Source organism: Microchirus variegatus, assembly GCF_963457635.1.
Source record: "Microchirus variegatus genome assembly, chromosome: 12".
NCBI classification, from domain to species: Eukaryota; Metazoa; Chordata; class Actinopteri; order Pleuronectiformes; family Soleidae; genus Microchirus; species Microchirus variegatus.
In genome coordinates, this window is record NC_139813.1 from 22635951 (window position 1) to 22750512 (window position 114562).

Consider the following 114562-nt stretch of genomic DNA (forward strand, 5'->3'; position numbering starts at 1 on the left):
TAGTATTTCTTCATTTTAAATGATTTTATCATGCAGGATACTGGAAGTTACTCACTCATTAGGACACTTCCTGGCCCTTCTATGGTTAAAATAACATTTCTGAGGCTCAGATATTAAAGGGTTAATACTGTATGTGATGCACAAAATGTTAAAAGTCTTCTAATCATCGCCTTGAGCTCTTGAAATAAGATGAAAAACCACAGGTTGCAGACCCCTGAGTTTGGAGAAAGGCTGCAGGTGCAAAAACACTGACAAAAAAAGCTCATTGTGTGGATTTAAAAGAAACACAATACTCAGAGTTTAGTTTTCTAAGAGAGTTCAGGAGCTTATTTGGTCAAATCACAGAAACGATGATGAGGAGGAGGAGGAGGAGGAGGAGGAGGAGGAGGGCGCGAGGAAAACCTTGACATTCAGAGCTTGAGTTGTTTTATTCACCGCACACTCTGCTTTTCAGTCCTGAATGTACCAAAGTATATCAACCTGATACAAAACAAGATGCTTTTTGTGTGTCCAAAGTGAGCGGTGACCAAAAATAAATGTGAATAAATGAACGGACCCACGGTGTCAGACAGCGCCCCCTTTAACACCAGCAGCCTTTGCGCTGGTCGTCGGGTGTGCCGTCACACAGTCCCTCCTCCTGCTCCAGAGCGGTCAGGTCCAGCTCGTCGTTGTCCGACATCCGCAGAAGATCCAGGTCCTTTTTATTGGCCGCCAGCACCTGCTCTGCCAGTCTGGTGAAAGTCTTAGGAGGTTGGAGGGGAAGAAGAAGAAGAAGAAGAAGCAGCAGCAGCCGAGGGAGGACCAGACCAAAGGAAATTTGAAATGAAAAGAGTTTGAAATGTCAAATGTTCCTAAACTGCGTTTCGAAAGATCACGTAAACACGCTTACGCTTAAAGGACGCTGGAAAAGTTGGCGTATTGGAAAACGTGAAAGCGAATAAGCGAAGAAACGGTGGACGAGAGGCGGTAAAGTACGAACAGTCCTATCGTGTCCTCAGTTAAGGTTAAAGAAGAGCTAAGGATATACTGAATGGCCACCAGGAGGCGACCCTGCTAGTTTGAATAGAAGTCTTATGTTATCCTCTATATACTCTACGCAAAAGATGGAGAAGGACGAATCCTTTTTGTCCAGAATTTGCGATCATTATTCGGGAGCAATACCACTGCAAACTGCGGGAGGCAGTATTGAGTCAATTGTCCGATCATCGCGACATGCGAAAATATTGAAAACTGTTGTCGTATCGATCTCCCGCAATGGCAAATGAGCTAATGTTGACGCCATGTTTGTTGACGCCTGTAACTCGGCACTGCCCTCTAGAGGAAGAAAAATGTAGTATGAATTGGCCTTTAGTCGCTTCTTTCAGGTCTTTTTCCAGTAGAACATGATGTAAATTTCTTAAATCCTTTTTATCCGTCATTTGCGATCATTTCCGGAGCAATACCACTGCAAACTGTGGGAGGCAGTATTGAGTCAATCGTCCGATCAATCAGGAAGACGTAAAATTGTCAAGAGTCACGGCGCACATACGAAAATACTGAAAACTATTGTCGTATCGATGTCCTTCAATGGCAAATGAACCAATGATGACGCCGTGTTTGTTGACGCCTGTAACTCGGCACTGCCCTCTAGAGGCTAAAGGTTTCAGATCTTATTCAATAGAACATGATGTCAATTTCTTAAAATGAGTAAAATTGACGATAAATTACAGCCCATAATGAGTGGACACCAGTGTGATTGACAGCTAGCATCGTCCAATAGGAGCCTGGCTGCTGGTTGGATGAACGGTAGTCTCTCGTTTATATTCGCTGAACAGCAGTGGATGCAAACAAACAAACAAACAAACAAACAAACAAACAGTAGACGGCGACATGCAGAGAATCTCTATGGAAACGGAGCGAGTGAACTCACCTCTGTTATATTATGGTTGGTGAAGGCACTTGTCTCGAAGAAGTCCATCCCATAAGCCTGAGCCAACTGCAGAGACAGGTGACAGCGTCAGACGTATTCATGAGTGTCTGCTGCTGGACTGATATGGTGACTGTTTTCTTATATATATATATATATATATATATATATATATATATATATACATATATATATATATATATATATATACATATATATAATAGAAAATGTGAGGAAATGTGAGGCACTCTGTCTCTGAGATCAGAGCTGAGCCTTTACAGCTTGTTTATGGGATTAAATGAGTCATTTTCTAACAGGATGAGATGAAACCTTTGGTAAAATCAGGTTCACTTCTGTCTCAGTCCGACCCAAATGTGGAAAAATCTGTAGCTGACTTAATCGCGTTGCATCCAGAGCTTCAGATTTGTGCAGAGGATACAGAAATTGTCGCTTTTCCACTACACGGTTCCAGCACGGCTCGGCTCTTACTTGTTTTTCTTGGCTTTTCCATTAATTCGATAGATTTTTTTAAAATAGCTGCTCTGACGAGGTTCCAAGCGAGCTGAGCCGATACTAAAATGTGACGTGCACAGACTGTCAAGAGACTGATTGGTCAGAGAGAGTCGTGAGCGCGATGTCCGACACAAGAATCCAACCGAACAATCCCGAACTGTAGATTAAAGTTAAAAAGACTTAAAACATGTGAAAACTTGCGTTAATCTGCAACATTTAGCAAAGAAAATGTCGAAAATCTTCACTATTTAACACCAGAGGAGTCTGCTGGATTTAGTGACAGCACTGCCGATCACGACTCGTTCAAGTACTGAACGGATCTTTTTAACAAACTGATTCTAATGATTCGGTAACACCGAAAACAACTGCTTTGCTCGTCACTAGTTTGTGTGTTTGTGTCGCTTATAAAACGACGTCAGGGCGGTTTTCACGCAGCCGCGCTATGACGTCATAGTGATGGAAAAACAATACCAAACCGAGTCATGCCGAGCGAGCCGTGCTGGAACCGTATCGTGGAAAATCGCTATAAGACGGCAGAGTCTGCTGCAGATCCTGCTACGGCCTGATTTCCACCCGTGATTTTAAAGGATCTAAAAGATTTTATGAATCTAAATTGCATCTTTCAAATGAAGATCTACATATATATTCATTATATATATATATTTTATTGATGATTTAGTTGTTGTTAGGTGACCTGGGTGATGAACTGTACCTTGACGCCTTGCTCCGTGGCCACCTGCCTCTTGTCCACCTCGTCCGACTTGTTCCCCACGAGGATCTTCTGGACCTTTTCAGGAGCGTACTGCAGACGTGTGTGTGTGTGTGTGTGTGTGTGTGTGTGTGTGTGTGTGTGTGTGTGTGTGTGTGTGTGTGTGTGTGTGTGTGTGTGTGTGTGTGGCATAGTCACAGATAAGCGTTTGCAGAAATAATGAAAAACACAGTGTTACAGGAGGGATGAGACGATGGGGGAAAATGTCAAGGGAACGCAGACGCGAACAAAACACAGCGGAGTGACAGCGCTCACAGGAAATGAGTCTCAGATGAACGATAAGCGGGGAAGCGTTGGCCAAGATCAATACGGCGTGTAACCCGCGGAGGAAATGAGGCTGATAATTGCTAAATTAATAGAGAATAAACTGGGTGTGAGACTGAGGATGTTCTCCTGACAGCTGAATGTCAGGCCATAGCATTTGTGTGCGTTTATTACACCACGTCTCAGCGTCAGTTTTTGGCCCTTTCTGCAAAAACATCCACTGTGCGTGTGATTTATTGACTTTTTCAAATCCCCCACATCATCATCCTCACCGTCGCCGTGACTCACCTCGTCCACGTCACTGGCCCATTTCATGATGTGCTGGAAGGATCGCTCGCTCGTGATGTCGTACACCAGGAAGATTCCCTGCACACAGGAAGTCAACGACTGAGAGGCCACAGTGAACGACGTCAAGCTTTAATTTGAAAAGCTCAGTAGAGGAAGACGACAGGAAGAACCGTACATGAACATGTATTCTTTCGAGAACTGAAACAGTTACTTGGTTTGAAGCTGTTTTCATGATTAAAGCAAGATTTCTGATCGTTTCAGCTTCTTAAATGTGAATATTTTCTTCATTTCTTTGCTCCATAAACAAAGAAATCACTTAAAACTGAGCAAAAACAAACACCGATCGACATTCTTTTTTAACGTTTTCTGACATTTTACGGACCAGTTATAAGACCATTATAAAAATAATCCTTAGTTGACAGCACAGGACTAATATGCTCATATTCATATTTCGGCTTTACTAAATGTCTCCTTATGTGTTGTTGAGTCAAAGTTTGCATATTTAAAAAAAGACAAAGAAAGAAGCAATAATTTGTGCAAAAAAAGTCACAAAATAGACCCGTTTTTCTTTTGTTTTTGTTCATAAAGCCAACTTTATATTTATGAAATTCGCAAATATGTCAAAGATTCTTCCGACGTAAACAAACTAGATCACCACTTATTTGTGATTTTACAGTCTAAGCCTCTGGTGAGATGACAACTCTTTCCTTCCAGTTTCTGGTAAATAGTTAATCACATTTCAAATGTTTTAAATCTCTTTATAAGTGAAAAAGAAAAACCTGAGGCTGGACAACAACTCAATAATATACTTTAATACCATGAGATCATTTTCTTATACGAATAAAAAACACTCAATAATGTAGTAGGAGTAAAATACACAATAAAACAAACAAATAAGATTGATTTAATTGATAAAACTGCCTCGTCCAAATCTATAATCTGACCCAAAACTAATCTGAACCTTGTGAGAATAACATTTTGACTTCACAAAGTTAATCTGAGCAAAAGTTGAGCAAGATAAAATTTAATTATTGGCCTATTATAAAGTTTAAAACCCACACGTTTTACTTCAAAGCAAAACTTAATCTCTAATTATCTGATATTCTTTACTGGATTAATACTTTAATCTCCTGGTTTTACTTTGATCCCTTATAATCTACCGTCCTGAGAAGCGTCAAGACATGCTAATGTGTGTTCATATTAAATTAAATAAAATTAATATACAGTCAAACAGTTAATAGTAAATATAAGTACCTGTGCTCTCCTGTAGTACTGCTTGGTGATGGTCTGGTACCTTTCTTGGCCTGCAGTGTCCCTGCACAAATAAACAGGATTATACCATAATAACACGGATTTCACATACAACTCAGTGGAACTTTATGACTATAAATATTGAACAATATTATATCTGCAAAACAAGAGCATGTAAGCATTTAAAATCACTGAAATTAGTATTAGAATTTTAATATTTACTTCCTAAAATGCCATAAATACAGAATATGCTATTGTAGTTTGTACTTTGGACACAAGGGACCTTTTTTATTACAACAAAGCCCAATAGGTGTGGTCTTATCTTGTTTTTTATTTCATATTGTTTATCTGATGTGAAGGACGACGAGGCCTTTGTGTCTCTTACCATATCTGTGCTCGCACTTTGATTCCATCTATTACTAGTGTTTTCATTTTGAAGTCGACGCCTGTCAGAGACACAGAGACACAGACACAGACACAGAGACACAGAGGACACAGTTAGTAAAGACAATACTAGAGCTGCATTTTTACAATAACCCACAATAATGTACAGAATAAACGTCTTTAGATGAAGGCAACATTAGATTTCATTGTTTGGTCAAAGCTTTAATGACCACACACTGTCATTATGTCTTTATTGCACTGCTCTCAAACACGTAGCCCTTTGTAAATATGTTTTAATTTTTCATATGTCGTATCAAAGCAAAGACTTTTATTTTGAAATGATCGTCAGGAATGTTGCTGGTGTGATATCATGATGGAATATGACTTAAATAATATGGACTTCAACAGTAATGTGACTTTATGAGTGTTGTTTTGTGTGTTTCTCATGCTTTTACTATGTAGTACTTTGAGATTATACTTTTTTTTCAAATGTAAAGTGTGATATAAATGAAATGCATTACTTTTTATTATATTTAGGGACCAAATGCACAAGGACGCCAAGTCCGACTGTAGTCTGACTAAGCGTATACATGCAGGAGTAATCGGACTATGAATCATATTATCCAGGTATTTTGGTCCAAATAAGACTAGCTTGATTTTAGTCTGACTAAATTTTGGTGCTTGCGCATAACGCCAAGTCTGACTCTAGTCTGACTTAGCGTATACAATCAGGAGTAATCAGACTATGAATCGTATTATCCAGGTATGTTAGTCCAACTAAGACTAGCTTAATTTTAGTCTGACTAAATTTTGGTGCTTGCCCATAACCCCAAGTCTGACTCTAGTCTGACTAAGAGTATACATGCAGGAGTAATCAGACTATGAATCGTATTATCCAGGTATGTTAGTCCGACTAAGACTAGCTTGATTTTAGTCTGACTAAATTTTGGTGCTTGCGCATAACCCCAAGTCTGACTCTAGTCTGACTAAGAGTATACAATCAGGAGTAATCGGACTATGAATCGTATTATCCAGGTATGTTAGTCCGACTAAGACTAGCTTAATTTTAGTCTGACTAAATTTTGGTGTTTGCACATAACCCCAAGTCTGACTCTAGTCTGACTAAGAGTATACATGCAGGAGTAATCAGACTATGAATCGTATTATCCAGGTATGTTAGTCCGACTAAGACTAGCTTAATTTTAGTCTGACTAAATTTTGGTGTTTGCACATAACCCCAAGTCTGACTCTAGTCTGACTAAGAGTATACATGCAGGAGTAATCAGACTATGAATCGTATTATCCAGGTATGTTAGTCCGACTAAGACTAGCTTGATTTCAGTCCGACTAAATTTTGGTGCTTGCCCATAACCCCAAGTCTGACTCTAGTCTGACTAAGAGTATACATGCAGGAGTAATCGGACTATGAATCAGATTATCCAGGAATGTTGGTCCGACTTAGATTAGCTTGATTTTAGTCCGACTAAATTTTGGTGCTTGAGCATAACGCCAAGTCTGACTGGGGTTCTTATATTTCTTGATGGATTTTTCATATATTTTTGTGATATTTACATCTTTGACATTCTCTCCTCTCTCCTCTTTCCTCACTTCTCATCTTTTCCTTCCCACATAATCGTCTCCTCACACTAATGCATTCCGAGTCAAACCCACAAACCAAACCCATGAGACTGGACGGGCAGCTGCTAATCCCTGAGAAATCAATTAACACCTCCCAATTAACCCGATGCTCAGCGTCAGCCACGTTTAACGTTGGACGTCACGCTGAGAGAAAGAGCCACTGAGTCCAATACTTTACATTCAGGGAAGTGGAAGAAACTGCAGATCGTGGTTTTCGTTATGTTCTGTTTATTTTTTACTTCTGCTGCAATTTCTGCAGCGTCTGGATCCTGTAATGTTGACACAGGCTTAACGGCTCACACACACACACACACACACACACACACACACACACACACACACACACACACACACACACACTGGCTGATTCTATGGGATTTTCCTTGTGTTTGCTGAGAACAAAGTTGGAGGAAGAAAAGAAGAAGACACCTGCACAGAGTTTAATCACTGATTAGAAGAAAGAAAGAAAGACAGTACGAGGCCTCATTTGAGTCTCGGGGCGGTGACCTTTGCATTTGGCGTGACTCCATTCAAAATAATACTAAGTGAAAGGTCAGCACGGCAATCAGCAGCCTGTCTGTGTCGCCCGAGGCCTCAGAGACTAATGGTCGCTGTCGTACCAGCGATCATTGTCCAGCTGTATTAGCGCTGTGTTAAACTCCTAAAGTGCAAATACAGACTGATGGGTTCTATAGATCAGGGGTTCCACCGAGTACCATCTACAAAAATGAATAAAGTTAGCTACAGACTCCTTTTTTACTAAGCCTTAACTTAAAATTGATCTTTTTAGATTGAGGTCATAGTCCGACTAAGACAGGCAAACTTGCTCCATGACTCCATGTGTACGTTGTCTCCTTCTACTTCCAGGTCAAAGACCGGTGAGGAAATTTTGGTGCATGCACAGAACTCCGAGTTCGACTCCAGTCCGACTATGCGTATACATGCAGGAATAATCGTACTATGAGACTATGAATCGTATAATACAGGTATGTTAGTCCGACTAAGACTAGCTTGATTTTAGTCTGATTAATTTTGGTGCATGTGCATAACGCCAAGTCCGACTTTAGTCTGACTAAGTGTATACATGCAGGAGTAATCGGACTATGAATCGTATTATCCAGGTATGTTAGTCCGACTAATACTAGCTTGATTTTAGTCGGACTAAATTTTGGTGCATGTGCATAACGCCAAGTCCGACTGTAGTCTGACTAAGCGTATACATGCAGGAGTAATCGGACTATGAATCGCATTATCCAGGTATGTTAGTCCGAATAAGACTAGCTTGATTTTAGTCGGACTAAATTGTATTGCTTGCGCATAACGCCATGTCAGACTCTAGTCTGACTTAGCGTATACATGCATGAGTAATCAGACTATGAATCGTATTATCCAGGTATGTTGGTCCAAATAAGACTAGCTTGTTTTTAGTCTGACTAAATGTTGGTGCTTGTGGATAACGCCAAGTCTGACTCTAGTCTGACTTAGCGTATACATGCAGGAGTAATCGGACTATGAGACTATGAATCGTATTATCCAGGTATGTTAGTCCGACCAAGAGTAGCTTGATTTTAGTCGGACTAAATTCTGACTCTAGTCTGACTAAGCGTATACATGCAGGAGTAATCGGACTATGAATCGTATTATCCAGGTACGTTAGTCCGACTAAGACTAGCTTGTTTTAAGTTGGACTAATGTGTTTACATGACATTAAGAAAACCGAATAAATGTCTTAGTCTGACTAAAATTGGACTTTTAACACGTATGTAAACACACTGAACCCAAACCCTCTGATTCGAGACAATCCTAGAGAACTCAGAGTGAAAAACAAACTTCTTCAAACATCAAGCGTTTATGGGGTGTTTTAAAAACCCGGGGTGACGTGGACGGCAGCTGTAGCCTCAACTGAATTCATGCGTTTTCAAATAATAACAAAGTAAGTGAAGCAGCCTGCAGTTGTGGGACTGTACTCAGAGCCCAGAGGAGGAGCACAACTGTCGTTCTCCTTCAGATCGCTTGATTTACGATATGCTTAAAAGGTCATTATGTAATCATTATTATCGACCAATGGCGCCAAAAGTTCCTGCGAACTATACTTTTAAAAGTAACGTGAATTAGATAAAAAAAAACTTCACCTCCACAGACATAAAACAGCAGAGAGTTGCTTCAGCAGTTACGTTAGGACCAACACTGTCTGCTCTCTGCTGCCTGCTGATTTTTACTGGGAATCCATTATCATTGCTTTTTAACGGCGGAGGAAAAATGAGATCATTTCACAGAAGCAGAAGCAGGCGAGCGGTAACGACTGTGGTGAAGAAGAAAAAGAAGAAATATGCATGAATGCACTCAGACACAATGGTTTCCTCATAATTAGAGGTTTTTATGTTCAGAAATTGTTCCGACGTGTTTCTAAATGCTATATTTGGGGCCACGATTGGGCAACGTGGACGAGAAATGATGTGCAAGAAGACACAGAGCACAACTTTATCTTTTAAAAAGTGTCAGGGGATGTAAAGATGGAGGACACAAATGCAGTTTGAGTAAAAAAAATGGACAAAAATAGTCATAAACCAATAAAAAAAAGGCCCAAAAAACTAAACAATAACAGAAAAAACCTTAAAACACAGGGAGCAGAGCAGCTGAGAACAGAGACTAAATACACAGGAACGCAGGTGAAACACATTAGGGCGGGGCAGGCGATCAACAGGGAAGACAGGAAGTCAAGCCTAACAAGGTGCACTCAATGGAAAAACTTCAAAATAAAACAGGAAATAAGGAACTGAAACAGAGTAAAGAAAACAGTTAAATAAAATCCGTCTAGATAATCCAAACAGAGCTGCAGTAGTGTAATAATATAATGGCGGTGGCCACTTTATTAGGTACACAGGAAACGTATAAAATAACACATAAGACTGTTTATTTCTACCTTGTGGCACTTTCTGCAAACACTGGCTGTGATGTGAGTTACAACATTTTTGAATCACTCTGACCTTGAGCATCAACACTGAATATTTTCTCTTTCGTGTCTTTAACCACGTCTATATGTATATATATATATATATATATATATACATATATATATATATATAAATGCACTGAAGTAGATATTTGTCTTCATTTGCTAGTTGTTGGAAACCCTGAAGTTTGGGGTCACTTACACAATTTTTTTGTAAAAATGAATAGAAAATATAGTCAAGACATTGACAAGATGAAAAATAATGATTTTTTTATTCAAACTTCCAAACTGTTTTCAGCTGTGCTGACATCATTGCACAAGGGTTTTCAAGGGTTTTCTAATCATCCAATAGCCTTTAGCAAACGCAATGTACCATTAGAACACTGGAAATGGGCCTCTATACACCTATGTACATATTCCATTAAAAACCAGACGTTTACCTCCATCTAAATTTTCCAAATCCTTCACAGTGAAGCGAGACAACAACAGAGAAGAGGAGGAGACGGCGGTTAATTTAACATGGCGGCGTTTCACGATTGAAAGCCGTGTAAATGTTAATGGGGAAACACGCCCAGAACTGACTCCACTGATTACCAGGACGACACACGTTCAACTGAGCAAGACGGATCAGGCGGTGTGTGTGTGTGTGTGTGTGTGTGTGTGTGTGTGTGTGTGTGTGTGTGGTAAATGGTGAAGGACGGCGCTAAATTATGTATGGACAGATGATGGAAGCTCTGGCGCCGACACACACACACACACGCACACACGCACACACACTGTCACATTAGTGTGGATCTCTGAGCCCTGACGATCACTACTGCACACAACCAGCTGCTGCTGCTGCTGCTGCCTTCAGGGACCGCAGGAGAACAAGGAACAAACATTTATTTATTTATTTATCTTTCAGTTTTTTTCCTCTCTTCTCAATTATAAACTTGTCAACAATCTGTCCGGAGACAATTTCATCTCCTCAAGGTTACAATTTCCTGCTCGTGGTGTGACACACACACGTCAATCCCTGCTGCGCTGATTTAAACGGAGGATGACATATATACACACTATCAGGCCACTTTATTAGGTACACTAGTGCACCTCAACACATTCAGGTGTGTAGACGTGGTCAAAATGACCTGATGTCGATCAAACTGAGCAACAGAATGAGTAAGATATTATGATTTAAGTGACTTTGAACGAATAATCACTTCAAAATATTAAGCAGTTTTGTTTTCGACGACTCAGAATTCGCCTTTTTTATGCACTTTCGACAAATGTCTTGCTTTATAGAGAGGGGACAACATAGGCAGAGCATGAGTGTCCTTCACAAACAAAAGGAGAACATCATCCTTTTTGGTACATGAGGGCCACCATAGTTGCACACCTGAGAATCTGCAATCTACATAGATTTAAAAACTGGACAAATTGGTGTCTTGTCCTTATGTGACAAGTTGATTAGATCAAACTGATTAGATGTCTGAGTTTTTGAAAATGTCATCTTTTTTGGACATTTTTCCTTCATTTGAGGCCAGAAATTGACACCAGAATTAATTTAAACCTGTATTTTGTCTATTTAATAGCTTAAAACTATGAGCAACAAGTGTCCCCAGCTGTCTTCACAGGTCACGGACTACATTTTGACCTCTTTTGACCCAACTGAGCGTCTCTGTCAAATCCTCTGCTCCTGTAAGTCACAGGCTAAAAATACGACTTTTAAAAATCCACCTGAGCAGAAGAAGAACCATAGCCTGAAACTAAAGCTAGGCTTCTTCTTCTTCTACTTCTTCTTCTTCTACTTCTTTAGGAACAAAACATGTCGTAGCTGCCACTTTCTTACAATTCTTACAATGGTGACAGTGTTTACGTGAATGTCACCGCTAGCTCTGTAGCTACAGATGCTGGACGCTATCTATCACGGACCTTTAAAGGGGGAAATTCTGGTATTCTTCGACCGGGACCCTATGTTTTATAAATGTACGCGCCATTGTGAGTTATATCGATAAAAAGTGCTTGTTTTCAAGCCTCTCAGGTCTCGCGTTAGCTTGCGTAGCCTCGCCAGGGACGATCTACTCGACCAATTACGAATCTTTGTGAATCTTACGGCCCAGATTGAAAAATTACCAGAATTCACCCTTTAAATTTCACTGTTAGAAGTCGTAATTTTTGCACACAAACCAATAAGCGATAGTGAATTTGTCCTCTGCCTTTAACCTGTCCTTATTTATGCATCATTAGTGAACACGCGCAAGCTAGCTGCAGGAGCAGTGGAGTGCATGTAGCCAGATTGAAAAATACCAGAATTCACCCTTTACATTTCACTTTTAGAAGTCCATGATATAAATACAGTATATATATTTAGAAGTTCGTCATAGTGATTTTGTCCTCTGCCTTTAACCTGTCCTTATTACACATCATTAGTGAACACGCGCAAGCTAGCTGCAGGAGCAGTGAAGCGCACGTACCAGATTGAAAAATACTGGAATTCACCCTTTAAATTTCACTTTTAGAAGTCTATGATTTATACAGTATATATATGTTTAGAAGTTAGTCATAGTGATTTTGTCCTCTGCCTTTATCCTTATTACACATCATTAGTGAACACGCGCAAGCTAGCTGCAGGAGCAGTGGAGCACACTTCTCTGCACCAATGGGGGATTGGGTGCCTTGCTCAGGGGCAGTGAATCCCCTGGATTGAATCAGCGACTTCACTTCCCTCTCCTGTTGGCTGTAAACAGCTCAGCCATCATTACACTCTGTGTTCTGTGGTCAATCGCTCATCGTTATCCTCGCACAGACTTCTGCACCTCATCTATAAATCAATGCTTGGCCTGCAGCTGTGACTCATACGTCTGCTTTACTTCATCACGTCACACAGAAACGCTCACAGAGCTCGACAAAAAGAGCATTTTCTTTACTCTGCCTCTTCCACCTGGAACACTTTACGACAGGATCTGAAGTTGATTCCATTGGTGGAGTTCCATTTAATATTTAAGGGCATTTCAAAAAAAATAGATCTCCGGAAACTTGTTCCTGTTCTTAGCATTTTTGAATCTGCTCTTGTTACTCCATGCTTACGGTCTGTATTTATTAGTGGGCACGTTAGCGGCGGTTAGCGGTGTCAACGTTAACGCACGCTACCGCATGACGTCTTTCCATGACGACTGACCGTGAAAGACGCGCGTGACGTCTTGTTTTTAGGTTTTTTTACGATTACCAGTTAGCGTCGTTAGCTGCGTTAGCTCCTTTAGCGCCGTTAGTGCGCCTACAGTCGCTAAAAAGAGCAGCGCTACAAATAACCCATGTACTGCGTATGTGCGCTTCTGTTTTTAAAGTTTAGCGTTACTTTAGAGACTCGTTTTAACAATCGGGAGTCACGTACGTAAACATGACGTCACGCGCGTTAGCGTTGACGCCGTTAGCGGTGGTTCACGTGCCCAGCACTAGTATTTATATGGAGCTTTTCTAGTCTTTGCCATTCCCCCATCTTTCATATGTTAAGTGTACTTTGCTCAAGGGCACATAAAGACTAGCAGAGACAGGAATTTAACCCACAACCTTCCAAATGAAAGACAACTTGCTCAATACTCAACTCCTCACTGCTTACTTTCACTAAAGCACGTTTTATATCAGAAAATGACACTTTTGATACTTAAGTACAGTAAACGTCATGCACTTTAAGACTTTTACTTAAGTAATATTATGTACTTTTTACTACATTTTCTGGTTAAGATACTTATATTTAAGTTTCTCTTTAAAGGTACTTTATACAAGACTGTTAGAACGACTGTGTGTGGCTGTTGTGATGGATGTCAGACCTTCAGCGTGACGAGGTCACCGGGTCGTGATCACATCGACGCTACTGAGAACCTTCGCTCCTCGTGTCTTATCTCTGTTTTGACAGCGAGCAGCAACTCTGCAGTGACTCCAGGACCACTGCTGCATGAGCTGTGTGTGTGTGTGTGTGTGTGTGTGTGTTGTGTGTGTGTGTGTGTGTGTGTGTGTGTGTGTGTGTGTGTGTGTGTGTGTGTGTGTGTGTGTGTGTGTGTGTGTGTGTGTGTGTGTGTGTACTCGCTGGCCCATAACACAGTCAGTCTTACAGGGAACAGAGGGACCTGTCATAATAAAACAGGAACACATTTATTAATAGACTTTTAGCTTTAATGGTGAGCTGTAACCAGGGAAATAAAATCATCATCATCATCATCGTCATGGTGTCTTTTTGTTGATCCTATTATATACAAGGCAGGTTATGTATTTACTGGTATTCCTTTTTCTGTCTGAGCACTTCCTGTCATTTGTGAAGAAAAAAAAAGCCATGGAACTCTCTTTGTACTGTTACTTTAACACTAAAGGAGCCAAAAACACTTTAAATTGTGTTTATTTTAATTATTTTAGTATAACTAGAACACTAAAGGAACCAAAAACACTAAAATTGTGTTTATTTGAATTATTTTATTATAACTACAACACTGTAGGAACCAAAAACACTAAACACTATTTAATTATTTTAGTATAACACTTAAAGAGCCAAAAACAGTAAAATTGTGTTAAATTTCACTCCAATTCAATGTTACTTTGACATAAAAAGAGCTAAAAACACAAACATTTTTTGTTAAATTTCACTAATTTAAGTGCTACTTCAATACTAAGAGCCAAAAACACTAAAATTGTGTTACATTGAATTCTTTTAGTATAACTATAACACTTAAAGAGCCAAAAACACTAACAATTGTGTTACATTTCACACTTATAGTGTTCCTTTGACACAAAAAGAGCCAAACAGACTCTAAAATTGTGTTAAATTTCACTAATTTAAGTGTTACTTCAATACTAAGAGCCAAAAACATAAAAAAATGTGTTAAATTTCACTCATTTAATGTTACTTTGACACTAAAAGAGCCAAAAACACAAAAATTTAGTTTGTTTAATGTCACTTTGACACTTCAAGAGACAAACAGACTCTAAAATTGTGTTAAATTTCACTCGTTTAATGTTACTTTGACACTAAAAGAGGCAAACAGAAGTTAAAATTGTGTTAAATTTAACTCATTTACGTGTTACTTCAATACTAAGAGCCAAAAACACTAAGATTGTGTTAAATTTCACTCATTTAATACACAGTACATTTTCTTTCCTGAGCACTTCATTTGTGAAGAGTAAAGAAGAACTCACAGGCATAAACAACAGCCTTGACTTGTGTTTGAACCTAAACGTCAGTGCAGTTTAGTGTTAGTGAGATAATGAAGAGGAAAAACAGCGATGGACTGGACTGTAACAGAATGAATGAGGACAGAGAGAGACGGCCGTGAGAGACGATTAATGTCCTCACACCGTCAAGAGCCAGCGCCGTCACGGCCTCCTCTCGCGCCGCGGATCGATAAATAATTTCCCCGAACTTTGTGAGGCTTGTTTTAGTCTGAGGAGACGTCTGAATTACTGCAGGAGACATAAAAGAAGAAGAAGAAGAAGAAGAAGAAGAAGAAGAAGAAGTCCCAGAGCGACTGATAGAGACACAGTCTGCTGCTGCTCACTGTCCACCACTAATGTCAGGAGACTGCTGTGGACTTGTGAAGATGTCTTTATGTCAAAAGAACAACAACAACAAAAGACAGCACACACACACACACACACACACACACACACACACACACACACACACACACACACACAAAAAGGCAGATACCACTGAAAAACATCAAATAAAAGCTTTTCAATGTGCTGTTTCTCTGCAGGGTAAAGATTTCCTGTTGCTACAGGTGCAAGACTTCAACATAGCACTGGGCTGTTTCCACACAGTGTTTTTAATGACTCTTAAAAGAGTCGAAATGTAACTGTTTTAAATGTTTAAGTAGGACTTTATACCACAAATATAACACTATTCGACATAGAAAGAGCCAAATACACTAGAAACTAACTTTGTTTGTGTTACTCTAACACAATAAGAGTTAAATACAATCTGGAACTGCATTCAGATGAACTCTTTTAGTGTGTTTTAGCATTAAAACAGTCAAATACACTGTGGAACAGTGTTAAATTAGACGTGTGTATTGTGACTTTAACATTAAAGAGCCAAAAACACTCTAAAATTGTGTTAAATTTCACTATTTTAGTGTTACTTTGACACTAAAAGAGACTAACAGACTCTAAAATGTGTGTTAAATTTCACTAATTTAAGTGTTACTTCAATACTAAGAGCCGAAAACACTAAGATTGTGTTAAAATTCACTCATTTAATGTTACTTTGACACAAAAAGAACCAAACTGACTCTAAAATTGTGTTAAATGTCATTAGTTTAATGTTACTTTGACACTCAAAGAGTCAAACCAACTCAAAATTTGTGTTAAATGTCACTAATTTAAGTGTTAATTCGATACTAAGAGCCAAAAACAAAAAAGATTGTGTTAAATTTCACTCGTTTAATGTTAATTTGACACAAAAAGAGACACACACTCTAAAATGGTGTTAAATTTGACTCTATTAGTCTTACTTTGACACTAAAAGAGCCAAAACCACTAAAAGTGTGTTATATTACATTAGTTTACTGTTACTTTGACACTAAAAGAACCAAACTGACTCTAAAATTGTGTTAAATTTAACTCTATTAGTCTGACTTTGACACTAAAAGAGACAAAAACAGTTTGGAATGTTGCTAAATTCAACTTTTTTGGTGTGTTTTTTTTATTGGACGCAAAGAGAATGCAATCCCACGTTTAATTTATACATCAAAAAATGTTGAGCATTGGCGTTTTAAATAAATAAAAGCTGCATGGACACTGAGCGATCATAGAGCGGACCTTTAATGCCTCTACTGCTTCAGTGATGACACTGACCATCTTATTTCCTCTCAGATCACAACAGTATAAAGTCACATCCGTCTGCAGGTAACAGCCAATTACACGACTCATTGTCTCGCCCTTATCTGGACCATAATAACCTCTGTGTGCGTTTGGTTTTCTGCTGTTGTTTTTAATGAACAAAATCAAATGCCATGCTCATGCATTCAGGAGGAACAAATATCTCCCGACACAAACTACCGTACATCTCCTCACTCAGGCCGCGGGGATTTATTCTCCATTCTCCGTTTAATTAGTGCAAACACTGGCAGAAAGAAGACGCTACTTCAAACAAAAAGGAGTCAATGAAATGACTGCACACACACACACACACACACACACACACACACACACACACACACACACACACACACACAGAGAACAGGTGCTGCAGGAGATTAAACTCCACTGTAGCACAGAGAGAAGCAGGCAGAAGAAATACACAGGAAGCTTCATGTAACCACAAAGTGACGCTGTGGGTAATGTGCCTGTCATGGCTCTGGATCACACCACTGTGCAGAGTGATGCACACACACACACGCACGCACACATACACACACACACACACACACACACACACACACACACACACACACACACACACACACACACACACACACACACACACACTTTAAGACTCTCTGCTCAGTCAATACCAGATTCAGGGATGTGGCAAAAATGTGTGTGTGACTCACAACGCTGAGCCCCCGAGGCTCTCTCACTCACTCACTCACTCACTCACTCTCTCACTCACTCACTCACTCACTCACTCACTCACTCACTCACTCACTCACTCACTCACTCCCTCACTCACTCACTCACTCGCTCACTCACTCACTCACTGACCTCATACAATCTGCAATATCTTCAGAATATCTTCACGTCTTTTTGCCGTTAGAGCAAAAAAAATGTCAACGTTTGTCAGTCAAGTCGCTCACGATCCCCATACCAAAGTCCATAGAGAAAATCAGCGTTTTTAAGCAGCAGGGAGACACAGGAAGTGCTGCTCTACCGGTGTCTCGTTTATATTGTTTATGTCACTTATTTAAATAAGAATGAAGAACTTCAAACAGGAAGTTGCAAAATAACACATTTAAGCTCACTAATAGGAGTCAGAAATGGGTTAACAACTCCTGTGTGGCATGATGTTAAATCGTTGATTTTCTCTATGGAGTTTGGTGCAGGACAGTGAGTGGTTTAACCCTTTACGGTACACACCAAGAAAAAGCAAAGGAAAAAATATTTCTTTGCATGTTTTATTATTTTTATTTTATTTACTTATGATAACCATAACGACAATCAATATATATATATTTTTTTTAATTAGACCCTACAGTATTTTAGATACAGGCCTCTACCAAACGGTTGAGACGTCTGTTCATGACGTTGACATTGCATAATTCATTCAAGTCACATTAAGTGTTTGATGCATTTTTCAGTGAGATATAGTGACTTAAAGTGTGCTCGACCAAACGGTTGAGTAGTACTTTAAAGGGTTAAAGCAATTATGTTATTCAGTAAATCCTTTTCAACTCATAATACCGCCTTAAATATTGCACACTGGACCTTTAAAAGCCACTTGGAGAGTTGGAGCCACCACAACCAAAAACATGAATACATTTTTTTTAATTAAAAATATCTAGACTTGGTACCTTTCATTTAGGATAATATCTGGTTTATTTATTTGGCTTTTTCATGTTTAAGATGTAGAAACAGTGAAATTCACCAAAAGAAAAGGTCAAATTCTGCTGTTACGCTAATAATTAGGCTTAAAATTTAACTTTGTATGGATTTATGGACTTTCTCTGGATTAAAGTTATAATATTTAGTGGATTATTTTTACTGCAACAGCCTTAAAAACCAGGAAAATCATCACAGATACTTTATCGCAACACAACGATATCCAAACTCTAAGACGATATATTCTCTCACGTCAGGATGCAGATAAAATATGGATATATTTGTCCAGTCGTAGCATTAATTCACCTCTTCCCATCCTCAAATGAGAAAGTCGGTGCCAAACAGTAATATTTAGGAGCATTTAGCACCGACTTCCTCTGCTGCTGTCGACCCACTTCTTATTGTATGACTTGTTTATTTGTGTTGTTTATCTACGCTCTGCAGTATTCTACTGTTTTATTGTCTGTTTTTTTAGGTCTACACTGTAAAAAATAAAACTCAACATTTCAAGGCAAATTGCTGCAATCAATCAATTTTTTGAGTTTACAGCCCAACAAAAAAAAAAGTGCTATCAACTAATATTATTTTGTTTGACGAACTTGTAAATTAGAATTGTGCCAACTCAAAATTCTAATTTTAATTTTTTTAATTTTTTTTTTTTACATTATCTGAACAATATTGGTTAACCAAACTGTTTGAAAAGAGAATTTTGAGGGTTTTTTTCTTCAAAATTGGCTTGAAATTTTGACTTTTCTCAACTTTTTTTTTTATTTTATTTTTTTTACAGTGTTTTAGGTCTCATTTTTTTATATTTTATGTGTTTTATTTAGGGGCAGCATGATTTTTGCATAAATATCTTTACAAATTTTGATTATTTTTTGACAGAAATTGTGATATGATTCACGATATAAGAGGGGATTATTACTTTTTATTTAATAAGGATTTACTGTGTGATATTTGTGCCAAGAATACAATATTTAATCTAAAATCTACACATTTTGGCTTTAAGAAATATTGTTTCAGCTGTTGTTGTGTTTTTAAGGGCTTCATAAATAAAGTTGGATTGAATTAAAGTCATGTGGATGAATGACTGCCAGGTGTCAGATCTCTCTCCCCCCTCAGGACTTCTTCTTTCAACCAATGTGCAATCACATGGATTTGAAATTAATCCACTCCTGTAATGAACTGACTACAGTAATAAAACATGATCAGGCGCCAATAATGGAATAATAAATAAATATAAAACATCCAGTGGCCCCACACACACACATACAGGGAGGGAAGAGAAAGAAAGAGACTGTGTATGTGTGTGTGTGTGTGTGTGTGTGTGTGTGTGTGTGTGTGTGTGTGTGTGTGTGTGTGTGTGTGTGTGTGTGTGTGTGTGCTGCGCATGTGACATGATGAACAGAAGATGATGAAGAAGAAGAGAAACACAAACCGGATGTGCTGGTTTAAACACAGGTGATGAATAAAACGCATCTTACCGATGGTGGAGATGTGAGACGGGTGAAACTCGTTGTCCGTGAATCTGCACAGCAAACATGTTTTCCCAACACCGGAATCTCCGAGGAGCAGGAGTCGGAAGAGAACATCGTACTGTTTAGCCATATTTTTTTTTTATTGTATGTTTTTTTTTTTTTTTTGTAATAATAAAATAATTAAGAAATAAATTGGGCAGCTAACTCAGGGATGGATGTGTAAAGCCCCTCCAGCTGCTCGCCATGTCGGCTCAGAGGTGCAGCATGAGCCGCCGGCTTTGTTTCTTTCTGTTGGGTGAACGCGGGTGAAGATGATGATGATGATGCTCCAGATTCCCAGGCTGCCTCCAGCTTCCAGTGGGTGCGGTGGTGGACCATTGTCAAGGCAACAAGGAGCAGACACTTCCGGTGGCGCTTTTCAACATAAAAGCCCGAGCTACTGCTACTGTTCCCCTTGTAAACTGTCAGATTTGTGTGAGTAAAAACAAGAAGAGTGTGCAAAATAATCACAAAGAATCCTTCTTTCACTATCAAACCCATTATATAGTATTACATATTATTGACTTTATTGTATTTTATTCATCTTATTCATGTATGACTGTTACTTTTATCCCAGTCTTTTAATAATTTTTTCGTAGTTTTTTTTTTTTATTTCGCGTGTATTTGTGGTCTCATGTTAGCTTTATTTATTTTTATCTATTTTTTATTCTGTACAGCACTTTGGATCAATGTGTGTTTTTAAATCAGGGCTGAAATAATTGATTGAAAGGATTGAGATTGACATGCCTCAACATTTTTACGTATTATTACTCATTAATAGAATAATACATTTGGAATATCAGGACTGTCTCTTTAAATTATATATAGAGAAGAATATAAATATTAAAAATTCTATAATTGTTTACATAATTTGATGAGTGAGTTGTGTTGCATGTGCCATGTCATACAATCTAACAACAGGAACAAGTATTGTGATCTTATTACTTTGTAAATAGTTAATAAAGTACCGTTTGTGTGGATTACAACGATGTATAGTCTTATGTGTGTTATTTTATTTTGAAAACCACAGGGCACCATGTCTTGTATGTCCGGTTTGCAATTGCTTGACTTGAGTTGAAATAATACGCGCGAATGTATTGTTTCTTTCGGCGTCAATAATAAAAACACGAAGTAAAGATAATGATTAAAATCGCATCAATATAAACTCGTATTTTCAAATGTAATCAATGTAATCGCACGACAGCCGTGAGACATGTTTGTTCCCTTGGAGACGCCGTAGCTGCCGTGCGCGTAGTTTCCGCCCACTCCACCCTCAGCCGGAAGTGAGCGGACTCAGGGGAAAGTGAGCGAATAATCAAAACAAACCACCCTTAGCCCACAGAACCACAGCCTCCCCGGCAACTCACTGTCACGGTAACGGGCTTCAGTATCGCCACCATGGACGGTGTACCCGCGCCACTGCGGTGCTTCGGTGAGCGACACTCCGCGCAGATGTTCTCGGATGACGGCGTGAACACGGTGACTTCTCGGGAGCAGGTGAGCACCGTTAGCTCATGTGGCTAACGCTAAACACAGCTAGCGTTGATTCTTCTTGGATGGGAAAAGTGTCACAGAGGGTCAAACTCACTGTAACTGTCACACACTGTAAAAAAAAAACACACATTTATTCGTATATTTGTTTGAATATAAATCATTATTCGTGGTCATTATCTCACCGGTGGTGTTCACTTTTACGGAGCTAGCATTGTAGCTTAATAGGATTAAGTTGAAATGAAGTGTGGAAGGACACAGTAGAGGTGGGCGATGCCTCAAAATACGTTACACTGTGGTCGAAATCACTGATATAAACTGATAAAAAACATTGGTTCATTCCATTTCTATGTAGCTAATGTGTTTTTCACACGAGGAGCGTAAATATGTTATTATATTATATACAGTATGTCATTTATGCTAGTGTACAGTAAATTACTATTACTATTATTGTCATTTTACACCACTATTTTTTCCCTTCGGTATATTTTTCAGCAGTTAGTTGATCTTTTAATTTTATTTTGCAACATAAAATGTTAACCTCTAAAAATAAATAACAAGTAGATTAAACAAATCTCACTTTGTCTGATTGCTATCCTGAACTAAAGATAATAAGAGTTTAATGCACACATTTGAGATACTTAAAACTTTGAATGTCTGGCGTTTTGTTTTTTACCTGAAATGCAAATTAATAAACAAATGAGCTCACGATCGAGCTCACACAGACATTTCTGTGGCAAATACCAGCAACTGGTTAAGCAAATTGTCTAAACCCATGGTTCTCTACTGTATATACCAGGGTGTGTAGGCAATGACACAAATAACAACAAGATAATAAGCCCTGTCTTCATCTAATCTCACTATACCAGTGTGTGAAGTATATGAGAGGAAGTCATCACTGTATTTTAACATTGGTGATAATGACGTTACGTCAAGAGCTCAATATGTTCTCAGGCAGTATTTGGTTTAAAAAGTTTGAGAACCACTGCTCTTATCATTGATTACAAGAAAAATGTGGCTTATGTTTTGATTCATCTTATATTAATATCTCAGTCATATTCATATTCATGTCAAGTCACTTTCTGAACAACAGAGGTCATCACTGCACACGTGCAAATCTGTTCTATGTGAAAATTAACATGATTTCATAGTCACTATTATATTATAACTAATTGGCTTGCACATGCTTTATAAATCTGCTCTGAACAAATAATGAACGGATTTCATGATATTGTATAGTACATGAAAATCCTAATTTCTTGCCTTTCTGTTTTTCCCCTCATTAGAAAAAGGTGGAATCCACAATTGAAGAGGTCCTGAGTGTTTACAAGCAAATACACAGTTTACCACAGTAAGTCTTTACTGAATCACACACAGAGATTTCACGCAGGATTTTTCTGCATTTGTTCCCCCTTTTTCAGCTCTGTGGAAAATAAAATCTTTTGTAAACCAGAATTGATGTTGTCGCACTGCTGCAAATTATGTCCTAGTATTAAACGTGTTAAAGCCCCTGCTTTGTAGTCACTCCACCATTTTTTTATCTCAATGGAGAAACAGCTGTCTTGAAGACGCTGGTTTCACTTCTCGTCTCTGGTTTCAAAATGCAGCAAACGCGTGCTTTGTGCAATCAGTACACAGAAATAGCTTTTATTCAACGCAGTATTTTATTTTAAGATCCCCCGCAGCAGTGAAGAGCTATTGTGAAACAGTTAACACCTGTTGTTTGTCAGTTTGCGGCTGCATGTCGCTCTCATGTTATCATCGTTATCTAAACGCTGTGCTCATCAGCCCACATGCTCTGCTCCTGCTATCAGCTCCTCATCAGCTCCCTGCCTTTAATGGGCTGACTCATCTCATTTCTATGACAACTGCCTCAGCCTGAATGTCAGCGGCACAGCAGCCTCACACACAGTGGGGGTCTGTGACGGTATATGATACTAATACGAGTGCTGTTAATTAGCTATTACCATGTGCAAGAAGGAAGACGGGAGGAAAGGTTAGCTTCAACATATCGTTATGTCGTTGAGAAAGAAGTGGATGTGTTGTTGTTTTTTTTGGAGGTTAATTGGTGTCGTGAGAGAAAAGCATCCAGGCTGATTATTTTTTTTATTCCCGTTCTGCTGCCCGTCAGTTTTACCGCTTTAATTAGGAAACACTTGACGCACTTGAAAATGCTGCATTTGTGTGTGATTAAGAGGAAAAAACACTTGGTTTGTTACATCAGAATAGTTTGAAACGGCTCGTTGAACCGAAGGCAAGAGCTGTTTAAAATTAAATGCAATAGATAAATGTCAGAAACGGTCATTAAAGTTCTTGTCCTTGCATAAGAGTATCATAGCCTGACATAAAACATTGCTAATTCAATCTAATCTTGCATTACAGTGTCTCAATTTGTGTCAGATTAAAATGACACCAAACAATCCAGGCTTCAGAATCCAGTATTAAAGAAAACAACTCTGACAACAGATATCTTTTACATATATCTGTGAGCAAGATTAACAAAGGAGGAAATCTGTGTTATTAAAGAGTCTTTATTCTGCTCGGTTTGAGACTGAGATTATAGGTTTTGTTTCATTCTGTATGCTCATCTGGATCTGAGGTGGGCGGACTCACTGGCTCCTCTTTAGCTGCAGTGAAACCCTGCCCTACGAGCAGCGATCTGTGACTTTCTCTGCGTAAAGAGAGTGTAATTACAATTACTCTGCGCGGAGGGCAGGAAGTGAGGAGGACTGGGTGGGTGGTGCAGGGCAAGGGAGGGGGGGGGGGTGTAGCGTCAGCTGTCTTTGGCTCTTCGTAGACGCAGCTGAAGGAGGAAAACGTACGATGCCAGTGTTTAATATGCACAATAATCCTGCTTCAATGTCGTCAGTTGGCTCCAGATTATGAGGAAATTGGAGTATTTTGTCTCATTGGAGAGAGGACGCTCGTGTATAGAATAATCTCACACCAAAGAGTATTAAATACACACTATGTAGGTTTTTATTTGTTTGATATTTTGTGCTGCTGAATAAAAACCACCCCTCATTTTCCCCCTGAGGCTCTTTCACATATTTCTTCATTCTCTCTCTCTCTCTGCTGCTCCTTCCTTTGTTTTTTATCAGTTTCTACATCACTTTTACGTGGGTGGGGAACTGTTCTTCTTTGTTTGTGTCGTAAAAAAAAAATCCAGTTTTTAAACGTAAAATTATACGCGCCCGCTGGGCTTAAACGGAGGCCTCTGTCGTACGAGAACCAAACAAAGTTTGAGTTTTTTTTTAACTTTTTAAAGATGATATAATCAAAATAGTTTTCTGCATGACGGAACAGATTGTATCTTTGGAGGAGAGTGGACATATTTCTTCAAACTTCAGTTGTTTTTATCTCTGATCCAGCTGTGCTTTCCACATGACGGTCACTGAGGCTCTCATGTCTCACATGTGTCTGTGTTGTTATGTTGTGACCGATCTCTCTCTTCTCGTCTGTTGCTCTTCAGGCCGACGTTGTTGCGGGAGCAGCACTACCAGTATCTCAAGAAGGGCTTACGCCATTTATCCGACGCCTATGAGGTACGATATTGCACCTTTGCTAACACTGATGATGACACATGCACAGTACATGGCCCAGTTCTCTACCACAGGTGGCTTTAGTCACAGTGTGTTCGTAGTAATAATAATAATAATAATAATAACCAGTGCTGATGGAGAGAACAGTGGCTCTTACAGACCAATTCATTCACATTTCCATACTTACTTTTGCTCTCTAGTGTTGACCTCCACCAGGAGGTATATGTTTTATTTGTCTGTTAGCAACATAACTCGCAAAATGTCACAAACTGATTTGGCTGAAATTTTCAGGAAATGTCCGCAATGGGACCAGGAACATGTGATTTAAATTCGGGCGTAATCCGTAGACGCCACACGTCGGCAGGGTGTATTTTGTAGATCACTGAGCTGCCTTGGTGGAGGTCTGCGCTCTCCAAGTGCTTTTCTAGTTTCCTCTGTGAACTATTTTCCCCAGAAATGAATGAGCGAGAGAAAAGAATGATGTTAGAATCATCATAAATTTACCCATCGATTGTAAACTGATAATCTATTTTGACAATCATTTAACAAGCTCTCTTATTTTATCTATATTTTCTTTTTTTTTGCTCCATATAACAAAGAAATTATTAAAACTGAATCATTTTGTGCAGAACACAAGATAAATTCCAGGTTTTTGGAAACTCAGATAAACGTTTGTTGACGTTTCACGTACTAAAAAACTAAATGATGAGTTTAAATTGTTCACCTAATGTCCATGTGATGGTGTCCTGTACGTCCAGTGTCTGGACGCCAGCAGACCGTGGCTCTGCTTCTGGATTCTCCACAGTCTGGAGTTACTGGAGGAGCCTGTTCCCTCTGCTGTGGCCTCAGAGTGAGTCTCACACACACACACACACACACACACACACACACACACACACACACAAATATTATGCCAAATATTATTTACTGCCAGTGCATTGTTCTCATAATGACTGGAAAAGCTCTGACAAATGCAGAGATAATGAGCAGCAGCAGCAAAAAGAGTGATATGGAGACATAATCCACACACACACACACACACACACACACACACACTGACTCTGTGACGTTCATTTGTGTGTTTGGACGTTTTGTCAACGCTGCGTTTGTCACAATAAAAGACGTTTGAAATGTCAGATAACAGCCAGTTTAATTGTGCTTTTTTTTAAACGTTTATGTCACTGTCATACTGTCTGAATGTCTTTGTGATGGAAACGGCACGACATGATACTATTATCATGTACTTACAGTACTTTTTAACCTCATTATTTCATTGAAAGAGCATAGAGGACGATAATATCATCACTATTCAATCATTTCTTTTCTTTTGTAGATTCCATAACTAACGGCAACAATTCATCTTAACTGGTGTTGCAATGGTTAATCCATTATTAAACAAATTCATCAACTATTTTGATCGTCGATTAATCAGTTTCAGTGTCGTTTTTTTGTGATTTTTCAGCTTCTTAGTTGTGGATTTTTCCTGTTTTTTTTGCTCCATATAATAAAGAAATCTTTCAAACTGATGATACAATTAGGGCCATGTATTTTTAATGTTTTATGTGTGCCTTTGTAGCAGTGCTTTATAGATAAAATGAATTATTATTATTATTATTATTGTTAGACTAAATCATTCTGGTTTATGGAAAAATCTGAATTTTTTCCTGGACCAAAACATCCAATCAATGAAGAAAATAATTGTTAATTTAACGTCTTCACCTTTCTCTATAATCAAACAAACAAAACCAGCCGTACGACACATATTTCTCCTCACAAAAATCTTCCTGACTGATAATTCTGACTTGCCATTTTTTCCGGACGCTGTCGTGACTTCACGCCGCGTCCATATTCCCGTCCACCGTCGTCGCCGTTGCGTCGCCTGATTAAATCGTTGCCAGTTGAACGTAACTCTCTGGAGTCGTCCCTGTAGAGAATATAAGTGACTTCAGGCGGCCAAACCCACGCTCTCATAATTAATGCACTCTTGCCAACACACACCGGCTGGCACTGCCCAGTGCCAGTCCTTACACACACACACACAGTTGAGGAATTTTTTTTTTTTTTTGTAATCCAAACCCACAGTGGGATCTTTTGCACAGATAGGTCACAGTGGGAAAATCACAGGTGTTACAAAAACAATGAAATGAACGATGGCCCGGTTCCATTTGGCTCGTTGCTCTCGGTCTCACTGTCCTGGTTTATGTGAACTGAACAGAGCTGTCGTTCTTTTGATTGACTAAAAAGTCAAAATGGCTTCTTTCTCTGTCCCATTGAATCCACACTGTTCTCAGGTCTCGAGATTATATACACTACCGTTCAAAAGTTTGGGTTCATCTATACAATTTTTGTTGTGTTTTCCATTAAAAGTCAGACTTTTATTCATCAAGAGTTGCAAAATGAATAGAAATTATAGTCAAGACGTTGACAAGATTAGAAATAATGATTTTATTCAAAATAATCATTTTTTTGCCCTTCAAACTAGCGATTAGCAAACAATGTACCATGAGAACACTGGAAATGGGCCTCTATACACCTATGTACATATTCCATTAAAAACCAGTTTAGTTTGCAGCTAGAATAGTCGTTTACCACATTAACAATGTATAGAGTGTATTTCTGATTCATTTAATGTTAGATTCATTGAAAAAAAAAGTGCTTTTCCTTCAAAAATAAGGACAATTCTCAGCAGAGTAGAGTTGTTTCTCAGAAAATGTCACAGTGATGAGAGACAGCGACAGAGAGAGGCCACAGGTGGACGACGTCCGGGCTGTGACGAGCCGACAGGAAAATCAATAAATTATCAGATCAAACGGCGGAGAGAGCGGAGATTGGCATCGTAAAAAAAAAAAAAAACGATGGATGACAAGCCGATGGATCTGCAGATGTGACACAATCCTGTCAACAGAGAGCAGAAAAACCTTTTAAATTTGATTTTTAGAGCCGTTATTGTTTTATACGACAACACAATCGCACACACACACCATTTTTAACAACAGAGTGAGGTAACGTTTCCCCTATTTGAGCATCTCCTCTGTATCGTGGCTCATATTTGTTGTTTTTTAAAGTCTTCTCGTCTCTGTGTCTCGTCAGTGTGTGTCAGTTCTTGTCTCGCTGTCAGAGTAAGACGGGCGGCTTCGCCGGTGGACCGGGACAACACGCCCACCTGGCGCCCACCTACGCCGCCGTCAACGCCCTCTGCATCATCGGCACAGAAGAGGCCTACAGTGTTATAGACAGGTACGACCGTGGTTGAAACACTGCATTTAACAGAGGTTTCTGCACAACCTTGATGTCACGTGGCTTTAAAATGTAAATAAAAGGTTTCAGATTATAACAAAAGCAGAATTCAAGCCTGTGGTGGAGTTTTATTGAAGCGTAGTCTCCAGAAATCACTCAGAGAAGTGAAGGATGGTCATTTTAGAGGGAGATGGTTTGTTGGATCGATGCATGGATACAGAGAAAAAAAAATAAAACCAGAAACGATGCATTTTTTGGTGTTTTCACTGCATCATAAGTGGAAAAAATGCTCTCACAGAGGATTAAGAGAACTGTGATGATCATAAACCACAGAGAAGTCGCCACAAGATGGAAACTAATGGCAAAAAAACCAGAACGGTCATGTTGCAAAAACAGCAATAAAGTGATAGCAATTATATTTTTAAAGCCTTAATCTCACACAGGGCTTTCAACCATGGTTTAATTAGGGAAATCTACTGAGCACAGAGTTCTTTTTTTACAGTTAGTGAACAGAAGTTAGTGCACGAAGCAGCAAACACAATGATAAGGTTAATTTAAAAACAATTTTATTTTTTTTGTATTTATGTATAAATTTTTTTTTAATGTATTTTTTATTTTTGTATTATTTTTTTTAAATAAAAAAAATAAAAGTATATGATATTAATTAATATTATATCGTTAATTAATTATTATTAATAATAATAATTTTATTTATTATTATATATTTTAAATAATAATAAATAAAAACAATGAATTACACCCAAATCACCAAAGTACTTAACTCCATGTATTTGGTTGATTAAAAAACGATGACTAATATATATATTTTTTAAAGGTACTTGAGTCATTCTGAAGCTTAAGAGCTTCTTCAATTTCAGATTAAATCTTCTGAGGCTTAAGAAAAACACCATGTCGGCATCATTGGTGGCATCAAACATCACATTTTGAGTGGTTTCTGCGTGTGAATGTATTCATTAATTGGTGTACTTATACTTCACCATCATCATAATAATTATGACGTTATCTAAGAGCTCCTCATGAATGTGTTTAATCACAGCCTCAGTGTTGCATCATAACCACAGTGATCTGCAGATGTTTCCCCACTTTCATTCACGTGGAGAAAACTGCTGACTTTACTTATCTGGTGCTTTTTTTTTTTTTTAAATTAACATTCACACAATTCCACGTCCTCTTTAACCACGTGTATCTGTGCTGACTCGTCCACAGGGTGAAGCTGCTGGACTTCCTGTGGTCAGTGAAGCAGCCTGACGGATCCTTTGTGATGCACGTCGGTGGTGAGGTGGACGTCAGGTGAGAGAGAGAAAACCTGGTGTTTAATGTCCTTTATGTAGAAAACACAGGGATTATTCACATAAAGATAAATAGGACATTTCAGGAACTGTGTTGCCTTTATTCCCCCTTTCTCTGAATAATTAATCATCTCCAGTTCCATGTGAGGAGAAAAACACTGGTGTGGATTTTGAGCTTCACTGTGCTTTGATGTCTTTTCATAGACTCACAAATCACAACAAAAACAATATCGGCCTTGTTCTTTGTCCTGAGAGACTGGAGAACTTCCCTCTTCTTCTTCTTCTTCTTCTCCTCTTCTCTTAAATTTGATTGATTTCATTTGTTCCGCCGAAGGCTGAAGTGGAAAGATCACGAGGTGAAATTACAACGAAATAGCCTGGATCGTGCTGGGCACGCTAACGTTAGCGCATTACTCGTTTCCATGACGACTGACCGGAAAAAACACGCGCGTGACGTCATGTTTATGTCCTCGTGGCACCGGAGTCCAGGCACAATATTTACCTGTCAGCACCGTTAGCTGCGTTAGCTACATTAGCTCCTTTAGCGCCGTTAGCGCGCCTACAGTCAAACTGTAGCGGTCTGTTTATTAAAGGAAAAGAGCAGCACTACAAATAACCAGCGTATGTGTGCCTCTGTTTTTAAAGTTTAGCGTTAAACTTTAGAGACTCATTGTAACAGTCTGGAGTCACGTAAACATGATGTCACTCGCGCCTTTTTCCGGTCAGTCGTCATGGTAACGCGTCGTGCGTTAACGTTGACGCCGTTAACGTACCCAGCCCTAATCCTGTAAAATGACATCGACATCAACATCCTCGCAGTGACATTTCTGCTTTAATCTCTGGATCTGGACTGACGATGTCGTGATCTAATCCTGAAAGTGTTTCACCATCTTCTTGGTCTTGTGTTCCGTCACAGGAGTGCGTACTGCGCCGCCTCTGTAGCGTCGCTCACAAACATCCGCACGCCGAAGCTGTTCGAGGACACCACCAACTGGATCCTCAGGTACAAACAAACATAATCTCTATGATATCTCAGGGATTAAGTGTGTGGATTGGGGGGCGACCAAAGGTCAAAGTGTTAAGGTCACAGTGTAGACTAAAACTCTCATTATCTTCTCGTTTTTGTTCGTCAGAATAGTTCCACAGTTTGACGAACGTCCTTGTCCCAGTGTACGAGAGCTAGCGCGATATAATGTGTTGTGTAACTCCATGACACTAGGTGGCAATATAGCCTTTTTCAGGTTCTTTAGTATTATATAGTATATCTTAAAAAAACTATTTAAGACGGAAGCTGTTAGCACTTTGAGCACCATGTTAGCCTTCATTTAGCATCATAACACAAAAGGTTTAGTTTAGTTTGTCCGTTGTGGGCTACTGTAAACACACGGTGGCACAAAATGGCGGCCAACAAAGCAGCAATTCATAGCATCAGGCGATTGTACATGTGTAATTAATTAAGTAGAATTACTTTTTCTTGGAAATAACTTACACACTGGATCTTTAGCTTCTAACATGTAGTTGTTAAAGGTCTTTGGGTCCAGTTGAACATTTCTACGCCTCATCTGCTTGTTTTTAATACGACAGTTTAACCACATTTGGTTTAAGGACACGCTCTCAAAGTTATATATTCCTGTTACAGCTGTCAGAACTGGGAGGGCGGTCTGAGCGGCGTGCCGGGATTAGAGGCCCACGGCGGCTACACGTTCTGTGGCACGGCGGCGCTCGTCATCCTGGGGAACGAACACGTGCTGGATCTCAAAGCTTTGCTGGTGAGGTTTGGTTTTATTTAGAGATAACTTGTGTTTTCAAGGCTATAAAACCCCCCAAAAAAAGCATGAAATAAAAGATAAACACCACAGTGTTAAGTGTGAGTGTTTGTGACACAATGTTATGACCCACAGAGTCAAACTACTGATAAAACACAACTATATCTATCACACAAGGCTGGAGCTGAGCTCTGAGTGGTTTATAGAATGGTTTGGTCCAGAAAATGTTGAAAATCAATGATTTCTTTGTCAAACGGAGCAAAGAAAAACCAGGAAATATTCACATTTAAGAAGCTGAAACATGAGAGAAACGTGTCCTCGTGTGTTTTAAAACATGTTTTCCTGTGCGTTTCCCCCGTCAGCGCTGGGTGGTGAGCAGACAGATGAGGTTCGAGGGAGGTTTCCAGGGTCGCTGTAACAAACTGGTGGACGGATGTTACTCCTTCTGGCAGGCTGGACTCCTGCCTCTGCTGCACAGAGCGCTGTTCAAAGAAGGTAACGACGTCTATCTATGACTTTACGGCTTAATAAAACCACTTTATCAAGTCATTTCTGCTGCTTTTATTCTTCAGAACCCTTCAAATGTACTGGCCTTCACTTGTTTATTTGTTTTCCACTGAGAGTTTAACGTCCTCCTGAAATATTCAAGATTCAAGATAAACTTTATTGTCCCACTGGGACGTTTGTCTTGGACAGCAGGCGACAACACACTTTATATTATAAAAATCAGACTCCTATAATTTCATTGTGCAAAAGCAGCATAAACAAAATAATCATATGTATGTGTGTTCAACAATCATATAAACCACACAGAGTGAGGACATTAAAGGGCTAGTTTGGGGATTAAGACCTGGTTTTAGGGTTAGTCTTTTAGTCATAGTCATATAGTCATTGCACCCTGATTCGTTTGTTTTCGGAAAGTCTGGTTCGTTTGTTAGCTGAAGTGAAGCAAATGCAGGAAGTGGACTACAACGCATGGCATTGTGGGTACAACACAACCAAAACATACGTGCGTGTAGAACGCATGTGTGTGTGTCGTATGTTCACATACAAAAAAAAAACAAAAACAAGACAAGATTTCTTGTTCGTGGTTTGTCACGTCTTCTCCTTCAGTAAGTCTCGCTGCAGCTCCACCTCAGGCGAGGGGGGGAATTACGTTATTCATTCACAATGGTTTGGTTCAAATCTAGCAGACGATTAGGTGTGAAAATGACCTTAGTTGTTATGGATACTATGAATGAAGTGCTAACGTGTGCGTGTGTGTGTGCGTGTGTGTGTGTGTGTGTGAAGGAGAGTCAGAGCTGAGTCGGCAGCGGTGGATGTTTGAGCAGCAGGCTCTGCAGGAATACATTCTCCTCTGCTGTCAGAACCCCACAGGAGGTCTCCTGGATAAACCTGGCAAGTCAGTACCACACCATCTGGACACACACACACACACAAATGTGACTCGCGTGTTTTTACTCACTCACACTCGATTACTGTGTCACTGTGTGTGTGTGTGTGTGCAGGTCCAGAGATTTCTACCACACGTGTTACTGCCTGAGCGGCCTCTCCATCGCTCAGCACTTTGGGAACACGGACCTCCATCACGAGATGATCCTCGGCAGGGAGGAGAACAGACTGGTGAGGCTGCAGCGAGCACGGGAGGAGGAGGAGGATAGATGAGGGTGGATTACTTCCAGAAACGTCCTATTTTTAGTATAAAAGAAAAAAACTTTGAGTCTCTGCCACCTGCTGAAAAATGACTGCAGCATGTTTTTCCCCTTTAAAACTACAACTTCTAACCAGTTCAGTCCAGTCAACAGCAACACTGGATTATTCTTGGTATACAGTATATATTCTGGCCTGTACTACCAGATTATATTAGATTAGACTTTATTAGTCACATAATTCCCTTGTTAAAGAAGAAAAGGATTAAAATGGGAGTAGAATAAGCAATAAAATCAGATTAAAAACAAGCATATAAAGAGTTGGGAGAAAGTATTTAAATGATTAAATACTTTTTGTATGTGTTTTTCATAGTTTTATGCAGAAAACTGGACGTAATGAGGGAATAAAGTACGACCAATGGATAAATATAAAGGAAATGAAGAAGAGATTGAATTAATTGTAAGTAAATGTGTGTAAAATAAGTCTAAAGGGAAAACTAAATGGGATTTTTTTGTCTCCACTTTCAGGCTCCAACTCATCCCGTTTACAACATCTGTCCTGACAAAGTGTCTCGGGCTCTTGAGCACTTTCACCGTCTCCCTGTCCCCGAGGACAACAGAGCGTCCACCACATCGTCCACCGCCGCTGCCAATGCCTCAGGATCAGCTGACCCTCAATCCTAATCCGTCCACAGACGGCGACGTCACTTCAACGTGAAGCAGCCGACTCCAGGGAAACCAGGATAAAAAAAAACAGCTCGGACGTGGACAAGCCCGGGAACCAGCTGCTGAGAACCCCGTGAATGAGCAGAGGAGACAGCGGAGCTGAAAGCGTCTCTTAACAGTTGTGTGTGTGCGTGAGCAGCTTCACATAACGGCTAGATTTATCCGATTGTTTTTTTTTTGCTTGCGATGCCTGTTGTGGTTTTGATTCTGTGAAAATGAAAAGTGAAACCGCTCGAGGTTTCGCTCCGACTGACGTTAATAAAACTTTATATAGCACTTGTCAACGCGGTGTCATGGGATTATTTCACTGCTTAAAGATTAAGAAGATAACTTTCATTTCAATGTAGTTATTTAGCTTCAAATTAAACATGATTATTTTTTATAAAATTTAAGTTGTTTTGTAAACTGTTTTTCATATGGATACATTTATGGATAATTTACAGGCTTGCTTTGTTTTTAACTGTCGAAAAAAAAGTTCCTTTACGACCTTAAAAATCAAGTAAATTGAATCTTAACACTTTGTGTTGTTTACTTTTTCCAATGCTGTTAGTTTCCTTTATTTGGGTAAAATGAACTTAAATCAGGGTTTTGCACACCTACATTTTAAAGAATTGCATTAAAATTCAAGTTCAAATCTTATTTTCTGCCCATTAATGACTTGAATGATAGGTCATTTAAGGTTTTGCTTGGTTTTCTCAGGATTACAAAGCTTATTTTTTCATAATCCAGATGCATTCCCTTTTATAATCACATCATTTATGTATTATTGGTGCTGTAATCCTGGAATAAACACACACAGAGAACATGTTAAAGGACAAAATAGTTTATCTTTTAGCCTCAGTTGTTAGATGTACGTTTTCTAATGCAGTACATTCCTTTATTTGAGTATAATTAACGTATATCAGGCTTTTGAGTGCCTACATTTTAAAGAATTGCATTAAAATTCAAGTTCAAATCTTATTTTCTGCCCGTTAATGACCTGAATGATATGTAATTTAATGTTTCGTTGGGTTATCCCAGACTAACAAAGCTCATTTCTCTTCTATAATCGCATAATTGACTCATTATTGGTGCTATAACCCTGTAATAAAAGACAAAAACAAACACACACAGAGAACATGTTAAAGGATAAAATAGTTTATTTTATAGTCTCATAGTAAAGGTAGGCCTCAACTCGCAAGACAATTGTTGGCAGTATGTACAACATACTTGTAATTTCCATGGAATGGAATCGGACAAACAAAAAGACCTGTTACACTAATTATATCCTCCTGAATGGAAATAAAATGGAAACAATATACATACTTACACACACACACACACGTTTCCTAGACAAGCAAAACATGTTTCCTCTGTTTTTTGCCTGTGGGTCAGGGAGGGAGGGGGGGAGGATCAGCAACATTGATTTTTTTATTTTATTTTTTATTAATTTTTAACTGTTTATAGCACAACAACATGGACAGGGACTCGATTTCTGCTTCCTTTTACTGCAACAGACGGGAAAAAATCTACCGTTTGACATTCAATACCTATTATTATTTTATCGCCTTTAAGGAAAACTACAAGTGACAATTTTTTTTTATTTTTCCCCATGACTTTGTGTGATTTTTACTAGAAAATGCATAACATATTTTTGAACTTGAAAACATCAAATCAATGCTTCTTTTTTTTCCGCCTTCGTCGTAATAGTAATAATAATTATATATAATTATATAATATAAAACGAGATGCCTAACGTATTCAGCCACCTAAAGTCATTCACTACTTCAAGCTAAAAGGACAAAATACGGTACAAGTTTGAGGAATATTCTCCTTTTTCAAAACATCAATTCTCTCTTTTTTTTGTTTATAATGTGTGTGTGTTAACAAACGTGTGGGGCAGAAAACCTCTGTGATCCAGTCGGCCTGAGGTGGATACAGCACTTTTCACATTCTTCAGTGGAACAAAAACAAAACATCATCTACAAAGGTTTTTTTTTTATTATTCATTATCATCGTCATCATCATTATTATTATTATTTCATTTAAATTTTTAAAAAAAGGTAAACTTCTCCAGGACCTTTGTATCTACGTGTGTGTGTTTGAACTTTTTTTTTAGCTTTGAAAAATCAACGAAAAATAACAAAAACGACCAAAAGAAAAATATATAATAATAATAATAATAATATTATAGCAGTGCTTGGAGGAGGAGGAGGAGTACGCCTGGTGTGCCCTCCCCTCCACGTCAACACAGGTATGAGGAGGAGGAGGAGTTAGAGGAGGGGGAGGGGCTTAATGGAGGGTACAAAAAAAGCGAAGCCAAGCTGCCTCTTTTTAGGGGTTTTTCCGACTGATGGTGTGTGTGTGTGTGGGGGGGGGGGGGGCTGATGCAGAGCCAGAAAAGAGAGGGGGGGACCTGAAGCTCTCTAGATAAACTGAAGCAGTCGTCTTCCTCCCTCGTTTGCAGAGAAATAAAGAGAAAGAGAGAGAGAGAGGGAGGGTTGTGATGGAGGGGTGAGGAGTCTCCAGTGAACTCACCCACAGACGGAGGACAGTGAGGGAGGCTGAGGGTGGTCGTTGTTGGGGGGGGGTTTGTTTTTCTTCAGAGGCTGCGTCTCCCCTCGCCCTCCCTTGTGCTCCGCCACCTTGACCTTGAGGAGAGAGGATGATGACGGTGGTGGTGTTGTTGTTGTTGTTGATTAGCGAAGGAGTAGCTTTCTAGCTAGCCTCCACACGCAGCTTCTTCCTGTTGGGCGGCTCCTCGGGCTCCGACTCGGAGCTGGAGTCGGAGCCGCCGTCGAACGCCGACACGGCGCTGCCTTTGGGGTTGGTGTAGAGGCTGCTGTCGGACGACGAGTAGCTGGACTGGAGCTGAGCCGAGCCCTTCACCTTCTCCAGAGCTCGCACTGAGGAGGAAGACGAGGAGAGGGAAGTCAAACGTGAGGAAGGAAAGTACAGATTTATACTTTATTTTAAACCTGGAATTTTTAAAAAAACAGCCTAGAAGTACAGCAGAGGGCGCTGCGACTGCTTTACATAACAGACGACTCATCCATCTATTTCCTCACTTAATCGATGAGTTAGGGCTTTAAAATAGTGGAATCTTTGTTATTTGGGGCAGTTTTTCATTATCAGAGCGACTGAGTTTTGCTGCAGTGTCACGTTCTGCTTTAATTGAACCTGCAGAAATGACTCATTCCCCGTTTTCTGTTTCCTCAGAGTTTCTTCTATTTGTTCCCTAAATACAGCGTAATAATGCACAGATTATAATCCACACTTCATCTTTAAAGGTGTCTACTTTACAGAATTACAGTTGAGCAGAGCCTCAGTGACAGTGGGTGTGAGCTTTAGTTTGTTATTGAAGTTAGAACACTGTGTTCTTAGGCGATTTCATGTCTACAGTGTTATTAAGGGGAGGGGGGTGAGATGAGGTGAAGTTTACTTCCTGGTTTAAAAAAAAAAAAACTGCCTGGAGCTGAATTTTCCAGAAACACCGGCTCAGAGACGCCTCCAGAGATTTATCTCACTATGGAGCGATAAGAGACGTCATTTTCAATCGCACACAGAAGAAGCCAACTTTAATCACCAGGGTTCCAAATTCAAGGACTTTCTAGCATCAATTTCCCTCAAATTCAAGGATTAAATGTGCTTAAGACGGGAGGGCAACTCGGAGACTAAGAGCCGCTAAGAGTGATTGTCCTTGGAATCTTGGTCAAAGTCGGTCTTTTCAAACACTTTCAGGAACCTTGACGAGGATTTCAAGGACACGTGGGACCGCCGAATCACGCGAAGTCAAACTTAGCAGAGTCGTATATATTTTCCTTAATAACACATGATAGGTTTTTGGTTGAATTCGAGTTCAGAGAAAAGAAAAAAGCAAAAAAAAAAAGCCAGGTACAACAGGTAATAACGTCCAGTTCCATGTGTGTCCTCACTTTTGTTACCTTGCTGCTCCAGCAGTGCATTCTGTCTCTTCAGGTCGTCGATGTCCTGCTGGTGTGTGTGATTTTTTCGCCTCATGTACTGGATGTACTCTGTGGCTTTGTCTAGGATTTGAGCTCGCGACGCCTGTTTGGTAGATTGCGGTTAGTGACACTGTGCCAACACCGTAGCAGTGGCGCAGGATTACTGGTGGTTACTGTGTGTTACGTGTTCTAAAGACATTCACCCGTGCACACACACACGACAAAGCAGAGCAGAGGGAGGAGGACGGTGGCAGGAGGGAAATATAGGGAGCACATTTGAATATTTGAGCTTCATATTCCCAGGTTGTATGGTTCAACATGTGTCTGGGTACAGGTGACGGGTTTAAAAACATGACATGTGTTGGTCATATCATAATAATCCTGTTTATGGACCCAGATTAGTTCCGATATGGAGCTGAAACACTCTCACTAACAGCAGAAGGAGCCCTGAGAGAGAGAGAGATGATGGGCGGGGAGGGTCAAAGAGTGCAGCAGCTGCAACCCAACACTCCATCCAGCATCACACCAGTCCCCGCCCTTTTCCCTGCGCACTAATCCCGAAACTAGTCTTTTTTTTTTTTTTTTTAAAAGGGGAAAAGAAAACACTTAAGTGGCCACTGAAGCTGCTCCAGCACTCGCACAAGTCCTGGATGTCAAAACAGGAAGAGAGCAACAAAAATGTCCTCATAATAACTTCCTGACACTGGTCCAAGTCTGTAGACTGCATCACTGCCAATCTGCCCTCTCCCACCATCTGCCCTCCTCCTCCTCCTCCTCCTCCCAGTCCAACCATTTCCCTCCACTGACACGCAACACATTCAGCCGACGACGACAACAGTGCATTTAAGATTCAAAACAAATGTTTCACGTCATATTTTTTTTTTTTTTTTTGCAAAAACACAAGTAGCAGCACAATTATTCAAATAAACCCAGTCATCCTCCATTCATAGTGGGTGCACATATATGTGAGTGTGTGTGTGTGTGTGTTTTGCTGGTGGCACTTACAGTTTGGGCTTTGCCGACCTTTTCACCCTGCAGGGCGGGCACAGAGTCCCGAAGGCTGTGAAAGCTGTCTTTGATGTGGTCCCTACGTTTGCGCTCCAGCGCATTGTGGTGTGCCCGTTTGTCTGCCTGCAATGACAAGAGTCGCAAAGGCCTTGAGCCAGGGGGCAGCAGAGGGCAGAGGACAGTAAGACCAGCTACTCTCTGCTGCCGAGTCCTGCTCGGCCTTTCACAAGTGACAACAATACAGTGTGCTTTTGTCATGAACAGTTTAAATCTTCCCCAAAACCTGTACACGTGTTTAAATCTGTTGCCGCGACAGAATTAGCTAGGGCTCCAACTACAACGGATTAGTCTGTTGTGTCTATATAGCTAGAAAATGCTAAAAAACAAAACAGAAAGGGACTCATTTTAGAATCTCTCAAAGCTTTAGGTGATAATCCAACAATATCAGGTCCACATATTAGCTTGTTGCTGTGCTAATCTAGCTAATGTCTCTAGTTGCTGTGATAGCTATGGCGTAGAACCCCGACAATACTTCCACATGCCACTTTTAAGATGCTATGGTGTCATATTTTCCTATATTTTACAAAAAACAACATAACATCACCGTATTTTTATTATCTAAACAAGCTGTGTTTACAGCACCCTCTACTGGACCATGCAGTAGTTACTTTGAATGGTCTGACGCTCTTCTAAGCCTGCATATTCTGAACTTAGTGAGTTTTTTAACATTCTACAGAAACTTTAATGGATATCTAACGTCTGTATAAGTAGTGAAGTATGCAGTCAACAGTGTTGGCAGCTTTAATCTGTATTTATCTTTCATCAGCTAATTGTTTGGATGACAATCCTGAGCTAAGGACAATTTCATCACCATATTTTTAGCATTTCTAGCAACGTCATCAAATAAAAAAAAACATAAATGCATTAGTTTTAAACACAAATTAGGTCTTAAAATCCAATTAAAACAGTTATTTAGCATCCTGAGGTCAACATCATCCTTCAGTTAACACTAGTGTTTTAATTTGTGACTAGAATATTCACTTTTATATCATTAAAAAACTGCTGCACTGCAATGTTAATAAATGCCAATGTGTAAAAGGTCCGACCAACACAGAGAAATTAGAATATTAATAGACAACATGTCTAATTACAGTAGTGCTGGAGAAACTCCAGCATCATCACTTCAGTTTAGAGTCAAAGTAAAAAACTAAGCACATTCCTGAGCTCAACTGTACGAGCGTCAGATTTCAGTAAAACCTGTCAGTGAATAATGAGACAAACTCGAGTGTAAATGAATCACGCTGAATCAGCCACAGAGGCAAATAATTTATCTGATATGTCCCTGTCGAGGGACGCCGTTCAACACCTTGTGTTAAAAAGGTCAAAAATACCCATTAACCATCGCTATTTTTTTACGAATCAGCGTTTATACGTTTTAATGAGACGTGTATTTGCTTGTAGCTTAACATTAAGGGTTTTTGAGCAAAGAAAGAACGCCAATGTGTGTTTAACAGTTATTCTCGTCCATTTTATCCTTTGCATTTTCCACGTACAGCTGATATACTCGATGATTAAAATAGTTGTGTGACTGATTAACGCCCTCATCTCTTGGTTTAATATCTATAATGTGTATTGAATCAGTCGTTTGTTAGGTTTTTAAAACATCTCATCCTCCTCCTACTGACGGCCGCAAATTTCACACATTTGCATTCTAATCAGGCTGTAAAGGCACAAGATGGCTGCCAAAACCCCACATGACCAGAGCCAGGCCCGGAGATCAACCTGTTCTGTTTGTTTTAAGATTAACTGTCACAGCCTCCAGTCATATGTCATTATGAACTAATCCATGTTATTGTTAGGCTGAGACTGAGGCTGAGACTTCAGTGGCAACTCCGGCCCTCATTTAAATATTCCACGGCGAGTTTCAGGGCGACAGGAACGACTGTGACTTATCATGAAACTCATGACCACAAACAAAAACACCTCGCATGTTTGGACAAGCACGCCATGCATGTGCCACAGGGTCAAAGTGTGACTCCAACAAACAGCTTTTTTTTAACGACACAGAAGACATCCTGCTCTGACACGGCAGTAATAACAATACTACTTCAATAAAAAAAACTCCCTGCATACTGCACACAGTATCTGTCTCATGATTAGTCTGGCTGGCATGGCGACAGCTACGCCTGTTGCACAAAAAGCCACAAACCAACCAGGAGGCATAAATCCACCAGGACCATGTACCTTCCTTACATCATACAAACAGCCACAGTGGAGCACGACTCCACTCCCTCTGTAAAATCTGGCGTAAACAAACGCACGACTGGCATCGACGGCGAGCGCAATTAAAAATTAAAGTCTGGTGGCTAATTTTTCAGAGCTACGACTGCTTTCTGTGAGTAATTGGGACACATGGTTGACTCATGACGGATCAGATTGGATATTCAGGTTTGCATTCCTGACCTTAAGTGTCACAACAACAACGGGGGAACGCCACATTTGGGAGAAGCAGGAGATGTTCAGCGTGTAGCTGTATTGATTTCCCAGTGGGGGAACTCATCACAACAAATGAGTTAGTGACGTATACATTTCTAGAATAGAATAGAGTTCTCCTTCAGTTTGGTTGAAGATAACAAGCTGCATGGATTCTGATATGGCCATACTCGTAAATATCTGATCACGGACCACATACTGAAATGACACAGGTGTGATTTCTAAAATCAGAATTGGTGATCAGACCCGAGTGCCAATTTCTTCCTGATATGATTTCAGGTGCAGCGTGGAAGAGCTGGTACCTGCTGCTCCTGATGGTTCGTCTCATATTCCCTGCATGAAAGCCTACACCGCATTAAAGCCATGCTAGTGGACAACTCATAAGAAACCACATTAGCCTGAGTGGGAGCAGGAACATAGTTGGAATATATAAGAGAACATTAGCTGGAAATGATATCCATGCAAATAATTATCATGCCCTGGAGTGTGTGTAGCATTTGTGTGCATTCGGTCACTTTGCAAATAACCTGCTGTGCTCTAACACAGTGCTGGGCTCAAATATAAATATTTGCTGTATGTTAATAAGTCAAATATATGCACTGAAGTTGGCATTGGTTAACCAGCTGTTTGAAAGGCATCCTTGCAAAGATTCAGCTCGACTCAAATCTGACCAACCAGCAGCCTGTGGCCTCACCATCACAACCATCGGACACCGGAGGCTTTGCCAAAAAAAAGCAAAACATTTTTCTGGGACTGTTCTCTTCTCTCACCAAGTAAGATGTGAAACAGGCACCATCTACTTTTAGTATCATATTTTGTTACTGGATGACAGAAGTGTTCAGGCATATCTGAGCATCTGCAGATTAAGGACAAGGTCTAACTAAGACCAGAGACTTTTAAAATCCTAGCGAGTTGAAAGTGGGCACATCGCCACCGAGCTGAGCCGATCTGAAACTGAGCTAACAAATGCTTTGAAGCCCAATGTTCAACTCGAATAACAAAGCCTGTTTTTTTTTAATTATCGCCGTGTCACTTGTGCATTTGGGTTGTAAAATGCGCGTTTGGAAACTGCCTACATAAATTCACTGAGGAGAGGTGTGCGTCTAAAGTAAACACACAGGACTAGACACACAGTCGCTCTGGCTGTGTCCATCTCCCTGTGTGTTTGTTAAACAGATGAGCTGACAGTCGCTCCCTTTATGTGTGCGTGTGTCAACAGACGTGACACTGGCTTTTCCTCTTTCCCCCCCCTTCTCTTAAGTGTATATGTGCATGTATATTTAAAAAAAATAGCTTCTATGGCAACATCTGATAATGTACTCGTGTGCAAGTTGATTTAACAACATACTGGATTTCGGACAACATTCTGGATGTTGCATGAAAACACACTAATGCTACCGTCATGGCAATAGAGTGCTATGTCATAAAACCATGCCTACATATGACAATGTGTGCTGTTTTTCCGGTTGGTGGAAGCTGCAGCTCTGCCGCGCTAACGCAGCAGTTTTGTTTTTGAGGGCAGAAAGGCTCAAATTAATATTTAACTTAATATTAATCAGAATGTTTATGTCATGTGCATGAGTAGATGAGCATTGCAATATTGTTGACCTGATTAGTCGTAACCAAATCATGTGGACAGTGAAGATGCATGTGCATATTTTTCAAAATTAACATGTGATTTTTCATAAAAACGCAAATTCTACTTGCATAGTGACAAACGGTAAAGACGTGCTGTGCAGATTGTGCATCAACCACGTCGCGGTGTATGTGTGGGGGTGTTTTTTTTCTCGCTGGTGTGAGATGCAGCTATACGTCATTCATTTAGGGCTGCCAGCCTTTCGGTGGCCTGTAGAGAGAAGATGGCTCTAATCACTGGCTGCAACACAGGAAAAACATCCCGCAGCACCTCTTCCTGACACGAAGGGCTTCTGCAGGCGCGGCCGCAGCAGCAGCAGCCTCGCACTGGACAAATATCAAAGGAAATCAAAGGAACGAGTTTGTCTTTTATTCAAAGACGTGACCTACACTCGCGTGATTTCCCAAAACATGACGCGGAATCCCCGGAATGTATAGTATAGTATAGTATAGTATAGTGGAGTGATGCGGCGAGGAGAACCGACGAACCAAGCGCGACATATAGTAAAAGACTCGTGTAAATAATCATGCAACAACAACATAAAAGCCTTTTGAAACGGGATAAAGCTTTGGTCTAAATATAGATGTCGTGCCACGGTCTTCCTATGGCCGCGCACGAACTGTAGGGAGGGGGGGCTGCAATGCACTCACGATAACTGCTGCAACTACGGTGATAAAACATGCATTTAACTACGATTTAACAAGACGGAAAAGTTTCCGTGTATACATGTTAATTCACATATAACCGTGTAGACAGAGAGTAGCGCTTTCGCGTTCTCGTCAAAGTACCCAACAACATCCACTTCACTGCAATCTTTACCAATATATTGAATACAACAGGAATTAATGTAGATTGTGATGGATAAGATTAACTTTTGCGACAGCTGTGAGACATTTTAAGACACTGGAAAAATCAAAATCCCCCCCCAGCATTACGCACCACATTGTGATATCTCGGTGAGTCTTCCTGCAAAGAGACAGAACAAAAAGTACAATTGTAGCCATAATCGTTCAGTAAAGGGTACCGATTCGTTAAGGTCACTATAAAGTAAAAAAGAATGTATCGTATATTCAATACGCTGAAGCAAAAGTCAATAAAATGGTAGTGTTGCTAATACATTAGCTCCGGAGCAAAAATAGCTAATGGTGGCTAACGCTAGCCGAGAGGCTAGTTCAGCTAAAACCAGCCAGCTAGCAAAGGGAATACACACAAATAACGTCCGTAAAAAGACGAAAAGTCGCCATACTCACGTCACTATCGACTTCGATGTCATCGTTATCACTCATTCTTCGGCAAAATGGTCTAATGTAAAGAGACGGGAGGCTAAAAAAACAACATGAATCGTGTTAGCACCGAGCGGCGCCTCCGACAGTCAGACAGCTAACAGCTTCACGTTCTGTTTGGACAGAACCGAGGTGGACTCTCTCTCGCGCCGTCTACACGTGACTACACACCACGCACGAGCCTTCCGCTGCACGGTGCGCACGCGCCACACTTCCGGGGCTTCTGGGAAATGGGGAAGTGGAGCTCGTTTTTCCTACCGTTCCGCCAAGAAAAAACAACAATCCTCTACAGTTTTCCGATTCATACGAAAGCAAAAACACACGTTTGTGATTGTACGAGATTACATAACTATATTAAACGGCTTTGACGCCATTTAACCAGATAATATTGTTCATTTACAAACTACAAAACCCAGGGAGTGCCAGCTAGGTCTTAGCGTCTTTTCCCCCGAGGAGCATCATGGGAAACGTAGTTTGGGTCGCATTTGTGTGTCAGAGGAAATAAATAGGGCCATGGCTGAGACACGTGGATTTGAGGAAAACACTGAGGACACTCACAAGCCCCGTGTCCAGTTACAGCAGCGATACATGTGCACCAATCAGGCGATTCCTCTGTAAAAACATACCCAATATCACCTTATTTATCCCTTTTTACTTTATTTTTGCTGTCATAAAAACGGTAGTGGCAATAAAAACAAAACATTACTATTATTTGTGGTTTTCTGCAGGTTCTCCCGTTGGTTCCCAGTCCAAAAACATGCAGATTTTTGGGATTAGGCAAAGAATCTGAATGGTTCATAATTCAAAAGTCAATAACTAGACCAGTATCTTTTATATTGTACTGATGGAAGAATATAAAATGTTATGTAGTGTTGGGGGCGGGCGACGAGACACATAATCTGCTCTGGTGCTTCCTTTTTTTTTTTTTGCATGAAATTGTGCTGTAGATAAGGAGCTTACACTGTGGATTATTCTGCTCCGCAACAGTGAAATAAAAAGCAGCTTCATCCCGTTTCCCCCCCCAGCAGGGTCAAGAGGCCACGGCAGCTGCAGGCGACACCCCTACAGTCCTGCATGGTGTTAGACCTGCACTGACCTCCATCCTACGCTTTCTGTGCCGCAGACCTTCTGGATCTGCTTCACCTCCTCCTCTGTTTCCTCCTCTGTCTGCCTAATTAACCTCACATCTACTGTTTCATGCATGTCCTGCAGCAGCAGATGCAAACAGGGTCACGCAGAAATATGCTCGGTAACCGTATATAGCCCCCGTTTAAAAAGGATGACAACACAATAAGGCCAGGCTTAAATAATGCATCTGCTGCAGCGAAGCCTCCTCAGTGCTCGTGGTTGATGATGACGGCGAGAGAGAGAGAGAGGTTTGTGCACATTTAAAATTAACCCAGGGGATGGGAAGCTGTTACAGGAAACGTATGGTAATGAGACAGCGCTCGCAGAAGCTGATATTTTTTTCCTTTACCACAGACTTATTAACTGCTGCTGCTTCCTGGTGCCCTGAGTTATGACGGAGTGTTTTAGTGCCACGATTGCATCAAACCTCAAACACTGATCGCTCTGGCTGAGTGCAAAAAAAAAGTGGTTTAAAAAAAAAAATGGAAGGCTGTAATTATACTTTAGGCTGATCAGTCCCAGCAGACACTCCCCCTCCCTCCCTCCCCCAGTCGTCTTTACAGGACCATTAAAATGCCCTCCTTTTGTCCCTTTTTAGCGTTATTGTAGACTACACTGAGGGCCCCAGTGTGCTGTGTGTGTGTGTGCAGTCACTATGAGAGATTTTGTTTTGTTCTTTTTGCCATTGTTGTTTCTGCATGACTTATGAAAGGGCACGGAGAGGGAGGGGGTGCAGATACACTATTACATGAAGGGTAAAGTCGTCTGGGAGAAAGAGAAATGGAGAATCTTGAACAACAGACTTGAGGACGCCATTTTGTGCCACCGTGATTTTTTTAAAAAGATGCTAAAAGCTGTGTTTTTGGGAACTCTGTCCTGATGTTGGCTGCAGGCGGCTGCAACATCGACTTCAGGTACGCCTGTGGGTCACCCCCACAGGGAATATGAGCCACCTTGCAAGATTTAAAATGACAAAAAAGAATTTAAGAGTTAGAAATTAAGTTTTATATCATGTAAAATGAAATATCCCCACTATATCTGTGACTGCAACTCAAGGTCAGGGGTCATTATGGCATGAAAACAGTCAAAACAGGTAAAAAAAAAAAAAAATAACTCAAATCCCCATTCAGAACAGTGTTGATGGTTAAAGCTGCTTTTATAACCTCTCACACAGGCTGATTGCACTCACCTGTGCATGAGCAACACAGGTGTGAGCGATGCTAACTGATTAGCAGCAGAGAATAACATGTGATTCACATCATGATTCAGCTCTGAACTAAAAAACAATGGCTTTTTAAATGCAAATGTGGGATGCGTCGATTCCTGTTTGGATAATTAATGTTGGTTATGACATGTGTTTAGTTTATAGTGTTATGCACTTTTGTTTAGAAGCGAAACTTGTACAAGACAAGTTGATTCCGTCTTCTCGGTCTCAAAACATCGCACACACAACCGCTATTAACCCTGAGAACACAGCATTTTGATTGCTTTTTACCACTATTATGTTAAAACATGCAGTATACAGGCTATATGACTCTATAGGCAATCTGATAAAAAAAAAAGTGTGATTTTCACCAGCTATAATTAAACTCAACTGAGCTAAAAGTACTCAGAATGTTTGAAATCGGATTCAATTTGTGAAATGTGTAAATATGTCACACTTTGCGCATTTTTATGAACAAAAAGAAAATAAAAACGCTCTATTTTGTGACTTCTGCACACATTATTGCACATTATTACTTTATATCACGATTAAAAATGCCAAAAAATTACAAAAAATGGACTCAACAACACATAAGAAGATGAAAAAAAAACTATTTTTTAAAAAGTCTGAATATGTGACCTATAAACACCAAACAGTTGTGTATTATTGTGAGTGTGATATGAGCTGCAGGTGTGATCCTTGCAGCTGATTGGTCCTGCACAGGAGCTTCTGGTATAAGAGGTTCGATCGTCACAGCTGCAGGCGTAGACTTCTTTAAACCGCTCACAGCAGACATGGTTGTTGTTGTGTTAGTTTCACTTTCATGGTGACTTGCAGTTTTTCCTTAAAGTGCAGCAAGTTCAGGTCAATCCTTCAATTGACGCCTATGTTAAAACTCAGCTCTGGAGTTCGTAAAAAACCTGTAATTTCTCTGTCAATCTGCACCTGTTTTTCACAAATTTAAACGTGGGAGCTCCTGAAAACCTCCTGATGCTCAAAATCCAAACATTTTATCCATATCATCAACTGTTCTTGAAATACTTGCATTTTAAAGTTTTATTTAAAACGCATCACTTTCCCTGTTTATCACCGGTTTTGGGCTACAAGAATCAGGCTCTGAGTCTTTGTTTTGGACAAAGTTTAAAGGTGCAATCCACCCAAGTGGAACACATCAGAAGTTTCTAGTTTCACGTTGCTGGTTTCTTGGGAGAACAGAGTGTCTCCTTATTCAGGGTCGAAAACCATCAAAGATCTTTCAATATGGACCAAAAATCCCTCTCAGGTGTTTCTGACACCTTGTTGAATCTATGCCAAAGAGAATTAAAGCAGTTCTAAACCAGGTCACTGTTATAGTGTGTGTCATTGCTCTCTTCCCCCCCTTCTTCTAGTACCTTAAACATGGCAGCCATTTTGTGTCATGTGGGTTATAATAGCTTTTGATTTAGTTTCAATTTATAGTGAGGCTTTGATTGTTTTTAATCAATTTTGTATTATGTAAAGGCTCAGTTTTATTTGAGTTTTTTGTAATATGAAGTCATTTGTCAGGTACAAGATTCAAAAAGGTCAAAATTAAGTGTTGTCATTTAAAAATCCCAGCAAAAGATGACACGTTAACCCTTGGTAAATTGCCACGGTAATAATACACTACAACTACACATATTATAAAAAACAATTTTAGTTACTTCTGTGAACACAACTCAGTTTCAGTTATAGCTGTTGTTTACTACATTATTTCCTATGATAACCTTATTTACTTTAAACACACCCTGAATTATCTGTTATCTGACATACTGACAACACAAATAAATGGCAAAACTGAATTTAATTTAAAATGTTTTTATTGAGTCCACTGCCTACCTACGGCATACAAATGTCCTCCATCTTTTCTCACTGAAAAAACAAACAAATTTAGGTAAAAAAAAAGAAAAGAATTGTCATAGTGTGCATGTGTCACAGTACCAATATGTTTCCTTGGAATTACATTTATACAGTCATGTAAAAACAAAGCTGTACACAAAAACCAAAATAAAAACAAACAAAATCACTACAAAGCAAGAATTTTAGTTCTGTACAGAAGCTCGGTCATCTGGAGAGGGAGGGGGAGGGAGAATGTGTTCAATTTTAAGTCAATGTTCCTGAATGTTACATAATAATAATGTTTAAGCACAAAAAAATATGAACCATGATTTCCTCACTTGTGTTCAAACAAAAACAGCATGCAAAGCGTCTTTACGTTCCATACAGATCGCAAATAAAATAAAACGGTACATCGGAGATTTAAAAAGAAGTCACGAGAGTTTGAAAAAACAAAAAAAGAGAAGTGGTCATACAACTTTTTATACGCATCCCGTGTCCTGCTGCTTCAACAGATTCCCTCTGAAAAAGTTCCTAAAAAAAGAGTTTAATGAAGCTTAAATCCGTTAAGAGCGGTTCAACGCGCCCGACCTGAACCGTAACACTGAATATGTAATTTATTAACGCAAACGTCCGATAATGTCGATGAAATATCGCCGCGTCCAATGTGTTTACCGTGAAAAACAAAAATCCAAACTTTACTCGAGGAAAAAAACTGCCGTCTCGGTTTTGTCAGAAAGGTTCATGGGAGCGTCAGAGTTGTTCCTACTGTTGATTCCCGTCAAACGCTAGCACGCGCTAACGCTGGCTGTCTGTGGACGGCGAGCGAGAGCGGGGGGAACGGGAACGCGAGCGAGATCGCGAACGGGAACGGGACATGGAGACTCTCTGGGCGGGCGGAGGGGACGGCGGCGTGGCCGACTTGCTCCTCATGTTGGCGGGACGCTTGGCGGGCTCCTTGGACTTGGAAGGCGACAAGCTGCCGGCGCGGGAGCCGCTGCGCGAGCGGGAGCGGTCGTGGGCCTTGGTGGGGGTGCGGGAGCGTCTGGGGGAGCGGGACGGGGAGCGACCGCGAGAGCGGGACCGCGATCGGGAGGAGCTCTCTGACCGGGAACGACTCCTGGACCTGAAAAACAGAGCAGGAGCAGAGTATAAAATCAGTAAAACCTACAACTGAGGGTGTTCTGTGGTTGTTAACAGAGTTTAAAAACTATCAAGTGCTTTTCTCTTAAGTGCTAAAGTGGCACAGAAAAAAAACAAAACATCTATGCAATCTTGTCGGCTAATTCGAAAAGCAAGTACTGTTCCTGTTGATACTGGATGGTGTAATCTGGAAACCACTGAGCTCAAATTGTGAATGAATAGGCAGCACGAGCATCAGCTCATTACTCATTATGGCTGAAAGAGGAGAGAGATAATCGACTGCAATCATCCCACTTCTCTAACGAGTATGGATTATGCAGCGAACGGAGGCTCCAGCAGACGACTCACCTCTTCTTGGCTGCTTCAATGAGCTTGATTTTCCTGCCATTGATTTCCTTTCCAGACAGTTTCTCAAGGGCATTTTTCAGGTCGCTGTAAGAGGCAAACTCAACCACCCTGTGGGACAGTAAAGACACACTGGTGTTTTAGCGCTTATACACACATTTTTACACAGATGTATGCGAGTATACAGGCTTGTCAGGCCACATCCACACTAATAAACACATACAGATACATCTGTTGTCCACACGTCTGCAGTTATGGAGAGGTTTTAAAATGTTACTAGCTCCGTTTTTAAATCAGAAAACTCCAGCTAAGTGTCTGGAAAGTCAGAAACTGAGACAATAGAAAACAATGACGCAGTGGTTTTATGATTGCTGCTCACATCTTATCAGTCATGACTTGACTCTCACTTTGTCATTGTTCTACATTCATTATATTTTTGATTCTTTGTATAGAATAGAATATAAATACTTTATTCATCCCCTCACAGCAGCAAAATACAACATTAAATAAGTGTACGAATATATGTAAAGAAAATAGTGCAATAAATGAAAGAATGAATGACCCATAGGATCAGGGCCATTTATTATTATAATTGATCAACATGAACCAAATGATTACTCAATTATGAACACAATCATTAGCTTCAGCCCTATCATGGATGCTAATTCCTCCTGCTGAAACATGTACCTGGAGGCTAAAATATATTTTGTGAACATGAGTGTGGCTGCTGCCCGACAGATGCGAGGATCTTACCCTTCGTTGAGCTTGGGCCGGTGTGCGTCTGCGAATGTCACCTCTCCAGCTTGTCTCATGAAATCTTTCAGGTCCTACACATATAAACATCAGTGAGCGTACGCAGAGGCTCGGGACACCAGCACAGGCTGAGACAGTTAACAGCACTGATTTACCCAAAAAGAGAGAGATGGTTAGAGATTCTGTTGAGGACTACACAGGCTACTGCAGATAAAAGGAGAATGAGTCCAGGAACCTCAAAGACTATCAGCTCATCATAGACAAAAAGACAATTTTTAAGTAAACAATGTTTGAAACAGTATAAGAATGATTTTAAAGTGTGATCACATTGGTTGAGCTGAGTAAATGAGACAGCTATGAGATTACTGGACCCACTGCTCATCACAACTACAGAGAGATGAACACATCTGCATGAACTGAACTGCAGTGGCGCCGCCTGGGCAGCGCTTGGCACAAAGAGCCCCACATTCCCAGGGCTCCGCGCCGGGACCGCCCCTGTCTCGGCACCCCGCCTCAGTAAAGAGAGTGAACAGGGTGGAAGAGAGGAAACTACTACCTGAGAGCGAAACCCTTTGGGGGTGGGCCGCAGGCTCTCCGAGCCCACCATAACCTCGGGATAACAGCAGATTCTATCCACGGGCACCTGGGAGGAATTCACACTCTCTCTCTCTCGCTCGCGATGTGCGGGAACACCACAGGGGGAGGGGAGTGGGGATATCGATCGATCGAAGCCCCTCAAATTAACGAACCATCGATCAATACGCCACCACCATCGACTCTCGCTCTTTCCTCTCCTTTCTCTCTGCCAACTCTCTGTTTCCTCTCTCTCGCTCTCAAGCACACAGCAGGCGTTGCGAGTGTGTGAAGGGGCCGCCAGCGCCTCTAGTGTGGAGCGAGCGCTCACATGACCATCAGGCACCAACTAGGAGTAGGACAGACTGGCTGACACCACAGGCTCAACCCAGACAGAAGGACCCAGAAGGGGTTTACTCCACCATAAGCGAGCTCTTCCACATGACACAACAGTCAGGCTGGCAAATAAAGGGGTGAAGAATTGGTTAAAATTTGAAGACAGGAACAGATTTAATTTTGTATTTATTGTGACTGATCTGTGAGTTATCACTAAACTGCATAAAATGCAGGGCTGGCAAAATTTGGACTAATCTACATACAAAAATTTATTGATTACTGTCACATATTTGTGCATCTGACTTAGCAAATATGTTGTCTTTATTTTGTTTAGCTTCACTTGTATCATATATGTATATTTTTGGAAGCAGACTGTTAAGAGGTGACAACATTAATAAATAGTGTTGCAGCTATTTAAGGCGGTCTGAGCTTAAAACAAAACAAAGAAGAACATGTGGTGACACTAACCTGCCAGCTGACACGAGAGGACAAATTCTCAACGATCAGGCGGTTCTCAGTCCGCATCGGAGGAGGGTTCCGACTGAATGGGAAGTAAAAAAAAAACAATCCAATTTATTAATTGCTCAAAAAGGCCGTTAACAAAACGGAGCAGAACAATGTGACAACTGACCTTTTGGCAGTCTGTACACAGAGCACAGCTTCTCATTTACACCTATTCCTTCCGTGCTGCCATTAATATGCAACTACACTGGTGTGTGTGTGTGTGTGGTGTGAAAGCCTCACCTCCGACTGTTCTGTGAGCCTCGTCCATAGCGATCAGGGAAACGTCCACCTCCCCCTCCTGCACTGCTGCCGCCTCTGCCACGGCCGCCACGCAGACGGACGCGGGCGTGCTCGATGGTCACCCTAAAAATACACAGTACAACATTGTTTATAAATGCCAAATATAAGGCAAGTGAGAAAGGTAGACTTTAAGAAAAGTAAAATTTTTAGTATAAAGCCAAACCTTTCATTGCACAGCTCTTTGCCATCAAGTTCATACACTGCGTCTTCAGCGTCCCTGGGGTCGTCAAACTCCTACAGCAAACACAACAGACAACATTAGTGCTGCAAAACAAATCACCCTTGATCGACCACTAAATTAATCACCAACTTTTCTGATAGGAAAACACATTTCCTGCATTCAGCTTTTAAAAAAATGATTCAGTTTACCATCACATAAGATGGAGAATATCGTCTTCGTTCTCACGTATGACGACTATACCTTAAATTCTTGATCGTTTTAGCTTTACATATGTGATATGTTAGTAGATTAGAGTAGTACTTATACCTTTGAGTCTAGTTCTTGTTGAGGAGATTTCTACTTGTTATAGGGGAGTATTTTTCTCTCCACTGATGCCTAGCACTAGCTCATTGTTTGGGTCTCAATACTCTCTGTAATGTAAATGTTCCTGCCTTACGAGGTACAGTGCCTTGACTTGTGATTTGCTCTAGGATTGTAAATCAACAAACTGAAAAACCTCACGAATCATCCTACCACAATAACATGTTCAGACATGGCCTCAGAGTTCCTCCACATTTCAACAATAAGTTTAGACTGAAAAATGCCTTTGTACACTGGTCAACGTTGAAAATAAATATGGATACGGTAAGGCCTTTCAAGACTCCTCAGTTGCCATCTTGTAATGTCTGTAGTTTGTTTTTGCTAACAATGCTGCTGGGATGCAAGACACATTTCAGGCATGTTCGGACAAAAAAAGTATTATACTATCACTTTGTATTTGGCACTATACAAATAGAACGTAATTGACTATTGAGTTACTGTAAAACAGCGTCTTTTAACGAACGTATGAATAAAAACATTGGATGTCAATATCACGTATACGTGCAGCTTCTTCCCTTTCTTTTTTTCTTTGAATGGCGGTTGGAAGAAGAAGTTATAATGCACACAGTTGGGTGATTTTTTCCCCCGGGTATGAATGAATGGATGGAGAATAGTTGTGACCTTATAACGGCACAAGGACTCACCACAAACCCGAAGCCTCTCTTCAGGTCGATGTCTCGGATTCGGCCGTATCCTTTGAAGAACCTCTCCACGTCCTTCTCCCGGGCAGAGGGGCTCAGCCGGCCGATGAAAATACGACATCCACTCATGTTGACGATGGAGATAAATGTGCCTATAAAACACGCAGCGGACACATAAAATGGCGTGTGTGTGAAAATGCACTGCTCAGGTTACGAGGCCGGTCTTTTATCTTAGTAGCTAGCTAGGTAGGCTAGCTAGCGTGTGCAGCTTCAGGGCCTAGCAACCAACCGAGCCTCTTTGCTAATTTAACGGCAGACGACAAATACGTTTAGTTAACCTGAACAATATTTGCACGTTAATATTACGATGTGGCAACAAATAATGATGCAAACATACCTTTACGTTGTTGCGGTGCTGAGTTTGTTGTGTTTAGATTCAAGTTAGCTGTCGACGGTGACGGCAAAAAACCCTGAATGAAACAAAATGGAGCCGTCGGTTTTTTTTCCCTCTCCCAGAGATGATAGAGGGCGGGGCGGGGCGACGGAGGCCGACGCTGCAGAATACGGAAACACCCGAACGACTTTTTCCACTGGCCGGATACGAGTGCAGTTCCTCACTCTGACCACGAGGTGTCACCCAGACACAATAATATGGACAGAAAGGAGCTGCGTTGACCACATTTTCACCCAGAAATAATAATTTTCACACAATCATATCATAACTAAGTGGTATATTATAGAACATGCAATATAACTAACCTGTAGAATATTTTAAGAAGCAGTTACAAACCACATATCGACAATAAATGTGGGGTTTTATGGTAACCCAATACAGATAAAAGGTATAAATGTGACTAATCCACTACCATATAACTTTATATACCTAATATTGTGTTGATGAGTTGTTCCACAGTTGTCTGGGACAAGTGCTAGTGCTGTGTTTCCATTCAGGATGAATAGGATTTCCATGGCTCAGATCTTCCAGGAACCAATCCAAAAGGAACATGGATCCCATTATTTTGACAGCGGATACACTTTGTCATCGTTGGTACTGGAAATGCGTACTTCCTGAATAACAGAGCAACACGTGGGCTTAAATAAACGAAACATTGTCTTCCACATTCAAAAGAAAGCTTTAATTAGAAAGTTATATACACACTGTAATATTAAATTAAACTTTATACAAATATTAAATTACTATCTTCACACCCACTGCCATGTACAGAGGAAAACAAAACAAAACAAACAAAGCTGTTGAAATCATGTGGGGTTTTTTTTTCTGATATTTTCTGGGAAGCGACACCGTACAACAGTGCTTCTGAACGTTAATTTGTTTTGCCTTATTTTTCTTTTCAATCCCATCGTATTTTTAATGCCTGATCGCAAAAAAAGAGAAGCAAGTGAATAGCGAAAAATAGATTGCTTACAGGATCATCATCACAGTTGTTGGAAATGATCGGAAAGGACAGAGAACCATGGACATTCGTTCAGTCGTGTCCACAAAGATCCGTGAAGTAAACTCGGCGATGAATACACACACAGAGACAGTTTTTATGCATAGAATAGAAAAGAATAGAGTAAGGCCATCGAGAGAACAGAACTGTAAAAGCAACCAATGTGGAGGCTTGAGATTATACATTAAAAAAGAATAGGGGGGGGAAATGTACAAGTCTAAGGCAACATTCTGTTTGCATTAATAACGCAGCCACTGACGATGACATGCGGCCACAGATGCAGAATGAAAAACAACCAAAAAACAAATTCAGACAGGTTGTTGTTGTTTGTGTGTTTAAAAAGCAGTTAAGCTCGTAAAGTGATTCTCAGGATCCGTCTGAGTCATGCCGTTTCCACGGCGACCAGCTTAACCACCAAACGCTATGAAAAAAAAAAACTCGGAGGGGGCTGATTTTCTTATAAAATAACACATTTCTCTTAAAATATGCACTTGGCGTTAAAGGGGATGGGAGAGTGAGTGTGTGTGTGTGTGTGGGGTGATGTAGAACAAAAACCTCATTATATTCCACTGCAACCAGTTGCAGTTGAGTCGATAATGCACAGAATTGGGGAGAGAGTGTTCAGTTCGGTGTGTGTGTGGAGGTGGATGAGAGCCAGCGTCTCCTCTGAGGAGACTCCCAGCCATTCAGCAGAAAAATGCTAAATATTGCAGCTCGCGAGTACATGAATAATACACGCATTGTGTACTTGACAAGTTGCCCCGAAGTGACGCCGGTTTTGTTCATGTGACTAATTCAACACTGGGAGCGGAGGTGGGGAGGTGGGTAGGAGTGGGGCGTCTTCCTATGGTGAAAGACCTGGTGTCAACCTCGGATCTGCAGAGAGAGAGCGAGCGAGAGACAGGCAACCCAGGAAATGGGAGGACACACATGTGGACATGTCCTCTCCTGTCTAACTGACACACGCACAGAAACTCGGAGAAACAATAAATACAGAAACGAAGTTGAAGTTTCATCATGTGCCAGTCCCCGGCTTTCAGACCTAGCATGACACGCGCCTCAGTGTAAGCACAGTCCCCCCACCCTGGAAAAATCACACAACACCAATCGATTCCACTCATGCGACAGAAGCAGCGCCTCCTCCTCCTCCTCCTCCTCCTCCAGATACCCGAGCGCGTCTGGCGATGGGAAAAAGACAGAAGAATCCCTCACTGATCCATACGCTAGAAGCCGACCAGATACACAGATAGCTACAGAGAGACAGGAGGGCTTCATGCTTCGCTCTGACTGCGCCGTGACAGCGAGAACTAGAAAACAAAAACAACATGCAGCATTCGCAAAGATGTCACTCACAACTTCTTCAAGTACAGCGGGAAGACCGTTCGGATTCTGAGTGCCAGGAGCACCAGGAGCAAACCTCAAATTATTTAATGCTTTTTTAAAAAATATCTGCAGTAATCCCACACAGAGCCGACGTGTCTCAATGTTGATACAGAGAACTACCCTTGAAGGAGGGGGCAGGTGTAACTCATAGCCTATAGTACACAACCTTGACTCGGTATGCATGATTTACTCATATACATAGGATCTACAGGGTTAATGCTGAGCGCTTGTCTTTGAGTTTTATCCAGGAAGGAGCTGCATCCAGTGGTGCTCCCAACACTGCTCGTGGTACCAGTGATGATTGGTTGTTGGGGAATGGACATAGTTCTAAGTCTTTTTTTTGTTTGTTTTTGTCTGTGTGCAGCTGAGGGAAGTCAGAGAAGGAGGAGGAGGAGGAAGAGGGTAAAAGGTAGGTTTGTCAGCCACAGTCAGTCCTGGTCAGCAGTGAGAGATAGAGAAAGAGGGGCTCTGCAGCTGATGCTGATAGCAGCTTGGCAGGCTTCATGCTTCCTTCAGCAGGGGAATATCTGCAGGGAAAGAGAGAGAATACATTAGAACAGAGCACACACACTGCATTTGTACCTCAATTTGTAAAGTTAAAATCTATCTGAAATAGTTCTACATAATGCTGCTATCACTGATCTACAGTGACACGGGTATTTCAAAATAAAAGGCTCTGACAGTAAATCTAGGAGAAACTTTTTTTTTTCTCCTCTCTGCCTGTGATGTTGGCGAATCAATACACCGCCTCAGTAAGAGTTCACGAGGTGACAGGAAGTCAAATGTTAGCCAAAAAAGGACATTGCTGAGAGCAGCTTTAAAAGTGTAACAATACAGGATGAGCCTGAATAAACTCAGTTGTACACACGTGTGTTTGTATGGGAGTACGCTTGCTTTAAAATAATACGAAAAAAAAATTTGGTTTTCATTGCTCAGAATGAGACTTTTATGTGAGGTCCTTCCGCTATTTTGCAACATCAAGATTTTTTTTTTTTTTTACAGTCGTTGGCAACTTTTTCTGAGCTCCCTGTCATACCAAGGAAAAGGAAGGATGAGTTTGTCTCACCACGTATGTAACAAATTCCTATTTCTTTTAAAGTAGCCCTGTTCTGAGTGCCTGTCTCTTTAAATGCAAATGAGACACAGGAAACTACGTCAGCGGCAGTTAGCTTTTGGAAAAGCCATCATTTGCCGTGGCTAGCCAGCACATTCCCGTCATATATAAAATGTAAATCCTCTGATGCTGGAAGTTTGTGTAGAACTCTGTGCAGCCAAGAATAGAACAATCTGCGGACTTCCGCTCTTCCGGATACTATTGCCCTCGTTTTGATTTTGCATAATAAGTCTCCTTAAAGTTGTTTCATTATGATAGAAGAAACATTATCTACTTATATTACATATTACAACTAGTGCTGGGCACGTCATGCGTTAACGTTGACGCCGTTAACATGACGTGTTTTCATGACGACTGACGGGAAAAAGACACATGGCAGTCCAGGCACCGTTTACCAGATAGCTCCATTAGCTCTGTTAGCTGCATTGGCTTCTTTAGTGCCGTTAGCTCGTTTAGCGCTATTAGAGCGCCTACAGTCGAACTGGAGCAGTCTTTTTACTAAACGCAAAGAGCAGTGTGCCTCTGTTTTTGAGCGTTACTTTAGAGACTGATTTTAGGGGTCCCATAAACATGACTTCAAGCGCTAATGTGCGTTAACGTTGACGCCGCTCAACACATTAACGTGCCCAGCACTAATTTTAACAACACTGTATTATTCCCCTCTTACCGTCAGAAAAGTCGTCCGCAGAGGTGACAGAAAGCAGACTGTTCTGGTCGCTGCTCTCAGAGTCTCTACGAAGAGGTAGAGGGCCTGCGCATGCACCCCTGGGGCGATCTCTAGCCCATGATGATGAAGAAGAGGACGAGGAGGAGGAGGAAGAAGAGGGGGCCTGGTGAACCAGCACTGTCTCTGCATGACGGCGGGAAGAGTAGGCCGACGAGGAAGAGGTGGATGGGAGACAGAAGTCTAAGTCTCTGTGGTGGCGGGTTCTGCTGGAGCGTTGGCCTCCGCTGGCGCCCTGAGGAAGCCCCTCAGAGAGCACGATCGGGACTCGTGACTCCGGAGGAGCCAGAGGAGGCGGTGGAGAAGGAGGAGGACCGGAGGCGCTGCACGGCCCTTCGCTTCCATATACAGCCTCTTCATAGGAGGGAAGGCTCACCTGGACGCCCTCCACCATGATGGAGCCTCCCTGGCCCGAGACTCCCTGCTCCCTCCTGAAGTATTAACACAAAGACAGAGTGAGTGAACGTGTGCCGACAAGGTGGATCACGACACCGGGTTGAGTTCAGCGTGGTTCAGTCATGTGTGTTGCGTGCCAGAGCAGAAGCTCACAGGTGATTGGTGTTGACAGCACAAACCCCTTCAGCGCAGGCTGCACTCAGCCCTCAGGCCCACCACTAAATCAACGAGTGCCAAAGAGAATTACATCAAAACGGCCGTGACAACTTTCTTTTAATCACAGAGCCACAGCAGCAGAGACGGCCAGCGACTGATAAGAGACTTAACTTCTCGACTTTTGCTTTCACTTCTCTGCTACTCAAGGAATGACAACAACTCAATAGTTTCAACCAAAACCTATCTAAAGATCAGGTGTGTCCACGGACAAACATGAGGAACAACATTATCTGTTACTGTATAACTTAGCGGAAGGTAGTTTTATGGCATCGAATAAAGAGCAAACAAAACTTAAGCTCTTAAGTTGGGGAGTTTGTGACAACAGCAATGGATGAACTGATAAAACTAAATGTTCATTAAAGTCGATTGAAGGGTCTCAGGATCAAACTGCTTTCCTGCTCCACCACCACACCCTCCCTTCCAGGAAAGACTATTGAAGTAAACGATTCAATAGTCCTGAAATATAACTTTAACATAAGTTCAATGCTCGTGTTTGTGTTTTTACGTTTCAAATCTACTGTAGACATGTGGAGTCAGTGTATGTCTGTGTAGAGATATGCTTAGAGGAGTGAGTGAGTACATTTTTGAGCACTTTTGCCTTCATTTGCAAAGAAACCATGAAGTGGAGACAGGAAACGGGGTGAAAGAGTGAGGGAGAGACATGCATACTGTCTGTCTCACTGTGAATCTCACCAGCTGCTCGGGAAGAATCGGCCATGTGGTATTTGCCCTATCCACATGGCTATCGGCCCTAAAATCACACTTTTTTTGGAGGGGGAAACTGAGTAATTTGCGCAAAATCTTACCTGCTGTGATGGAAAGACTTGAGTTTTGGCTGCACAAGAACAAACAGCACCACTAAAAGCAGGATGAGAGCCACAGAACTGGCTGTGGACGCCACAATCGACAGAGCCGGGATACCCAGCGGAGAGCTTGGCTCTTTGACTGAAGAAAAAGGAAAAAACAGAGAGAGTGAGATTGGAGTTGACTTATTCTGATTCTACAGATGAGCACACGGAGGCGTAGGTGACACAGACCTTGTGTTAGCCGACAGCTAATCTGCATGAGGCCGTCCCACTCGCCGTTCTGGCAGGTGAGGAACTTATAGTCTCCTTTCAGAGCGTAGCCTTCCTCGCAGAAGTACTCAATGACGGTCTTCTGGGTGAGGTGGTGGCAGGGAGAGGGGTGACAGCGGTAGCCCCCGTTCTCCGGTTCGGGAGGAGGTGAACACACTGGGGAAGAAGCAGAAGAGAGATTGTTTTTTTTCCCCTTGACTGCTGTTGTGTCTTGCTGTTATTTTGCACCTGCATTCAGGGTCGATTCATACGCTTTAATAAAAACGCTCATATCTGGGCTGAAATTTGCCAGCGTTCCCTGCTGGCTCAAGGACAACCTCACCGCTTGTGTTGTGGAACGGTGTTGATGCGGACGTGCAGTGAAGCCCAAACTCTGCAATCTACACAGCTGACTGAATCATGGATCATCACGTGGCTTTGACATAGGAATATCTATCTATCTATCTATCTATCTATCTATCTATCTATCTATCTATCTATCTATCTATCTATCTATCTATCTATCTATCTATCTATCTATCTATCTATCTATCTATCTATCTATCTATCTATCTATCTATACACTTTTAGTGATGAAATATAAATACAGGAGTACATATTTGATAGTGCGGGGTCAACATTAGCGCACAACGCGTTTCCATGACGACTGACCTGAAAAAGATGCGCGTGATGCCATGTTAATGTGACTCCAGATTGTTCAAATTAGCCTCTAAAGTAACGCTAAACTTTAAAAACAGAGGCACACATACGCAGTACAGTAAACAGACCGCTCGAGGTCCACTGTAGGCGCGCTAACCAGCGCTAAAGGAGCTAATGCAGCTAACGGAGCTAACTGGTTAACAGTGCCTGGACTCCGGTGTCGCAGCACACAAACATGACGCCACGCGCGTATTTTTCCGGTCAGTCGTCATGGAAACACGTTCCTCGTGCCCAGCACTAATATTTGACTGTAAGACATTTTAGAGGAAGCAGAGCTTCCCTTGCTGCAATAGAGCAATCACCTCTGGTGATGTGTGTGTATATTTTAAATAGTTTTTTGTGAACAAAGACTTTATATTCCTGCAAGGACAGGATGTGGCCACCTGCCAGTAGCTTTTTTATTGATCTGTAAGGACCAGTCTCATCAGTGTCAGGCATCAAAGTCATAGCGTCTGTGTTTGGATACGAAAATAGACCTTAAAGGGAAGGACTTGGCCCTGAATGCATCACTTATTCAGAAAGACTGTGTGTTCGATCAGAAAAGTTCAATCGAACTGTTGAGATGACAGAGAAGATATTCTCGTGCTCACCATTGCTCCTGACACACAGCGGTGGTTGATGGGACCAGGCTCCAGAGCTGGTACAGATGATGGTGCTGGGTCCGTCTGCGCTGTAACCCGGCTCACAGCCATAAGCCAGCAGGGTGCCCGGGGGAAAGGATCCCCTGTTTGCCTCCGTCTGATTCAGCAGGTCTCCGTGCTGCACGCCGGGCGGCCGCGCACAACCTGAAACACAACACATTCGAGCGGTGAGACTGAGAATTGGACGCCAGTTTAAAAGGTCTAAATAATAAAAGCCACTCAGGGTATGAAGAAAAGTAAGACAAGAAGCTGGACTCATAATCATTTAATGACTACTACGCATATCAGGACGTACCCAGCTGTAAGCCAGCAGCCAAAAATCTGCAGAATATGGGATTCTAAGCATCGTTTTTTTAATAATGTGTGCTAACAAGCTAATTAGTAGGTATGTCAGAGTTAAGACTGCCTCCAGACAGGAAATGGAGCATCTTAATATTCAATTTATGCCAGGATTTCCATGCATTACAAAGCTGCAGAGGAAACGATTAATCTTCAAGTCTGAAAGGCATTTGTACGTTGTACAAATATGTCAAATAAACCCAGAATTTAGAATGGCGGGGAGTCTTTTAAATTGTCACAGGAAAACTTTTCCCCCCTCTCATACAATACCTTTATTTTTTGTATAGTACCTTTTTAAAAACAACAGTTTACAAAGTGCTTTTACAAACACACATATAAACTTAAAAAAACTAATATTAATATAAAGAAAGAGAGTAATGAGATAAAAGGATAAAACGCATGACGCGTTTCCATGACGACTGACCGCCATGTTTACTTGACTCCCGATCGTTAAAATGAGTCTCTAAAGTAACGCTAAACTTTAAAAACCGAGGCAGTTCTGTAGGCACGGCGCTAAAGGAGCTAACGGAGCTAACTGGTAAACATGACGTCTTTTTTCGGTCAGTCGCCATGGAAACGTGCCATGCGCTAACGTGCGTTAACATTGACGCCATTAACGCTGCTAACTGCCATTAACGTATAATAAACTAATAAAAAGATAGCATCACATAAAGGCCAGTCTATAAAAATAAGTTTTTAGAACTAATTTAAAAGAAGACACTGATTCAGCAAGTGATATTTTGAGTATTGTATTTATATAAAGGGTGCTGGTCGAGTATTGTGCTGTTCCGTCATTAAGCTGACACAAACTAGCTGCCGGTATCATCTACAGGCAGCTGCCACTAGGTCAAAAACTTTTTTTTTTCCCATGGAAACTGTCACGATGACAGCCTGAGCAGATAATTAAAGCTCAGCGGAATTGTTATTTGAAACTAGGTTGCATTTTTACACAGGTAACAGGGAAAGCACTGCATCAACATGACAGGTTCGGTGGAGGCAGTACAGAGACGGTACATCTGCAGAGGATTAAAACACCAGAGGGAGCTCCATATAATACAGCAGATCTAATTTCTGACAATTATATCCCGCTCATTTGACTGTGTTCCTCCCACACCTGCACCACTCTCTCAGACAGAGACGGGGATCATAAGCACACGGCGCTAATGACAGACTTGAAGCTGTAACCCGACCAATAAAGACAGGATGAGGCAGAAGACCTAAACTTAATAGCACTTTAATCTTCCCATGCTCCCCGTCTATGATGTCGCAATACCACACCAGCTGCCGCTGTGCGAGCTTGTGCTTTATTGCAGTCGGTGAGGAAATTATGTGAATTTGCGATGCACCGCCACCACAGCTCTGAACACCATCCCTGAAGACACACGAGCGCAGATGTTCACACACACACACGCATTTGGAGCCTGAGCAGAGAATCTACATCCACCGTCTGACATAACATTGCAACACCTGAGTAAACTGAGGCACGACAGCAGGAGGCGAGTATTACACATCACAGACAACGTTACTGAGGAAATTATAGACGCAGAAGATTCAGTTTTATAACTCCATGATTGCGCTAATCTGTGATGGGGTTGCGCAAGAATTCTTCCTTGGCCTCAATGGAACATTTTTCAGTAATCACTCCTTAACACCTAAAACCCCTTCAGGCTATCATATAGAAATATAATCTGTCAAGATAAGTAATAGATGTATTTTATCTCATCAGTTTGACTCCTTTAGTTGAATTATATATTTTAAAGCTCCCATAGAGTGGTCCTATCGCACATATATTTGAGTTATGGAGGTTTATTTACTTTAATTAACTTGTTTTTATGGTCAATAGATAGAAATCTCTCCTCAATGAAGCTCTCGTCAGCCGCGCCGTTTCAGACTGAAATCTCACCCTCAGCAGACGGAACTGTGTTGTGATTGGCCAGCCAACGAGAGCTTTCTCAACTATCTTGTGATTGGCCAATACCTGGAAGTGACGTAATTAGCACGTTAGCTCTCGGAAGTCCCTTTTACGCCTTTCGTAAAAAGGGTCGGACCCAGAGTAAGAAGACACTGTCGCTCGTGAAACACCTCCACAAGGGACGTTATTCTTCTTCTGCGGTTCAATGTACTCAACCGGATGTGCCCGGACTAGTGCCCGGAGCAGGAGGATCTGCGGCCCAGGAGACGGGATCCTTACGTCACGATTTTAGAAGCTTTTTCAGAGTGCTTGCAGAGCCCAATAATACAATAAAACCCAGTGTTCTCAGCAGTGGCTGAACTGTTTGTTTCCAAACTTTAGGGCTTCATAAACGCGGTATTGGCACATATACACACCCACAAACAGCATTAATTGGAACTTCCGGTCTATGGGAGCTTTAAATAAGACATTGAATTATATGTCTCAAACTACATTTTAAACACCCACTACAGTGGAGAACATTAATAACGCCATCAACGCTAATGAGCCCATGGCTCATTATTTAATCCTTGGTCTAAGCATATTTATAAAATCATATTAACCACGGTCGATTTGCAGTGTCTTATCGCTCAGCTCGACACAAACACAACAGCCACTTCGTCTTTGCCTCCGAGTGCGCTTAGGAGATTTGAAGGAGACCATTTCCACAGCGGCAGCGCCACCGACGTCCTCTAATCTCCCGGGAGAAACGCCGCTCTAAGCTGGCAGCACAAGATTAAACGCAAAAAGCACTCAAATGTGTGAGCGGCCATACACGCACACACAGTGCCGTGTCCTGCGAGATATAGCTGCTCAAACCTGACTTCAATTCATTAACCCGAGTTCCTCAGAAATGTGTTTCTGCCTCATTAGGACCAGGTTTTTGGTCTCCCTGAGGATTACTGGTCCTGAAGAGGTCAGTGTTTATGACAGAAAAGGTCTAATGCAAAGACACACAAAGACAGTCAACAGCCACAAATAAAGACACTCCCAGGATAAGTCATATTATACCAAAGGGTGTGTGTTATTGGATTGAGCTGAGGACAGATTGTGTGTGTTAAAGCACTGCTAAGTGCAACAGCATATGGAGTTACCACCACCTGGTGATTATAGATAACTACAATGCTACATATGAGAAATCTGGGATTAGCTTAAAGCCTTCTCCAATGGCTGCACACAACCTACTTTCATTCTTGGTTACGGTTCATTCTTCATTTTCCTAAATAGTCCAATAATCCAATATTTAGTGAATAAGATGACTGAAAAAAAAACAAGTTCCCCAGAAGCCAAAGTCATGCAAATGTGGTACATGGTCTGCAACGACTCATTGATTATTAAATCAGTTCATTGTCAACAATTCCATTTATCTTTTCTGGAGTAACTGATTTTTCAGCTTCTTAAACATGAATATTTTCTTCTCTAAGTTTTTTTGCTCCATAAAACAAATAATTCATTAATTTTGGTCGATTTGGGAGAAAATAACCAACAGATTATCTGTAAACAATGCAGCCTTAAATGTACAGACTGTGATACAACTTTTCACAGGTAAACATCCTTCAATGTCCCAGATCTCGATGCCGCACACACACTCAGCTAGAGGCTGTAACAAAGAGACGGACTGACTGTGAATGACCAAATAATGTGATTCAATCTCCCGATAACACACGGGCTGAATATGTGTTTAATAGCACATACAGGACACGCATGCACGGACAGTTTGCACGTCCAAGGAACATCGATATGTATTCCACAAACAAATCGATCCTCTCGATCTCTCACACACAAGAAACACAATCTGGATTCTGCCATTGGGACGGCGTGACCCTGCGCTGTTGTTGGTCGAGCTGCCTCGGGGCCATTAAAGGCTCCTCTGAGGAGGAGATGGTGCTAATGGAGGTGGTAAAGGTGATGAATTGATGACCCCGAGTTGAGAGGCGGCAGGGGACAAAGAAAGGCCTCGGGGAGCAGTTTAAGACAATAGCCTTTAGCCCGGCAGCCTCTGTTATGATCTTTTGTGAAGCGCTGCGCGGCAGTCAATAGCCCCCGTAGAAGAATGATGAGTGTTAACGGTGTGTTTCGTGAGCGTTAACTGCTTTTTCACCATCTGCAGGATAAAGGCATGTGCAAGCGCTAATGAATGGGCGCGTTAAAATAGACCGATTTATGTTGATGTTAAACTTCACCCTGATTACATCACACTACATACTGTATGGTAAAGTATAAAAAACACATAGGAGCGTTACACTGAAGAGGCCACATGATGGAGGGCACACCTTCCACTGTTTGTTCTTTTAAGTCCACATTATCACACCGTTTGTTGCTAATGCCTTAAGAAATAGCTTCAAGCCCAGTTGAGGGTTAATTCTGACAGGGAGATCAGGTCACAGAGGACACTGAAGTCAGGTCAGTCTAAACAAAGCATGAAGCCACTAAAAATGTCCTTTTAGAAAACGTGTGGTGGTTTTCAGAGGTTCAACAAACCAGGCTCGCCTTCTCATGCGAGGGAAAACCTTGTGACCTGTGTTCCCGCAGGAGAGTCTTTTAAAATGCCACTACTGCTCCGACTTACACCTACATTTATAGGAAAAAATGTGCTGAAAATACAATATTCATGGATGTAGGAATGACAACTAGCCACAAGTTTAACTGGAAACTACCTAATACCAACAAGATGAGGCCCCAAGTGTCGCCCTCTAATGGAGCAGAGGCGTACACACTTTTAATTTAATTTAATTTAATTTAATCTCAATTCCCCAAACTGTGTTTGCATACTTGGACAAGGACAGTCGTCCAGTCGAAGCTACTGGATTTTTCAGCTTCTTAAAGGCGCCATATGTAAGAATGTGGCCAAAAACCGTTACTACACTCAAATTCAAAATACAGAGGTCTTTTAAGTTTCGTTTTCTCTGCCATTGTAGCTCAGACGTAACAGCTGAGACTCTACTGACTGCAATGATTGGAAGACGGCGGTAGGTGGCGCTACATGCCAAAACATGATTTCACAACATATACAAGATTTGCAGTCTGCAAAAGATTTGTTTTTTTTAATGCAAATATTTTGACTGTACTGTTGGTGAGTTCAGTTTGTTATATGAACATTATTCTTGAGTCTCTGTGACATATTAGGAGGATTTTATGGCCAGTTGCTTTAGATTTATTACATAATGCACCTTTAATGTGAATATTTTCAGCTTTCTTTGCTCAATAAAACAACGAAACAAACAATTAAACCTGATTTATTTTGGTTTGGTTTGGTTTGTTAAAAACATGATTGTGAGGTTTGGAAACTCTGATCAAAATTTTCCAGCGTTTTCTGCCATTTTATGGACCAAAGAATGACTGGATATGTCCCTTAAGAGTAAAACCAAAGATCTGTGCAGAAAACAAAGACACACTCATTCTTATACCTGTCTAAAAAAAGAACGCAAGACAAATATGTGCTTCAAATAATTGACCTTAGCTAAAAATACCACGAAAGAACACTGACAAAAAAGAAAAATTGACTGACAGGAAAGAAAAAGAGGGGGGAAGGGAATAATAAGAGAGAGAGAGGGAGGGAAACAGTAACCATCGTGGAACACTGCGGTCCAGGGACATGTCTAAGCAAGTTTACCGATAGTTGTGTGTGTGCTAGGGTGAGGCTCTGTGTTCAAGGAAGAGGAGGCAGCAGCAGCAGCAGCAGGCTGCGACAGCACATACCACACTGTGGGTTGGGCGAGCACGAACCAAAAAGACACTTCTATTACATTAAAGAACGAACGAACGCCTGGTTCAACAACAAGAGATGGTGAAGATGTAGATAACCTCGCTATCTCCTCTCCAGCTTTTCACCCCCAATCGCCATTTCAACCCACATTGAATTAATTCAGACTTTGGAAGAAAAAAAAAAACATAAAACATAGAAAAGTGATCAAAGCAGGAAGCAATGCCAGAGTTGATTTCAGCACACCATGTTTTGTGCTTATGAGGAAGGGAATGAGTCACAGTTAAACACAAGCTGTTCTCCCACCAGTCTGATGGCAAGAGCTAGCTCAGTTAGAGAGAAATGTCGACAACAATGACTGAAACTGAGTCACGGGAGCCTTGTGAAATCTAAAATAAACAAAAGGCAAAGAAAAATACACTTTAATTAAAAAAGAAATATCCCCTACATTTGTAATTTTGGTCGGAAATAATCTTGTGTTTGACTCCACTGAGATTAAGCGTTTGACATACCGAGTTAAAGAAAGTGGACGTACATAAACTGGATTAAGAATTAGAAATCTAGTGGGAAAACAACTGTAAACTGATCAAGGATTATACAAAAAGGTAGGAGACAAGATGAGGATTGTTGTGTTGTGGTGGGAGAACTGGGCCAGGATAAGACGCAGAAGCACCTTAAGGATGTGGTGGAGGAGCTCCAAGCCATGGGGGTGCAATAAATCCGCTGATCTTACTCTGAAGTGTCTGTCTGGCTGTGAATATCCCCCTTTCCCCATCTGTTACCGATGACACTCAGAGCTGGAGGGCGGGCGGGGGGGCGGGCGGGTTGAGGATCACAGTGGTGGACGATGAAGACGTCGAGGGTTTGAGCCCTTTTTGCCCAGGCAAATTAAAAATTTCTAATTATCCTCGATTACAAGCTGCGAGCGCTCTGGAGCAGATCTGATAGTGATGACTTCTGCAACCAGCTGTTTGGTCGCTCCGAAGAACAATGGGCTATAAAACCGGGCGTGTTTCCCACTGTGCGCACATGTTTGAGTGTTTTTGAGGAGCAGGGGAATTTGTGTGCGCTTCAATATATGCGTAAGTGGGGGTTGGTGTGTTTTGGATTAAGATTAAAACTGAGGGGATGATGGTGATGATGATGATGATGATGATGCTCTCTTTGGCCTGGTAAATATGTTGTTACTGTTCCTTTGTTGGCCTCCCTCCAAGTCCTTTGTTGATGATGTTGTTGTTGTTTTTGAAGACTTTGCTGTCATTTTTTTGGGGGGGACAAGGGATAGTTTTTTATTTTTCTGCCCGCTCTCTGAACCTAATCTATGGGATTTTGAGCCAAGCTGTTGTTATTAGAGTGCGGTACAGCACAGGACAGCACAGTGGGGTCCGTGGTGGGATAGTGCTAGAAAGAGAGAGGATGATGAAACGTGGGAAGATAAATAAACCACCTTGTTTTATTTTGCCTCCGATATAATATTTGCCTTTATGAGACACCTGACACTCAACTGCAACAACAAACAAAACAGAAAATATATAAAAATATTAGTGCTGGGCACGTCAACGTCAGCGTTAACGCACGTTAGCGCATGACGTTTCCATGACGCCATGTTTACGTGCCACGGCACCGGTACCAGTTAGCTCCGTTAGCGCCGTAAGCCTTTAATTAACGCCATTAATGCGCTTACATAACCAGCACTAAAAAAAACATACAATATTGTTCTTTTAAATCTATAAAATATCTTTTGTTTTAACACTTTTCCATCTTAAACTTAACTTAATGATGTTAAAACCTGTAAAACCTGAAATTGCATCTCGTCCACGTGCTGTCTGTTATGACACAGCAAAACAATGTCACGCATGAAATGAAAGTTATGTTGCCTCTACATCCAACAGCCCTTGGACAGCAGATCTGAGAGATTTAAGGTTATATATAACACTTAAATGATTCATAAATACACAGGGTCTGACAAATGAACCCAGTGACCCCCTGAACTTTTTCGAGTATATATTTAAAGTTCAGGATATGAAGCAGACTCCAGACACACAAAATGATTCCTGGACTTGGTTTCGTTCTTACTCATAAATGCCAGAGGTGACTTTTCAGTGAGAGACACTTCAAACGGTCCACGAGAGAGTGTGAGGCGACGTGGGCGAAAGACACAGCGCCGTAACATGGGACTCTTCATCTCTGGGAGAGTGATACTAACGGTATCATGTTCTACAGCGAGCGGCTTAGAGCTTGTTATTCAGTAACACTGATACACACAGAAATATCTGCTTTCATATTCTCTCTCTCTGCTTCTCACTTGCTGAGAGCTGATCCAGAAAGAAAAGGCAAAAAACCATTTCTCGCTGAACGAGGGGAAAGGTTATGGGAAATAACACAGAACCAAGCTAAAACCGTAAAGCACACAACACATTTTTCATAAACAAAAGTGCTGCTGTTTCTTCTCCAGGACCTCAGAGAGAAGGTGGAGGGGGGGGGGGGGGTCTACAGGGCATGAATAAACACGGAGGATGGAGGACGGAGAACAGCGAGGCGGTGGGAGGGAGGGAGGGAGGGAGGGAGGGAGGTGCTGTCACGTTTATATGAAAAGCCAGAGAACACACAGATACAGACGGTTAATTCACTCTGCAAAGTGTAGGCTGTGAGTGTCCCAGCGGGAGCCTTTGTAAACAGCAGGTTTGTGTTACTCACCGACAACCTACACCTCTGCTTGGGTGAATGAGTAGAGCTGAAATCGATTATTCATGGATTACTAAATGGATTGTCAACTATTTTGATAATCGATATGAAGCTTTTTTCATGACTAAAACAAGATTTCTGATTGTTTTAGCTTCTGAAATGTGAATATTTTCTTCGTTTCTTTGCTCCACATAACAAAGAAATCGTTCAAACTGAATCGTTACCTCCACCAAGGAGGTTATCTTTTCGCCGGATCTTGTTTGTTTGTCACAACACCCGCCGTCTAACCATAACGTTATCACTGGTTACAACACTCGCCGTCTGACAATAACGTTATCACTGGTTACAACACTCGCCGTCTGACCATAACGTTATCACTGGTTATAACACTCCCCGTCTGACCATAACGTTATCACCGGTTACAACACTCGCCGTCTGACCATAACGTTATCACTGGTTATAACACTCCCTGTCTGACCATAACGTTATCATCGGTTACAACACTCGCCGTCTGACCATAACGTTATCACCAGTTACAACACTCGCCGTCTGACCATAACGTTATCACCGGTTACAACACTCGCCGCCTGACCATAACGTTATCACTGGTTACAACACTTGCTGTCTGACCATAACATCCAAAAAGGGGCTGGTTTTGGTTTGTGGACAAAACAATTCAAGAACATCGTCATTTCCAGGTTCGAAAGTTAATCGATTACCAAAATAATCGTTAGTTGCAGCTCTAGATCCAAGTGTCAGATGGAACAGTTGGCACTCATGTCATCATCAACATCTACGTACGCCAAGCGATGTCCGTGTTGCGCAGCGGTGCCAAGGCTAACAGCCGCCACATCTCGTAAACAATACATTTGACACAATAACAACATAGGAGTTCAAACGCTGTGTGAGAACACAGCTGACCACTTGTTACATCTCTTCCTGCAGCTGCAACACAGGAAAAACACACACTGCATACGCCCATGGTGATGGAGGTCTCCAAAGAAGGAGGAACATCCTCCCCCTTCTCCCCCAGACTCGCTCGTCCCCTGCTGTTACAATGCATTTAGCAAGCCACGTGTGCTGCCATTACACCCCATTGTCCCGGATCATTGAGGGCTGGGTCACAGTGACAGATTTAAGCAGCATGCCTCCAAACAACACAACAGACAACTTTGCATTTGAAGGGTTAAATATGCATGAGAAGCCATAGCGGGCGAGGGCAGGGGGGTGAAGCTATTGTTTGACCCTCTCTTCAACCCCTAAAGATTTAACAGATGGGTGGATGTTAGCGGACGCAAACGGTGCGCTCCCCCCCTTTCTCCTCTATCACCCTTTACTCCAGAGGACAGCTGGGAGGCAGACATTCCTTCTTCTCAGCTTTCAGAGGAAAACAAAAGAGTGTGTGGGGACCCCTCCCACACACACGTGCATGTGTTCAGACGCACACACGTACAGAAAAACTCCCACCGCACAAAAAAACTGTCAATGCAACTGTGCAGCGATCGTGTTACAGCCAGCCGGCCCGAGATATCAGCGATGAGTCTGGGACGTTTGAAGGTGAAAGTTAGGGAGATAATCCCGACCCTGCTTACCAGAGCTGGCACCATGATGCACTGGTAGCACCAGGGCCACTGCCGAGGGCGGTGTGAAGTCTGTCGAGATGGGAAATATTGAAAAACTGCAGTATGACAAACTGAATACTGCAGCTGGCTGTTTTTTTTTTTTTCCTGGGTAGCTTATCTCTATCGTCACGCCTTGATTGTTTGGTGAACAAGTTCATAGAAGACACAATGGCAAAAAGAAATGGAGCAGTCAACTCATTCTTGTTGTGTTGACTAGAGCTGCAACTTACGATTATTTCCACAATTGATTAATCTGTCAATTATTTTCCCGATTAATCGTTTTTCCACAAAGTCCGAAAATGTTAAAAAACGTTAATCAGTGTTTGTCAAACCTGGAAATGACAATGTTCTCGGATGTCTTGTTTTAACGAAGAAAATATTCACATTTAAGAAGCTGAAACAATCAGAAATCTTGTTTTAATATGGAAAAAAGATTCAAACCAATTATCAAAATAGTTGACGATTAATTTACTAATCAATTAATCGATTCAGCTCTAGTGTTGACACAAAAGAATACAGACTTGGTGGTGATTTATCCTTCTTCGAAGCATTGGGGACAATCGTGTGGCCCACAATTTAAACGACATGTCGGCCATTTACAGGCTGACGTCCATCACGATCGACACCAGCCTGACCGAGCAACTGCTCATGCAAGTCCCACAGAGAGTGAACAAATGGCAGCAAGCGTCAGTCGCCAATTCAACACTTGCAGCCTGCTCTGCCGAGTTGGTCATTTGCTGTCGGTGCCAGGTTTCCCATTAATTGCGTATCGGACTGTCAAAAAACATGTCCAAAAAAGTTTTTATAGTGTTTTTTTTAGGAGGGCAGGAACTCTCAGTATAACAGCAGCCCACTGTGAATCCTTCTTTTAGGAATAAACACAACCGTGCCAGGACTGGGTTCCTTGGCCAAATCGTAATCTGCCCTGCTTTTGCCCTACTGCCTTTGCAGTTCCTCGAAGGCTCAAAATATTCCCAAGAAAATATATCAAGCTCCTGGGCAACCATCCACTTGCCTGTTGAAAAAATACCACAACGATCCATGATAAGCTGGACAAACCAGCCATGTCAGCCATGAATCACTCATGTACAATGCTCTATTCAAATGAACATATTTACATTTTTTATTAACTTTTTTTATACAGTAAAATAACCTCAAGGAAACTCAAGGTTTGCTTATGTCAATAAATACAAGAACCCACCCAGAGATGTTGCCAGTACAAATTCCAATGACGGCGTTTCTGCTGTGTTTATCATCACCAGGAAGGTACAAAGTACAGTTTATATTCCTGGCAGGACGTCCACCAACGCAAAAAAACAGGGACATAAACCCTTGTTGTTATTCAAACCTTGGGTGGGACTCTACTACTCACAGTTCCCAGTAACTTACACAAGAAAAAAGTTACCGATGTAAAGATAGTGGAATAAACCGTGTGACGTAATCGTCGCTACATCTCAACTCAAACACGACAGAAGGGAAGTAAGAAGTTTCAAGTTATTTTTAAATGTGTGAGGTTTGTGACTCAAATCTAACCGACATCTATAGTAAAACAGCAGCAGGTGTGTGACCACACACACGCACACACCCAAGCTGTCTGTACAATCTAGTATTTACTGTACATACTGTACGTTCAAAAGTTTGGGGTCACCGATACAATTTTTGTTGTGTTTTCCATTAAAAGTCACACTTTTATTTATCAAAAGAGTTGCAAAATGAATAGATTATTCAAAATAATATAATATTTTGCCCCTCAAACTAGTGATTAGCAAACACAAGAATATTTCTGATTCATTTAATGTTATAGTCATTGAAAAAAAGTGGTTGTGTACATTCAACCATCTCTCCTGCACAAATACATTGTATACAGTATACGGATATAAATTAATATGGATAACACACAAACAGACATGCACGCTCTCCATAAATCCTGACACAATTATCCAAATGGACTTCAGTGATACCTTCACAAAGACCTTCACTATTTGGCTGCTGTTCGTTACGCGCCGAGCTGTTTACAGATGATGCAATAAGGACAGAGGGCATTAGAACGGAGATTAGCCAACTGGCCACCGGACGTCTCCGAACTCCCGTCTAATGGACAGGAGGGGTCTGAGGGGAGGGACGAGGTCAGAGCCGAGAGAAAAACACACGACACAATGAGAAACAAACAGGATATATATTCAAGAGCTAAATAGGACATCCTGCTGGCAAGAAAATGAAGCCAAGGTATGAGCAACCTACTCACGGTATAATCTGCCCTCTGGGCCTTTCAAATAAGAATACACACAAAAATAGGGATGCAGTGCTTTCACTGTGGAGTCAGGCTCAGGTGTTAAAACCAGCCACAAAGCACAATACTGAGGCATCTTTTAAGGGAGGCACTTTATCTGTAACTTTCAAGTTCTGCTGCTGTGAATCCGACGATATGCCCCGACGTCTCTCTGGAGGACGATCAGCTGAGAATGATGACATATTTGTGCGTGTCATCCCCTCCCTTACTAACTTACGATCTCTATTAAGCATCTGCTGAACTGGAGACGGCCTCAAAAAAGACGAAGGCAAGTTGTGCAGAACTGTGCTCGGGTTAAGGAGAAACAGCTGCACACCACCACGTCCGCCCATGACGACAAGATGACCCAGCCCTTTCCCTCAGTATCAGCAAGTTTGTCATATTTTTGCACTATTTTGCTTCCACTGCTGATATAGAGCATGTTTGTGTAGCTGCTTGATGCGGTGCAACGCTGGCCTACTTCTTCTATGCCTCCATACGTACAGCTGTGGCATGTTCATGCATGGGCATTTACCCTGATGCAGAAGCTGATAACAATGCCAACTGGGGCTGCAACGATTACTCGAGTGATTCGAGTCACTCGACGACAAAAAAATTCCTGCAGACGGAGAGTGAATCAGTCCCGTAAAAGGCAGAAAATGTCCAAAGTGTGGGACCATTTCACGCTTAAACAAGACGACGACACTGCAAACGACAACTGGCGTACCACAACAGCACGTCCTCAACGATTCAGCATCTGAGCCGGAAGCATCCAGTTGCTGACGTAAACATTGAAATTAGCTGATTTAATGTAGCTTCATAGGGCTGCAGCAATCAAATCTTTTTGCAATGGAGTATTCGACCAACTATTCCCTCAATGAATTGAGTAATCGGATTAAAAAAAAACAATTAATAATAATAATAGTAATTTTGTGTTCTCGATTAATTGAGTAAATAATTGTAATGAGTACTCGATTACAAAATAGTGCTGGGCACCAGGTTAACTCGCTATGCGTTTCCATAACGACTGACTGCAAAAAGACGCGCGTGACATCACGGTTACGTGCCGCGACACCGGAGTCCAGGCACCGTTTACCAGTTATCTCCGTTAGCTGCATTAGCTCGTTTAGCGCTGCTAGCGCGCCTATAGTCGAACTGGAGCGGTCCGTTTATTAAACGAAAAGAGCAGCGCTACAAATAACTAGCGTACCTGTCTACTGTGTATGTGTGCCTCTGTTTTTAAAGTTTAGTGTTACTTTAGAGACTCATTTTAACAATCGGGAGTCACGTAAACATGGCGTCACACGCGTCTTTTTTCTAGTCACTCGCTATCATCGACGCCGTTAACGAGCCCAGCACTATTACAGAAATATTCGATAGCTGCAGCCCTAATGCCTAAACTGACAGAATTTCAAAAGCTGCTACTGTAATAAACTGATAAACACCCTGGGAGCTAACAAGAAAGTGCTGTTTTGATTAAAAAAATATATGTTCTGCTGCTTCACAGCGAAAGTCGTTCACTGGCAAACCAATATAAGGCTTTATTGTGAAGCAGCTATAAAAGTGCAGCCCTGTCACTTACCTCAGCAAATAACTTGAACTTTTCTTAAATTAAATTGTGGTTTTCTGTGTGTGTGTTTGCTCAAATGATCAGTTTACAGTCTAGCATTTCTCTGGAGATATTTTGGGGGAAAGGGTAAAAGCCCTCATCTTGTCAAAGAAATGTCACCCTGCTGCACTCTTGTATAGAGAGAATCATTCATGCTATACCACTGTCATGATTCACAGTTGCTCACAGTCTGGCACCATGTGGCTGTTTTTTCAACCATTGGCAAATCCAGCATGTGTGTAGGATGCCGTGTTCTGCTTAAGGGATGGCTGGGACATGTTTGAACATGATGCTGATGTTGACTAACGGTGTGACGAAGAAATCTGCCCACACTGTTTCAGCGGGCCCCCGAAAACACACACACATCAAAGTGAGAAGAGACGAGGGAAACAAGACGAGACAGGAAGAAAATAACGTGAAAAGTGAAAAAAAACGCATGAATATGTGCGTGATGCCTGATAATGTAAAGTCAAAAAATAGAAAATAGAGAAAGCACAAAGATTGAGGGGGAAAAAAAGAAATGAAAATAAGACGGAAAGAACAGAACCAGAAGCAACACAAGACAGGAGAGACTGGGGGATAAATTTAGCAGCTCATTAGTCAGAGATGTCCTCTACTCAGCAGGCTGGTCCCTCAGATGAGGCCCTTTGGAAATCATTATGACGGCCTGCTGCTTCAGACAACTACACACATTTCACTGGAAAACAATTCTCAGACCGCCTTAATGTGGCTTCACAACAACCCTCAGGTTTCTGGAGATGGGCCCGAAAACAAAGACTTTGAGTAGTCACAAAGTGACACGGTGCTGCTGCTAATAATGATGATGACATTGTTACATTTAAAGCATTAGCATGAAAGACGACCGATACGAGTCTGGCTGTCAGTGCACCTTATCTGACTTTGAACGATATGGTGTCTGTCTGTCTGGTGGAGCGAACTGAGCCTGTGCTAGCGCCTCCACTCCCTGCTTTGACATTCATTAACCTTGAGTATACAGCACCACCTCGTCAGTGGAGACTTATCAGTACGTGGTCAGAGAGAGGAGGGCTACAGACATGCCTGCCTGCACATCTACAGTACTGTGGCTTTTCAAATCCCCTAAAAACGCTGCTAAATGCATTTATGTACAGGAAGAAACAGACCTTTGGAGATTATGGCCAAGTTACCAGCATTTGCTTCCTGGTTGGTTCTTATCAGTTGCAACTCGACTATCAGCTGTGAGCATTAAGTGCTGTTAACAGCTACTTTCACTTTCACCTTTAAAGGTGTAATATAATAACATTTTCTCCACTGTATAGAAAATATAGTCAAGACATTGACAAGAACGCACATTAACGCATGTTAACGCATGATGTGTGACCTCATGTTTACATGCCGCGACACCGGAGTCCAGGCACCGTTTACCAGTTAGCTCCGTTAGCTGAATTAGCACATTTTAGCGCCGGTCAGCACGCCTACAGTCGAACTGGAACGGTCCGTTTATTAAACGAAAAGAGCAGCGCTATAAATAACCAGCGTACCTGTGTACTGCGTATGTGTGCCTCTGTTTTTAAAGTTTAGCGTTAATTTAGAGACTCATTTTAACAACCGGGAGTCACGTAAACATGACGTCACGCGTGTCTTTTTCCGGTCAGTCGTCATGGAAAGGCGTTAACGTGCCAAGCACTAATTAGAAATAATGATTTTTATTCAAAATTATAATTTTGCTTTTGTCTGAGAACCAGCAAAACTGTTTTCAGCTGTGCTAACATAATTGCACAAGGGTTTTCTAATCATCCAATAGCCTTCTAACGTGATTAGCAAACACAATGTACCATTAGAACACTGGAAATGTGCCTCTATACACCTATGTACATATTCCATTAAAAACCAGACGTTTGCAGCTATAATAGTCGTTTACCACATTAACAATGTATAGAGTGTTTTTATGATTCATTTAATGTTATATTCATTTTAAAAAAGTGCTTTTCCTTCCAAAATAAGGACATTTTGGTAGTGTATATCTACATACGGTGCTCTAAAACTCAGCTAGATGCAATATATATCTTTTATGTTTTCATAAAAATGAAAACATAAAGGAAAAGCACCCAAAGAAAGAGAAACATCAAGTGTCAAAACATCTATATCACATTAGGTGGTGGTGTCGCGTTTGCAGGCAGGCGGGGAGTGATGTTTACAATCCGGGCCATCTGGGATCTTGACAAAGTAATGGGAACTGTCTGGTGGACTTGTTTAGAGTGAATGAAATGGCTGTTGCGTTGCCCGTCTGCACTGCAGCATCTGTTTCCACCGAGTATTTATTTGTCAGGTGAGGCATAAAAAGGTTTAGCTCTGGGGGGGGGGGGGGGCTCCATTGGGTGGGAAAGCAGCTAAATGACAACGAGGTGAGAGAGGAGAGTGGCGGCTCAGTGAGGTAATGAAAGAAATAAAGGGCCGGTTGATTTAAACAGACTGCTGCTAATGGGCTCAGCTCTCACCTGGATAATGGCCGAAGCCAGAGAAGAGAGAGTGAGGGAGAGAAAAGGGAGGAAAACAAAGACATCACAGGAAAAAGGCTTCTGTGTTTAGCTTAATATATCCCCCCCCCCCCCCCCCCCCCACACACACACACACAGTGAGTTAATTGCAGACTGGTGATCGACTGGAACTGCAGTTTGCTGTGGTCTGGCCCTAAAAAGCCCCCTCTTTGTTCTCACATTTCAGAAGTTGCTAGCAGCCAATGTATAGCTTCACTCTTGCCCGTGCTAACAGGCCTACAGGGGACAGTCAATTTTCACAGGACACCATTGTTTACCTCACCGTGGGACACGCTGTTTGTAAAGCCAGCAAACTTTCTGCGGAGGTTGGGAACACCAACAATGTGCTGGCACACAGTGTTCTGTTGGTGACAGCAGGTTTTTCCAAATAGTCGAACCTTGCCAGTGGAATATAATTGAAAAAGTATTGCGGGAGTAATCAAAAGATGATCATTATAAAGAGCCAAACTGAGCCTGATTTAGGTTGTTCCCACTTTCCAAGAGTCAGACAATGAAAAATGTCTTATAAAACTGTTTTACCCGCACAAAAGAGTCTGTATATGAGCAGGGTTTTATTTTAATGTGGGGGGAAAACCCACCAACAAAGGCAAATGACTGCTTTATCACTGCCAGTAGAGGAGTTTGCCTTTTTGTTTATTTTACCCCTGGAGAGACATGTTCATGTCACGAAAAGCTCTGTAAACCAACGCATAAGCAGTGGGAAAGACAACACTCAGCAGAACAGAGTACCACAGAGACCAGAGTCCTTCTTTCAAGCGACTGAATGGTTTTCAGATTGCGTGCCGGTCGCTACGTCGTGCCAGAAAAGGAGCAGGCGTCTGCACCGAACACTGCCAAAGTAAAGTAAAGTAGCAGAGGCAGGAATTAGCGCATTCAACTAGGTGTCGTATTAACGCCGCTGTCGATTCCGGTCAGAGCTGATATCGCAGAGTTATGTGTGACCTGGGAGTCGATGCCGATTTGAATCCATTCCCAGTGCAAGAAAAGCAGCCAGATGTTAATGGGTTTTTTGACCTTTTTATATATTTGGAGTCGTACGTCAATTATGTCACAACAACACTGGCTTATCTGTTGTATGTTTATGGTTTCATAGGCGTCCAGAAAATAAATGTAGCAAGGCAACTAACCCTAGGGGGGAAGGGGTCGTCATTTTATCGGCTTTTTTTTGATCATATTGGCTTTCACTTTGGTAAACACTGACACACTATTTTTGGAAAATGGGTGTTTTAATTTCTTTGTTATGTGGAGCAACGAAACGAAGAAAATATTCACATTTAAGAAGCTAAAACAATCAGAAATCTTGTTTTAATCATGTCAAAATAGTTGACGATTAACATTAGCTGTTGCGTTGTGATTGTCTACAGTGTAATGTATAATTATTTGAATTAAGTTATGTTTGAATGTTCAATGTCTCCCTCTGTTCTTGCAATACATACAGGCCTGGCATACGCACTGGAGCATTTAGAGTCAATTTGGGAGGTTTCGTTTGGATGAAGGCATTTCTTTTTAAGAATGAAAACTAAAAAAGAAAAAAGATTACACGGGGAAAATTCCTTCCTTTTCTCTGTGGATAAGGCCTCAGGGAAGGCCCCGCAGCCTCGGACTTCAGAAAAAGCTCCAGCCTCAGGCTAGAGGAAAAGCAACACGTTTCAAAGACTAGAGCCGTTGGAAGATGCCAAAAGTAAGACATGGCTGATTCAGATATTTTCCTCTGTGGTCAGAGCAGTGACGCGATGCAACCCACGAGCGTTTCCTCTATTATTAAAAGAGAAAAGGCATTTGAGAAGAAGCCCGTTTTTCCTTGAGCAACTCAAGAAAAACGTCCTCGTATCCTTGAGATGGTCCTAACCGCCGTTCGAGGAGAGGCCAAAACAATGGACTCTTGTCAACAAAAGGCATTTGTCGGGGCTGTAAAGAATGTATTCGACTGCAGCCAAGAATAGACAATCGATTGTCAAACACAAACACACATCTCAGAGGAAATTAGAAAGGCAGCTCTCTAACTCGCTCCCCTCACTCTCCTCTTTTCTTTTACCCTATGACTCCACTTTTCTCCCAGACTCGGGAAAAGCCATTTCCCGTTCTCGCACATACACATACACATACATAAACGTCACCGCCTCGCAGAGCACACAGCGGGCTTGTTTGTGGGAGACTTCTGGTCCTCGTCGGGTCTTTCATGTACGGCTTTAACTCAACTTCAGAGGACAATGGGTTTCACTGCGCTGTGTATGTGTTTAAACGGACCCGCGAGGACGGCCGGTCCCCTTCCCTCTCCACGCATGTAACCAGAAAACGTACGATCGTGTGAAAAGACGCCGACTTCCCATCTTCACTGTCTAGTCAAACTTCCTCTGCAATAAACCACAAAGGCCAACTGTGAAGAACTGTCATCACATTAGAAACTCCGCTCTATGTAAGCAACATTACAGGGATGTCAGATCGACTCAGAGAAGACATGAAACAAGCGATATTTGCACTGGGGGCCTTGAAAATCCCAAAGACTGCTGCCATTTATACTCGGCGCACCGAGGTGCTGCTTTGTAGACGCTTGTGTTTGCTGGCGCTGTGCAAGAAAGCAAAGGATGTTTTTTTTTACTTACGGTAGTGCTACTTTTAGAAAATCGTCACGTGCAGTCATCACAAACACAAATTGGAGGGAGCCATTTACAGTAGCTCAGAGGATACCCTGCTGCTTATCGTGTTTACATTGAACAGCCAAACAAAAATAAAACCTTGGCTCGGCTACAAAAGGTTTTGAAACTACGTATGAAAACACACAACAATTGAGGAGCTTAAAGCTTTTCCTTTCTTAAAAGACAGCCATTTATGGACTTATCATTCTGTCCTCATATATAATTTCCCATTACTCAAACGCCAAATTTCCAAAAAGACTAAAACCCACACAAAAGAGCCAATGTGACACATAAACCCCCACAGATTTGATGCTGCTCTGCGCCATAGTCGCGTCTCTGGTGTATAGAGCAATTTCAGTAATATGCAAATGTTGTACAGTATATTTTTTAGTATCCATTTCTATTCAAGAGCGTGGAATGGGCCTGTCAGCAGTGATGACATTTCATATTCATGAAAAGTTCCAGAGCAATCTCCATCCCTGGAACATACCAAGGGATTACCTACATGTGAATTATGTATGGTGAGCAGGAGCGAGAGGGAGGAAGAGAGAGGCTGACAACTTTCGAAAAGCTTGTAAATTAGTACATCGCCTCGTGGCAATTTGTCCAATTATGGAACTTGTTTCATACTTTCACGCTGCAAGCACTGCAATTTGTGCCACGGTTGTTTATGTATTAAAGCTGCTGTGTGTTTACATGTGCCCCATTTACTATATCCTTTGTGTTCAGCTACAACAAAGATCCATCGTTTCATGTCCTTTTCAGAGAGTGATCAGGACTCCAAGGCGAATCTAATTGAAAGAAGCAGTAAGCCACTTTTAGAAAGATTTAATCTTTTTCCTCATTAGTTCTTTTGTGAAGGACGTACAAGATTCTAAATTAAAAAGGTTGATCAAAATGTGTTTGCCGACGGCCAATAACTGTTGCCAATTTTTTTGGCCAATTAGTTTTTCCCTTAATTTAATGATAACAAATAATTAGTGTTGGGCATTAATGGTGTTAATGCACATCAACATAAGACACGTTTCCATGATGACTGACTATAAAAGACGCATGTGATGTCATGTTTACGTGCCGCTGCACTGGAGTCCAGGCACCGTTTACCAGTTAGCTCCTTTAGCGCAGGTTAGCTCCTTTAGCGCAGGTTAGTGTGCCTACAGTGGAACAGGAGCGGTCTGTTTATTAAAACGAAAATAGCAGCGTACCTGTGTATGTGTGCCTCTGTTTTTAAAGTTTAACGTTACTTTAGAAACTCATTTTAACAATCAATCGTCATGGAAATGCGCCATGCGTTAACCCAGCACTACAAATAATACAAAAAGTGACCAGTTATACAAATAAATAATGTATAAATACATGAAACAGGTCATACATCACAATGAAAAGAAAAATACTTTTGGGTGAAGTTAAGTTTCTGAGAGCAAAAATGCCTCATTTGAAATAATAAGAAAAACTACAGTCCCTCCTGATAAACAGGTCATGGGTAGAAGTTTGTATTCCGTTATTTTCTACTACCTTGAAACCTGTGCACAACATACTCCTAGTTTCATTTCCAGTAAATACAAGAACGCGGTGTACATTCTGAAGAGGCAGAGCTAATGAACTGTGAGTCAGACTCAATTACCGCTTTGTGAACTATGAGGAAGTGAAGTTAAAAATACACAACTTTGACAACACCTTAAAAATAACCACTGTAATTATAATTGTCAGTTCGCTCAGAGTGGAATTGACCTGATAACTAGGTTAATTACATAATGATGATAATGATGGGGGTATCCACGCTAACACACAATAATCTAAATAAAAATGGGCGTGTTTCAATTCACAAGCTGATTACATTAGTAAATGTAGTGTCATCATAATGTACCGACTGTCACAAGTAAGGTAAACACAGACACAAAGGATGAGGAGCAGACGTATACATTGGCTTTAACAATCTATAACTCAAGTATGTGGTGTATAAACATAAAGACGGGATTGAACACACTCACACACACACATGCAGATTACAGTCCAGATCGCATGTCCACTGGGCGTTCAAGGACACGTTCCTCTGTATCTGAGGGCAGAGCGTGCGCATGTGTGTGTGTGTGTGTGTGTTTGTGTTGTAAAACGTGAGCAGGATACCAGCCCCTCTGGGCTCAACAGGAATAATGTGTTACATAAGATAAAGCGAGAGTGGAGATACATTAGGGATTAGCAGTGGTGCCCATCATCCATCCAGCTCTCTCTCTCTCTCTGTGAGTGTTTTCCAGTTGTTTCCTTCACTTGAGGATGATAACGATTGTCTGTAGAACGTCAGAAAATGGTGGCCAGTGTTTCTCAAATATCTTGTTTTTGTCCACATACCAAAAATGATCCAGTTTAAATTATTTGGAGCAAAGAAACAAGGAGATTTTGCTGAAAAATCTGAAAACTTGTTAGTAATCGATTAACAATCAAATGTCATTAGAGCTGCAACTAAGATTAATCTGTAGTGTTTAATGATTCCTTTATTATATGGAGCAAAGAAACCTGACAATATTCACATTTTAGAAGCAAAAACAATCAGAAATCTTGTTTTAATCATGAAAAAAGCTTCAAACCGATTATCAAATAATTGACGATTCGTTTAGTAATCGTTTAATAATCGGTTCATCGTTTCATTTTTTCATTTTTCATCACTGCAAAACAAACCAGTGTTGTACTCTGAGCGAGCATCGCATCATCATCATGTGATGCAGGTGCAGGCTGGTGCTGGAGAGCATTTGGCCTAAATTTGTCAAAATGCGGAAACCAAACGCGGCTTTATTAATAATCAAAATCTTAAAATGGGAAAAAAATAACTGTCAAAAAATGTGAATTCTTCCATTGTGTGTGAAACCTTTTCATTCTTACACACACACACACACACACACACACACACTTACTCATTCCTACGTACACAATTCGCCTGCTCTCTGTGGCAAGGACATCTGGCACATTTCACAAGCTGACTGTGTGTGGGGTGTGTGTGTGTGTGGGGGGGGGAAGGGTCTGGAATATTGGAGGGTTGAAGTGAAATAAAAGCTGGCACAAGTGAAGGGAGTTCAGCGAGTGCAAGGCACCGGCAAACTGTGTTTCCTTCAGAAGAATCAAAAGACATGAGCTGCGTAAGTGCTGCAGTGACTGATTTACAGGTATATTATAGCGGCTTAAACCTCAAACCTCCAGTTTGTTAAGAAAATAATTGTCAAACGACTTTCATTTGGCAGAGAATTGAAGATAAAATAGTTATACACCAGGATATTTTGGTGCTACACACAATCTCAGGTTGGAATAAAAACCCGATCTGAGTAGAATGACAAAAGGTTTTCAGAGGACACCAAAGGTCAAGGCTGAATAAAAACAGCAATGTGACAACAGACTCTCTTTTAGTGCTGTGACTCATTAAGGCTGTGAATGGATTCACAGAGCAACACGGCCGACTCAAGAAGAGGAGACCGATTGAATTGTAGCTGACCTTATCAACCGATTTAGAAGAAGAGGGAGGTTTGAGTTGATTTTGGGAGCAGAGATGGCGCGAAACAACAGTGTCTGCGTTCCTACCTGATGCGTGACCATGAGGGAGCAGGGTGAAGAGGAGGAGAAGCGCGGAGGCAGCCAGCCTGTGGGCTAGAGAGGAGGAGGTGGAGGAAGAGGAGGAGGAGGACGGGGCTCTCGTCTGAAACGCTACCATTCCATCGTACATCTTTTCCTCCGGCGACCAGCGAGTCCTCTACGGCTTAACCTGTCAGGACCACATAGAGATGGAGGTGAGGGGGGGGGGGGGAGGACATACAGATTACTATTGACATTCATTGATTATGTAACGCTGAGAAACTGAGAGGAACAGCGAGAATTGAAGAGGAGAAAACCGAAAATAAATCATCAAACGTATGACTCTATGTACTTCCTCTCTCTCTCGCGTGTTAGTTCCTCAGAACTGCATCCTTCCATTTAAACAACCTCCAAGAGAGAAATTTTCCAGCTCTCCTCGTTTTTTGAAAACCACTCGCGGTGGCAGCAGCGGTAAGCGAGTTGCTCTGATCTCTCCCTCAATCCCTTTAAATTTACGTCTCTGCCACAAAGTCTAACTCCATAAATCAGCCTTCAGACTCGGCCACGGATGATGTAAACGGGAAACCTGATCCCTGCTGCTGCTGATGAAGTAGTAATTACAAATGCAACGTCTACAAAAACCTCTGGAGAGCGACTTCTCCCCCCAAAGAACAACAACATAACAGCATTTCAGTGTCGCCAGATCATCGTAAATCAAACTTTATAGATGCATTATTCGTGCGGTTTGAGCGGTTGCATTAGTAGGATCACATTTTAAAGAAGTTGTTTCTTAAATTTAGTCATTGTACAGTGTTGACAAAGAGAGCACAGTATTTTTTTTTACAGCTGAATGGTTAACAGATGCTCTTCTACAAGTCGGCTCAGCGGTGTTGCTGCCCCGCCATATGCCGCGGATCTGTAACAAAGTTTGACGGACAAATTATGTACAGATAACGACATTAGGTGCCGCAAATACATCCTGTATTATTGTCTGCTCGTGTGGACAAAGCCAGTGATGAATGCTGGGGTCTCTTATCAATAGCACCAGTCAATAATATCACTCTAATGTGCTTTGCTCCTTTGCAGAGCCTATAATAGACGGCAATCTTTTTCCATTTAACCCGGCTTTCTTCTTACGTAAAAAGGCACAGAGAGGACAGTGTTAGAGGCGACTGGAAATGTAATATGCTCCTGTAAAATCAAGTGCTGTGTTTCCCCGAACAGATGGACGACCGCAGACAAAAGCCAGGAGACGATAACGACGTCGAGTGTCGCACCTTTTAAGCGGCAACAGTGGGAGGAAAAGAATATATTAGCCAAATGCAAACAGACACTAATCTCTTTCTGCACAACCCCGACACCGACTTAACCAACGTCCACAAAGCATTTGTTGGTTGATTGTGGGGGGGGGGGGATACCACCACCAGATGTACACCATCATTAAGTAAATGAGATGCAGGTGCACGCAGCATTGGTTCTGTCGTTATTTCAGGGATGTTGGGATGAAGTAGCGTTAGCGATATTCGCCGGTGGAACGAGCCGACTGAGAGAGAGCAGAAGAGCCCATTACAGTAACACACAAGGCTGCTGAGCTAATGGCTACAGTAATGGCATGGCTGCACTTTAGACAGCCACAAATTTGATTGCACATCTACCGCGTGACCACTGGCACTGCCTTTTTTATTACGATCTGCTGGGTTGAGGGGAAAGTGGAGAAAACCGCTGCATGCTGGGGAAAGTTTACAGCCGATGGTCCAATTACGACAATAAGAGCCCGCGTCATAGCGACTGCGCCGATGCCTCCGATTCTATCTGCGCAGATGAAAGTCGTTACCCTAACCCAGAAAGGTAAAACTAAAAAAGTTTCCAAACCTGTTTTTAGGTGCCTTAAATCAACAGAGGCAACTATAGCAGGTGTGGTACCTAACATTTGGATTCCAACATGGTTACAGACACTACTCAGCGGTCAAGGTATTGGTCAAAACAACAATACTTGGCATCCCCATCGAGCTGATACGATTAAACCAAATTAGCACATTATTAAAACAAGATTTCTGATTGTTTTAGCTTCTTAAATGTGAATATTTTTGTGTATGTGGACAAAACAAGACATTCGAGAACATCGTCATTTCCAGGTTTGACCAAACGATATATCAAGAAAATAATCGACAGATGAATCGTTTAGTTGCAGCTCTAGATCCTCACTTGTTCTAGCGTGTTGATGATCCCAGTAAATATCTACAGATTTGTCCACTTAAATATAACTTCAGTCCATGTTATAGTACCACTGATGTTTCCACAGATTTCAAATATGCATATACAGCAGGTGCTACCGACCTGCTTCCTGCCACCTTCCCTGTGTCCTCTAGAGCAGGGACGCAGAAGCGTTACCTGCATGCGGTGCAGACCAGTGGGAGAGAATGACGCAAGTCACTTTTGGCTGCACAGTTCGGTTGCTGCATTTAGCCAAAAGGGCAGCCTTTCAAAAACACACACAGAGAGGACCTGTGCCAGCCGTTTGATCCATAGATGCTTTCTCATTTGTCCGTGTTGGGATCAGAGCAGTGCAGCTAAGGCCAGAGACACACACACACACAGGCTTTGCATTCAATTCTGTTTGGAAAAACCAGAGACAAAAAAAATGAAAGTCAAACGCGAGACAATAAAGAACACGTGTTTTCTTCAAAGGCACTTGTTGAGGGGATGTAATTCACCACTCGGGATGGCATTAATAATGCAGAATTGACCTCCGGAGAGAGCCGAGGGCAGAGTATTGAACGGCCACCGTGTTTGCGAAGTGAAAACGAAAGCAGAATTAGCTTAAATGCTTTCTCACAAGAATGTCTGAGGAAGGAGAAACTCGTTGCCAAAGGTATCACAAGACGCAGCATTTCAATTAGCTGGAACTTAAACAGACCGAGTCTCTCAGGGATTTTTATTGCAGACGTTATGATATGCTGATTGCATGTTCATGTATTTCACTGATTAATAACACAGCAAGCAGCGTGACAGCAATACTTCGACGTTTAATAGTCAACTTTGTGAGTTTCCTGTGAGACACCAGTGGAGATTTAGAGCTAGACATATTACATTGAAAGATGCGTTGCTATTATAAACTTGAAGAGAATAAGCTTCTGTTTCCTGGAATAACATTTTGTGTCAGACCACATAAATAAACACTTCCTGGCCACAGCTGCACGAAGCCAAGGAACATCAGCTGATATTGCGTTACCATGTACAATCAAAGTGTGGATGTTTAAAGGTCCCATCGAGTGGTCCTATAACATGTGTTATATGTGAGTTATGGAGGTATTCTAACATACATTAACGTGTTTTTGTGGTCAAAAACCTTCTAGTTGCCACAAACCAGCCGATCAAAATCTCTCCTCACTGAAGTTCTCGTCGGTTGCGCTGTTTCAGACTGAAATCTCACCCCCAGAAGACAGAACTGTGTTGTGATTGGTCAGCCAACGAGAGCTTTCCCAACTGTCTTGTGATTGGCCAGGTACCTGGAAGTGACGTAATTAGCATGTCAGCTCTCAGAACGGTGGATGTACTGCAACTCAACTCTCAAAACATTGTTGAAACAATGTTTAAAAATGGCTTTGTCACGACCGCCGCAGTCCCTGAGTGACCCTGAGTCGGAAGAAGACACTCTCGCAAGTGAAACACCTCCACAACGGACATTCTTCTTCTTCTGTGGTTCAATGTACGCAACCGGATGTGCCCGGACGTGTGCCCAGAGCAGGAGGATCTGCTGTTCAGGAGACGGGATCCTTGCGTCATGATTTCAGGCTTTTTCAGAGCGCTTGCAGAGCCCCAGAATACAATAAAACCTTCATAAACGAGGTAATGGAGCAGATACACACCCAAAAACAGCACTAATTGGAACTGTCGGTCCATGGGAGCTTTAAATAAAGCTAAAAATGTCATAACAACGTCTTTCTAAACCAGTGACAAGCAAGCCATTATCACAACACAATGTTTACTTTCAATTACAGTCCATAACGGGGTGCTGGACAGAACAGGAGCTTTATCAGGTGAACACACACAGACAGAGAGGCAACGACCAGAAGTTATCTCTTGGCTAACTTTACTAACCGACAGGGGTTCGGATTTGAATGACCAGCATTTAGTCATTTCAAGAGTGTTCTACAGAACACAACTAATTACACGAGTATTTGGTGTCAGCACTAAAAGGGAACGCAGCTTAATGGGACACCATGATCAATGTAATCACTCATTCTGCACAACGTGAGGCCGTTACAAACCAACTAAACTGGTTGCGTATATGGCACCTCATAATTCTACAAGTATGTCAGACTTACAGTTGACTGCGTAAATACTTTGTGTGTTTTGTCTACTTGGGGGGTGGGGGGGGGGAGATATGCAACTCTCCACTTCAGACAGCAGTGAGACAAGCAGCTAGCCAGCAGGCTGTTTCTGCAGTTCGTCAGCTGCCCTGGGCTCCTGGAATGCAAAGGGAGCCAAGGAGAGCAGCAGCACAGGCATCTGTCCGGGAACAGAGAGAGCTCAGTGTGCCAGAGGAACAGCCGAGGAGATTTCCACCCGATAGGCCCCAGTACTGCTCCTGCTGCTGCTGCTAAAGGCCGTCTGGACCTGCGGAGGGAGCCCAGAGATGGAGCTCTGCATGGCAGCACAGAAAAGACTCTTTGTTATGTGGCATTTTGTGGAGTTAAGCCCCAGAGGGCCTGAGCATCCCTCTGCATTGCCCCCCATAAGAGAGAGTGACAGAAAATATAGAAAAATAGAGAAGGAGGCAGCACAGGAAAAGGAGGAAACAATAAAAATGAAAGAAATCACTAGTGTGTTATGTTCACTCTGGTGAAATGTCGGGACACTTTGACAAACGGTGCTCTTATCTTCACTCACAAGATGTTTTCTCTTGGCTATGTTGTCAAACAGAAAACGCCTGTAAACGCTGAACCAGCAACTTATAAAACTATCAATGCTGTTAAGACCATCAAAACAAGAGCCATGAAAGTGCACACTGCGAGTGTGTGCTAGTTACGCTGTGAGAGCCGGAGCATATGTGCAGTCTGTCGAGACCGAGCCAGTCATTCTGAACAGATGAGCGATTGCAGCACTTTAAAAATGGCATTATGGAACGCCCCAAAATAATATATCAACACAAAGACGTGACAGTATCACACCTTCAAGAAATGAAAGAAGCAAACGTGCCATCACACAAACGACAAAGGGGATCAATGACTCAGAGCAAACAGCGTCTTGTATGATCAGTTATTTAAAGTAAAACTACAATCCTGCATAAGTAGGAAATGGACAGCTACAAAAAAGGACAAAGCACTAGGGCTGCGATGATCCGCTGATTATCTGGTGATAATTCTGATAACCAATTGGCAATAAAAGCAATATTTTCCAACAAAAATCAAACAAATGGTTGATGTGTCTGGTTCTTAAATGTGAAAATGTACTATTAATCTAACATTTTCGGTGCTTGGGCTGTTCATCAAGTGAAACAAGGCAATTAATGACCACAACGATATTGTGTGACAATTAAACAAAACAATAACTGCTTAATAATTAATGGATATGACTGGTTGCAGCACAGTGTGGTTCCCACAATGGAAATCAAGTGGAGAAGAAGGCAGATTTGCCTCCACACCAGCACTCAACAACAACAACATGCGGTGAACAGCATGAAAACACTGGTCACATCTCTACATAAGCACATAAAAACCTATTTTTACAGGGAACATTAGACCTAGAAAGGCTTAACTAAATGTATTTTTGATGCTCAACAACAGCTCACACTTGGACCTACTTTTGCCCTTTGCCATGACATGCGTCAACATCTTGCCAAGCTAACAGCACTCAGCTAAAAACACTTCCTTGAGACAAAAACAAGCAAGTAGAGGAATATCCAAGGAGAATGTAATTCTCAAATAGAACTGGTAGATATGGACAACAACAATGTCCAAAAATCCAAATCTGTTGATATTGACAATTTTCATGAGAAATGTCGGGGGAAGGAAATGCATATTTGTGCGTTTACATCTGCAGCTGCTGAGTAAATATAGGGAGTTAGTTGAGCTGATGGTGCAGAAGTCTATGTATAAGAAAAAGGCATTATTTCTCCAGAACAGTGATTAAATGCATTTCAATTCAGATTACATTATGTGGCATACTTTACTGATCCCAAAAATTGAAAAATATTAGTGTAATGCAGTATTAGACACAATGCAACGCGGTGCCCGAGCCCTATTCAAACTACTACAACAACAACATGTAATGAGATAAAATACATAATATAACATGTAAACAAATACATTGTTGAAGTTGTATTAGTGCTGCTCCATATAACAATTGACGTAACTGGCAACCCATGGTTGCTCGGCAGCTGAGACTACTGACTGCAATGATTGGTAGACGGCGGTAGGTGGCGCCACATGCCAAAACATAAACATGATTTGCAGTCTGCAAAAGATTTTTTTAATGCAAATATTTTGGCTGTACTGTTGTTGTTGTGACATATAAGTAGGATTTTACGGCCAGTTGCTTTAGATTTATTACATAATGCACCTTTAAATGTGAGGTAAACACTGATCAACATTAAACGGACCAAACGATTATGAAAATAATCGTAAATTGCAGCCATAAAGACGATATAAACACTGGGACTCGCTCCAAAACCTAGACAAAGACAATGAATAAAATACATACAAGTAATAGGAGTGTTCAAAAACAAGGAGATGTGTGTGTATAGTTTGTGCAAAGTCATGCAGGCGATTATCGCGATACACACACACACACACACACCTGTGATTGAATTATTGCCCCAACAATCCTACGCATAGAAACTCATCGACTCTTGTTCCTGCAACTGAAGCCCAAACGTGGTCCGACTGTATTTTCATAGCAGCAAACGAAGCGGAGAGTCACACGCTCCGACACGTGCAACTGTACTGAGAGCTATTTAAACAAAGAGTGGAGTGGGCTGCCAACACACACACACACACACACACACACGGACAAAAACAAAGACCTAAAGTGACACTACTGTAGCTTCACATTCACTCACAGAAGCGTTGCTTTGACTCGGGTTTCACGTTATTACGACACGAATAACGCGTAAAGAGGAAATTATGCGACGCCGACGACGCCGTAAACCGCAGTTTAACCTCTCGCTACGTTTATTGTTCACATGACCAAAATGGGAACGAACCGACTTAGCAAACCGAAGCCGGGTTTTTTCCTCCAATAAACTCTTTGTATTCACACTTTGTCAACCTACGACACTGCCCGCAATTAAAACACCACCGTATAGCGAACATTAAAAAAGCTGTCAGGGACAGAAACATCGTGTTTTTTTAACGCGAACATTCCGTGACATTTGCCAGCCGTTATAGGGTTAGCCTGACCGACAACTAAGTGGACGAACAGGAAATTGACATCTCATTGTTCTCATTAGCAATCGCTGCCGTAGCATTAGCAACATGTATGTATTTATTAGCTTGTTATGCATATGTAATGGACACAAAAAGAGGTAGCGGAGGAGGAAGAAAGAGCAGCTAAAGGGGGAGGAGGAGGGGGTTAGTAGAGCTCGTATGTGTTCAGTGCTCAGCTAGCGAAAAAAAAAAATCAACAAAACACACTCACCAACGTCAGGGTTAGCAAGAGCGATCCTCTCTCCTCTCTCCCGTTCACATTCGAGGCATTAAAAAGGTGCTATAAAAGGGGACACACCCAAACGAGAATGACTCCAGGGGGAGAAAATATAAATATATATATATATATATGTAACGTGTCCGTGTGTCGGGGCTCTGTCAGCGCCGCGTCTGTTGTTCTCCGTGCTCGCCTTCTCCTTCCTCCTCCTCGTCGAGCTCTTTATTTTAGGTGAGAGCGGAAACGCCACTCGCTGCGAGGACTTTGCTACCAGCTGCCTCGCTCTCGCGCGGTCTCCATGGATACCTCGTTAAAAGGGGCGGCGCCAAGTAATCTGTCAAGACTCGGCTTCAAAATAAAAGCACAAAATCATTTCTTTTTGGGGGAGACAAAGGAATGGTGTGAACTTGTATGCTTGTATTTTATATTGGGTGTATTTTATTTATTTTATTTATGTATTACCTCCAAACAGAGCTTCACAGACATCATTTCATGATATGGTGATGATGTACTGTGGGACTTTGTTTTGACTGTCAAATGTGTTGTGTTTAAAATGTCTTTTTTATTATTATTATTATTATTATTATTATCATTATTATTATAATTTCATAACATTTGAAAATGTGTTTCTTTTGTGTTCAATCAGCAATTATTTTCTTGTTGTGATTTCTGTTTGGATTGGGTGCAACGTAATGGAAATGGATTGGAAGCAAAACAATGCAATGGAAATGGATTAAATGCAATGCAATGGAAATAGATTGGACGCAATACAATGCAATGGAAATGGATTAGATGCAATGGAAATTGATTTTTACGCAACGCAATGCAATGGAAATGGATTAAATGCAATGCATTGGAAATAGATTGGACGCAATACAATGCAATGGAAATGGATTGGACGCAATGCAATGCAATGGAAATGGATTAAATGCAATGCAATGGAAATAGATTGGACGCAATACAATGCAATGGAAATGGATTGGACGCAATACAATACAATGGAAATGTATTAGATGCAATGGAAATGGATTGGACGCAATGCAATGCAATGGAACGTGGACCTCTGATTTTGGATGGATTAAAAAGTCTAATCTTGGAGGAAAACGACACCTTTTAAAACAATTCAACAATTTTGATAATCCATGCATGCAAACCCTAACCCCCAACACTCAGTTCAGGACATGCTTGATCACTTTTATTTGAAATCTTGATCTTTGAGTAAACGTTAATGTAAAGAACACAGAGTGAGAGTACTCTTTGTGTCAAATAATAATAATAAGTAAAATAATATTTGAAGTAGAGGTGCCTTCTTGGCCGAGAAGAGGCAGAAAATAGTATTTTTTTGGCTCATGTGGATGAACAACAACAGCAACTCCCAGAATGCACTGCGAAGGAATTCTATAGGAAGAAGCAAGTAAGAGCTATCAGTGTTTACTGTGACATAAGATCCATCCATCCATCCATTATCTACCGCTTGACATAAAATATTTTGATTCATGGTGTTTTATAATGTTATATTTAGTATGTATTTGTAATGTCTTTTTAAAAAAGTCTTCATTCGCCTCAGTTCATCATTTCACAGATACATGCCGTCTGATAATAAATAAAGTTGCTGTAAACTGTGGGGAAAATAAACTATGAAAATTACAGAGTGTGTACATTGCGGAACATTTTTCCATTAACTGTTTATTTTTACGGTGCTCTATACAGTTCTTATAATACATCAATGTTCATATCAAAATGGCTGCTTTGAAAACAGGACTATGGTGACATCTAGTGGAGAAATCGCCTTCCTACATATGCTATTTTCATCAGTCGGTCACGTTCTAGACACATTTGTAAATATTATGGCTGGTGATTCTATTTCATATTCACGCTACTGAAAATGTGAAATAAGCACATGCACTTTGAACGACCATTCGGACGATAGTGGAAACCGTGTCCTCCCCCCGCTTATTTTGGGAAAGTGGTTGCGTCCAAGCGGTTCCCTGTTGTTAAACGCTTCATGTGGTGGTGGTGGTTCGTCTTCATCACCAGTGAGTGAGTAGTATTTTATTCAGGGACGTCTTCTAGTCGTACTTTTTTAAAATCATATATGGCACATATTTTTAACTGGACTCTGACGTTCATGTAGTTTGGCTTAAGTGAACGCACACAATCCGCATGTAAAACCAGCTAAACCTACGTAGGAACTTTCTTGCTAACTTGCTAGCATGATTTATCTTTATGTTTGTTGTCACGTTTCGGATACGTGCAGGGATTATTTGCATTTATCAGTTTGGTAAAACCGTGTTGTCTGACCTTTCACCTAGTTACTCTGACCCCGAATCTATTCAACATACAAACTGCGGTCAAACTACCTGACGCTGAAATTTATCGCCGTCCTTCCAATGGCAATTACGGTAAAAAGCCCGTGAACCAATGAAACAAGATGAATTGTAAGGGTTTCGACATCCGGTCTTCAAAATAAAACACTAAGAAAAAAAAGTCCACGTTTGGAAAAAAAATATGAAAATCCTCACAGTTTTTTTTATATATATATTTTACAGACATTATAACTGGACTTTGAGCAACTGTATAAAGATAATTATCAATAAATTCTGAACAAGACTGATACAGTTGTCTTCAGCACTTTGATATCTACTATTGGACTAGAAATATATATTTTTTTACTGTACACTTTTATAGGCATTTGTGAAACTTATTATTTAGAAATGTCTTAAAAAGGTAAAAGGAAAAAATAAACATCTACAAAACTGTACAGTAAAAATGCCTGATTTCCAGTATGCTAGTAGTCATAGATGTCCTGAACACTACCGAGTCAGTCTTGTCCAGAACTTGTGGAAAATTAAGTTTTTATTATGACTCCAATGTGAGAGTTATGTAAACAGTGCACATGTGGCAATTTTCTCTAAAACTGTAGAGTAAAAATGCCTGATTTCCAGTATGCTAGTAGTCCTAGATGCCCTGAACACTACCGAGTCAGTCTTGTCCAGAACTTATGGAGATGTTTATTTTATACACAGGCTGTTCTGGGTGAAGAAGGGAAATGGCTTCCTCACAGATCCGGCTGAAAATTCTCCCCAGCGTCCGCTGTCTCTTTGATAAACTGGTGCAAGTAAAGGTGGAGGGACTTGCTCCTTTCAAACCAGTAGAGATAAGATCCAGACTGGTGGACGACAGAGGGGTGATTTTCAAGGCCTCTGCCCTGTACAAAGCAGACCAAACGGGCCAGGTGGATGTTTGCCGAGCACCGTCTCTGGGAGGCAGTTACACCGGCGTGGAGCCCATGGGTCTGTTCTGGAGCATGGCTGCAGACACTCCACACAGCAAACTCCTCAAGAAAAATGTCCACAGCCCAACGCTGGTGGAGTTAGCAGCAGTGTGCGGAGACACCGGTGAGCTACTGGACTCCGATACTAACCAGAGAGAGTTCATGACAGAAGGGATGAAGAGAGTACCTGTCAAAGACGGCAGAATACGAGGCGTCCTCTTCATACCACCAGGTTATTTTCTTATGAACATGACAGAGAGCTGAGAAATGTACATTATTTCTTTTACTAAACATTACACATGTCCTTTTTTTTCTTTAGGAAAGGGTCCATTTCCTGGAATTGTGGATTTGTACACATTAGGAGGAGGTCTGAATGAACCCAGAGCCAGCCTCCTGGCAAGTAAAGGTTTTGTCGTTTTGGCGTTGGCTTATTATGGCTACCAGGATTTACCAAAGAACCCGAAAAAACTGGATTTGGAGTACTTTGAGGAAGGTGTAACATATCTGAGGAACCAGCCAGAGGTTAGTACTGAAGATTGAAAGATAATCATACTTATATTCACATTATGAGTTATTATTATGCCATCTACTGGCTTCTGACGGCACAAACTGATGGCTGTGACTGAAGTATTTTCAGGTTTTAAGCACGGTGGTTGTTTTTTGTTGGGAAATACTGTATTTTCACCAGTACTGGGCACGTTAACGCTGTTAATAGCGTCAACGGCGGTTAACGTTAACGCCAGTCCAGGCACCGTTTACCAGTTAGCGACGTTAGCGTACCTACAGTCGAACTGGAGCGGTCTGTTTATTAAACTAAAAGAGCGCTACAAATAACCAGCGGACCTGTGTACTGCGCATGTGTGCCTCTGTTTTTAAAGTTTAGCGTTACTTTAGAGACTCGTTTTAACAATCGGGAGTCACGTAAACATGACGTCACACGCGTCTTTTCCTGGTCAGTCGTCATGGAAACTCGTCGTGCGTTAACGTTGACTGCTGTTAATGTGCCCAGCACTAATTTTAAAATCGATACAAATAAAATACTGACAAAGAATACCACCAGGAAGTGAGTGTCAGTCTTGTATAAAGTACATAAAAAGGGATACTTGAGTAAAACTACAAGTGTCTTACTGGAAAAAATGACTTTGGTAGAAGTTGACTTCACTTTTGTTCTGTAAACGTCTTAAAGTATATGACATTTACTGTACTTAAGTATCAAAAGTAATTTACTACTTTAATATTTGTTGACTTAAGTACGGTAACTGTTGACTGTGCATTTATAGACATGTTAATAACATGTGCGCTGTCTTTTCAGGTGAAAGGCTCCAGAATCGGCGTCATATCGATGTCTCACAGCGGTGCTCTGGCCCTGTCCATGTCGTCCTTCCTCTCAGGGATCACAGCGACCGTCTGCATTAACGCCTGCATTGCAAATGTTGTGATTCCGCTGCACTATAAGGACATCGTGATACCTCCTCTCGCTCCCGTCATAGAGAACATCACAGTAACAGACTCTGGGCTTATATGTATACGCGACGCCTTGCCAGACGCTACCTTGGAAAAGAACAGGGCGTCTTTGATTCCAATAGAACGCTCAAGCTGCCACTTCCTGTTCGCCGTGTCTGAAGACGACCTCAACTGGAACAGCGGTTTGTTCGCAAAACAGGCCGCTGCGACGCTGACACGTCACGGCAAAGAGTCGTCCCGCCAGGTGGTGACTTATCCCAAAGCAGGACACTTCCTGGAGGTCCCTCACACGCCGTTCTGTCCGTCTGGCATCCACGCGGCGGTGGGGAGCGCTGTGGTGTTTGGTGGCGAGCCAAAGGCCCACTCTGACGCTCAGCTGGACCTGTGGGAAAGAGTCCAGGAGTTCTTCAAGAGACACTTGAACGGCAAGAGCACTTGTTAAAGAAGAGAGAGAGAGCCTGTCAAGCATCCCAGAATGGTCATCATTAGCTTTGGAGTGAATGAAATTGCGATAGTGTATGCACATCCACACGCGTACTCAAGTGTTTGTTTTTTTTAAAACGTCTGTTAACTCTGTAGACAACCACAGTGGTGTTAAAAGATAAAGATTACACCAACAATTTATGCATTTTTAGGAAAAGCCTGTCTATTGTTCAGAGGCTTATAATAACTAGAGCATTAAAGGTGCATTATGTAATAAATCTAAAGCAACTGGCCATAAAATCCTCCTAATATGTCACAGAGACTCAGGAATAATGTTCATATTACAAACTGAACTCACCAACAACAACAGTACGGCCAAATTAATCACATTAAAAATACATATTTTGCAGACTGCAAATCATGTTTATGTTTTGAAATCATGTTTTTGGAATGTGGCGCCACCTACCGCCGTCTACCAATCATTGCAGTCAGTAGAGTCTCAGCTGCCGAGCAACCACGGGTTGCCAGTTACGTCAAAAAACAAAACCTAAAAGACCTCGGTATTTTGAATTTGAGTGTAGTAACTGTTTTTGACCACATTCTTACGTATGGCGCCTTTAATTTGTTTTTGGAAGTGTTAACAAAGGTCAGTATTAATAAAGAAAAATAGCATATTTTTATTTATTTGTACGGTTTTGTGCCTCTTCGACACAAAATTGAGAAAGATGCTGATTTTAGAAGCTAATAAAGTGAAAGATCGCCTCATGTTCAGCGTAACTTCTGAACAAAGCTCAATGAATCATAAAATATGAGTAAATTAAGATTGATTTCCTTCATACGGTCCATAGATTGAATGAAAACGGCAATATAACGGTCTAATTGATAACAGTTAATTAGAATTCTCCTGGATTCAAGTAAATAAATCAAGTAGAAACTGCCATTCTGTCATTATATTATTAATAAAACCACGTATAAAAGCATCACTTTACATTAAGGGCTTTTATTTACTCTAACACTGTTTTCTCATAGTAATTTTATAGACCATTAACTGTGGCGTGGACATAAATAACATCTTAGAACAGCAGCGTTTTCGGGTGTGAAAATTATTTGTCGGGTCAGTTGTGAAGAAAAAAAAACGAAAGCACTACAATAAAGCAATTTAACTTAATTAAATGTGTTTTATCAGTAAGATTTATCTGTGATCTGCTCAAAGAAATAACAACTGAGTCATTAGATTCTCATTTACTCTCCTGATCACCTGAATAAATCACTCTGGGTTCCCTGCACTGCACTAATGAGACTATAATGGAGTCCATGTTTACATAAAGTAAGATATTACATGTTTTTTTTGTGTGTGTGGGGTTTTATATCACTGAGGTATTTCCCCATGTTCTATTTTTGTCATTTTCAGCAAACCAGTGAGGAATGTCTCGCACTGATGTCAGAGTCCACACTGAACAAGAACAACAGCGGCTTTATTGTGAGACGTGACCGTCCGATAAAGTCGGTTTACGACTGGTTTTCTTAAATTAATACATCTTTCTAATGTGGTGTGGTGATGATTATGGTCCCATCAACTATGTATTGTCACTTTTGATGCATTAGTGCTGATAGTTTTCATGAAGTTTTGCCCTGTTTCCTCTCTCGCAACCAAAGTCCATAGAGAAAATCATCATTTTTAGCTCATGGGGGACACAGGAGCTGCTGCTCTGCTGTCGCCTCATTCGACAAGTTTGTGTCTCTTTGCAATATTTGATTTAAATTCGCCAAACACAGAAGTCACAAGACAACATATTTCAACTTATTAATGGCGTCGGCAGTGGATTGAACAACTCCTGTTTGTCTTTGTTTGTTTGTTCTGTAAAATTGCTGTTTTTCTCTATGGACTTTGGTGCAGGGACTCAAACTTTAATTTCTAATATACATATATATATATATATATGATATTATTAAAGATATTGTACACTTTATTAGGTGAGTTGTTAAGTAATGTCCTTCTGTCCCTGTTCATAGCCATGTCATCAGCGAGAGATAGCGTTTCACCCCAACCTGTCCAGGCACATGGCTAAACATTATGTGAAAAGCATGATTTTTTTTTATACATTTCATGTCATTTTAAATTGAATCAGATCCATTTCCTCCATTCTGCTTGTCATTCATGAGATTGAGTGGAGTTTCTTGGTGCTGTGAGAAGAAGAAGAGGAGGAGGAGGAGGAGGAGGAGGAGGAGGAGGAGGGGCTCTGAGCTCTGAGCTCTCCAGTCTTGCACCTCACGCTGTGAATTATTCACTCGCATGCTCCGGCCACACCAGCCTCAGTCAGTCTACCAGTCCAGGCTGTGACAGTGCGACTGGCAGCAGCACGAGGACTAACAGCCTGTTAGACACAATATTCCTCTCTCTCTCTCTCTCCCTGGATGATGATGATGATGGTGTGATCTCCCCCCCCCCCCCCCCCACTTGGGCAGTCTTCATTCCCGGTATGGACATTTGGCTCCGGGGTAGCAGAGAGCAGCAGCAGCAGCAGCATCATCCCAGCATCCGTGATGGACCTGCTTTCCACCATTCATCTGCATTGACAAGTGATGGGGCCATCTATTTATACACACTCTGTGCATGCAGCCTCATCGTTTCCCCGTGTGATTATTATGTCTGTCTTGCATCTCCTCTGCACATAGATTGTCTTTTCAGCAGCAGCAGCAGCAGCAGCAGCAGCAGCAGCAGCATCATCCTCTCCCCAAAACAAAAGCATCACAGCAGGTTGTGAAATGCCTCCCCAGTGATGGCTGCTCGTCTCGTCCTGAAAAGCACCAGGATCGCGGGGTGAACCGACATGGATAGTGGGAGCCGGGCTGCGACGGTCGCGGACGGCGCAGTTAATTACACCACATCATCACCATCATCATCATCATCATCGGTAAACCTCTGGCTGGATCTCCTGAACGCGTCGAGCGCGCCGCCCCGGTGGGACAGCATCAGCATCAGCATCAACAGCAGTCCTCCTGCAGAGGTGACCGGGCTGGAGCAGCAGCATCTGCAGCCGCACCAGCAGAGCCTCATCGCGGAGCAAGCGTACCGGGACTTCACCACCACCATCCAGGTCTTCATCCTCATTGGCTCCCTGCTCGGTGAGTCCCAGACTCTTTCTTTGTGATGATCGTGGCTTTAATTCGTATTCTTATGATGTTCTGTTCTGTTATTCTACTCCTGTTGTGATTGTTATTCTTGTCTCTTGTTGACCTCTGACCCCTTTTGCTGCTGTAACAAGTGATTTATCCTGGTGTCGATATCAGGGAATCCCTCCGATACGGATCGAAATCACTGGATCGGATATCGGACAGATAAAAACGTAAAAACCAGCAAAAGCATTTTAGCTGAGTCATGTTTGTGCTGTTTATTTCTTCTTTGAAACGACGTAAGCAGCTTCATAAAGTGACTGAATCGGACTGATATCAGCATCTGAAGTATATATCGGTATTGGTATCAGACTCATAAAAGTAGCATCGTTCCATCTCTAGATATCTAATCTACTGTAATCTAATTTAATCTAATGATCCAAAGTGTTTGGAATTACATTATAACATATTAAAGACATCTACACTCTTAGAAATAAAAGTGCTAAATAGAACCATATAAGGTTCTTCGGCTTGTCCTCATAGAAGAACCCTTTTTGGCTCCAGGTAGAACCTTTTTAAAAAACAGTTCTTACTGGAACCATTAGTGTTACCAAGAACCCTTGAAAAACCCTTTCTTCGGGAAAAGGTTTTTCAGAAGCAAATGGTTCCAGATATAACCTTTTTATTTATAAAGGTTCCACCAAGAACCCTTCTGAAACCCTTTATTCAGGAAATGGGTTTTAAAGGGTTCTCTGGATCAAAATGCTTCTTACTGGAACCATTAGTGTTACCAAGAACCCTTGAAAAACCCTGTCTTCGGGAAACCCTTTATTCAGGAAAGGGTTTTTCAGAAGAGTGTAGATATCTTTAGATATATCCAGATCTTTCTAAATAGTGTTGATCTTAGGTTATAAGCTTTTATTTTGGAGTTAAAGGTCATTACTTTCCTTGAAAACTAACAAAACAAGTGAAACACTGGTTTGATGGAACGATAATTAATGCAATTTTAAATCAAATTCAGCCCCTGAAAGACTCCATCAGCCGCAACTGTTTGTCAGGAGAAGTTATGAGAACATTCTGTTGGTCAATCACAGTCAAAGCTTTTCTTTTGTTGTTGTTGTTATTATCGTGGGGGAAACCTTGAGTTTGCGTCTCGGTTTTCCGTCGCCAAACTCCGTAGAGAAAAGCAACGATTTTGCGTCAAATCACACAGGAGCTGTTGATCCACCGCTGCCTCCATCTGTAAGCTCTCATGAGCAATTCTGTGATTTCAAAGTGTGAAATCCTTTCTTCAGATACGCTGAAGCAACACAAAGTGACCAAACTACACAGCAGTAGAGCAGCAGCTCCTGTTTTCCCTTCCAGCTAAAAACGCTGATTTCTTTCCATGGACTTTGGTGGAGCGAGTGTTTTTTTCAGCGAGTATCGTCTGAAGGACTTAAGCAGGTGTAGTTTACATTAGCTGAGGCTTTTATTGAGTTACTGGTGTCCCCTGGTGGACCGTGGACAGCAGGGCGTCCCCCCCTTTATGTTTCATCTTAATGTTCCCCTCTGTGGGGGCTGCGAACGCTCCCCTATGATCCTGCTGATACGGTTTTCGGATGGAACCGTGTCTGACTCAGCATGTGTTCCACTTCCTTTTGGCTGTCGCAGAGAGGCTCAGGCTCACGCTCCAGTTCTTCAATCAGATGAAAACCTTCCTGTGAGCAGCTTCCTTACAGCAGCAGCAGCAGCAGCAGCCCCACAGGGATGCACTCAGGAGTGAAATAGGGAAGATGTGTACTTAAAAGTTATGGCATAGGGATAGCGGTGTATCAGATACAACCTACACCATCATGCACATGTGCACAGAGCATACAGGAAGCAGTTAGAGGCTGGAAAAGCAACATTTAGCTAATTCAAACAGCGTGACATTCCAAGGAGTTCATTTTTTGGCAACCAAATGAAGAAATTATGAAGTAACAATCGTGGATTTAGTCAAATTAGTGTGTGAACTTGATGCCGTCTTCTAAACTCAGTGAGTAAAGTGGTAAAAGTATAGCAGACTGTTCATTCTCAGCATGTTTTAGCACAAAAGCTGCTGCTGCTGCTGCTGCTTAAGAGTGAGGAAACTGTGACTCCATCACAACAACAACAACAACCAGAAACACCATCCTCTTGCATAAAAGTGCCATTTATCATAAATGTGACTGCGATGACCTCACAGTCGCACACAAAGCCACTATTGTTGGGTGGGGGGAAAAAGTAGAGACTCAGTGAGCGCGTGACCTTTGACCTTCTTGCATAGAATTAGCACAAAAAAAAAGGATCAGGGAGGCGCAACATGCCGTTTAGCAGCGTGGCTTTAAAAAAACAGTTTAATGTATTGTATGAAGACATAAAATGACCATAAAATGTCTTCAGAGATTAAGGAAATTGAATGTTAATTAATAGATGTGCTGTAAATACTGAATGATATCAAATGTAAAAAGCCCCAGCGCCACTCTCAAAAACGTCTCAACCAGTAGAGATGAAAAATTAGTATCTGCAGTGGAGATTTGTCAAATTACAGACACTAATAATGGAGAGGAAGCTAACGACACACATATGCCGGTGTGGATGCTTTTCTGAATTGGATTTTATAATAAAAGTGCACATTGACCACTGAAATATATCCATTTAAAGTAGGGTCATTGCTGCACCGAGTGAATAATTTGCAAGGAATAATCATTTGTGAGCGCCACTGAATAAGAAATGAATGAGTTACAGGATCAGTCTCAATTTGAACGATCGTCTCAAGGCAGCCGGGGATTAACTTTGACTCAAACAGTGAAATAAAAGCAGAAAGAAAAGGTTGATCTGGATCCTCTGACTCTCACCGTCGGCTCCATCATGTGAGGCACTTTTGTTGGTTTGATGGAGGTTGGAGTGATTGAAGTTCTTTTTCCATCTCGGGAAGATAATCTGTGCGTGCAAAAAAATAAATAAAAAAATCCATCACCGATGTATGTGAGGTGTCTCAATCTTTGACAGATTCACATGTTGCTGAACGTCTCCACCCGTCATGTATGGTGCATGGAAATGGGAAAAACGCTGTCACAGGGCTATAAATAGACTCTTTGTGCGTCTCCTCTTCACTTCCACAACGCACACAGATTTGTAAAATTGTGTGCGTTGTGTTTCTTGAAGTACATGTTCACATAACAGGTATCACCATGGCAACATCAAATGTATATAATTGGCTGGATTATTTATCTTTTGTGATCATCTGATTGATGATCCGGCCATTAATTCGACGGGTGAAAGGTCACCAGACTCTAAACACAAGCACGCACGCACGCACGCACGCTGAACAGTCGATCACAATCACATCCTCACATGTTCTAATCACAGTCTGACCCCACTCTGCTCGTCTTTGGACTGGAGTGAGACAGAAATAACACAGCAGGACAAGTTAAAGTGATAAAAATAACCATTGACATGAGTTTTATATGTTATTAAAGCAGTTTCAAATCAGGATAAATCAGTCTTTATGGGGCCCAAAGCTGAAATCTCACAGTAGCCCAGTGTCATCATAAAAAAAATCTCATACTTTAAATTGCTAAAGTGCTAAATGAACCAGTTTCACTCTCGTTTTTGAACCTCAGAGAGCAGCTAAATCACAGAAGTGGCACAAAACTTCAACTTCAAATCTTCAACTCCAAAATAAAACCAAATAACTTAAGCTCAGCACAATTCAGATATCTAAATATATCTAAAGATTCCTTTATACGCTAAGATGTATTGTTTTTTTTTGGATATGCATTGGGCCGACGCTGCAAAAATCATGATTTTAATAAATAAATAAATAAGACAATTTCACACAAGAGTTTTTTAAAAGCTAAAACATTTTTAAAATCTGATTTAAAAGAACTTAATTTTGTGCGTTTTTGCACACCTTTCTTCCAGGCTCCCGGTGGGATTTGAACCAGCAAACCTTCTTGGTGTTTAATTTGCATTATTTTATACACAATATTTACAAAATCCAGCACAAAAAAGTATCCACTAACTCAGGAAACATCTGGATCTGCAGTATGAATGTCATATTTATATAATAATAGGATTTTTCGACTACTAGGTTGTCACTAACAAAGAATAACTGTTCATTTATCTGCACATGTTGCTAATTTGTGTGTCTTTTTTAACCCTTTAAGGTTCTACTCAACCATTTGGTCGAGCACACTTTAAGTCACTATGTCATTGAAAAATGCATCAAGCTGAAATCACTAACTATCACTGACTTTATGCTACTTTATGAATTATGCAAACCAGGTTTATTATGAACAGACGTCTCAACCGTTTGGTAGAGGCCTGTAACTGAAATACTGTAGGGTCTAATTAAAAAAAAAAAAAAAAAAAAAAATAGATTGTCGTTATTGTTATCATGAGTAGATAAAATAAAATAAAAAATGCAAAAAAATATTTTTTTTCTATTTTTTTCTTGGTGTGTACCTTAAAGGGTGAATGATCAGGTAACCATAAAACTGAATAAACTGGTAAAAGAACATAATTATATGCACTTTTCGCACTTCTGGCTCCCGTTTGCTAACGCTGAGCTAAACCCCTGAGCTCCTTATCTGATTCTCAGAGGAAAACTTTTCTAATGAGACAATAATCCATCGCTTTGTTGATAAAGCTCAGGTCACGGAGTTTGACGGTAAATCTGATGAATGCATAACACTGTACGTAATCGGGCATGTGAGGAATTACAGTTTGAACTCTCTGCGCTTCACCATTCATAAAGACGACGACGGCTGAAACTAAAATAGTCTCATCATCATCATCATCACCACAGGGACGAGGACGTGTTAATGATATTTTCACACCAGTCCAGAAACGACACACTTTTACTCTCATTTGCATGTAAAAAAAAAAAAAAAAAAAAGGTAAATGTTTTCATTTCATTAGTGAATATTCTAACAGCGCCAACACTGACATTTTGTTAAGTGGTAAAACAGCAATCATTGTTCAGTGTTTGCTCTTCCCCTCCATTGGCTGCCGTGTGTGTGGTTGCCAAGGTGTCGGGCCGTCAAGTACCAGGTGAGTATTTCAGGCACAAAAGGACAAAGTGATTTTTATAGACAACACACAGCTCTGACTAAAGGGGGGTGATGATGATGATGATGATGATGATGATGATGATGATGATGTCCCAGAGTTGTCAACACGTAAACACTTATTAATAATTAATCACAGCTTTGAATGTGTTTCTGAACGCACCTTTAAAAAAGAGGGTTTAAAAACCACTTGACACGCGTGGCATTGTCGCACTTATGACACAATGGAAAGAGTGTTAATAACTTTTTGTCTTCGTATGCGTCTAATATTTTATTTAGTGCTGTGATTCCCACATACGTCACCCAGTTGTCGCACCTCCTGTTAACAAAGTGTGACCTTGCAAAGCAAACGGTGTCAAATTACAACCATTATAGCTCTTTATTCTCAAACTTTTCATACCAAATATACCACCTGAGGAAAATACCCAGCTCTCAAAGTAACTCCATTATCACCACGCTTTATCAATCACATACCCTAATTCTGAAGCTCCTGTACCACTGGTGGTCCACGCACCACAGTTTGAGAACCACTGCTCATATATATATATATATATATCCTTCTCATTATACGCATTTTGAATAATTTCTTTTTTTGGGGGCCAACCCATGACCAAGCGGAAAGGAAACTTGCCTTGTGACCGAAGGGTTGCAGGTTCGAGTACCCACCAGTTACTTAATTAATAGGGGGTCACATCCAGTGTAATCCTGGGTAAATGGGAGGGTTGCATCAGTAAAAACGTAAATATATGCAAAAGTAATTTAAGCAGCGCTACCTACAAAATATGGCTAAACTGTATAGTAAGCCAGAAGTGGTTTATTTATTAAGTTTATTGAAATAGGACAACACATAACAATAAATATGCAGGAATTAGCAGTTAGCTAAATTACATCCGTCGTCCAAAGGCAGCTAGCATAAAGAAACATTTACACAGGGCACCAGACAAATAACAGACAAAGACATTGTAATTTTGTGTGTTTTTATTTGCTTTGTTTCAAGGGATAAAAATAAATAAATAAATAGCAGAGCTAGCTAGCTTCAATATATGGCTAAAATATATAGTAAGCTAGCACTAGCACACCCTGTATCAGTGATGTCATTTGCTTTGAGGTAAAATAACTGATTTCCTTTAAGGACTTTCGTGCAGGAGAGTGAGCGGTTTAACAGTGAAGAAAAAACAAAAGCCTGTTTTTAGGATATATGTGTCAGGGTTAGCGTCTCAGCTCCACAGGAACAGCGTTGGGGACGGTTAGCGATTGGTCCGACAAAATTTAGGACATTTACTCATCTTTATTAACTGCCGGTTTATGTACTAACACGACTCGTAATTTGACTTTACAGCTCTGAAATGTCTTGCTAGTTAGCTCCCATTAGCTGCAGCTGCTCCTCGTGTTCAGTGGAAACGAGCACACGTTAGCATACTGAACCGAGACGACGATCTCTGAGGAGGCTGTTATTATTGTAAGTAATAATAACGGTAAATATGGGGAATTATAAATACACTAGATTGCCTCAGAGACTGTCTCGTAATGCTGTGTGTTTTTAAAAAAAACACGGATTTCATTATCCCGTGCGAACACAGCGGCCGAGCGTGCTAACACCCATTATCTCCTCCATTGTCGGGTTTTCCAGAAACGCTGTGAAAACCCCGGTGTGATGTTCTGCCACTAAAATCCTGCACAGTGAGAAAATAGCAGAGAAGCACAGCGTGTTCCCCTCTTTCAGCTCCATCTAAAAACATCTCGGGCCAAATCTCCTCAACCCTGATACACATTAATGTACTTTTATATCTGTTATATCTGAACCTGCCTAGTTCCCCCCCCTCCTCCCCCCCCCTCCTCTTAGCGCGGCCTCTTTTTGAATCTCCACAGACACAAATACGACCAGTGAACATCTTGCTCACACTTTGTGGGTAATCACATTTGGAGAGGCAGATAGCATGCGCGGCATCTCTCCGACCTGGTTTCAGTCAGTGTGTGAAGTTCACCTTTTTTTCCAGCCTTGTGGCTGCAAATAATGAACTGCTTTTTTACCATTTTGACCGGAGATTACCTCCTTCTCTGCAGGAAACGCCACGGTGCTGTGGTGCACCTGCTGCACCAACGTCTTCAAGTCCGTGACCAAGCGCTTCGTCAAGAACCTGGCGTGCTCGGGCATCTGCGCCGGCCTGGTGTGCGTGCCCTTCGACGTGGCGCTGGGCGCCAGCCCGCGCTGCTGCTGGTGGCTGCACACGCTGCTGCTCTGCAAGGTCATCAAGTTCCTGCACAAGCTCTTCTGCTCGGCCACCGTGCTCAGCTTCAGCGCCATCGCGCTCGACAGGTCAGAGAAATATGGTTTTCATCCATCCATATAGAGATTTAGAGTGTCCAATTTACCTAATCCCCAAATCTGCATGTTTTTGGACTGAGGAAACCGGAGAACTCCAGGCAGAAAGACCCTCCTTCCAACCGGGTTCCATGTAAAAACTTAAAGGTGCATTATGTAATAAATCTAAAGTAACTGGCCATAAAATCCTCCTAATATGTCACAGAGACTCAGGAATAATGTTCATATAACAAACTGAACTCACCAACAACAGTACAGACAAAATATTTGCATTAAAAAAAATCTTTTGCAGACTGTAAATCATGTTTTGGCATGTGGCGCCACCTACCGCCGTCTACCAATCATTGCCGTCAGTAGAGTCTCAGCTGCCGAGCAACCACGGGTTGTCAGAAAACAAAACCTAAAAGACCTCAGGCTTTTGAATTTGAGTGTAGTAACCGTATTTGGCCACATTCTTACATATGGCGCCTTTAAATTGCCAAGTTTTTGTCACGACGCGTCAAAAACAGTGATTTTAACGGGTTTCAGTGTGAGCACATTTTTGTACGTAGGTGTGTCAGTGTGAGTATTTGAAGTTTCAAAATCATGTTTTGGCATGTGGCGCCACCTACCGCAGTCTACTAATCATTGCAGTCAGTCAGAGTCTCCAGTCTCCGCCAGTTACGTCTGAGCTACAATGGCGGAGAAAACGAAACTTTAAAGACCTCTGTGTTTTGAATTTAGAGTGTAGTAACCGTTTTTGGCCACATTCTTACATAGCGCACCTTTCATTTCTCATGAATCCAAGTATCTTATAAAAGAGAACAAAACAACAGAGCACTCTGTCCTCGAGTGGGACGAGTTCTTTTTCACTTCAGCTCTGGGACTTTGAAGTGTGCGTTTGAAAAAGCCCCAGTGGGCACATCCCACTCACTTCACAGAATTTAGAGGTATCGTTTTAGAGCAGGGAGCGGTTTTAAACCTATCCTCTGATCAGTTTATCTCCACACTTTATCCATTTTCACTGAAAACGGACACCGGGAAGCAAATCTGAAAAAGGTAACAAACACACAAACAGGACGAGGATCAAAAATCAGGCATGGTTGTTGTTGTCTTTTTCAGTCTCCATCGACTGCGCCCTGCAGTGAAGACTCCAGGTCTCTGACTGATGCAGCATGTATATGTCAGGACTCCCTGCTGTGCTAAGAGCTGCACTCAAACACAGCCCTCGCTGCCCAGAATATGCTTAAAAAATGTAACGCGACACAACCTCATTTGTTTAAAACCGTAATTTGCTTCACGGCAGCCGTTAACTGACGACACTGACAGCCATCTCTGTTTTTATTCTGAAATCACCCAAGTTTCTGTGAGATCCCAAATCCCTGGAATCTCCTCCCTAAGATCGTACGATTTAACGCAAAGTTTAATCTTTATCTAGTCCAGGGCTGTCAAACTCATTTCAGGGGCCACATATTTGGGGCACAATTTATAAAATATAAAACTACTAAAATATAGAAGTTAGTAGAGTGTACATTTTAACAAATTCATTCTGCGGGCCAAAAATTATCCCCCAAAATTAATTTTTTTTAGCCCATAGTTAACTAAAATACTCACACTGACACACCTACGTACAAAAAATGTGCTCACTGAAACCCGTTAAAATCACTGTTTTTGATGCGTCGTGACAAAAACTTGGCAATTTAAGGGTAAAGATTTTCCGACTTTGGACGACATAGTATAGTATGACATTTTGGACAAAAACATTTTTTTCAAGAAATCGTCAGATTCTGTACGACATAGTATAGTATAACGTTTTGCTCAAATTTTTGACCCCAATTTTTTTTTTTTCCCAAAAATTGTCAGATTTTGGACCACATAGTAAAATATGAAATTTTTATATAATTCACTTTTATATAATTCATAACATTTTATAGCTTACTTTTTGTAAGAGCACATTTTTGTGCCCTAGGTGTGTTAACGTGAGTATTTTATATAATAAGACCAAAAACATTCCAGTTTGCATGAAGTACATTGAAAATAATTTATTTAATGTGTTTTTGGCCCATACAAGGTGGATCATGACAAAATGGCAATTCAAGGGTCAAAAATGAAATAATATTTGATTATGTATGGAAAGGATTTAAAACATTTATAGATTTTGAACATATTTTGGTGCTTTGAAGGGACATTTAAGGGTTAAACTTAACCCCTGGTGCAGACTTAAGTAGGCTTCACCTTTAACATGTGCTCCATAAATAAAGCATATATAAGCCTTATAATAAGGGCTGGGTCATACTTACCTTGTTTTAAACCTCATCAAAAGAAGCAAAAGTCAGGACTTAATCAAATGAGATTAAGTTTTTATGACAACCGTCTCTCAGATCTTGCATCGTTGCCTCAGCCTTGGTTTCACTTGTTTCAGAGATTATATCTCCTCCATGGCAACTAATGAAGCAGAATGCGTAATGAAGCAGAATGCTTTCAAACCGATGAATTATTAATCCTTGAGGAGGGCAAATAGAGGCACACACTCACACACACACATGCAGGCAAACAGGAGACTGTGGCACAGTTACGGGCTCGTGACGTGATGATGATGATGATGATGCAGATGAAGAGACAAAAATCAGTCAGGGGAAAAACCAGCAAAGTTCTTTATGCAGGATTAAGAGACAACGATAGGACGGGAGCCGATCCAGAAGCTGTTAATTATCTGTTATACGGATATGAGACGATCCAGTGATGCTCTGGTGGGTGAGCAACACACCCACATGATTTCATCATCATCATCATCATCATCATCAGGTAATTCACCACAGACGGACAGAAAAAAAAAAAAAGACTCTTTTCATCTTGTGGCCATAAATCGTATATGACTCACACCTCTCGCTCTTTATGTTATGGGATAATAATCAGGAGCTCATTTGAGTTCAGTCGACAAAACCATTCTTCTCAGAATTATTAATTTGCAGACGTGGTATTGGCTGCTCCGGGGGCCCATTGTACTGAAACCTCATTCATTTAATTTGGACGAGAGTGGAACACAATCTAATAGAGGAAAAGATAAGGAGTTTATAATTGTATTGAGTCGACAGACACTGGGATGCTGTTGTCTGAATGTTTAAAGTCATGAACAGACACTTTATATTTCCAACCGTTGAGAGAAAACTGAACAAAATAGACAATTTTTGACAAAATATTAATGATTTATTGTAATTGTGAATGTTAAAGGTCTTTTTTTATTAAACCCAGCTCAGCCTTGCACTTTAACTAAAAAATCTTGAATTTCACTCACATTTAACAATGTTTTTTATCATTTAACATATAATGCATTCACATAATGACATTATCATAACATTATGAAGTCTTAGTGCAAAACAACAACTGGCATGGAAAAAAAAGAGGGTTGCATCACTGCATAATTTGAGATAATTATGCATAGATTAGACAATAATACTGTGTTGCTCACAGTTCAAGGCCAGATAACCTATTTTTTACGTTGTACACGAGGGTTTCCACTTTTTATTTAAAAAAAAGAAACTGCACTTGCCGTTACCATGGTAACGTGCAGTGTTTTGGACTCACTCGTGATCGGTGAGCGTGTGCAAGTTTGTAAATAAAACATCATCCTGCTTATTAGACTGAATAAAAAAAGAGCAAAAACTAGTTTTAAAGAAGTTGGCGGCTTAGAAGTTGCAACCAGAAAACTTGGCTTGGAACAAGCCATTCTAAATCCGAGGGGAGAATATTGGAAATAGACATCAGTCGCCCTCATGGGCAACACCAATGTGTAACATCCTCAGTTAATGTTTTACGACTTAAATTCAGTGGTTCTGTCCATTTTAGATCAAGCACAATAAAATAATCTCTTCAGTGGTCGCCATGTTTGTTGATCCCTGCAACTCGGCACTGCCCTCTAGAGGAAGTATTGCAAAACGTCCATTCTAAGGCAACAGTACGGTAGTAATGGAGATACCATTTGGGTGACGCACTATATAAATGGGCGTTAATCTGGACTAACCTCTTCTTCTCCTGCAGATACTACTCTGTGCTGTACCCGCTGGAGAGGAAGATCTCAGATGCTCGATCCAGAGACCTGGTCATCTACATCTGGGTCCACGCGGTGGTGGCGAGCCTCCCCGTGTTCGCCGTGACCAACGTCACGGACGTCTACGTCACCTCGTCCTGCTCGGACGACCCCGCGCGCTCCCTGGGCCACGTGGTGTACGTGCTGATCTACAACGTGACCACGGTGGTGCTGCCGCTCGCCCTGGTCTTCCTCTTCATGCTGCTGATCCGCCGCGCGCTCAGCGCCAGCCAGAAGAAGAAGGTGATCATCGCGGCGCTGCGCACGCCGCAGAACAGCATCTCCATCCCGTACGTGTCGCAGCGGGAGGCCGAGCTGCACGCCACGCTGCTGGCGGTGGTGCTGGCCTTCTCCGCCTGCAGCGCCCCCTACGGGGCGCTGGTGGTGTATCGCACCGTCTTGGCGGACACCGAAGAGCTGCCCGCGTCGCTGTATCTGACCGCGCTCTGGCTCCCCAAAGTGTCTCTGCTCATGAACCCGCTCCTGTTTTTGACTGTTAACCGCTCGGCGCGCCACAGCTGGATGGACCTGCTGGCCAGGGTTCACCGCCGCTACAGCCGCCGCAACGTGGTCAGCACCGGGGGTTTGGCCTCGTTGGGACCAGAGGGGGCGATCGGGGAGCCAGTGGGACTGGAGACGGCCGGCCGCTCGGGGAGCCAACTCCTAGAGATGTTCAATATTGGCCAGCAGCAAATCTTCAGACCCTCCGAGGAGGAGGACGATGCGGAGAACGAGGGTCAAGGATCCGGGTCGAAAGAGGACGCCAAGGCCGCGTCGAGGCTGGGGAGCCTCAGAGGGGAGGTGGTGACCATGAAGGAGTCCCTGCAGGGCACAGCGGGAGGCCTGGTCGTCACCAAAGACGGTCCTCCCCCTGCGATCCTCGCACTGCGGGCTTCTCCCAATCACACGTGCGCTTACGCCTCGTCATCGCAGGTGGCGCCAGCGACGCCGGCGACGCCGACGGAAGTCGAGGACTCGCCGCAGTTTGGGTTCGGGCCCTTCGAGCTTCCTCCTCAGTGGTTACCAGAGACCAGGAACAGCAAGAAGAGGCTGCTGCCGCCGCTGGGCAACACCCCCGAGGAGCTGATCCAGACCAAGCTGCCCAGGCCGAGGCCTGAGCGGAGGATCAGCAGGAACAATAAGGTCAGCACCATTCCCACTGTGGATCAGTGACGCGCTCCTCTCTGAAGTGTCCGATCGCTCTGTGACAATCACGGATTCTTTTTTTTGGGGGGTGATTCTCTCAGACGCAGCGCAGTAATCATTTTAGAGGTCAAGGTTTTTTTACGGCGAGACACTGCAGCTTTTTTTCGTCCATATCAAACATTCACCGTGCTGCTGTATTTGTTCAGTCTACTCGTGCTGACCCAGTTCCATAATAAAAAAAAAAAAAAAAAAAAAGGACTTCTTTCAGCGACTAAATGATCGACAGGACGCAGACACCGCTTTTCCAATTTCCCCCCTCGTTCTGATTAGCGATGCATGGCAAGACGCAGCCGAACAAAAGATCCCAAGAGATGCACTGATACCGGATCATAAGTCAAAAGCAAATAATGACGCGAGGATTTCGACCCTTTGATCCAAACGTTTTGTAAAATTCTCCTGATTGCACTCTGTAAGCACAACCTCAGTGTACCCGGTTTTTACGACTTCAGCGTTTGGCATTAATTCGACTTTTACTGCCTGTTTTTTTTTTTGTCCCTTCACGCCCCCATTTTTTGGGGTGTATTTGTGCTCGATGTCGTTGTCATGTGTATTTTACATGTGAGTGGATTTGATGAAGATGTACGTTATGCAAATACAATGTGACATTTAAAAAAACATGTTTTCTGGAAGCTTAAAAAGAAACAATGAGCGTAAGAAAGCAGGATTTTCCAGGTCAGGGATCTTTTACTGTCCGAGTGGTCAATTTCATTGATTTTTCACCTTTTTTCCTGGAAATCATTTGCTCATGCGGTTTGTAAAAATAAAAGCAAAAGAACACAGATTTATTCTTTTTTCCAGATACTTCCCACTCTGATGCTGCCGGCTCCGTCTCTGTCTTCCTTCTCTGTGATGCATAATTTACAAACCTGAAGCTCAGGCCGAGGTAAACAGAGCCGGGCAGCACTTCAAATATTTGACAAGCCGTAACTCCCGTAAATGTGGGATTTACCCACAATCCCCTGCTATGTCCACAAAGAACCTGTGAATCTGCGCTGTTACCAGGTGAAACTGTGCAGTCAGGCCCTTCCCCTGGAAACCATATCCATATCTTTCCCTACTTAAAAGCAGGAAAGAGATGAGTTTGTTTTCATACGTCCGTGCCAACAGTGACTCCATAAATGAGTGTGTGACACAGTTATTGCACCGTGGATAATCCATGCAACACAGAAGCCCACTTTCTAAGCCCAAAGTGCTGCTGGGAATTAAAAGCATCACATGAAACAGGAGCGTTAAACAACGCACAAGTTTAGGCTCATATTTTACTCGAGGCTTCATTTAAAACATTATTTTGCCTCCTGTGTCCATTTGGAGCTTGATAACAGAGATGCACTGCAGCATTTTATTTCTCAGCATTGTAATAATCCATTTTTGTGTTACCGTTGTTTAAAAACAAGGACTATTTGTACCTTTCAGGAGGTCAAAAATGAACAGATGAACACGCTACAGGTTACATTTTTATGGACCACCTGCTGAGGAAGACTTATAGAGCGCCAGTATAGCAAGTTAAATACTTTATTATTAATAATAAAATTCAAATTCACCTCCCCAAAATTAAACAAAGTCATATTTTGAGTGCTCATAAGTGCGGTGGTACGACCGAGGAAGACCATGAATGTGACATTTCATGACACTGGACTGCATAAGAGGTTAGATTTGACTTTAATAGCCAAACAGAGCGACTAACTCTCATTAGCATATTAATATTTTCCATCATCTGTGCTCATGGACGATTCCGAATATATATATACATATATACACATACACATATATACACATGCATACACATACATATATACACATGCATACACACATATATACACACACATATATACACATATATACATACACATATACATATATACACATATACACATATACACACTTACACATATATATACACACATATACACACTTACACATATATACATATACATACACATATACATATACATATACATAC

The 114562-nt window shown here is 41.5% G+C and overlaps 7 protein-coding genes across 11 annotated transcripts; 3 read left to right on the forward strand and 4 right to left on the reverse strand.

Annotated features, from left to right (window-relative positions):
• Positions 1–580: 580 nt before the first annotated feature.
• Positions 581–20082, reverse strand: rab15 (RAB15, member RAS oncogene family; the record flags this gene model as incomplete). The annotated part of the gene is made up of 7 exons (XM_083899162.1): positions 581–742; positions 1910–1975; positions 3132–3221; positions 3741–3818; positions 4995–5055; positions 5377–5437; positions 19959–20082. 7 exons carry the CDS (start codon positions 20080–20082, stop codon positions 581–583), a joined length of 642 nt encoding a protein of 213 aa, XP_083755288.1.
• Positions 20083–21294: 1212 nt separating this feature from the next.
• On the forward strand, positions 21295–34114 carry fntb (farnesyltransferase, CAAX box, subunit beta). The gene is made up of 12 exons (XM_083898733.1): positions 21295–21488; positions 22769–22833; positions 24955–25027; positions 25783–25874; positions 28115–28261; positions 29489–29572; positions 30488–30574; positions 31211–31340; positions 31700–31832; positions 32628–32739; positions 32846–32960; positions 33515–34114. Exons 1-12 carry the CDS (start codon positions 21390–21392, stop codon positions 33668–33670), a joined length of 1293 nt encoding a protein of 430 aa, XP_083754859.1. The 5' UTR covers positions 21295–21389; the 3' UTR covers positions 33671–34114.
• Positions 34115–34859: 745 nt separating this feature from the next.
• On the reverse strand, positions 34860–44181 carry max (myc associated factor X). 4 transcript variants are annotated; one of them, XM_083899039.1, is made up of 5 exons: positions 44044–44181; positions 43733–43759; positions 38662–38787; positions 37636–37759; positions 34860–36597 (listed from the first exon to the last, which is right to left on the reverse strand). In XM_083899039.1, exons 1-5 carry the CDS (start codon positions 44077–44079, stop codon positions 36410–36412), a joined length of 501 nt encoding a protein of 166 aa, XP_083755165.1. In that variant the 5' UTR covers positions 44080–44181; the 3' UTR covers positions 34860–36409. The 4 variants fall into 4 exon arrangements, with proteins under 4 accessions (XP_083755165.1, XP_083755164.1, XP_083755167.1 ...); XM_083899038.1 differs by having other exon boundaries at positions 37627–37759; XM_083899041.1 differs by lacking the exon at positions 43733–43759.
• A 4118-nt stretch (positions 44182–48299) lies between these two features.
• On the reverse strand, positions 48300–53908 carry srsf5b (serine and arginine rich splicing factor 5b). The gene is made up of 8 exons (XM_083898973.1): positions 53796–53908; positions 53402–53550; positions 52380–52450; positions 52157–52279; positions 51881–51953; positions 50504–50577; positions 49754–49861; positions 48300–49388 (listed from the first exon to the last, which is right to left on the reverse strand). Exons 2-8 carry the CDS (start codon positions 53525–53527, stop codon positions 49061–49063), a joined length of 903 nt encoding a protein of 300 aa, XP_083755099.1. The 5' UTR covers positions 53528–53550; positions 53796–53908; the 3' UTR covers positions 48300–49060.
• A 2095-nt stretch (positions 53909–56003) lies between these two features.
• susd6 (sushi domain containing 6) lies at positions 56004–91851 on the reverse strand. Of its 2 annotated transcripts, XM_083898289.1 has the most exons (7): positions 91652–91851; positions 84020–84200; positions 61051–61245; positions 59723–59917; positions 59492–59630; positions 58017–58504; positions 56004–56762 (listed from the first exon to the last, which is right to left on the reverse strand). In XM_083898289.1, exons 2-7 carry the CDS (start codon positions 84159–84161, stop codon positions 56737–56739), a joined length of 1185 nt encoding a protein of 394 aa, XP_083754415.1. In that variant the 5' UTR covers positions 84162–84200; positions 91652–91851; the 3' UTR covers positions 56004–56736. The 2 variants fall into 2 exon arrangements, with proteins under 2 accessions (XP_083754415.1, XP_083754416.1); XM_083898290.1 differs by lacking the exon at positions 91652–91851 and having other exon boundaries at positions 84020–84219.
• Positions 91852–94701: 2850 nt separating this feature from the next.
• acot20 (acyl-CoA thioesterase 20) lies at positions 94702–98108 on the forward strand. Its single transcript, XM_083898288.1, has 3 exons — positions 94702–95163; positions 95251–95453; positions 96244–98108. The coding sequence occupies exons 1-3, from the start codon at positions 94707–94709 to the stop codon at positions 96835–96837; spliced, it is 1254 nt and encodes a 417-aa protein (XP_083754414.1). The 5' UTR covers positions 94702–94706; the 3' UTR covers positions 96838–98108.
• A 1541-nt stretch (positions 98109–99649) lies between these two features.
• On the forward strand, positions 99650–112569 carry gpr176 (G protein-coupled receptor 176; the record flags this gene model as incomplete). Its single annotated transcript, XM_083898320.1, has 3 exons — positions 99650–99944; positions 107072–107324; positions 111348–112569. 3 exons carry the CDS (start codon positions 99650–99652, stop codon positions 112567–112569), a joined length of 1770 nt encoding a protein of 589 aa, XP_083754446.1.
• Positions 112570–114562: the final 1993 nt, after the last annotated feature.

What these genes read in the sequence shown, in the direction of transcription:
- fntb (XM_083898733.1), top strand. Translation starts at nt 21,390, where the DNA reads ATGGACGGTGTACCCGCGCCACTGCGGTGCTTCGGTGAGCGACACTCC. An exon ending in TGGATCTCAAAGCTTTGCTG is followed by an intron (nt 31,341 to 31,699) that starts GTGAGGTTTGGT and finishes TTCCCCCGTCAG; the next exon opens with CGCTGGGTGGTGAGCAGACA. An exon ending in CAGAGCGCTGTTCAAAGAAG is followed by an intron (nt 31,833 to 32,627) that starts GTAACGACGTCT and finishes GTGTGTGTGAAG; the next exon opens with GAGAGTCAGAGCTGAGTCGG.
- max (XM_083899038.1), bottom strand. Translation starts at nt 44,079, where the DNA reads ATGAGTGATAACGATGACATCGAAGTCGATAGTGAC. An exon ending in ACATCGAAGTCGATAGTGAC is followed by an intron (nt 43,760 to 44,043) that starts GTGAGTATGGCG and finishes GTCTCTTTGCAG; the next exon opens with GAAGACTCACCGAGATATCA. An exon ending in CACCGAGATATCACAATGTG is followed by an intron (nt 38,788 to 43,732) that starts GTGCGTAATGCT and finishes TTGTCATTGCAG; the next exon opens with GCAGACAAACGGGCACACCA.
- srsf5b (XM_083898973.1), bottom strand. Translation starts at nt 53,527, where the DNA reads ATGAGTGGATGTCGTATTTTCATCGGCCGGCTGAGCCCCTCTGCCCGG. An exon ending in AGAGAGGCTTCGGGTTTGTG is followed by an intron (nt 52,451 to 53,401) that starts GTGAGTCCTTGT and finishes TGTTTGCTGTAG; the next exon opens with GAGTTTGACGACCCCAGGGA. An exon ending in CGGCCCAAGCTCAACGAAGG is followed by an intron (nt 49,862 to 50,503) that starts GTAAGATCCTCG and finishes ACTGTCCCACAG; the next exon opens with GGTGGTTGAGTTTGCCTCTT.
- susd6 (XM_083898289.1), bottom strand. Translation starts at nt 84,161, where the DNA reads ATGTACGATGGAATGGTAGCGTTTCAGACGAGAGCCCCGTCCTCCTCC. An exon ending in TAGCTGTCGGCTAACACAAG is followed by an intron (nt 59,631 to 59,722) that starts GTCTGTGTCACC and finishes CTTTTTCTTCAG; the next exon opens with TCAAAGAGCCAAGCTCTCCG. An exon ending in TGCGGACGACTTTTCTGACG is followed by an intron (nt 56,763 to 58,016) that starts GTAAGAGGGGAA and finishes CTTTCCCTGCAG; the next exon opens with ATATTCCCCTGCTGAAGGAA.
- acot20 (XM_083898288.1), top strand. Translation starts at nt 94,707, where the DNA reads ATGGCTTCCTCACAGATCCGGCTGAAAATTCTCCCCAGCGTCCGCTGT. An exon ending in CGTCCTCTTCATACCACCAG is followed by an intron (nt 95,164 to 95,250) that starts GTTATTTTCTTA and finishes TTTTTTCTTTAG; the next exon opens with GAAAGGGTCCATTTCCTGGA. An exon ending in ATCTGAGGAACCAGCCAGAG is followed by an intron (nt 95,454 to 96,243) that starts GTTAGTACTGAA and finishes CTGTCTTTTCAG; the next exon opens with GTGAAAGGCTCCAGAATCGG.